The sequence below is a fragment of the Borostomias antarcticus genome, assembly GCF_949987555.1.
Source record: "Borostomias antarcticus genome assembly, chromosome: 2".
NCBI lineage: Eukaryota > Metazoa > Chordata > Actinopteri > Stomiiformes > Stomiidae > Borostomias > Borostomias antarcticus.
The window spans coordinates 22,471,051-22,615,229 of record NC_140235.1 but is presented as its reverse complement, the minus strand read 5'-3'; the positions used below and the strand labels follow the sequence as shown (position 1 = coordinate 22,615,229).

General features: G+C 43.3%; 1 protein-coding gene across 1 annotated transcript; it reads left to right on the top strand.

Moving 5' to 3' along the window:
- Positions 1-134,555: 134,555 nt before the first annotated feature.
- Positions 134,556-136,886, top strand: LOC311321818 (piggyBac transposable element-derived protein 4-like; the record flags this gene model as incomplete). Its single annotated transcript, XM_084453833.1, has 3 exons — positions 134,556-134,632; positions 135,234-135,408; positions 135,468-136,886. 3 exons carry the CDS (start codon positions 134,556-134,558, stop codon positions 136,884-136,886), a joined length of 1,671 nt encoding a protein of 556 aa, XP_084309959.1.
- Between the last annotated feature and the right edge of the window lie 7,293 nt (positions 136,887-144,179).

Genomic DNA, 144,179 nt, shown 5'->3' with positions numbered 1-144,179 from the left:
CATATGACTCAAGTCACTACTCAAAGCCCGTTTCACGCCCAGAAAGGAACATCACAACTCATCATTGTGGGTAGCGAGACCAAACACTTTAGAAACACATTCCTCCAGTCAAGAACTATAGAAATGATCCCTGAAAGTATAGTCTTAGTTTGAACATGCGCAAACGAGGGACCTGCTCTTTGAGAAAAGGGTTCATGATGACGGTTTCACCTGATTTGCATAGTTACTTCCCCAGTCGCAGAGGAGGGTTGTCTCACCACACAGTATCATGAGTACACACATGCGCAGAGTGGGCATTTGGGAGTGTGGGGCCTACTTTAAACGTAGATCGTTAATCTGTTTCATAACGCCTCACACCAATATTTCCCAAAGTAAATTTAGCACGTTGAGATGGTCAAAAGAAGAGATGACTTTCCTGCACAGTAGTTTAATTTCTTCTACAATCGGAACCTAATGAATATAGGAGGTACAAGAAATATTTTTTTATCTAAAGTAAAAAATAACTTCTCAAACACCTATCAACACATTTTCTGATAGATGGACAACAAATACATTCGTCAGATTTGAAAGTTTTCCAACATCAGACAGAAATATAGGCTTCCCACTCTGAACACATTCCCTTCCTCAATACTGTCCAAGAAAGTAAAAAACGGTCATCAATGACAATGAGCATATGACTCAAGTCATTACTCAAAGCCCGTTTCACGCCCAGAAAGGAACATCACAACTCATCATTGTGGGTAGCGAGACCAAACACTTTAGAAACACATTCCTCAAGTCAAGAACTATAGAAATGATCCCTGAAAGTATAGTCTTAGTTTGAACATGCGCAAACGAGGGACCTGCTCTTTGAGAAAAGGGTTCATGATGACGGTTTCACCTGATTTGCATAGTTACTTCCCCAGTCGCAGAGGAGGGTTGTCTCACCACACAGTATCATGAGTACACACATGCGCAGAGTGGGCATTTGGGAGTGTGGGGCCTACTTTAAACGTAGATCGTTAATCTGTTTCATAACGCCTCACACCAATATTTCCCAAAGTAAATTTAGCACGTTGAGATGGTCAAAAGAAGAGATGACTTTCCTGCACAGTAGTTTAATTTCTTCTACAATCGGAACCTAATGAATATAGGAGGTACAATAAATATTTTTTTATCTAAAGTAAAAAATAACTTCTCAAACACCTATCAACACATTTTCTGATAGATGGACAACAAATACATTTGTCAGATTTGAAAGTTTTCCAACATCAAACAGAAATATAGGCTTCCCACTCTGAACACATTCCCTTCCTCAATACTGTCCAAGAAAGTAAAGAACGGTCATCAATGACAATGAGCATATGACTCAAGTCACTACTCAAAGCCCGTTTCACGCCCAGAAAGGAACATCACAACTCATCATTGTGGGTAGCGAGACCAAACACTTTAGAAACACATTCCTCAAGTCAAGAACTATAGAAATGATCCCTGAAAGTATAGTCTTAGTTTGAACATGCGCAAACGAGGGACCTGCTCTTTGAGAAAAGGGTTCATGATGACGGTTTCACCTGATTTGCATAGTTACTTCCCCAGTCGCAGAGGAGGGTTGTCTCACCACACAGTATCATGAGTACACACATGCGCAGAGTGGGCATTTGGGAGTGTGGGGCCTACTTTAAACGTAGATCGTTAATCTGTTTCATAACGCCTCACACCAATATTTCCCAAAGTAAATTTAGCACGTTGAGATGGTCAAAAGAAGAGATGACTTTCCTGCACAGTAGTTTAATTTCTTCTACAATCGGAACCTAATGAATATAGGAGGTACAATAAATATTTTTTTATCTAAAGTAAAAAATAACTTCTCAAACACCTATCAACACATTTTCTGATAGATGGACAACAAATACATTCGTCAGATTTGAAAGTTTTCCAACATCAAACAGAAATATAGGCTTCCCACTCTGAACACATTCCCTTCCTCAATACTGTCCAAGAAAGTAAAGAACGGTCATCAATGACAATGAGCATATGACTCAAGTCACTACTCAAAGCCCGTTTCACGACCAGAAAGGAACATCACAACTCATCATTGTGGGTAGCGAGACCAAACACTTTAGAAACACATTCCTCAAGTCAAGAACTATAGAAATGATCCCTGAAAGTATAGTCTTAGTTTGAACATGCGCAAACGAGGGACCTGCTCTTTGAGAAAAGGGTTCATGATGACGGTTTCACCTGATTTGCATAGTTACTTCCCCAGTCGCAGAGGAGGGTTGTCTCACCACACAGTATCATGAGTACACACATGCGCAGAGTGGGCATTTGGGAGTGTGGGGCCTACTTTAAACGTAGATCGTTAATCTGTTTCATAACGCCTCACACCAATATTTCCCAAAGTAAATTTAGCACGTTGAGATGGTCAAAAGAAGAGATGACTTTCCTGCACAGTAGTTTAATTTCTTCTACAATCGGAACCTAATGAATATAGGAGGTACAAGAAATATTTTTTTATCTAAAGTAAAAAATAACTTCTCAAACACCTATCAACACATTTTCTGATAGATGGACAACAAATACATTCATCAGATTTGAAAGTTTTCCAACATCAGACAGAAATATAGGCTTCCCACTCTGAACACATTCCCTTCCTCAATACTGTCCAAGAAAGTAAAAAACGGTCATCAATGACAATGAGCATATGACTCAAGTCATTACTCAAAGCCCGTTTCACGCCCAGAAGGGAACATCACAACTCATCATCGTGGGTAGCGAGACCAAACACTTTAGAAATACATTCCTCAAGTCAAAAACTATAGAAACGATCCCTGAAAGTATAGTCTTAGTTTGAACATGCGCAAACGAGGGACCTGCTCTTTGAGAAAAGGGTTCATGATGACGGTTTCACCTGATTTGCATAGTTACTTCCCCAGTCCCAGAGGAGGGTTGTCTCTCCACACAGTATCATGAGTACACACATGCGCAGAGTGGGCATTTGGGAGTGTGGGGCCTACTTTAAACGTAGATCGTTAATCTGTTTCATAACGCCTCACACCAATATTTCCCAAAGTAAATTTAGCACGTTGAGATGGTCAAAAGAAGAGATGACTTTCCTGCACAGTAGTTTAATTTCTTCTACAATCGGAACCTAATGAATATAGGAGGTACAAGAAATATTTTTTTATCCAAAGTAGAAAATAACTTCTCAAACACCTATCAACACATTTTGTGATAGAGGGACAACAAATACATTCGTCAGATTTGAAAGTTTTCCAACATCAAACAGGAATATAGGCTACCCACTCTGAACACATTCCCTTCCTCAATACTGTCCAAGAAAGTAAAGAACGGTCATCAATGACAATGAGCATATGACTCAAGTCATTACTCAAAGCCCGTTTCACGCCCAGAAGGGAACATCACAACTCATCATCGTGGGTAGCGAGACCAAACACTTTAGAAATACATTCCTCAAGTCAAGAACTATAGAAACGATCCCTGAAAGTATAGTCTTAGTTTGAACATGCGCAAACGAGGGACCTGCTCTTTGAGAAAAGGGTTCATGATGACGGTTTCACCTGATTTGCATAGTTACTTGCCCAGTCCCAGAGGAGGGTTGTCTCACCACACAGTATCATGAGTACACACATGCGCAGAGTGGGCATTTGGGAGTGTGGGGCCTACTTTAAACGTAGATCGTTAATCTGTTTCATAACGCCTCACACCAATATTTCCCAAAGTTAATTTAGCACGTTGAGATGGTCAAAAGAAGAGATGACTTTCCTGCACAGTAGTTTAATTTCTTCTACAATCGGAACCTAATGAATATAGGAGGTACAATAAATATTTTTTTATCTAAAGTAAAAAATAACTTCTCAAACACCTATCAACACATTTTGTGATAGAGGGACAACAAATACATTTGTCAGATTTGAAAGTTTTCCAACATCAAACAGGAATATAGGCTACCCACTCTGAAAACATTCCCTTCCTCAATACTGTCCAAGAAAGTAAAGAACGGTCATCAATGACAATGAGCATATGACTCAAGTCATTACTCAAAGCCCGTTTCACGCCCAGAAGGGAACATCACAACTTATCATCGTGGGTAGCGAGACCAAACACTTTAGAAACACATTCCTCAAGTCAAGAACTATAGAAATGATCCCTGAAAGTATAGTCTTAGTTTGAACATGCGCGAACGAGGGACCTGCTCTTTGAGAAAAGGGTTCATGCTGACGGTTTCACCTGATTTGCATAGTTACTTCCCCAGTCCCAGAGAGGGTTGTCTCACCACACAGTATCGTCTCAACACACATGCGCAGAGTGGGCATTTGGGAGTGTGGGGCCTACTTTAAACGTAGATCGTTAATCTGTTTCATAACGCCTCACACCAATATTTCCCAAAGTAAATTTAGCACGTTGAGATGGTCAAAAGAAGAGATGACTTTCCTGCACAGTAGTTTAATTTCTTCTACAATCGGAACCTAATGAATATAGGAGGTACAAGAAATATTTTTTTATCTAAAGTAAAAAATAACTTCTCAAACACCTATCAACACATTTTCTGATAGATAGACAACAAATACATTCGTCAGATTTGAAAGTTTTCCAACATCAAACAGAAATATAGGCTTTCCACTCTGAACACATTCCCTTCCTCAATACTGTCCAAGAAAGTAAAGAACGGTCATCAATGACAATGAGCATATGACTCAAGTCATTACTCAAAGCCCGTTTCACACCCAGAAAGGAACATCACAACTCATCATTGTGGGTAGCGAGACCAAACACTTTAGAAACACATTCCTCAAGTCAAGAACTATAGAAATGATCCCTGAAAGTATAGTCTTAGTTTGAACATGCGCAAACGAAGGACCTGCTCTTTGAGAAAAGGGTTCATGATGACGGTTTCACCTGATTTGCATAGTTACTTCCCCAGTCGCAGAGGAGGGTTGTCTCACCACACAGTATCATGAGTACACACATGCGCAGAGTGGGCATTTGGGAGTGTGGGGCCTACTTTAAACGTAGATCGTTAATCTGTTTCATAACGCCTCACACCAATATTTCCCAAAGTAAATTTAGCACGTTGAGATGGTCAAAAGAAGAGATGACTTTCCTGCACAGTAGTTTAATTTCTTCTACAATCGGAACCTAATGAATATAGGAGGTACAATAAATATTTTTTTATCTAAAGTAAAAAATAACTTCTCAAACACCTATCAACACATTTTCTGATAGATGGACAACAAATACATTTGTCAGATTTGAAAGTTTTCCAACATCAAACAGAAATATAGGCTTCCCACTCTGAACACATTCCCTTCCTCAATACTGTCCAAGAAAGTAAAGAACGGTCATCAATGACAATGAGCATATGACTCAAGTCACTACTCAAAGCCCGTTTCACGCCCAGAAAGGAACATCACAACTCATCATTGTGGGTAGCGAGACCAAACACTTTAGAAACACATTCCTCCAGTCAAGAACTATAGAAATGATCCCTGAAAGTATAGTCTTAGTTTGAACATGCGCAAACGAGGGACCTGCTCTTTGAGAAAAGGGTTCATGATGACGGTTTCACCTGATTTGCATAGTTACTTCCCCAGTCGCAGAGGAGGGTTGTCTCACCACACAGTATCATGAGTACACACATGCGCAGAGTGGGCATTTGGGAGTGTGGGGCCTACTTTAAACGTAGATCGTTAATCTGTTTCATAACGCCTCACACCAATATTTCCCAAAGTAAATTTAGCACGTTGAGATGGTCAAAAGAAGAGATGACTTTCCTGCACAGTAGTTTAATTTCTTCTACAATCGGAACCTAATGAATATAGGAGGTACAAGAAATATTTTTTTATCTAAAGTAAAAAATAACTTCTCAAACACCTATCAACACATTTTCTGATAGATGGACAACAAATACATTCGTCAGATTTGAAAGTTTTCCAACATCAGACAGAAATATAGGCTTCCCACTCTGAACACATTCCCTTCCTCAATACTGTCCAAGAAAGTAAAAAACGGTCATCAATGACAATGAGCATATGACTCAAGTCATTACTCAAAGCCCGTTTCACGCCCAGAAAGGAACATCACAACTCATCATTGTGGGTAGCGAGACCAAACACTTTAGAAACACATTCCTCAAGTCAAGAACTATAGAAATGATCCCTGAAAGTATAGTCTTAGTTTGAACATGCGCAAACGAGGGACCTGCTCTTTGAGAAAAGGGTTCATGATGACGGTTTCACCTGATTTGCATAGTTACTTCCCCAGTCGCAGAGGAGGGTTGTCTCACCACACAGTATCATGAGTACACACATGCGCAGAGTGGGCATTTGGGAGTGTGGGGCCTACTTTAAACGTAGATCGTTAATCTGTTTCATAACGCCTCACACCAATATTTCCCAAAGTAAATTTAGCACGTTGAGATGGTCAAAAGAAGAGATGACTTTCCTGCACAGTAGTTTAATTTCTTCTACAATCGGAACCTAATGAATATAGGAGGTACAATAAATATTTTTTTATCTAAAGTAAAAAATAACTTCTCAAACACCTATCAACACATTTTCTGATAGATGGACAACAAATACATTTGTCAGATTTGAAAGTTTTCCAACATCAAACAGAAATATAGGCTTCCCACTCTGAACACATTCCCTTCCTCAATACTGTCCAAGAAAGTAAAGAACGGTCATCAATGACAATGAGCATATGACTCAAGTCACTACTCAAAGCCCGTTTCACGCCCAGAAAGGAACATCACAACTCATCATTGTGGGTAGCGAGACCAAACACTTTAGAAACACATTCCTCAAGTCAAGAACTATAGAAATGATCCCTGAAAGTATAGTCTTAGTTTGAACATGCGCAAACGAGGGACCTGCTCTTTGAGAAAAGGGTTCATGATGACGGTTTCACCTGATTTGCATAGTTACTTCCCCAGTCGCAGAGGAGGGTTGTCTCACCACACAGTATCATGAGTACACACATGCGCAGAGTGGGCATTTGGGAGTGTGGGGCCTACTTTAAACGTAGATCGTTAATCTGTTTCATAACGCCTCACACCAATATTTCCCAAAGTAAATTTAGCACGTTGAGATGGTCAAAAGAAGAGATGACTTTCCTGCACAGTAGTTTAATTTCTTCTACAATCGGAACCTAATGAATATAGGAGGTACAATAAATATTTTTTTATCTAAAGTAAAAAATAACTTCTCAAACACCTATCAACACATTTTCTGATAGATGGACAACAAATACATTCGTCAGATTTGAAAGTTTTCCAACATCAAACAGAAATATAGGCTTCCCACTCTGAACACATTCCCTTCCTCAATACTGTCCAAGAAAGTAAAGAACGGTCATCAATGACAATGAGCATATGACTCAAGTCACTACTCAAAGCCCGTTTCACGACCAGAAAGGAACATCACAACTCATCATTGTGGGTAGCGAGACCAAACACTTTAGAAACACATTCCTCAAGTCAAGAACTATAGAAATGATCCCTGAAAGTATAGTCTTAGTTTGAACATGCGCAAACGAGGGACCTGCTCTTTGAGAAAAGGGTTCATGATGACGGTTTCACCTGATTTGCATAGTTACTTCCCCAGTCGCAGAGGAGGGTTGTCTCACCACACAGTATCATGAGTACACACATGCGCAGAGTGGGCATTTGGGAGTGTGGGGCCTACTTTAAACGTAGATCGTTAATCTGTTTCATAACGCCTCACACCAATATTTCCCAAAGTAAATTTAGCACGTTGAGATGGTCAAAAGAAGAGATGACTTTCCTGCACAGTAGTTTAATTTCTTCTACAATCGGAACCTAATGAATATAGGAGGTACAAGAAATATTTTTTTATCTAAAGTAAAAAATAACTTCTCAAACACCTATCAACACATTTTCTGATAGATGGACAACAAATACATTCATCAGATTTGAAAGTTTTCCAACATCAGACAGAAATATAGGCTTCCCACTCTGAACACATTCCCTTCCTCAATACTGTCCAAGAAAGTAAAAAACGGTCATCAATGACAATGAGCATATGACTCAAGTCATTACTCAAAGCCCGTTTCACGCCCAGAAGGGAACATCACAACTCATCATCGTGGGTAGCGAGACCAAACACTTTAGAAATACATTCCTCAAGTCAAAAACTATAGAAACGATCCCTGAAAGTATAGTCTTAGTTTGAACATGCGCAAACGAGGGACCTGCTCTTTGAGAAAAGGGTTCATGATGACGGTTTCACCTGATTTGCATAGTTACTTCCCCAGTCCCAGAGGAGGGTTGTCTCTCCACACAGTATCATGAGTACACACATGCGCAGAGTGGGCATTTGGGAGTGTGGGGCCTACTTTAAACGTAGATCGTTAATCTGTTTCATAACGCCTCACACCAATATTTCCCAAAGTAAATTTAGCACGTTGAGATGGTCAAAAGAAGAGATGACTTTCCTGCACAGTAGTTTAATTTCTTCTACAATCGGAACCTAATGAATATAGGAGGTACAAGAAATATTTTTTTATCCAAAGTAGAAAATAACTTCTCAAACACCTATCAACACATTTTGTGATAGAGGGACAACAAATACATTCGTCAGATTTGAAAGTTTTCCAACATCAAACAGGAATATAGGCTACCCACTCTGAACACATTCCCTTCCTCAATACTGTCCAAGAAAGTAAAGAACGGTCATCAATGACAATGAGCATATGACTCAAGTCATTACTCAAAGCCCGTTTCACGCCCAGAAGGGAACATCACAACTCATCATCGTGGGTAGCGAGACCAAACACTTTAGAAATACATTCCTCAAGTCAAGAACTATAGAAACGATCCCTGAAAGTATAGTCTTAGTTTGAACATGCGCAAACGAGGGACCTGCTCTTTGAGAAAAGGGTTCATGATGACGGTTTCACCTGATTTGCATAGTTACTTGCCCAGTCCCAGAGGAGGGTTGTCTCACCACACAGTATCATGAGTACACACATGCGCAGAGTGGGCATTTGGGAGTGTGGGGCCTACTTTAAACGTAGATCGTTAATCTGTTTCATAACGCCTCACACCAATATTTCCCAAAGTTAATTTAGCACGTTGAGATGGTCAAAAGAAGAGATGACTTTCCTGCACAGTAGTTTAATTTCTTCTACAATCGGAACCTAATGAATATAGGAGGTACAATAAATATTTTTTTATCTAAAGTAAAAAATAACTTCTCAAACACCTATCAACACATTTTGTGATAGAGGGACAACAAATACATTTGTCAGATTTGAAAGTTTTCCAACATCAAACAGGAATATAGGCTACCCACTCTGAAAACATTCCCTTCCTCAATACTGTCCAAGAAAGTAAAGAACGGTCATCAATGACAATGAGCATATGACTCAAGTCATTACTCAAAGCCCGTTTCACGCCCAGAAGGGAACATCACAACTTATCATCGTGGGTAGCGAGACCAAACACTTTAGAAACACATTCCTCAAGTCAAGAACTATAGAAATGATCCCTGAAAGTATAGTCTTAGTTTGAACATGCGCGAACGAGGGACCTGCTCTTTGAGAAAAGGGTTCATGCTGACGGTTTCACCTGATTTGCATAGTTACTTCCCCAGTCCCAGAGAGGGTTGTCTCACCACACAGTATCGTCTCAACACACATGCGCAGAGTGGGCATTTGGGAGTGTGGGGCCTACTTTAAACGTAGATCGTTAATCTGTTTCATAACGCCTCACACCAATATTTCCCAAAGTAAATTTAGCACGTTGAGATGGTCAAAAGAAGAGATGACTTTCCTGCACAGTAGTTTAATTTCTTCTACAATCGGAACCTAATGAATATAGGAGGTACAAGAAATATTTTTTTATCTAAAGTAAAAAATAACTTCTCAAACACCTATCAACACATTTTCTGATAGATAGACAACAAATACATTCGTCAGATTTGAAAGTTTTCCAACATCAAACAGAAATATAGGCTTTCCACTCTGAACACATTCCCTTCCTCAATACTGTCCAAGAAAGTAAAGAACGGTCATCAATGACAATGAGCATATGACTCAAGTCATTACTCAAAGCCCGTTTCACACCCAGAAAGGAACATCACAACTCATCATTGTGGGTAGCGAGACCAAACACTTTAGAAACACATTCCTCAAGTCAAGAACTATAGAAATGATCCCTGAAAGTATAGTCTTAGTTTGAACATGCGCAAACGAAGGACCTGCTCTTTGAGAAAAGGGTTCATGATGACGGTTTCACCTGATTTGCATAGTTACTTCCCCAGTCCCAGAGGAGGGTTGTCTCACCACACAGTATCATGAGTACACACATGCGCAGAGTGGGCATTTGGGAGTGTGGGGCCTACTTTAAACGTAGATCGTTAATCTGTTTCATAACGCCTCACACCAATATTTCCCAAAGTAAATTTAGCACGTTGAGATGGTCAAAAGAAGAGATGACTTTCCTGCACAGTAGTTTAATTTCTTCTACAATCGGAACCTAATGAATATAGGAGGTACAATAAATATTTTTTTATCTAAAGTAAAAAATAACTTCTCAAACACCTATCAACACATTTTCTGATAGATGGACAACAAATACATTTGTCAGATTTGAAAGTTTTCCAACATCAAACAGAAATATAGGCTTCCCACTCTGAACACATTCCCTTCCTCAATACTGTCCAAGAAAGTAAAGAACGGTCATCAATGACAATGAGCATATGACTCAAGTCACTACTCAAAGCCCGTTTCACGCCCAGAAAGGAACATCACAACTCATCATTGTGGGTAGCGAGACCAAACACTTTAGAAACACATTCCTCAAGTCAAGAACTATAGAAATGATCCCTGAAAGTATAGTCTTAGTTTGAACATGCGCAAACGAGGGACCTGCTCTTTGAGAAAAGGGTTCATGATGACGGTTTCACCTGATTTGCATAGTTACTTCCCCAGTCCCAGAGGGGGTGTGTCTCACCACACAGTATCATCAGTACACACATGCGCAGAGTGGGCATTTGGGAGTGTGGGGCCTACTTTAAACAAAGATCGTTAATCTGTTTCATAAGGCCTCACACCAATATTTCCCAAAGTAAATTTAGGACGTTGAGATGGTCAAAAGAAGAGATGACTCCTGCACAGTAGTTTAATTTCTTCTACAATCGGAACCTAATGAATATAGGAGGTACAAGAAATATTTTTTTATCTAAAGTAAAAAATAACTCCTCAAACACCTATCAACACATTTTGTGATAGATGGACAACAGATACATTCGTCAGATTTGAAAATTGTCCAACATCAAACAGAAAGATAGGCTACCCACTCTGAACACATTCCCTTCCTCAATACTATCCAAGAAAGTAAAAAAGAACAGTCATCAATGACAATGAGCATTTGACTCAAGTCATTACTCAAAGACCGTTTCACTCCCAGAAGAGAACATCACAACTCATTATCGTGGGTAGCGAGACCAAACACTTCAGAAACACATTCCTCAAGTCAAGAACTATAGAAATGATCCCTGAAAGTATAGTCTTAGTTTGAACATGCGCAAACGAGGGACCTGCTCTTTGAGAAAAGGGTTCATGATGACGGTTTCACCTGATTTGCATAGTTACTTCCCCAGTCCCAGAGGGGTGTTGTCTCACCACACAGTATCGTCACTACACACATGCGCAGAGTGGGCATTTGGGAACGTGGGGCCTACTTTAAACGTAGATCGTAGATCAGTAGATCATAGATCAGTTCTATAGTTCTTGACTTGAGGAATGTGTTTCTAAAGTGTTTGGTCTCGCTACCCACGATGATGAGTTGTGATGTTCCCTTCTGGGCGTGAAACGGGCTTTGAGTAATGACTTGAGTCATATGCTCATTGATGACCGTTCTTTACTTTCTTGGACAGTATTGAGGAAGGGAATGTCTTCAGAGTGGTTAGCCTATATTTCTTTTATATACCTTTTAAAACCCGCGCCTCCAGGACGCAGAATTCAGTCGAAGTGCGCATGCGCAACATTGTGCTTAAACAACACAGTAGTAGCTAACTATTCCGGCGTCTATGGATATCATGCATGGATGTATTAATAGAACATGCAATCATATAATGGCGGAGGTGAGAAACCCGAAGCGAAACATCACAGAGGAAGCCAGAGAAAGAAAAAGACAATCTGATAACCTTGAATGTCTTATGGACATTTCTAAAAATTCTATTTTCATCATTCTGTAGTTATTTTTGATGTCACAAAGGAACAAAGCTGTCTACAACTTTTACACATAATTTATAACAGGTGAAGAAAAAGTCCAAGACATTTGTAAATGATAAACAGTTTCAACTTTAGATTGACGCATGCAAAAATCTCTACAAATGATTTATAGATGTTTTATAGACATTAATAGTTTCAACTATAGATTAGCGAATGCAAACACCTCTACAAATGATTTATAGATGTTTTATAGACATTAATAGTTTACACTTTAGATTATCTCATGCAAAAACCTTAACAAATCATTTGTTAAACATGAAAAACAAAGACGTCTAGTAACTGGTGTAAAATGTTATTCTTAAAAGCAATTAAAAATGAGTTACTACACATTAACTAATGTTATTTAATGTTGAACAAATCATTTACAAGTACTGTTGATGATGTGTTATAAATCAACTTCAGATCATTTTTGAATGTTAAACTAGTGTATTTATAAATAAAGTATGACTCATTTATAAACATGTATAAATGATTTGTTAATGATTAGTTCATTATAAACTAGTAGTTTATAACGGTCTTTGGGGCTGCAATAATGTCTACAAATGATTTGTAGACTTTTAGTAAATGTTTAACAAATCATTTGATAATATGAAAAACAAATAAATAAAGCATTCTTAAAATCATTTACAAATGTTTTACTACATATTAACTAACATTAATTAATGTTGAACACATCATTTACAAGTAATGTTGATAATGTGTTATAAATCATCTACAGATCATTTGTGAATCTTTAACTAGTATATTTACAAATCATTTATGAATCATTTACACATGTTTATAAATGATCTGTTAATGATTAGTTAATTATTAACAAATGTTTTATAAATGCCTTATAACTGATCATTATTATAAAGTTTTACCGCACAGATTTGCTCCGGCATCTTTAAAGGCCTCCGCCTCCAGCCAAAAGGACTCGATGCGCTGATCATGACAGAAACCTGCTGATCCCACATCCCCCTGTTTTAAAAAAAATATTTTCCCCACTTTGGCATCTTTAGGTTTCTTCGGGGGTAGTCTGACTCAACGGATGTAGGTTTTGGCAATAAACCTTGTCATTCGTTGTCACACTGCCCAATTAGTGGCGAGACTGGCGACGCAATTTAATCTGATTCGGGCCGAGAGATTCTCTCAGCACCAATCAGATATGATCCAGACTGTTTTGCAAGAACACTGTCGCTGCATCCGGGGCTGGCTCCGCCCAAGACGACTGTGATTGGTTTAAAGAAATACTGCGTTTGCGGAATGGTAATGTGTCCAGCCAGACCTGTCTCCGGCGCTGGCACAGCGTAAACAAAGTGTGGAGATAGGTTTGGCTATGCGAGACTACTTCGGGGGTAGCTAGCTAGATTTGACTCCAACCTCGACCTCGTGCCTTCTTCTTGACCGTGTGCATCAAATGCATTGAACAGGGAGAGCTGCCCTATTGGACAGGTGCACATCTCCCACCCTATTACTTACATCATTGGATAAAATTGAAATGTCTGTCCCGCCAGTTTTAAAATATATATATATATTAAAAAAATGACGATTTTTTTTTAAACGCCCGTCCAATGCTATTTCTTTCAGCCCAACCGCCCAATGCAATTTTTTCCGGCCAAACGTGATCAAAAGAAGCCCAATTGGGCGTGAACTCACACAATATGGCAACACTGCACACACCCAGGGGCCTCATTTATCAAAGAGCGTGTAAATGCAGGTGTAAAAGAGGGCGTACTACGAAAACGAGAAAAGGGCGGACTGCCGCGTACGACGAGAATATTTACACGCTTTTCGGATCTATCAAACATGGCGTACACGCTGCTGCGCCGGTTCCTCAATGAGAAATCCGACGGTGTCGTAGAAGAGAGCGGACGTGCACGCGCCTCGTGTTCCGCCCTCTCCACGCCCAAATTCAACCATATATGGTCAAAACTATGACAGCGCACAACGTGGATACCCGGAAGGAACCGACATTATATAGCGTGGAGCAAAGGCAAGACAATTACGTTTATGGAAAAACACGGAAAGAAGATAAACTTTTCGGAGACGGAGGTGCATGTGCTTGTTGGTGAGGTCCACGCGAGGAAAGAAAATCATCTTCGGAAGGTATTTGTACTAGCCTACCTTTGTCTGATTGCTCCTACAGTTTAGGTAGCCTATTGTATGTTTCGTGCATCCTGTATTTGGCGTAGGCTACACGGACATTCTGTATTATGTGGCTGTGAGGAAAGCAAACATTCCAAACATTCTATGGTAGGCTATGATTGATTGAGAACCAAAAACAGGGAACGATAACACAGATGATCACTTCATAATGTTAGACCACATTAAACATTTTCCCCTCTGGGAAATTAAGACTCATCTAAATCACCCGGTAAATCACACTTAAGCATTTATTTGGCTGCCAACAGAAAAACATATCAATTGAATATGGCTACACAATGAAATGTTTAATGCATAATCAAGTTCACAGACAAACTCAAAGAAAATGACTGAAATTGTTTCTCTAGACTCTGACGTGGGGTGGGACTCAGAGGAGGGGGAGTCTGCAGTGGTCCTTGACCTGACGGTCGTACCCCCGCCAGTTGTAGCCTCCACCTCCAGCGCCACGACCTCCAGTGCCTCCACCTCCAGCGCGCCGGCCTCCACCTCCAGTGCCATCTCCAGCGCCTCCGTCTCCGTCTCCACCGCCCACGCCTCCACCTCCGGCTGCCAGCGTCCCTGCCTCAAGGGTCCATGAGGGCTGGGCTTCCTCTCAGACACTGTGCTGGAGGCTCATGACCCTAGAGGCCCAGAGGGACATGGCAGAAGGGATTGGGGCAGTTGTGCAGCAGTTGGTGGAGGTCACCACATTACACCACCAGAGCCAACAGGACATCCTCACTGCACTTCATTCCCTCACACATGCTGTCACGGACCTCACACAGTCACTCACTACCACACTCACGGACCTCACACATTCACTCACAAACGCACTCACACACCTCACACAGTCACCCACCAACAGACAATAAAATGGTAACAATGTGAACCTTACTTGTTTGTGTCTTCATAGCTGGCACATGACCTCAGTGCGGGCCCTTTGGCCCTGCTGGTAACCCTCATGACGGGGAGGGGGCTGAGGGCTTGGGTCCTCATTTTGTGGTGGGGTCTTGACTGGTTCTCATTCTTATCAGCTTTGAATATATATCTTGGCAAACATAACACAGGATGATGTACAAGGAGGGGACAGATACCTAGTGAAAGTACTATTGGTTGCTAGTAAAAAGACAATAATGAGCGCTTGGTATAAGGTGGAACCCCCAACCAAGGAGCAGTAGCTGGGTGTTGTGGAGGAGATTTATGTTAGGGAGAAGTTCACGCATGCATTGAGGATGCAGGAAGGAAAGTTTGAAGGGAGATGGGAAAAATGGATGGATTATAGAAGGAAGTGTGATGATACCACTAATATTGAAATTGTAATATTTGAGTAAGAGAAAAAAGCTGCATAGATGGAAGTACCCATAAGCTGTTATTGTAAGTTTTTATGTTTTATTGTATTGTCGTTGTATGGATGGAAAATGCTAATAATGATTAAAGTAAAAAAGAAAAAGAATATATCTTGGCTATGCACACACCAACAAGCCAGCCGTCACGCGCAGCGCCTGCCTCCAGTCTAGCCCCTACCCTGCTGTGCGCCAGGATGGATGAGTCATGCGTGGAGCCAGGCCACCGTGCCACTACACTTGTGATGAGCATGTCGGCGTCACGTATGATTTGGGTATTTATAGTGTGCACATTTTTGCGATTCACATAGACGTATTCATTCACTGATGGTGCCCTTATGTGGGTGCAGTCGCCATCGCCGTCACCTCTTTGGAGTTCTATCTCGGCCAGTAGGCCGAGTAGCGCCGGATTCATTTAGGCTCGCATTACGCACAGGAGGACTGTCATTTATATGCTTACCAAACAGCAAACAGGTCCACATGATCACATATTAATGACAATCTAATTGGTCAATTATTGCCGTTTGATGGAGTGCCTGCATTAGGTGTGCGCATAGGTTAATTTTGGGGAACAAATCCATATCGGACCATTAATGAGCTGGTTAGAGGACACGATATTGCATTGAGATATATGTTTGTGCTGAATTGGGCTATAAGCCTAATTGATTGTGCGTTCATAAACTCTCGCTCTTATTCTCTCCATCAAACATTGTAATTCACCGACGCACCACCTGCATCGCCAGTTCCCCGTGTTCAAAAAGGGTGTAAAAACCCGTCTAAATCGGTACGACAAGTTGAGAGGTGTCCTACAAAAGCGCGTAGAAAGGCGACTAAATATCCGCCCTTTTTGCTTGATAGATCGCGCTGTGGGGGGGAAGAGGGCGTACGCCTGAAATCGTGGAAAAGACCGTGTAAAAGAAGGCGTACCTCAATGATAAATGAGGCCCCAGAGTGCTTTGATGTTGCTGTAAAGTAATGCTGCAGTAATCCCACTTTAAACAGTAGAGGGCAGTAGAGTACTGGCAGTTACAGCACCTCCAGTCCTATAACAAAACAACTGCTGTCTGTGGGTTTAAACTCTCTTCTCTTAACATTCCAATAATATGACCACATATTATACAGGGAAGGCAAGCTGATTAATTATAATTGCACGCATGCGCACACACACACATGTACACATACACATGCGGGTGCGAACACACACGCACACACACTCAGCACACTATTGTGTGTGTGTGTGTGTGCTTCCCAGTGAGGCTGTCTTAGATTTCACCTGATTAATTTCATCTGATTAAACATTCAGTCCCAGATCAAGCCCCTGTGTCGACCTCTCATCTTAGACACAATACCCACCGAAATAGCACTAACCTAGACAGCAGACGCACGCACACACACACGCACACACACACACACAGTGGTGTATGACTTGTGGGGTCCGCTTAAACAAAACTCTAGACCTAAATCCTAACCTAAATTCTACAGACCTTGGTAAATAACCAATTAAAATCGAGTACTATTTAAGATGTCACTCTTGTCACTAATGACATAATCTGGGCATTAGACAACAGGAAAGCACTGTGCTGCCCTCTTTGTAGATCTTTTAAAAGTATTTGATACAGTCGATCACAAGCTACTTTTAAACTGACTATCTAGTATTGGTTTGGATAGAGATGCTTGTGACTGATTTCAGGATTATCTGTCATCAAGGTGTCAGTGTGTGAAATCGGGTAACATTCAATCTGATTTCCTGTCTCTAGCTAAAGATGTGCCCCAGGGTTCGGTGTTGGGTCCTGTCCTGTTCACAATCTATATTAATGGTATTTTCTCTACACTAACTGGCTGCCATGTTCATTTATATGCTGATGATACAGTTGTCTACTGTATTGCGGATACTGTTCAGGAAGCAATCTGCAACTCGCTGCAACTTGCTTTTAATGTACTACAAGAAGCTCTCACCAATCTTAAACTAGTCCTAAATCCTAGGAAATCAAAATTTATGTTGTTCTCTCTAGGACTATTGATTATGATTGACTCCACCTTTCAACTGCTAATGGCCTGCATATTGAAAGAGTCATGGAGTACCAATATCTTGGTTTGTGGTTGGATGATCTCTTTGAAAGATGAAACTCTCTTTCAAGTTTCATGTGGATAATTTAGCCTCTGCAGCAGAAAATGTGCTTCCTGTACAGAAATCGCTCTAGTTTTCCTATGTTCAGTAGGAAAAGAATTGTTCAAGCTGTTTTTCTATCAGTATTAGACTATGGTGACAATATCTATAAAAATGCATCTGTGACAACCTTGAAACCCTTGGACTATGTCTACTACTCCGCCCTAAGATTTATTACGGGTGATACAGTAGATATGACACTCACCACTGTGTTCTTTATCATTAGGTGGGCTGGCTATCTCTTTCACTAAGGTGTAACTATCACTGGTATTTGTTCATTTTCAAAGCCATTATTGGTAAAGCTTACATCTCATCTCTGTTGGACTGGAGCCTTGGCACTTACCAGACCCGATCTAATGATCGGCTTGTCCTCAGAGTTCCTCGATTGCATTCTGAGCTTGAAAGAGCTGTTTTTTTCCATGATGCTTCTTTTACTTGGAATACCTTACAACAGACTCTAAAGCTTTAGGTCCTTCCTTCAGTCACAGAGTTTAAGTCCATGGCTCTAGACCTATGTACTTCAACCTGTGACTGTTTTTAATTATTATTATTGTACATTGCATTTGTTTTGTTTATTTGTGTCTCTGTGTAAACTCATCATCACTGAGGGATGAGGGAAATGAGGGAAACCTCAGTGCTTCACAAGTATGAATAAAGGTTTGAAATGAAATAACCTTAGTCTGTTAAGGCAATATTCACAATAATCGTTTGAGATCAGCTGAATGCCAGACTGATCTGCATAGAGAAACATAATGTGAGCTCACTAGATCAGGATGGTCTCACAAGGCTACTAAACTCTAACCTTTGACCCTAAAATAAACTTGTGAGGTCCATCCCTGTGTCCCCACAAGTGAGCATTGTTCTTGTTGAACTATTTTTGTGGGGATAAGGTATAGTTATACCTGCCCCCCCGCAACACACACACACACACACACACACACACCCATACGGTCAGAGGAGATGCGCAGTGGTACTTGCTGAAGCCACAGTACCCAGCTAGGTAGGGGGGAATATCAGTGAAGGATAAGATAAACACCTCCTTCTGATGTGATTAGATCACCAACACGAGATGTTGGTGCTCTCTTCACTCTCCACTGCATACCAGGCTGCATGGCCTGGAGCACTACAGATGGTTTACTGCACATACCTCTATAACTGTCTTCTCTCCTTTCCCCTCCTCTGCTCTCCTCATCCCCTCCTCTCATCTGCTCTCCCCCTCTTCTCTCCCCTCCTCTCTGCTCTCCTCTCCCCCCTTATCCTCTCCTCTGTTCTCTCCTCTCTTGTCCTCTGTCCTCTCCTCTGCCCTCCCCTCATGACCTCTGTCCTCCCCTCTTGAAATATTATGGTACAGTTTGTTACGAATGTCCCCAGATGGAACTGTCTAGCAGGGGGGACTGTAACACTACCTGCCTAGGTAGACTGGCTGGATGTAAAAGAAACCCACAGTGTGGTGCAATAAGGAAGTGGCAGTCGGACAACAGGTACCATAATAAAGAGAATGCTGTTTACTTAATTATGGTAAATAAATAATCAAAATATATACAATAATACAAAGGTATACCAATGATTGACAATACAATAAACTAATAACAGGGGACAAACAGATAACAATAAAGGGGGTTGAACTGAACCAAACCGGGGACTAACAGAGGCAGGAGGAGGAAGGGAGAAGGACTGTATGAGCGGTGATCAAATCAAAAACCACAGCCCTACCTTCCCCTACTCTCTAAACTAGTCCAGCCTACCACCTAAAAAGAATAGCATGCTAACTAGCCTACCTAAACTCCCGAACTAACCTACCTGCTACAATAAGCAAAGGGACCACCGCTCACCCTTACCTAATGTGTTTAACAGATGGTTACCTATGTGATGTAATGTAAACTGTAGTGTAAACCCTGGGGTATCTTCCCCTAGCTCTTCTCCCAGGGAACGATGGCGGGACCACAACATGAATGAATAAACTCAATTAGGACAAAAGGGTTACGAAAGAATCAATCGAATCACGCCCTTTCCCTGCACCCTACATACGTACCAATTCACAATATATAGGACACAGGCTGACAGGTGATTGGATGGGATGAAACAAGACGACCGGAACAACAGGTGGACTTAATGAAGACTTGATGGACGACAATCAGTAGAGGCACAGCAGACAAGACAGATGACACACGAACGAGGGGAACAAACACATACACAGCAGACACACACATACACACGGAACACACACATACACACATACACACATACACCGTTGTGAAGCTTTTTCACGCTGCCCTCGTGCTCCAGCCACTCTAACAGTGATTGGGGCCACAGGTTCACTGTTGATGCACACGGCTCTGAGGGGCTCTGAGGGGCTCTGAGAGGCTCTGAGAGAGGTGGAGAAAATGATTAGAATGAGATAAAATTAAGTAATTCAGTAATTACTTGATTGATTACGTGATTCATTAAGCTAGCTTATGGGCGCAGTTAATGATGATATCTGAGTTAACGGTGTACTGATTTGTAATACTACAGTAGCTTATGTGTCCAGCTAATGATGTTATATGAATAGCATATATTATAGAAATGTTTAGAAGTGAGATCTACTGTAGACACGAATCATGATATGATTTGTATTTTACTACTTTGTAACTCTAATTAAAGTAGGGAAGCCTGAACATTGAAGCGCGAGAGTGCACACAACTCCTGGTTTCTGTGAACAGTCATGGGTGCCTGGTAGGGTAACACGGTGAATAAAGAAAATAACTTTTACTCACGAGATAGACAGTTTAGTCTTTAATGTTTAATGGGCAAACGGACGCGTTTCGGCCTAAAGCCATCATCAGCATAAGGATCACAATAATGACAGACAGTTAAGGAGTAGGAGACATTAGCCAATCACCACATGGAATCACTAATAGCAAATAAGATCCACCTGTATAGAGCACCAAAAAGTGCGGCCTAGCAGAGCAGGAAAATATAGGACACAGGCCTAGCATTAAAGGAAAATTCAAGCCAAAAATGTTGTAGCCTCTAAACACATGTAATATGTGTCTTTTTTGCAATGAACTTAACCAAACCAGAAAATTTCATAATTTTTAGTAATAGGTTCAATAAACTGAATGTGGTGGTTAGAGATGTTGTTGTTTTCAGGGGGTCACGTGATGGCGGCGAGGTGAGCAAAACGTTTTGAAGAGAGCTCTGAGCCACTCGGTTCTACTTAATAGTTTATCCTGACTATAACTATTATTTGAAAGCTACCATTATTATTATATTATTATTATGAATATTACGTGCTATGTCATTGGAAGACTTTTGGCTGCAATCTTTTGACAAAATGCCGTCCAAGAATCGAAATAGAGACAAGAAAGACACCCTGTCTGAGTCTGGCGAGTGCACTGAAGATGGCGACCTTGCGGGAGCTAGTGCTAACTATGGCAATGTTGGACTTGACCCAGCCGTCGCGAAAGCTTTTGACTTAATGACTGCCAGTATTACAAAGATGATTGACGATAAACTCAATCCCCTGGTCGAGTCTATCCACAAGTACTCTGCAGAGCTGCAGTCTGCCAGTAAGCGACTAGATGAAGCAGAGGCTAGAATACTGACTTTTGAAAACTCATAGACAGCTCACGAGCCAAGGATTCTCGAGCTGGAGAAGCAGGTCAGCGCCTTAACGGAGGGTCTGGACATGGCAGAGAATTACAGCAAGCGCCTGAATGTCCGCGTTGTTAGCTTGGCAGAGGGCACTGAGACAGGTCAGCCGGTGGAGTTCTTTGAGACCTGGCTACCCCGCGTTCTCAAGATGACCACCAAGGGAGAGCGTATAAAGCTGGAACGGGCTCACCGCTCATTAGCCCCGAAACCAGACTCTACTAAACCTCCCAGATCAGTCCTACTGTGCTTCCATTCATTCAGAGATAAACAGAGGTCGATGGAAGCGGCTCGACGTGCCAGTCAGAATGGTGCTGTGGTGTTAAACGGGTCCAGTCAGAATGCTGCTGTGGTGTTCAACGGATCCAGGCCGTCATTCTTCAGCGATTTCTCATCTGCGGTTATGAAGAAACGCAAGGCTTACGATGGTGTAAAACAGCAGCTGAGGGAGAAGAAGATTCCATACACCATGCTCTTCCCGGCTATCCTACAGGTGTCTCATGGAGACTCAAAGTAGAGATTCAACACCCCGGAGCAGGCTTGGGACTTCGTCAACTCCCTTGAACTTTCCGATCCGGGCACGGTCGGATGCACAGGTTGTCCCACGTTCCATTTTATTTTTGTGTCATCCCGATGTCCTTCCCCCAAGGGCAGCCAGGAGCAGGCAGTAGGCAGCGTGCATGGGATGCACCCGGAGGCCAACCAAGTGCTCCCGTCCATCTCGTCAGGGATGGACAGCGTTAGCAATCTGTTCTTCTGCATGTTTTTCGTATTGTTTTTATTTATTTTGGGAGGAAACCTTTGCGAACAAGGGAGAACATGCAAACTCCACACAGAAAGACCCGGAGACCTTTTTGCTGTGAGGCGACAGTACAAGGTACTGCGTCAATGTGCCGCACATGAGCAATATTGGTGTTCAGTGTCTTGCTCAAGGACACTTTGGCACACTCTGGAAGCTGGGATCTCCACCGGCCGCTCCACTTCCTGAGCTTCGTGCTGCCACAGCCATCACAGCATGCCATCACAGAGGTCACAGCAGGCTTATTATTGGAGCTGAAATGCATTATTATTGGAGCTGTAGCAGCTGGCAGCTGAGCTGCCAAGTTTTTTGCACCCACTGTTTCATTCCATCTTTTGTGTTGGCCTCTTCTGAAGGTTTTCCAACCCTACAACCCTATCCTTAACCTTAACTCTTACCCTTTGGCTTGTTTTGCATGCCTAAATATCATTGATTTACTGTAATTTAACCAATACAGTATATTCTGCATAATGAGAGCCCGCAAGCGCATGTCGATGATTTCACATTTCTAAATGTCATTTGCTTGATGACATTTTGTGACATTTTGAATCCACATCTCATCTACCATATCTTAAAACTCAAATGTACCTCAGGAAAAAAACAACTCTGCCAAAGATTAAAATCCACTCTGCCAAAGATTAAAACCCCCTCTACCATAAAACCCACTGTGCCAAACCACATCTCTAATTTGCTTTTTATCCCTCCGGGCATCAGGATATGCTTCCCGTTGGATGCTGATGTTTGGTCAGTTTTGCATCTCTGTCTGGTGTTTATGGTCAGAATCAGGGGTACATACTGGCTGACCCTGGGTCTGTTCCTGCACACATACACACTTTTCAGAGTCTCAGAGCTGTTTTCTCAGCTTAACCTGGCTAATATGGCCAAGATGTGATCCCGACCCAGAGAAAACAGAACCTGATAGTCTGTTTAGGAAATGTGTGTTTACAGATGAGAATGTGTATTTGTCTTGTCAAAGCTAAGATGCTGGAACATATATTTTTTGAGACGAGGCGCAGATGCTATAGTCCCTGTCAAAGGCTAGTAGAGTACACAAACAGGATTCACAGAGTGTGCTTATTTGGGGGGTAGGGTGGAGAAGGATAAAAAAAAAAATAGACAAAACTTGAGACTAAGCCAGCTAATGGTCAAACACACATTTCCATGGTGTTACTGTCCCCTACATAGGAAACGGTATCTTGGGTTCACACTCCGTTCATGTCCACATACATGACAAGACCAACGCTTCATCTTACAGCTGTTTATTTTCTATATGGACATAGCTCCGTGGCCGGGCTGGACACTGGAAAGTTGAAACTCATGTAAACCAAAATGTTTAAACTCAGTTCAATGGGTTGTACAGAGCAGGCCAGAGTCAAATACAGTTTGTGAAAATATTGTACTTGAGGAGTGTTTGAGCTTTTCAGACTGTTTCATTTGTTTTAATGTAGATGAGTGAGTCGGGCACACCAGTAGTATTTGACAGTGTGTGGGCGTGTGCATGCTACTGTACATGCTATCCCGGTGACTGACCAACCCCATGACCCTGACAGGCAGATACAGAGAGCAGAGATTAGACCAGTGTCATCCAGATATCATTAACAACATGGAGGGTTATACCGCAGCACACAACAGTTCTTTATTTCAGAGACAGAGAGCAAGACACAGAGAGAGAGAGAGAGAGAAAGAGAGAGAGAGATGGTCCGGGAACAAGTCTGCCCTCTAGAGACACCGACACCCTGTCTAGAGTCTAGAGGCAAATCACTTCTGAGAGAGAAAGACAGCGAACCAAAGATAAAGACCAATATCAGAGAGACAAAGAAAGAAAAAAGAAAGAGTGTGAGAGAGAAAGAGACTAGACCTGCTGCAGAAAACACACAGGTGTTCAAAGTCCTGGTCTTATTATGTTGACAAGGAGGCCTGAGGTGCTCATTAGCTGCCAGTAGCTGTATTAATCAACCAACATTTCGTCTCCCAGCCTTCAATAGAGTATGTGAACGTCAGGTATCACACCCTGATAAAGGCTGACAGATGAAACGTTGATTGAGCTTGGTTCAGTAAATTAAAAAAATCACTGAAAGGAGAAATGATTGTGCGGCTTTTCTTCAAAATGTTAATGGTATATTGCCCTAGCCAGCACCTCATATTGGGTGTGCATTCTCTTCGCTTTTTTGTCAGTAGCTGTATTAATCAACATAAATATTTGTAAAGGAGATTAAACTCACTTCCCTTGGATGGACAATGTCCTGGATTTTGAATAAATCAGCAAGATGGACAGTCTGGCAGACTGAACAGTTCTGAAACAAATAAATTAGCTGACAAACTACATTAACTCATACCTTAAGGCATCTATGTATCCCTCTTTGAGCTGTGAATCAAAAATATTCACTTATATAACTACCTTTCCACAAATCCTCTCAGATGAGTGTCAAAATATGCATCTGAGATTAAAATAAACAGAAACAGAGAGAGAGAGAACAAAAACTGTTTTGAGAAGGGAGAAAACAATGGGTGTTTTGTCATTATGGTACGTCGCTCAGCGCTAACTAGCACCAACGAGTGGTGAACTTGTTGCCTCTAACCCCTGACCCACATCTATCAGGGAGTTATTACCCCCGTCTGTGTGTGAGGCGTATGGAGTAGACCCTGTCTCTACTGTACCAACAGGCCCCTAATCCGCCGGCTCTGAGTAACGAACAAACTCTTCAAAAAATACCTGTAATACCTAGAAAAGTTGAGAAAGTACCTCAGTTCTGGAATATCAGTGATGGCATGTCTTGCATCCCATTATTGTATTGTCTTCCCGGTAACATTTTATAATAACACTCAGTTATAAGCACGGTTTATATTTTTCATTTGGTGCGTATGCTTTTGAAGCCCAGACACTTTCATTTTTGCAACAACATATCAGCATATCAGCCTTTGTGGCTCATAGCACGAACAACTTAAAAAAAGAAAAAATCTGCATTGACTTGATGGTGCTGTGCATCAACAAAACTAGCTGTAAAATGATTTGGGGGACTATCTCTAGCCTGCTAGGTACAGCTACTAGGCTATTAATTAGCTAACATTTCTGTCGTGTTGACAGGTGTCGGCGAACCAACGTTCATAGCAAGCAAACTGGTCATCTAAAGCTACATGTAGGCTACAATAAGCTAACATTAGCTGTCTCTCGTGATTAGATAACGTTAGCTAGCTATGTAGCTAACCATAGACAGCCAAACAAGCTTAACATTTATTTGAGATATTATAACCAGATTTGTGAAATTTGTTTAGACAACTGGTCATTGTACAATATCAATGGGGGTAGCTTAGGTAGGCTACTAGCTAGCAAAATCAACTTTCCCAGCTGGTATGGTTATAGGCCTCATGGAATAGCTAATGTAGTAGTAGTTTGTTATTTACCAATGGGTTGGCTACTTGTCACTGTAGATTGATATTCTTAGTGGGGGGCAGGACTGTCTGATCTGTAGTCTACTGTGGAACCAATAATCTGCTCTGACCACTGTTATTATTTACCGGCATAATGTGTTATTATGCAGATTAATGTACTGTATGTCTATGCAACACAAAAGCTTTACATGCATTTTATTTTTTTGGCTTGTAAAAATGTTTCACGGGTACAATTTTTCATTTACCAGACATTTAAGACAACTAATCATGAACAAACCATTTGTATACATTCATAAATGATTAGTAAATTGTTAATTTATATATTTATTTAGCTATTTGTATAACATTTGCAAATGATTATGGCTGACCCGAGTAATTCAAGAATTATAATAAAAACTCAAACCTGTAGGTTGGTATTCGGAGGTTCATTCAGTTTTCAGAACTTTTTTGACAGTCTTTTTTGTCACAATACTCCAAACTGTTACCAACGTCATCATAACGTTACACTGAGTAACACGCGAAAGTGCACCTGAACAGGAGTGGATTTCATGCTTGTGTGTTCTCCCTCAAAAGACTCTCTGTGGGTCTCTGGTTAGGGCTGTCAACATAAGAAGCATTTTCACCTCTCCTCCACTCCAGCGCTGCCACACACACACACACACACACACACACACACACACACACACACACACACACACACACACACACACACACACACACACACACACACACACACAGCACCGGAGTACTGGAGTGGAGGAGAGACAGGCGAAAATGCTTCTTAAAGGTGACCTATTATGCTAATTTTCAACAATTAAATTTTAATTTGTACATTTTCTTTGGGGTCCCCAAAATATTTTGCTGAAGATACCACTCAGAATAAGTATTCTAGCATGTCTCTATTCCCCTCCGTTGACCACGAGATCTGATTGAGCCTTTTTTTCATATGCAAATGAGCTCAGCTAAGAGCAAGTCGGCAGGCTAAAGAACGAGGGCTGTTGATGGCGCTTTGCTATCTCAAATATAGCTGGCTAGCCTGGACCATCCACACTCGATGCAACTGTGACAAATTTCATTGTCCTCTCTCCCTGACCAAACATGATAGCGTTATTGCCCATGTTATTATCTCCACGGTTGCATGCTGTTACCTCTAGCTACATTTGCTAGCTAGACACCACCAGGCTATATGACACCATTCGACTACAAACAATAAAAGCTAGATTCTGTAGGCTGAGGGGAATCCAATGAGGTCCACTTCTTAACATTTGATAATTTTTAATGGCCGCTCGATGAACTAGAAGTCTACCAATTTCATTCCACTAACGTTACTCTAACATATGATGAGACGAGCATCCAGGTTGAGGCAAAAGGGGAGTTTGTTGGTGTTAGCTAGCTAGTGTTCTATATGTAGTGTACTATATGCAAATGTAGCCAGCAGGGATCTGTTATGTCCCTCCTGGACTGCCTTAGTTGGGGGCAGGGCTTAGAGGCTTCCATTTCCGTGCCTTCAATTTGTTTGTAGGCTATAAATAAGCTGCCTTCCCTTTGTGTCCCTGGTGTGATTTTGAGAGGCTGTGATCTGTTCGCCCCGGTAGGTGTAAATGTTAGCTCTTAACACTAGAATAGCTGAGGGTGGGTCAAGGTGACCCATGCAACTACATTAAAAAATAATTCTCTGCAACCGTTCAAGTTACAGCGCCCTGCTTTCATGACTTTTCCTAGATATGTGCGTTTTACGTGTCAGTGTTTTTGAAACTTCGAAATCCCACCAGGAAAAGGTAGTTTGGTCATTTTTTTAGTGTATTCTGGCTAAAAGCCGATCAGCCATCTTTTTTTACCTGACTCTTAGGCTGCAATGCTACTTTCTCCCAGCAGATGTCGCCTAGGTTCATCAATATGTTTTTTTTTTTTATAGGAATCAAGGTTGAATGAATAATCCATCCTTACATATGGATATAAGAATGTGCACAGCAATAATATTTTTGTGGTAGACTATATGTGACTTCAACAATGAATGCTAAAGGTTACACTCACACAATGGCTCATTTAGATAAAACTATGTTTAATCTCAAAACGTATGCTATCAGCTCAACACAGGTCAAATGTCTTCAAACGAATAGCACTCAATAGTCTATGATGCAAATGTTGAATTTTGAAATGCTGTAAATGTCTTGAAAACACAGCCTTATGTTTATGGATGTGAATGCTTATGTAGGCTATTGAATGAATGCAAAATTACTAGGGGTGCAGGCTATTCAACCCTCTAGATCGTTGGCATCGGTTCAGGGAATAATATGTTACAATGTTGCACTTGGCACTTGGATCGTTTTTGTTCAACTGGCAATCTGGACAAAGCAAATATATAATATAACTGGGAGTATAATATAATTATAATTATATAGGAGCATTGGTGTGAGTAAAAAGAACTGTGCTTTATCCCTCTGGAGTCTGCGCCCGCGGTGGCGCGGGCATCGTACGTTCTTATAGATTTTTCACCCATATCAACACGCACAGAAATCATATACATAATTTTACACCGTTGTTTTGTGTATAAGACGTCTATTTCGTGTCTTGAGATTTACAGCGTTTATGATTGGTTCCTGAAGGCATCCTACGCCGCCTTCTCTGAATCCATTGGTTGGAGCTTTCCCCATGGATTCAGCTGTCTATCAGTCTCAGACATAATAAACCAATGACCATCCACATTATTCACCACTTTCTATCAAGAGAGCCCCCCATTGGATAAACCTGGGCCATGTGGTTTGCAAACAACTAGGGAGGATGTTTTGAATCCGGCTGGGCTAACGTTACCTGAATGAACTTAGGCTACCGGAGAAGATAAAATGAGCAAACAAACACAAAAACAGGAGATGTGCTGAGGTTTTAGAGGCCGTCTTTGAGTCCAGCTCATCAGAAGAGGAGCTTGGGGGATTTGGAGACGTAACAACAATTTGGATCTCGTCGATGATGTAAGTTTGGCTAGCTTCGCTAACGTTAGCCCATTCTTACCCGTAATGTTGACGTTACTGTAACGTTGCCGACTGCTTATGTTAGCTAGCACTGTTTATGGTAGCACTGTATGTTAGCTAGCTCTATGTGTTTATGTTTTATGCTTAGCCACTGTTTATGCACAAAAAATGATCAATCCTACTGTAAGTTACCTCATGAACTTATCAAGAATAAATATCCGCTCATTATATTTGTGCGTAAAGGGAGTAACTTAGGGTGGTTTCACACATAAGCTGTGTTCGGAATCGCTCCCTCGTTCAGCCCAAAATGGCTGACGCCCTATATAGTTCAATATATAGTGAATAGGGAGCGATTCCGAACACAGTTTGTGCGCACCAAACGAGCTTTGGGCCCGAGAGCGCTCTGTATGGGCCTGTGTGAACACAACAATCGCAGACAAGTGTGCACTAAAACAGCCACTCCGAGACCCTCCTGAAGAGGTGTTTTCGGAGCGGTCACAAACGATTTCTAGGGCGTTCCAGTTGTGTGAAACCGCCCGTTCTCGGACGGACGCAACATGTTTGACCTAAAAAAGCCCCGTAGTCAGATGCGCTGTGCATTGTGGGGCGCACTGTTTGTTTACTCTCCAGTGGAGTGCGAGCTAGCTAGCGAGCTAGCGCAAAGGTGATGAGGGACTGAATAACTGAAATAACCGGAATAAGAGGACAATATACATGAATAAGCACTAGTGCTATGAGCAACAGGCGTTGTAACATCTCCATGTTTACTTCATCTCCAACGTTAGCAGCATACCTAGGCTAGTGCTTAGGCTAGTGCTAAAATTACTCTGTCGCCATGAGTGTTATACGTTCTGCTTTTTGTGGTAATTGTAACGTTGAGTTTTGAAACATTTCAGTTGTGACCGTTTCTTGAACTTTTGTGAGGCGTTGTGGCGGGCCTTTGTTCGTTGGCCACCATTAGGCTGCCTGACGCAAATTCATCTCGGCTAACGTTAGCTAGCTACAGTTTTGGCAATGTAATCGTCGTCTGATTGTCTATAAGCCAATCTTTAATCATTTTGAGAGAGAACAGAATAGCTAACTGTCCCAAATGATCTGGCAACGTCTGTGAAAGTTCCCATGTTCATTTGGTCAATGAGTAGGCTGTGCTAGGTAGGCAGTTGGCACTACTAGCTAGCTAAGCTATTATTGCTAAAATTAGCCATCTTATTAGATTCTGCAAAACTTCAGAGGTCTATCACAGGCTGGACAGTCATATCAATGTCTCTTCTGTGTGCAGTATTTCTGTCTCTTTCACTTGGTTAATTGTCCTGTCTCTCCCTCCAGCCCAGGTGGCCTATGGGCTCTGGCACATCCAAACTGGAAGGTGCCAGAAACTGGGAAAAACTTGAGGTGATGATGCAGGCGAAGGGCGAGAGGACACATGAGGACCAGTACAGAGAACAGGTATGGAGACCAGAGTAGAACCAGGATGTTACTGTTATACTAGCACAGAACAGTGAAGATTAGCACAGACCAGCATATTCATGGGTTTCAAATGTAGTCCTAGACCTGCCATATTGGGGACCAACACAGGTGTTTCAATTTATCTTATGCAGTAGAACTAATTCATTAATTTGAAACACCTGTGTTGGTCAGGCAGGTCTAGGACTACATTTGAAACCCATGAATACGTGCAGACCAGGTACTCTATAGCCGGGCACTTGGTCTAGACTTTATCTTAATATTATTTTAAATATTATTTTAGACCACCTACTTTATCTTAATATTATTTTTAATCTTATTTTAGACCACCTACCTTGGGGCCCGAACATGGGACTCCACGCCACATCGTCCACAAACCACAGCATGCGACGCCAGTTCTTATGGTTGGTGTTTGTTTTTTCTGACCTGTTCACATTTTTTTAATTATATATACTTATCAAAGACCAATTGTTTCAGCCATTTACAAAGTCAAATTTATTTTGAATTCTGTGTTTTAGATCGGCCATGACGTCTTGGGGCTACACACAACCCCCCAGGTTATTCTGCTTTTGTTGTACAGCCATCAGACTACTGTACACCTGAGTTGTGTGCACAGTTGTGTACAGTTACAGTACCAGTCAAAAGATTGGACACCTTTGCATTCAACTGGATGAGAAGGTGTCCAAACTATTGATTGTTACTGTACATGCCATCTGTCTAGAGTATTTATATAGCCTACCATATGTCTAGTGTCCATCTCCATAATGTCATATGCTGTTCATAGTGTACTATATGTATGCTGATATATGTTATGTACTGTATGTTCGTTATGCTGCTTTTGAACATTTTCTTTACTGTACCTGTCTCCTCTTACGAGTATTGCATTAATCTGTGTTATATTGATGTGCTACTTTAAATAAAATTAAAAAAAAGTTCACACATCTGTTCTCATTTATTGCATGCATTATTAGCAATATTACATGCATTAGCATAGCAACGTATAGAGCGCATTAGCATGCAGTGTGTGGGGAGGGTGGTGCAGTGTGAGCAGCAAGCCACCAACGCACTGACGGAGGACGTAGGGCCGCCGAGTTGGTCGTCAGCGGGCCGCTGGCTGCCCACTCATGATCTGCTAGCTGGGCAGAGTCCCCCTGGCGCACAGTGTAATGGGCCTGCAACTTTTAGAGGATTGGAATGATCTGGCCACAGGTTGGGTTTCTTTCACTGGAGACACAGAGTGTGGATGTGTGCAGCACACGCATCGGCTCCACAAACTCCTCTGCCTTCCTGAAGTGTCCATGCTGTTGACTCTGTCCTTCTCCACCTACTTCCTGAGCTGTGGGTCCAACTGACAGGAAAACACAAACAAATCACACACAAACAAAATTAGTCACCCAAAATCTATCAATTTACTAGCAATAATTTTGATATAGCCTAACTGAGTGAATAACATATTGTATGTTGCTGTTATCTTTAATGACAAAATAATAAAAAGCATGATTCAAAAAACGATAAATTAGCATTACACTTTAATATCATTCATTTTTCAATCATGCATCTATAATCAAAAGAATGTAGCCGCTAAAGCCTCCCTATAGAAAATTGCTGTGGGAATGAAGCAGAACTAACATTTCTTGGTAGGGCTGTAGGCTAACCAAAAGCCATACCTTGTAGCCCTCCCCAACCCCCACGGGTTTACATTGACATGCAAATAGGCCTAGCTGAGGAAAACCATGATGGTCTCATTTCATTACAGGCTACCATTTGACAACAGCGCACGCTGAGGGAAACAGTTGTCTCATTTCACTAGTGCTAGCTAGCTAGTTGATGTGAAGCTAGATTCCCCCCCGCTTCAGTATGTACGCCAAAGAGTTTAGAATAACTCATGTCATACAATAACAATAGTCATGTGGTTGAGCTCTATCACATATTTCACATTGTCAAACTTGACAGAACATTTGAACATTTTAAACATAAAGCAACAACAAACAAATTATAGCTTGCTTACCTGACTCACTCTGGAAATATGCTGTGGTAGTGAGGATCGCTCCAGTCACCACGTAACGTTACGTTAGTATTGTTGTGGTTTCTGCAGGTCAGTCAGGTGGGCGGGTCACGGGTGCAACCATTTTTTTCTCTATTTAGGGAAAAGTTAATTGTAAACTGGTGAGTAAAACGTTTACATGAACTACGGAGAAATATCACCAACATTTACAATCAACATAAAAATAAAAATAAAGATTAATTGCCTACAGTTAGGGTGGCAACTGGGTTGGCAAGGCATTTTTCAGGGGTGGCAATAAGATGATGTTTACTTTAGTTTATGTGGCATCTGATCTGGCATTTTATTTGAACATGTATGTTTTTATAGACCTATCAGCGTATCACTTATCACCCAATTTAATTGGTCTCGGTGTAGGTAGGGGAGAGCCGGTTCAAAATTTGTGGGACTCGTCTATCTGAGAGGCATTACTGGTGGTAAAAGCATGAATTTGGAGGAGTATTGGTCCACGGAGTTGGGAAATCCCATGTTCAAGGAGACCCTGTCTCGTCAGAGATTCAGAGATATCATGCGATACCTTCGTTTTGATGACAAAACCTCAAGGACTGCCCGGCTTGTGGATGACAAATTTGCCATGATATCTGAGATATTTGGCCTATTTGTGAAAAACTGCATTACTTCGTACACGCCCGGAGAGAGCATAACTGTAGACAAACAGCTGTTCCCTACCAAGGCACGCTCTCGTTTCACCCAGTACATGGCCAATAAGCCTGATAAATTTGGCATAAAATTCTGGGTAGCCGCAGATGTGGCAACAAAATACATGTTAAACATGTATCCATATTTGGGCAAAGATGGCAACCGACCAGCTGGTCAGAGATTATCAGACAATGTGGTGATGCGTCTGATGGAGCCTTTCTTGGATAAGGGAAGAAATGTAACAACGGACAATTTCTTCACCTCGTTGCCGCTGGCTAAAAATCTGTTTGGGCGCAAAACCACAATTGTTGGTACTATGAATAAAATCAGACGGGAGATGCCCCCATGTACACAGGCAGTCTGAAAGATTTTCCACCAAGGTGATGAGTGCTGGAGAGGCCACGCTCACGATTTATCAAGCGAAACCAAAGAAAAATGTATGCATCCTGAGTACGATGCATCGGGCAGTTTCCATTGTTGAGGGCACAAAGAAACTGCCCAGTACTGTTGCGCACTACAATGCGACAAAATATGGCGTGGATGTCATGGACCAGATGGCACGGCTGTATTCGGTCAAAGGAGGGACCCGCTGTTGGCCTGTAGCTGTGTTCTACAACATCCTAGACCTGGCTGCAATTAATGCACATATTCTGTACAAGGAGTGCACGGGCGTCAACATACCTAGACGAAAATTCATTTTTGAGTTGGTCAAGGAGTTGTGCGCACCCATGAGGATGGCCAGAGCTGCGCGGGCAGCAAGTGCAACACCAGCACGTAGGCAACTTTTGCCTGAAACACCCTCCCCATCTCCTAAAAGGAGAAGATGTCAAGTCCGCCAATGTGCAGGGAACAAAACTTGTGACATCTGCTTCTCTTGTAAGCGACTGGTCTGTGGCAAATGCTCAAAAAATGCACCACCGATGTGCAGGGAATGCTAACTTTGGCAAATATAACGTTAGCCTACAGAGAGCAAAGGCAACTGGTCTGTGGCGAATGCTCTAAAATGCACCACCGATGTGCAGGGAACGCAAACTTTCGCAAATATAGCCTACAGGGAACAAAGGCCTCTGGTTAGTGCATGTCCATCTTAGCTAGTTAAGCTAGCTAGCTACCCCCGGACCCTAACCCTAACCTAACCCTCACATTAACCTTATCCCAACCCTAACCTTACCCTCACATTAACCTTATCCTAACCCTAACCTTCACCTAACCTGCGATATTTTACCGTTAGCACTCGTTGCTCGGACCTAGCCTTTTTTTAATCTATTTATTATTATTTTATTTGGTTCCCATTTTTTGTAAACAAGCAAGCACTATGGTGCGTTCCAGGCAACCCGTAACCCCTTCTAGATGTGAAAATGCACTGGAATGGCAGTCAAGCAAGATGGCAGCCCACATGGGTACAGCGACAAAGATAACTTTAGGGCAACGTAAAGTAAATTTGTACGTTGATATCAAAATAATACAAACGATTATGCACTACAATCTGCTATGTGTATGTAATGATGCCCAAATATGTTGACAAGAGATAGCTAGTGCCAGCTAGCTAACATTAAGGTAAACCTGAACTTGACCACGCAAACGGCGAAAAGTCGATGATGTCAATAACGTACGATTTCTTAGCATAACGAATTTAGGCATAATGTTTAGCTTGCCAGCTCTGACAGTGTAAATCTAAAGTCAGTCGTAATTTACGGGCTCAAAATACTATGTGAAGCGCGACATTATTAAAAAATAAAGTGTCAACTTAATCAGATTATTGTTTGTGTCAATTTATTTTTCAGTACAATACAACTGTGCTCATGTGTCACACTCTTGTTTGTAGCCCTCTGCAACCCCCACCCATACAACAGTATACTACAACTACATAACTTTGGTTGGATAGGCTAATAATAGCCTAATAAAAAACTATGTTTGAGCTAGCTAACGTTACCTACCATTAGCTCAACCGGGACAGTTTCCAGTTAGCGATGAGAGGCAGAGTCCCAAGCCCAGTTGATAGCCTCCATCGTGGGATGAGGGTTGTGCAATTGTTCACAATCCAGTTTCATACACCCAACGTTAGGCTAGCTAAGCTAGCTAGCAAGCAAGCAGTTGCAAAAATGATGCGGGGCATATCTCTCGCTAGCTATGCATGACGTATTATATTATTTTAAGAGTTGGCCCCAAAACACAAAAACGTTAATTTGAAGTTAAAAGCAAACAAAAGCTGGGGCAGTCTATAAATTGGGGCCATCTCATTCAGGACGGCGACAGGCACTAGCCTGGCAGACTGCATCGAATAGTTATCAAACAAGCTTGGGAACTAACGTTAGCTGGCATAATCCAATAATTCCCCCAAAAGAACCCCTCCACTGCACAAGCGTTTTACCAAACCTAGCTAATAAGCACAAGCTACGGAGTGCAACGTTAGCCCTGCCAACGGAGAGAACGGATTTGGAGGAGATTGTTGCAGCTGGTGCTAAATGAGGCAAAGGAACATGTCAAATAGAATACAACAAACATGCGGAAAATGTATTCAATCACTTTTTCTTACGGCTTTCCAGCAGTGTCGATGCAACTATTACTGCCCTCCACAGAATATTGCTACATACTTCACGTCCGGATGTAAACAAGCCGGATTGCCAGATTGGTGCTCCAGCCCCAACGAGTGCTCCAAATCCCCCCAATGCGATAAAAACCCGCCCAAATATTATATATTTATTTAGTATAATATATATCTATATATCATAATACATGTTAAGAAAAATGCCTTTCAGCTCAAATTCCGAAAATAATAACTAATGTGGTAAAACTGCAACACAAGCCTACCCCAGCGGCTTGGCTAAATCCGACCGGGCCTGAGTAAACATAGAATTCATCCATAAATCTATCCATAAATTGCTCAATAGGTGAATAGTCCTACATCATACTGCGCCAATGTGTTCTTATTTTTCAAGTGTTATCAGTGATATGCTTTCTATTTGATAATAGGGCTTGGGAAAACGTAGTCCCAGACACGACCATCTTATTTCTAGACAGGTGTATCTATTTGTAGCCCAAGCCGATACAGCCGCATTTGGTGTCACAAACACACACACGAGCGCCATCTAGCGGCCATTGTGTGTCAATAACAGCCTCCCATTCTAAAGACTGCGGGGGCATTTGACCCACCCCCCAGCTAAGCAGGTAAGTTTCAAATGCTTGGCGCTGCTAGTGTTAAAGGAAAATGCTCGTTTTTGACAACCTGGACCTTATTTACGACATATTATAAGACGTTTGACTTACCGAGATCATTTTGGTGTAGTTCGGAGGCAACTAGAAGAAATGTAAAATCCAGCGCGAGCCAGTATATGCATGTAATGGCGGTGGTGGGGGCACTGAGAATGCAGTTTCTAAAAATCTATTTTCTGCCGCGAAACGGTTGTTTTCATCAATCTGTCTTTATGAATCGCTAGTTGTGCTTACATAGAGCGTAGGCCTGTTGTGGTTTTTCACATGCCTCTGTAATATGATCTTTAGAAACATCTTTAGACACGAAATAGCTTCCTCACTTGCTCAAGCACGCATGCGCACAGCATGCTGGAGCAACGATTGCGCGCTGTGCGCATGCGTGCTGGAGCAAGTGGGGAAGCTATTTCGTTTCGAAAGACGTTTCTAAAGATCATATTACAGAGGCATGAGCACAGTCCAGTCCACCGAGGGGACCCCCGGCCCCCACCCTCTGCCACTTGGCCTTCAGGTGTGAGGCAGCCAAGGAGGCCCCCTAAGCCCAGTGGACCCGCCACTGATCCCGCCCCCCCCATCTGTGCTCGTCATCGGATCATCCATGGTGCGCCATGTAGTGGTCCCGAAAGCCTGGACCTGCTGCTTCCCAGGATCTAAGGTCTCGGACATAAGGACTGTTGTCCCATCACTCCTCGCGGATTATCCCCTGGCCTCACCCATCATCATCCATGTCGGAACAAATGACATCAAGCTCCAGCAGTCTGAGCGGCTGAAGGAGGATTTCAAGGCCCTGATCTCCACTGTTCAGGCATCAGGAAAGACTTGCATCATCTCTGGCCCGTTCTCCTCTCCCCGGTATGGTGATGCCAAATATAGTAGGATCCGTCAGCTCCACATCTGGCTGAAAGGCTACTGCTGCCAGTTGAAGCTTCCCTTCATAGATAATTTCACCACTTTCTTGAACTGCTCGGACCTCTTCGCCAGGGACGGCCTCCATCCTAGCAGGTCAGGTGCCCGTCTGCTCAGTATGAATATGGACCTGACGCTGAGATCATCCAGTGTCTGATGTGGGGTTAGCCCGACCCGTCTCAACCACCCTACTGCCAAACATAAACCTCCTGTACCCACGGGTCGGGCTACACCAGCTCCATCTCACCAGCGCCCCATCACCATAGACCTGGATTCCCTGCCCCTCACTGAGACCTGGCATAGCGACGTTTATATTTCTATAAACAAATTTTGCCCACCTGAATATGCCATTCAGCGAATTATCTCCCACCGCACCCCTATTACCATAAGGAAACAGTCAGGTGGATCTAATATAAACGTAATCGCCATTGAAATAGCTTCCGGAGAAAAGGGCTGGCTCGCCTGACTAGTAGGCCTGGATGGTATATTCACTGGAACGGATATCAGGTTTTTCATATTAGATCCACCTGACTGTTTCCTTATGGTAATACTTAAAACTGCTTTGGTGAGACCCGTACTGAAGAAAAACAACTTAGACACTTCAGTCCTTAACAATTTTAGACCAATCTCCAACCTTCCCTTTTTGAGTAAAATTCTGGAAAAAAATTGTTTTCAAACAGATTAATGATTTCCTAGCTACAAGTTGTACCCTTGACCTTTTCCAGTCCGGCTTTCGTGCCCATCATAGCACAGAGACGGCATTAGTCAAAGTTGTAAATTACCTCAGAATTAACGCTGACTCCAAAGAGCTCTCTGTTCTCGTCCTCCTGGACCTGAGTGCAGGATCATGCAATCCTCATCGAAAGACTGGAGAAGTGGGTTCGCCTCTCTGGTTCAGTCCTAAATTGGCTTAAGACCTATCTAACCGGTCGTGATTTCTTCGTTGCCCTCGGTGAATATAGCTCAGGAAAGATCCCTATGACCTGTGGGCTGCCCCAAGGATTGATCCTAGGACCTCTACTCTTCAGCCTGTACATGCTGCCCCTTGGCAGTGTCATCAGGAGGCACAACATTAGCTACCATAGCTACGCAGATGATACCCAACTCTATATTTCTGTAACACCCAGTAACTACAGCTTGGTTGACTGCCTTGTCAAGTGTATTACGGATATAAATGTATGGATGTCACAACTAAACCAGGACAAAACAGAAGTACTGATCATTGGAGAAAAAGCTGAAAGAGAGAAACTATCTGCACACTTAAAAACTCTGGAAATTGACACCAATTGCCAGGCTAAAAACCTAGGTGTCATACTTGACTCAGATCTTAATTTCGAAAACCACATCAAGAATATTACAAAGACATCTTTTTACCACCTAAGGAACATTGCCAAGGTGCAACCCTTTCTCTCTCAGGCTGACACCGAAAGATTAATGCATGCTTTCATTACAAGCAGGCTGGACTACTGCAATGCTCTACTATCAGGCCTATCAAAGAAAGCAATCTCTAAGCTACAAATGATACAGAATGCTGCAGCACGATTCCTCACTAAGACTAGACGAAGGGCACACATCACACCAGCCTTAAAATCACTACAATGGTTACCAGTCAGCTCTAGAATAGACTTTAAAATACTATTACTAGTCTATAAATCTCTCCACAGTCACTCACCAGAATATATTTCAGACATGCTTGTTAAGTACAGTTAGATGTCGCTGTAATTTAGCTGCACAGTACTGTAAAAACTTACAGTACAATACCACATTTCTTCATTACAGTAAAATACTTAAGTTTATATTGCATTATGGGTAATCTTGATTAGGGGGGAATCGTTTACAGTATATTTTAGTCTTGCTGTAACCTCGCTGTAACCTGCCTGTGATAAGCCATGGCAATAATACAGGATTGCTGTAAAATAGCAGATGTCACGTCAGATCACCCGCTCGCGCTCACACACAACAGTGGCCACCGTGGAGAGCCAGACTACGCAGAGGATTTCTAGAGCGGTAAGTTAGATAACGTTATAGGTATATTATTATATGTTTTTCCTGCAAACTTTAACCATAACATTTTAGGATTTATGCTCTAATCTAGCTATTGCAATATCGTTTGTGTGTAGGGGATGAGACTGCAACGTTAGCCAGCTTGCAGTCTCAAACCAAGTCTTGAATGATTCTAACGTTAGCCAGCTAGCTAACCTAGTACTCGATACGCAGTGCGTACACTTAAACTCTCTCTCCAACGCACACAAATACACACACATACAAACACACACTACATACACACGCACACACAGACACACTAAAGATACACGCACACACACGCGCAGACACACACACAACAAAATATAATTGAGTAACAGTTTTCTTTCTTTTTCAGGACATTCAATGATGACAGCATCCCGGTGGATGCTGTCCATTGAGGGGACAGTGGTTATGACGCTGGACAGCTGTGACAACTTTACAGCTGCCTTCGCTGTGCTCTTTTCCAGCTACTATGTCTTCAACATGCAGTACCAGAAGGCAGCTGCGTGTACACTGGAGCTTGTTCAGAGGTAAGTGAATTTCTTTCTGCATTACATTTCTGTATTAGAGTTGGTGCTAAAAGTTACAGGACAGGAGGAATTTGAGGACTGGATTGAGTTGTGCAATCTTCTTTATAAGCATGCAACAACGCATTATGTAATAACGCCGCATTATGTAATAATCCAACAAAATGTACAAAGCATATTTATTGATCAGTATGATATTACCAACAGGTTTCTGGTGAGGATCAACCCGGTTGATGGCAATAAATGCTCTGCTAGACAAGCAGTGAGCAAGAAAACAGGAAGGGTGGTGCAGAGGAAGGTGATGGCCATCAACCCACATGTCACTAAGTTCATCCAGTCGTTGATGGAGTTTGAATGGAGGACGTCAAACAGAATGCCAATCAGAAGTGGTTTTTTTTTTTTTACGATATTTTTCTTCTTCTCTGCTCTCACTTTCTCACCAAACACACACACACACACACACACAATCTCTATGTCTCTTAGGTCCATTTTGGTCCATCTGGTGGTAGAGACGATAATTTCACTGTTCCTTCCAGCATTGAGCTAGTTGCTCAATGAAAAGTAAAAAACAATACATACATTTTTTATGGGATTCACTTAGAACATGTTGGACCTTAGACTGGATTTGCATTTTGGACATAGAGACCATCGTTTCACTGATCCTTCCAGCATTGAGCTAGCTGCAGTTTTTCAGCAGGCTCTCACTGGTCTACAATGGAAGTCTATGTCCAAAATGCAAATCCAGTCTAAGATCCAACATGCTCTAAGTGAATCCCATAAAAAAATTATGTATTGTTTTTTACTGTTCATTTTAAAAGAAAATTACATCTAAATGATTATATATACACACTAAGAAAACAAATTAAATGTTAATTGTTTCTAAACTATTTTAATACATATTTTTTATTAAGAATATTGTTTGGATTGCCTTTTGATTAATGTTATTCTGATGTGTAGTAATATTACACTATTCGTAACTGGATAATTTTACAGAATTTAAATAGTATGTCATTAGTAATCATTATTAACTATTAGTAATTGTTTCATTTGTAATATTTTGTAGTAGTACCAATAGTAATATGACTGGGCATTACAGTACAATACAATATTATAAAATACAGTAGGAATAGAGAAAATACAGTAAAAATAGACAAAATACTGAAGTCATACAGTATTGTTCAATGTACTGTAAATTGCATTACAGTAGTATTACAGTAGTGTATTGTAAATTGAAATACAGCAACTTGCTGGCAACCGTGCTGCCAGTAATTTACTGTTAATTTACAAGGAAATCATTAACAGTGTACATGCCCAACAGACCACTCAGATCTTCAGGTACTGAACTTTTAACAGTTCCAAAAGCCAGGACCAAGAAACACGGAGAGGCAGCTTTTAGTTTCTATGCCCCCAACCTCTGGAACACCCTACCGGAGTGCCTAAGAAGGGCCGAAACAACGGAGGTCTTCAAGCGATACCTCAAGACGTACCTTTTCGACCTAGCCTACAATCACTAGCTAGGACCTTGAGACACAGAAAGGCAGCCTTAAAACCTACCTGTGAATCCTCTGTAGCCATTGGTATTTATCCTGCTATGCACTGTATGTATATCAAGTAGTGTACAGAAGCTGGTTACCCTGAAACAGGCTTGTTCTGTTCTGACAGCTGTGTGGCTTCAATGGCTCAGTATGCTACTAACCGTTTTTTGCCTCCCCTAGTGCCTCTCTCTCTCCCTCCTTCCTTCTATACTTCAATACCTGGTTGATTGGGAGGGCTATGGACCTGAGGAACGCTCATGGGTTCCCTCCCGTCACGTCCTGGACCCGGGTCTCATCCGCGCTGATCCTCACAAGCCGGGGCCACCTGGAGGTGGTCTTTGGGAGAGGGGGTACTGTCAGGACTGCACCGGCGGGACCAAGGCGTCCAGCAGAGGGCAGTCAAGGAGGCTGTAGCTGGGATTTGTGGACTGAATGGACTATACTCACCTTAAGTGGATTCACCCATAGACATTATAAAGAACTAGACTGGCCATTGTGCTGTAGAATTCCAATGGCTCACATCCGACGTGGCAGCCATCTTGTGCAGGGCATCCCACTATGTGACGTCAATGATCCCACAGATTCACTGTGTATTTTTTAAATGGTAGATGTTAGATCATCTGGGAGAAAGATCTCCTGTGATTCAGATCACTGTGATTAGCTGGAATGCTTGTATATTTATATTGTGACAAAAAATGTTTTCTATTGTGACTTGCCAAGAGATTATAGATGCAGCCCCCCCCCCCCTCCCCCGCCAGTATACTGTTAAGCTCTACTCTGTATCTGGTGTATTCTCCAGGGTTCCCACCAGGGGCCTCATTTATCATTGAGGTACGCCTTCTTTTACACGGTCTTTTCCGCGATTTCAGGCGTACGCCATTTCCCCCCCCCACAGCGCGATCTATCAAGCCGAAAGGGCGAAAATTTAGTCGCCTTTCTACGCGCTTTTGTAGGACACCTCTCAAGTAGCCGTACCGATTTACACGGTTTTCTACACCCTTTTTGAACACGGGGAACTGGCGACGCAGGTGGTGCGTCGGTGAATTACAATGTTTGATGGAGAGAATAAGAGCGACAGTTTCTGAACGCACAATCATGTAGGCTAATAGCCCAATTCAGCACCAACATATATCGCAATGCAAGATTAGACGTGTCCTCTAACCGGCTCATTAATGGTCCGATATGGATTTGTTCCCCAAACTGAACCTATGCGCTGTCCCAAACCTTTCCGCGCTATATGTCACACACCTAATGCAGGCACTCCATCAAACGGCAATAATTGACCAATTAGATTGTCATTAATATGTGATCATGTGGACCTGTTTGCTGTTTGGTAAGCATATAAATGACAGTCCTCCTGTGCGTAATGCGAGCCTAAATGAATCCGGCGCTACTCGGCCTACTGGCCGAGATAGAACTCCAAAGAGGTGACGGCGATGGCGACTGCACCCACATAAGGGCACCATCAGTGAATGAATACGTCTATGTGAATCAGACATAGACATAGACATACCTTTTCGACCTAGCCTACAATCACTAGCTAGGAACTTGAGACACAGAAAGGCAGCCTCAAACCTACCTGTGAATCCTCTGTATACATTGGTCCAGTAGATGCCCCACTGTCGCCCGCAGACAATAGATACCCCCGTGTCAGTTGTGGATGTTGTAGTACTTAGTTAGCACACACACGTACACACAGACACACACCAGTCCACATCCAGCTTAGGCCTGGACCTGGGCCCAGTTCCCTTTCCCCTCACCCTACCCCGGGTCCGTATCCTTTTCCCACCCCCAACCCTACCCCCGACCCCTGCCTCTAACTGGACCCAGGCACACCTACACTCACGCTCACACACATACAGACATACACCAGTCCTGGGCTCAGATCCCCTCACCCTAACCCGGGTCCGTATCCTTTTCCTACCCCCCACCCTACCCCAACCCCTGCCTCTATCTGGGCCCAGGCACGCACACACACACAGACACACATCAGGGTTTGCCACACCTCTCCCATGATGCTCTTATCCTTTCTTGCTCTAAAAATGTAGTTTAATGTAATGTACTGCTCTATATATGGCTCTGTGTGCTACTAACCCTGTTCTGCCTCCCCTCTCCCTAGTGCCTCTCTCTCTCCCTCCTATCTTCTAACCAGGTCCAGTGGATGCCCCACTGTCACCAGTAGACCACCCTGAGTCCGATAGATACCCCTGTGTCTGCTGCAGATGTCGTAGCAAATTAGTTAACACACACACACGCACACACAGACATACAACAGCCCACTTCCGGCCTTAGGCCTGGGTCCAGTACCCCCTTCCCCTCACCCTACCCCGGGTCCGTATCCTCTTCCTACCCCCATCCTACCCCTGACCCCTGCCTCTACCTGGACCCAGGCACACTCACACTCACTCACACACACACTGACAGACACCAGTCCTGGGCTCAGATCCCCTTCCCCTCACCCTAACCCGGGTCCGTATCCTTTTCCTACCCCCCACCCTACCCCAACCCCTGCCTCTATCTGGGCCCAGGCACGCACACACACACACACATTAGTGTTTGCCACACCTCTCCCATGATGCTCTTAGCCTTTCTTGCTCTGAAAATGTAGTTTGACGTAATGTATTGCTCTATATATGGCTCCGTGTGCTACTAACCCTGTTCTGCCTCCCCTCTCCCTAGTGCGTCTCTCTCTCCCTCCTATCTTCTAACCAGGTCCAGTGGATGCCCCACTGTCACCAGTAGACCACCCTGAGTCCGATAGATACCCCTGTGTCTGCTGCAGATGTCGTAGCAAATTAGTTAACACACACACGCACACAGACATACAACAGTCCACTTCCGGCCTTAGGCCTGGGTCCAGTACCCCCTTCCCCTCACCCTACCCCGGGTCTGTATCCTCTTCCTACCCCCACCCTACCCCTGACCCCTGCCTCTACCTGGACCCAGGCACACTCACACACACACTGACAGACACCAGTCCTGGGCTCAGATCCCCTTCCCCTAACCCGGGTCCGTATCCTTTTCCTACCCCCCACCCTACCCCAACCCCTGCCTCTATCTGGGCCCAGGCACATTTATGCACACACAGACATACACCAATGTTTGCCATGTCTCTCCTATGATGTTATTAGCCTCTCTTACTTTGAAAATGTAATTTAATGTTATTTATTGCTCTATAAATGTTCTTAGCCGGTAGACAAACATACTCCAGGAGCTTGCTCGATCGCCTCGCTGAGAGGGGTCAGGGAAGAATTTTTACAGCTCACTTATCTGGCCCCCGGGTGATTACTGTTTTTTTGCTTCCCTCTGGAATATGTAGGGGTGGGATGTCTGCCCACCTCCCTTGTTCTCTGTAAAGCGCATTGTGTTGCCTCTGGGTATGAAATGCGCTATATAAATAAAGCTTTGATTGATTGATTGATTGAGAGTCTTAATTTCCCAGAGGGGAAAATGTTTAATGTGGTCTAACATTATGAAGTGGTCATCTGTGTTATCGTTCCCTGTTTTTGGTCCTAAATCAATCATAGCCTACCACAGAATGTGTGGAATGTTTGCTTTCCTCACAGCCACATAATACAGAATGTCCGTGTAGCCTACGCCAAATACAGGATGCACGAAACGTACAGTAGGCTACCTAAACTGTAGGAGCAATCAGACAAATGTAGGCTCGTACAAATAGCTTACCTTCCGAAGATGATTTTCTTTCCTCGAGTTGACCTCACCAACAAGCACATGCACCTCCGTCTCCGAAAAGTTTCTCTTCTTTCCGCGTTTTTCCATAAACGTCTTTGTCTGTCCTATGCTCCACGCTATATTATGTTGGTTCCTTCCGGGGTATCCACGTTGTGCGCTGTCATAGTTTTGACCATATATGGTTGGATTTGGGCGTGGCGAGGGCGGAACACGGGGCGCGTCCGCTCTCTTCTACGCCACCGTCGGATTTTTCGTGGAGGAATTGGCGCAGCAGCGTGTACGACATTTTTGATAGATCCGAAAAGCGTGTAAATATTCTCGCGTACGCGACTTTTCGCATTTTACGCGTTTTCGTCGTACACCCTCTTTTACACCAGAATTTACACGCTCTTTGATAAATGAGGCCCCAGGGGCGTATCTAGGATTCAAAAACATTAGGGGCTAAGGGAAAAGCATCAGGGGCTGAAGTTCAGAGCGGGTGAAACCTGCAGGAAAATATATTTTAGGGGCCCATTTGTTTTTGCCACCATGCACCAAAGACACATACACCATAAACAGTGTTTCCCACAGGATTTTGGGCAGCTATGGGGGGTGGACCTCCGACCCTTTAGGGGGGTCGGGGGGCATGCCCCCCCGGGAGAAATTTTTAAACATTGTTAATTTAAATGCATCAATTTGGCACACTTTGAGAGCAAAATCAAGAAGCCATAGCAATTTAATAATCAGACCACATTTGGTTATGAAAGGGGATGGCAAAGAAGTAATCATACACAAATCATGGTAAACAAGACCGGACTTTAATAAATAAAAATCTATATTTAGTAGCATCCAGTGTCGTGCCCAGTCTTTTTTAATGAGAATACAGGTAACACCCTGACAAACAACTCAATGTGCCACATTTCCATCTACTGTACAAAATACTATTTAATGCAACACTGCGGGACATGAGCCCTTAAAAAAATGTCAGTTCTGAAAAAGAAAAATCTGGGGGGAAAATGTGCCAGTGGAAGCTGAAAAAGATCTAGCTGACCATCATCTAATAGAGATCCCTCAGAGATGGCAATCGTGCAGTCTGAACGAGGCTTCCCCTCTTACACTAACAGCTGCCACACACCAGGGCAGAGGGCCTGGATATCTCACTGGTCTAATATATCTCCCACCCTCTAAGCACAGCGCGAAAACAACGGCGTTCAAGTTTTATTTTTAATGACAAGTCAAAACTTTTGATTATCAGTGGTGTCTGGTGGGTCCTAGAACCGGGAAAGACAGGACCAATGAACACAATTTTTTGGGGGGTGCGCTTTCAAAGCATGTCCTGATGGGAGGTTTCACAGCACCAGAAGGGCGCTGAGCAGTGTAATGGATTTTAACTGATCTAGTCAAAAAGGATTTAAAAAAGTGGACTTTTAGTTGTCTAAAAGTGGACAACCATTCACCAAAAACCTTGATTTAAAGTTTGACAGAGACAAGGTAAAAAGATGAATGGTTACCAGTGTAAAAAGGGCAAAAAACCTCTTGGTCAATTTAGAGGAAAAACCCAAAGAAATAACTCTTCAAACTCATTTATCAACTTATGTTTCAACCATTGTAACTCTTGTAAACAAATATGATATTTTTTCAAGATAATTTCAAAGTTCATTCACTCCTGTTGTGAACAATCGAATGTAATTTCTTCTGGATCGTAGCTTCCATGTTTGCGTCTCTGAATGTCCAATGTAGGTTCCAGTGTGTGGGGTTAGAGGTGCAGTCATTGCTGTTGAGCTTGTCCACGTTGTCATGACAACAACCACGAGAAGGAGGTGACCGGCAAGGGCAGTCTCCGATTGCTCATCAGAGGAGAGGACAGTGTGGCGGTGACCGGCAAGGTCACTCTCCGATTGCTCATCAGAGGAGAGGACAGTGTGGCGGCCCACTGCTTTGCCCTTGAGATCTCTGGTTCGGCTGCATGGACCGTCCTCTCAGCTACTTTTGACAGCTATTCCACACAGGCCAGAATGCCATGGTCCTGATTGTTCCATCTTTGACGGGTAGGTTCACCCCGCTACTTCTACTTCTCTTCCATGTTTTCTGGCCTCTTCTCAGGCAGCTGTCTGCGTGGTGAGTTGAATCTGGTACGGCCCCAGGTCGCAGATCAGGACCCAATGGCCTGGTTGAAGATGATAAGAAGAAGCCCTCTCTGGCGTCCGGAATGGTCGCCTTCCCTTAGTGGGGACTTCATACGGGGCAGGTCAGCAATGTCTGAGAGACATGGGAGGAGAGACCTGTGAATCCAAAGATGAGAGAGACAGAAGAGACAAAACAGAAGAGCAAGAGGAGAGTCCTCTGGTCTGGTCTGGTCTCCCTGTTCCCCTCTTTGAGTCCTCTGGTCTGGTCTGGTCTCCCTGTTCCCCTCTTTGGTCAGGAACCCCCTCTTTGGTCAGGAACGGTTATCAGCAGTCTGTTAAAGATTATCAGAAACATGGTTAAGTGCAAGCCACATTCTATCATCTCCTCTTCCTGGCAGGAGATGATTTTACTTTGGGGGAAAATGGTGTTAGTCAGTCAGGAAAACTTAACAGGGTGTCTGTTCAAGTGTCGTTAGAGCCAGTCGGGCTCGTCAGTCTATGTAGTTTGTCAGTGGGGACCTAGCTTTTGTCCATTTACCGAATCGGACAGTAGCAGGGATCTAGGCTCTGCAGTAGCCTACAGTGACATCAGGGGCAGTGTAAGAATTACTTTAACACGCCCAGTCCCCAGTCGTGATCAAGGCAATTGGATTTTGCTCTTAGAATTTCTCTCGCGATTTTATGAAATAAAAATAAAATAAAAACATTCTTGTCTCAACAAAATAACACTAAAATGAACTCGCTTCATTTATAATTAACAAAATATCAATTATCTAACAGAGTATTTGGCACGCTTCGGAAAAAATGGTCTCTTCCCTATGTCATACTTATCTGTCGTTCACGGTGAGTCGGTGACATGGCCCCTCTGTAGGGAAACAGGCCGGTAACCTCCATCTCCACCTCCGGTCCCGTGCCCGTCTCCTGGTTCGGCATTCACCCATCACTCCCGGAATGACAGTTGTCCAGCAACTGGTCCTTTGTTGTCCCTCTGGCTCGGGCGGGATGACCGGGAGAGCGGAGTAGTTGTTGTTGTTTCCTTTGTATCCCAGACAACCAGCTACCGTAAACCTAGCAGTTACGATTTATGGCAGTCGAAATAGTGTCGAAAATGTAAACAATACTTTACCTGGATAAAAGGTGCGCTTAACAAACAATACAAGGCAAGAGCCAAAGCTCAAACAGTAAACAACAAAACGAACAACCCCGTGTAGGGACACGGAACACAAAGGACGAACAAAGGCCCACGTTAAAACAAGCAAAAAAACATATGCCTGCCCGGCTGAACCACCAGCCTCTTGGTTGGAAGCTAAAACTCGTTAAGGCTATACCAACCTCCCGGGATAAAGGGGACAAACGTTTCTCCAAGAAACGCGGATCGGACACTACCAAATCACTCCCAGTAGCTACCTTCGTTGAGAAAACATACAACGGCTTGCGGTTTTAATTTCACCCGCGACCGGCCAAAGGGGAAGCCCGTTCTGTGCCAACTTTGGCGCATTGACTCAACACCAACTTAACCGTTCTAAACTGCAACCGATAAACAACCTAAACTGTACATCAACTGCAGGGGAACAAGTCACAAGACCAAAATCACACTTCTACTGAAAGGCAAAACCCCTAGTAACGAAACAAGGACGAAGTCAAAGAACAATGCAATATCATATATCACTATTGTTGAGTTACAACTACTTAGATCGATACTACCTACTCTCCCCCCGGGGAGTTTGTTTCCAACAATACGCCAGCCCAACCACACAATTCGAAACGAAAACAAGGCAAATACAACGTACCTGTGAGTTCAAGAAGCCAGTGGAAGAACTGAGGAAATAATCTCAGCGTGCGCTCTGGCGCAAGAGAGAAGATTGACTTTCTGAGCCCACTATGGACCAACACGTCTGTCGACCAGTTCATCCACTGGAATCCCGAAGCAACACGCAGGTAGTCCTCCCTTTTCGCCATTTACGTCGCCAACTGTAATGGATTTTAACTGATCCAGTCAAAAAAGGATTTACCAAGATTCGCTCAAAAGGTTAAGTCTGGTTTATTGAGGAAACATACGAGCGCAAGGACTTTCTGGACAACGCAACATGAGTGGTTTATCCAGAGAAGTGAAGCCCCTTGGTCTTGCTCTGCCTTATATTCAAGCAAAACAAAGGTACGGCGCTTCCAGGATGTGATTGGCTAATCCATTGTACGTCATATGAAATGGCAGGCGTGGCGGGGAATACAGACATGTGACATGAGAAAAGGCGGCAATTTCTTGGAGACAAAAGGACAAAGGATGGTTATTCTGGAGTAGACATTTCTAGGTGTGTGGACCTCCTGGAGGCCACCCTGTCTATGTGAACGGTTGAGGGAGTTGGTGAATTACAAAAGGAGAGAGAGAACAAAGGTTTAAAGTGCTTGGAATAGAAAGGTCTTGAGGCCAGATGTAAATTCTATAACAGCAGTGGCATTTTTATATGTAAAAAACTTACAGGAAAACTACAGTAGCCTAGGCTAGATAGATAGATACATACTTTATTAATCCCCTTGGGGAAATTCGGGTGTCTCGCCACTCTATCACAGGCGCCCCCGTGAACAAAACGAAACTGAAGGTGTTCCATCTCACCGCGTCGGCTCAGCTCGTGGCCTGACTGGGGCTACATTTCCCGGCATGAAATATTCACCCAGTCCGGCCCTGATCACAGGACATACATACATAACTACTGATGGCTACTGATGTTTTTTAACACATCAACAAAGGCCAATAATTTGACAGCGAGCAAATAAGCGGGCAATATTTAGGCCGAATCAAGCAAGCTTTTAAGTAGGCTACACACTAAATAAACTACAGAGCCATTATATGACAACAATGGCCAAACACCACGAAGAGGAATGACAGAACGAATACACCCCCTTATGGCACAGCACTCAATAGCCTACTCCCCTAATGAGTGTTTAGGCTACTACTAGGCTACTAGGCTTATTAGCCCACCGCTCCAGGAAGCAAAGTTCACACTCTCGAGTGCTGATTAAATCTAGGCAAAGCAAAACGCACAGCCATAACAACTGGCAATTATTCACAAAAGACCTACCTTATATCATAACCCAAACTTGTTTAATCCACTTCATTTTGGAATCAACTTTTAACAGGAGGGGGCGGGGGCTGTAGTTATAACATACGACCGACACGTGAGAGTTTAGGCCTACTCGAGAGTTGACTCGATTTTGGAGTGGAATTTGATTTGGGTATTGCGTCCATTTCTTTATTAAAATATGTACTTTTTGCTGGGAACTGGGGGTCAAAAAACGTCTGGGGCTAGATGAAAAACATTCGGGTCTCGAGCCCCGGAAGCCCACGTCTCCCGACGCCAATGGTTCCCACTCATTTTTACCAATAAAAATTACAACTTTTCCATGATTTTTCTATAACGTCTTGATGACCATGGGAACCCTGATTCTCACTAGCATCAGTATCAACTAGAAGAACCATGTAGCGGCTAAATGCCTCCGCCCAACAATGCAAGTTGCAGATTCATTTGGTCTTGAGAGAGGGCCCCTGTGTTGATGTGGATGGTGCTTGTGTACGCTAGCTTGCTGGTATTCTAGCTGTAACGCTAGCTAACACTAATGCTAGCTAGCATTACAGCTAGAACAGCTAATGCTAGCTAACGCTAACACTAATGTGTTAGAACGTTCAAAAGTGCCTTTTGTTTGACCTTGACCTTTGACATTTGAATACCAAAATCTAATCCGAATAATCTAATTAAATCCAACTGGACATTTTGGCCAAATATGTACAAATTCTGTCAAGCCGTTCTTGAGATATCATGTTCAGTAGGACAAAAACACCTTTTGTGATGTCAGTGACCCTTGACCTTTGACCCCCACAATGTAATCAGTTAATCCTTGAGTCCAACTGGACATTTTACCTTAATATGAACAAATTCTGTTAAGCCGCAAAATTTGCTATATGAGGGACTATCTCTATATACCCGCATAAAACAAGATACTACATTATATAAAACTGTGTTATAGTCGATGTGAGTGGAATAAATTACGTTATCCGTGTAATGTTAGCTTAGGGCAGCTAGACTAGTCTGTTATCCTAACCAGTTAGCTATGCAATTAAATTTTGAGATAAGTAAATAATTACCATTACAATACCCATATTAGGCTACCATTCTCTTCCCGCAAACACCTGAGTATTCATAAAACCTTAAAAGGCTAGTCTAACTGTATTTAGGCTGATACTAAAATATAATAAGAGTCACTAGTCACTTACCGAACAAAATGACTAGCAGCTCTGTAGCCCAACAGTAACATGTTCCAAATGATGCCCTGCATTATGGCGGTCTTGTCGGACGAGTCTAAAGGGGGCGTGGCCAGTCTAGTTCTTTATAATGTCTATGGATTCACCTGTGATGTGTTTGATTATCTGCACCTGTGTATATAAGGGTGTTGCAGTGTTGGCTGGTCATTCGAGCCTCACTTATGTTCTAGCTAAGTTACTGTTGTTCTGTCCCCCACGTGGGTTATTTTCTTTATTAAAAACTTTAATTTTGATCTTTCTTCTCGTCCTGTGTTTACACGCTGTCTTTCAGCGTTGTGATAAGCCCAGCCAAACCGTCTGCTGTTTTTAAGCTGCCTGAATAAGGATACTGTGCTAATATCTAATAAATATTGTAATCTTGGGGGAAACAATTGTCATGTCCATTCTTGACAGTCACTTGTATCAGTGTATTAGCCTGAGTATTTTTAATTGGTCTGGTTTAAGTGTTAAAGGCACAGTGTACTGTATCAGCCAAAAGATCAGTCAACATTTTTTAGGCCTAAGCCACCACCCGGTTACACAAACAAACACACAGCATAATTATTTACAGTTTCTGCATAATTTGGTAATGCTCGGTCATTCAGAAAGAGTTTATCTGAAAATCCTGCATTGTACTGACCCAGGTTGGAAAAGCAATTGGGCAAAAAATGGCTAGCACACACTGCCAGTGTTTGGCCAATTTCAGTGGGAACGCCATCAAAAATAAAATGTATGCACTCGGCTCTGCTGTCCTTTGAGCTTGGGAGACGATCTGTGCTGCTTAGTACATCCAAGAACAGAGCATTTTCTGTGCGAAGAAATTATGCTAGCTAGCAGGTTCCCTGAACGTGACGTAGAGTGACACAAGAGATTTGAATGTCTTGCAGGGACTGACTTTTTTTCTAAAGTTTTCATTTCGACTGACCACAACAAAATGACTGGGTTGTTTCACTTCATACTTTGTGTGTTAGTAGGCCCATCAGAGATTCAAATGTACATGCAAAAACAATGAAAAAGTTAGTTTTGCAAACATGGACCCCTTTAAATTGACAACTCTAACCTAGCTACTAGCTTGCTATTTAGATAGTATGTATTATTTTTCTTTTGTAAACATGACATAAGCACGTTGGTGAGGCAAGAGTTGGAGCAAGCAAAGCTGGACCAGGATGATGTAGTCTAGCCTACATTTGGTAGCAAACAGCCCAAAACGATTTTTAAGCCATTTCGAGTTTTGATTGATTGATTTTGGATATGTCAGCCTGTAGTTTATCGTCACACATAGATTTTTATAAAACCGAATTGGAAGTGGTTTTCTCTAATTATGAAGGTAGCCTATGCTAGAATGCAGAAGTGAAACCACTTGTCAGAACGTGAAAGTGAAACCTAAACTTGGGCAAAGTGACACAAGCCATGATAAAATAAACCCACACATGATTAAATAATGAATAAATACTCAGTAAGCTAAATAATTTAGCAAGCTTAAAATCTACAAGTAGTAGAAGGCAAAAGTTGGACAACAAGGGAATGACTGGCACATTGCTCAGCTTGCCACTGTAGATATGGACTATGCAATACTGCCACATAGGGGTTGATAACGAATAGTATTTGGTATTTGTTTGTTTACACCAAAGAGTATTCGAAGCCTGTAAAATGGTGTTCCGGACAGCCCTACAAATGATTTATACATTGTTTTTAATGCCTCAATCAACATCAACTAACTTTTTCGGTTTAATTAAATTTTACACCATATCTCTGCACTCGTTTTGAGATATTGGTGGTTTCCATTTCAATCTTTTAGTTCAACATAGCAACGTTTTTTTTTAACAATCAGATGTTTCAGTTCAATCGAATCAAATCAAATTTAACAATCAAATCTACTCTCCGCCATGGACTCCTTTGGGAGTCCTCGCATGTAAGTCCCACCCTGTTCCATTGCTAACCCAACACCTACAGGCCCCTACACCAGTATCCTTTATTTCCATTACTCCTATGCCATCAATTCACTCTCCCCCGGATTGCAATGGATGCCTCCAGTGCAGCCGGACAATCACGGAGCTTAAAGGGCGGATCTCCACTCTCTATCAGATCCATGAAGTTGAGAAACTTCTGGACTCACTGGCCCCTGATCCAGACAACACCCACATGTTCCACTGTGGTCCGTGCCGATGACGCTTTGTGGGAGATCGACCCCGAGGAGGACCTCTGGCCTCCCCTCGTTCACAAGCCGAGGCAGACATGCTCCACCCAGGCGTCATCGAAACCCTAGACCACTGTCTGGGTCCAGAAGAAGCGAGGAAGGAAGTCCTCCCGCTTAATATCTCCTCCCTCCACAGCCATCCCGCTGGGCAACAGCTTTGACGTGCTGGGGAAGCCAGATCATCACCTGTCTTCACTCATCGCCAAGAGGCTTAGAAACGTGAGCAGCTGCAAACCTACTCTGCATCCCAGCTCTGAACAGTTAATCCCTCCTCCCGCTCTGGCCCCTCCTCGCACTACACAATCTCTACTGCCACCCTGAGATATGAGCAGCCCGCTAATCAGGACAAGCATCCCAGACCTCTGTCTGGTCCTCGTCAGGGGAACGTCATTACCAGCCGTCCCCTCCCCCTGTCCCTTCGGGCTGTGAGCAGCCACCACCACCAAGGCGTCGCCAGGCTAAGAGGCCCAAAGCAGTGCCCCCCATGCATGTCAAGCCTCCCTCCCCCGTGCTCGTTGTGGGCTCCTCGATGGTGCGCCATGCTGCAGTCCCAAAGGTTAAGACCTACTGTCTCTCAGGGGAATCCTGAAAATATGTTTTCGGAGATCAATGTAATAAAAGTATTTAGATTATGGTAGACTTCGCCCTCATTTGAGCAGTGTTGTTCCAGCCAACTGATTTGTCACATCTCTGGTCCACAGGCACTATAGGCGGTCTTCTCTCTCTAGATCGCCAGATGTGACTGATATCAACTCGTCTGCATTTTGTGTGTTTTCTATTTATTTTTTATTCCCCAGCATTGGATTTGAACCCGGGTCTCCTGCTAGGCCACGGAAAAGTGCATTCGGCAACCGAGTGCTGTAACATATGTTATTTTTTTGTGTACAATGCCTGGCATAAATTGTTTGATTGTTTGACTTGATTAATTGATTGATTTCATTGTTTAATTGCTTTTAATTATTTTTGTTTTGTCATTTTTTGTTAACCCGCTTTGACAATATTTACTGTGTACAGTATGTCTATCACAATATTGATCAAATAAACAGACCGGGCAGCCACTGGAATAAATAAAAGATGTGCGTCTGTTTCATATTACTGAGGAAGGGCAGAAGACAGAATGTCCTGGAGGTTTTTATATATTGAGAGATATTGAGAGAAGTAGTTACATCAACCATTCGACCAATTCATTGAGGCTTTCAGCCACTGCTCAGCTAACAACTGGGATGCTCGACAGCCGGTCCAAGGCGGGAGGCTGTGTACAGAATTGATTTGTTAGTGGCAGACAGGAGCCAGGCTCTCAGGTACATATATTAGGATGTTGAATTAGATTAGATTTGACTAGAATAACTTGATTGCTTTATTAAAGGGCTAGTAGTACCAGTTCCAAAATGTCTTGGTACAGTAAGATGAAGCATTAACATTTCCCTTCACTGGAACTAAGGGACCTATAGGCCAACCCCAGAAAAACAACCTCAGACCATTATCCCTCCTCCACCATACATTATAGTTGGCACAATGCAGTCAGGCAGGTAACGCTCTCCTGACATTCACCAAACCCAGACTCAAACTACCAGATTGAGAAGAGTGAATCGTCACTCCACAGAACACGTTTCCAATGCTCCAGAGCCCAGTGGCAGCGTGATTTACATCACTCCATCCAACGCTTGCCTGATGTAAGGCCCTCTCGTCCAACATCACCAAGCGTGTCTGACCTCACAAATGCTCTTCTGGATGAATGGGCAAAAATCCCCACAGATACACTCCAAAATCTTGCAGAAAGTCCTGTCACATGCTGTCGTAACACCCAACCACGCCCGTAGCTGCCAGTTAGTTCCTCAACGTAGGATGCTGATTGGCATGACCAAATTCTGTTCCGGCCCAAATGGATCTCTATCACACTTGTTCAGTCTGATTTGTGGAGAGACACAGAATGTGAGCTTGTGAGATCAGGATGGTCTCATGAGGCTATAATAAACCCCAAGATGGGAGGATCTGACTGCCGCCTACCACTTTCTTGATGTCACATTGGCATCAGAAGTAAAAAAAAATAAAAAAATAAATACGAGTTTGATGGGGAACAATGAGGAATCCTGGCGGGAGTGAGCTAGTGTAGCTTAGGTAAAGTGAGTGTTAGCTGGCTAGCTATCTTCGTGGAATGGACCCCATACGGTGGAACGGCAAGAGTGAGGAAAGAGGAGGTGACAGACGGGAAGAAGAAGGAGCATGAGGATGGTTGGGGGACATTGCAAAGGAGTTTTTTTTCTTTAAGTCAAAAAAAAAAAGAAAAAAAGATTCATATTACTGTTGTTTTTGTTTGTGATATGGTTTTATTTTTTATTTTTTTATATGTGCTGTACAACAAATTGCCTCTTTGAGGACATTCAGGTTTGTTAAGTGTACGGTAAATCTAATTCGCAAGGGTTTCATGAGAGGCTAAAGCCTGCCTGAGGGAGTTTGTTGTGAGGATGGCCGCTGAGTCGGGTTTCACATCTGCAGCTCAATTGCACGCGGGTTCTCCTCCTGCGAGGCCTTGGAGGTGGCTGTGGAGAGGGAGCGTGTTGTAGTGGTGGGGCGCACCTGTCTTGGGGACTCTTGCTGTGTCCCTGACTCAGTGAAGGGGTTGCCCTGCTCTGTCCTAGTGGATGCAGGGTCAACAGTGACTTTGGGGAGGCCTGATGTGGTGCCGGGCTGAACTCTCTGTTTGAGCACAGTCACGAGCCTCCACTGAAAGGCAACTGTGTTTGCTTGCTGTGTGACGCGGAGATGTGTTCATCTGCCGGGAGCTTTGGACAGTGGATGCGGCGGAGTGGAGACAGCATTAGGACCAGGACACTGACAGACACTAGGGAGCAGCCTAGCCTATCCACAAATATGGATGTCTGAATTTGGGTGTTCCCTCAAAGGTGAGGAACTTTGTGGTGGGGCGGGGGTGGGTAGTGTAGCGATTCCAGTTTGACGGGAGCTCTGTGGTTGTTGGGTCAGCGTGCCAAACGCTGCGGGGTGCACATATATCATTGGTATGTACACGTGCTTGTGGTTGGTGGAGCAGCGTGGGGGGCTGGCCCTGCGGGGACTTAACAAGCTGTTGGTGGTGGGTGTTCACTCTCTCTCCTCATGTCTCTTTTCCCTTCAGAAGCTTCTCCAGTATGTTGTGTTTTATGTTTGTGTGTAATAAGCCCCAAGATGGGAGGATCTCACTGCTGCCTACCACTTCCTTTCTTGACAACGTTACAGTGCAATAGCCTAGACCTCATAAATATCTGAGCCGATCGTCAGGGTTTGACATCCACTATTAGTGTCATATTAATCTCCATTAGTGTGACATATTAATAATTTCATATTTGATGGCTCATTTGTTTAGCTAGCAAAATATACACTACAGAAAGAACAGTCATCAAAGACAATATTAGTACACATTACATTCATTTTTTGTTACATACTAATGGTGACTGAAGAAGTGGGTATACTATAACAGCAAATATTTTGAAATTGTTCAGTTTTCAGATCAGAGGTGAATAACTCATCTCCTACATTACATTCTCCTCTCTCTCTTGTTAGCTGTCTCAGGCCATCTTTCTTGGGGGGGTTAAGAGGTCAGTTCTTCTCATGTGCTCAGAATCCCACACAGCGCCAGCAGACTGTGAAGTTCTCACGAGCCTCGGCCAGTCTTCGCCGTTCTCCCCGGGTCATGGGTCATCCCCCGGCCCCAGTGCATGATGGGAGAGAGGACGGTCATCCATCTCTCTTATCTCGGGGTTTGATCTAATGAATACACTCTGGGTTTGCATCCCTGGCTGTCTGCGCTGCTGAGTGATGAACATGTATGCGTTTGTTTAGGAGGGTTAAGGTCAGACGTTTTTCTTTAGGGAGTGCAGAAAGATGTAAAGGATTAATGTGTCGTGACTCGTGACATTATAGATAGAATCAATTATTATTATTTTCATGGTTTTTTATTTGTTACAGTATGCGTACATGATATGAGTATGACGTAGAACAAAATGCTTAGCTGCATCCAACATGGGGCTCAAACATACAAGAGATTGAGAATATTATGCTAGAGCTGCATCTAATCTAAGTACCAAAGCTCTACATTACAAGGTTATGACATTTGACTTGTTTTATATATATATCGGACTCAAAGGGAGCAATGTCACAGTGTCTTTCAGTAATATTATAGTATGTGATACACAGATTAGATATTAACAGACGGTATTAGCAAACACAGAGAACAGATGGGGAGATAAAACAGTTGATGTTGATGTGTTGATCATCAGTCACATGTTCTGCTGGAGCTAACCCAGGCTAGAGACATACAGCATAGCAAAGGGGTATACGAGTGATGCCCCTGGGGATGGCGCATAATGAGGCTTGAGGGGTGGATATAGCGTGTTATGGCAGGCTGTGATAACCAATGTCACGCAACACTCCTGTTTCCAGTCCATATGGTCAAACCTTCCCAAGTAGCAACACTTATTCTCATGTAAACACTTCCAAGACTGTGAGAAAACTGCCGTTATACTTTTGACAGTTTACACAAGCAAGACAGCTTCTGCGTGTGTGTGTGTGTGTGTGAGAGAGAGAGAGAGAGAGAGAGCATGTGCATGTCTGTGCTTCTGTGGGTGTTTATGCTGTTTGTGGATCTGTGAGGCTGTTTGTGGATGTGTGAGTGTGTGTGTGAGAGTGTGTTTACCACAAGTGTGTTTGCCATGATAATGGTAAACATTACCATTTATCCAAAGGTAATGTTTCGAGCTCCTTCTCTTCTTTACACATACTGTAAGACATACATACAGAGAAGGAGGGAGGAGGTGATCACAGAGACAGCTGCTCGCTTGAAACAGTTTAAAGAGAAACAAATCCAAAGAATCTCATCCCAGAATTACCTGTTGTATCCAGTACTCACCTGTTTGGTGGGACATTGAATTTATTAAGAAACAGTGGTATATTTTAGATACAGCCCCTTCACTGAAAGGATGTGGCTGGGTTGAAAAAAATGATTTTACGATTCAAAAGCAATCTTCATTTGAATTCATGATAATCGATTCATAATAATCAAATCCTGAGATTCTTTTATATACAGTATGCTTTTTCCTGATGCTTGATGCGTTTAAACCCATTAGTCTATCTAGCTAACGTTAGAGCTGAGCTACGTAGCTAACACCTCTGTTACCACCTCTCCAAGCCTCTAAGTTAAGCTTTCTACTGCCAGTAGCTAGTTCATATCATTTACAGTAGGACCCCACTCATCCGAACTTCAGAGATCCGAACCTCCCGGTCTACCGGACAGGCTTAAAAAAATATATATATATTTTTAGCCTGCTATCTGGTTACTGGTGGGATTTTCATTACAGTACTTGATCCTACTGTGAATAAAAACAACTATATGTAGACCTACATGTTGCATGTAGGCTGTAGCCTACTGTCACGTTTCATTTCTTTGTTACTCTAATGTCGAGCGCAAAATGCAAACGAGTCTGCTGCGCGAGAGCTGCATTCCTTGGTAGCCAGAAAGCACGTCAGCAACCTGAAGCAGATGAGCATCGAGTCATTTTTCGTTCCCAGTTAATGGACTTCAGGAACACAGACGCGTTGTGAGCATGTAGATTAGCCTACTAGACCTACTGTATTTGTTAAATAATAGCCTAGGCCACGTTAGCCTACATCGGTTGTTTTAGAGACTTTCTTTTAGGCTACAATAGCCTAAGACACAACAACTTGTCTGTCATTTCATTTATTTATTTATTGATTATAATTAGCTCTAATTGTTCTAATGTTGGGTTGTTTTTAGGCTATACCATTTTGTTCTACGAATACAGTAGCCTATCGATGCAGCGTACGCCTCATTTGAGAATAAAGTACTGTATTTGATCAAAGCACGCACTCAAGTGGAAATTCGGTTATTTTATTATAGGCTACTGTAGGTCTATTGTAGGCTAGGCTATATGAGTTTAGTTGGCTATTTGATTGCAATTTTGATGCATTTTCACAAGTAATTAAGGTTATTTATCGGTCTATTAAGAGTCTATATGGAACAAGTATACCACTTATTGAATTTGGTGCATTTTAACATAAGTTTCAGTCATCCGGACATTTCAGAGATACGAACGACCTTCGGTCCCGTTGGGTTCGGATAAGTGGAGTCCTACTGTAGCTAGCTAGCTAACACATTAGAAATATACATAATCATTCTGATCATCTGAATCATCAGTCTGATTAGCCCTAGTTTTAATAACCCTTCCTGTGTTGTAAAAGACCACAAAATCTTTGTAATATGCTGGTGAGAGGAGACCTGCCCCCTTCCCTTTACACCTCCTCAGTCAGGTCACCTCTGGCAACTACAGATGTGAGAACTGTCAACAGTGCAACTCTACATGTTTATTAGTCCCCTCACCTATTCTGGATATTGTAGGTTCCTGTCTACATCCCATTTCGATATCGAGGCACCTAAAATTAGATTGGGCCGTATTTAAGGTACTGTATGATAGCCACTGGCCTGATTTAATTTTCTTATGTGCTGTGAGGACACTATATTGTACACGTATATTATAGATAGATAGATAGATAGATAGATAGATAGATAGATAGATAGATAGATAGATAGATAGATAGATAGATAGATTTTTTATCAAAGTGTCATGCTTCAAAAAGCCCAGTCCATATGGGCTTACAAGACACTATTCTAAAGACATATAACAACCAAAGTAGGCAACAGAAGAGAACAGAAGCAAGAGAAAGACAAACAAATACAGGTACAGCTCTACGTTCCTCCAAAGACAACATGAATAACATATGTGCACACACACATACACACACAAACAGGAACATAAACATACAGTACAAATACAGTACAAATACACACTTACACAAACAAGCACATATATATACAGTACAAATACTGATATACATAGGCCTACTACTGTATACACATGTGAATACACACATACACACACAAACCGACACATATACATACAGTACAAAATACACACTTACACATAAACAGGCACATATATATACAGTACAAGTACAAATATACATATGCCTACTATACATATGTGGATACACACATACACACACAGACAAGGACATACAGTATACATACAATACAAATACAATACATAGAACTACAATACATACATCCAAACATATACATGCCCCCATGCACTCAATTCGACAATTAAAGGCTGTCAGGTCTTAATTAAAAATAATGGATTGCCTGCTATTCCATGCCTTAGAGATGAACTTAGCTGTCTTAAATACTTCGACTCTAAATAGCCATTCTAACTTCTGGCCATCATCTACCCAGAATAGCTCAGGTTTTTGTTTTTGCATAGCCTCAAATAAGGGGACCCTCAGGTCATCATATAAAGTACAATAAAACATAAATTGAAATTCATTTTCAATATCCCTTAAATCACAGACAGAACAAAACCTATTTTCCTCAGGTACTGCAGTGAACCGCCCTACTTCAATGGCCAGGGGCAGGATACCACTCCTAAATTGGGCACACAGTGACCTCTGGCTTCTGGTTAAAAAAGAAGTAACATACAGTTCGGGACCAAAGCAATCTTTCATCTGGACATATGACCTAAGCTTGGGTTTCACCCATATGTCATCTGACCATTTTGTTTTGAAATTGAGAAGGAGTTTTTGTTTCAACATATTAATATTACAATGCAACCTATTTCTGAAAATATATACCAAGTCAGTCTTGCTAAAGATTGAGAAAACATCCATTATCCAGGGGTTTTCCTTGTTAACCTGTCTTCTGGCATAACAATGAGACGGTTCCATAGCCTGATTATTTCTATCTTCAGCAGAACTTCCACTGGGTCCCAACCCATATCACCCTGTGTTGCAAGGATAGGAGTGAAAGCATGAACTCCTAGGAAGTTTTGAGCAGACTTTACTTTTTTAACATCTGAGCACCCCCATACACCAGCTGCATAACTAAGAATTGGACAAACACATGCTTGGTAAAGCTGTGAGTATGTTGAGTAGCCAATATCTTCTATTATATGTAAATATTTGTTTACATATGTTTGTAAAGTATTGTAAAGTAAAGTATTGTATTGTAAAGTATCACTTATGTATTGTTTTTTCGATCACATATTCGTAATAGTGTTTTAAAATATATTTTATATATTTAATGTTTTTCTCACCGGGGCCATGTGATGATCATTATGACAAGGGTATTTTATATAAGATGGCGTCTTTGTATGTATGTTTTATAACATTTGCGTTGTTGTGTTTATGTTATATACACAAGATATCCTGATCCTCTGGGTAAAGAGGTACTATACATTAGATAGAGTTAAAGAGTGTGTGTCTCTGTGTGTGTGTGCCCCAGGCCCCAGTCTGCCTCTGTGTTTCCAGAGCCTGCGTTTCTTAGAGCGAAGCTTACTGAAATATTGATGGCTCTGTCAAGCTGAGCCAGGCTGACGTCAGGCTGACAGACATTTTCAAAGCTATTCACAGGCAGATAAGTTCACCAAGCATTCAGCTAGAGGTCTGGGTGAGGAGGTCTGTGTGTGTGTGTGTGTTTGTGCATGTGTGCTTTTGTCGGTTTGTGTGTGTGCATGTGTGCATGAATGTGTGTGTGTGTGTGTGCGAGAGAGAGAGCGAGAGAGAGAGAGAGAGAGAGAGAGAGAGAGAAAGCCCCAGATGGTTATGCTTCCCTCTTAAAGGGCCAAGCCTCCATTCAAACTGGCATTCCTAGGCCCACTTTGTTATAATGCTTTGAGTCCATCTGTAAACGACAGATTGTACTTTTAAGAGAATGTCCAGAGGTCAAGGCCTGAAACCTTAGGATTCCGCAGAGACACTGATCCATGTCAGACCCATGAGAGAGAGCGAGAGAGCGAGAGAGAGAGAGAGAGAGAGAGAGAGAGAGAGAAAGAAAACCTCTTTTTGAAGTGACACATTATGACAGTGAGAGGATACATCTAATGATGTTGAAATAACAGCAACATGGTCACATAGATGTTGATCTGTTTTTCTTTTTTTCCAAAAGAGAAGAGAAGGAAGTACAATAATGAAAAGTTACACTAATAGAATACACAATTCGAACAGCATATACCCCCTTCCCCCAAACCTCCTCCCTCCTCCCTCCCTCCCGAAGTGGCAACTATCCCCCTCCCATCCTTCCCTATCAAGATTTTCATTGCTGTACTCGTAGATATACATGAAATGAGATTACATAATACAGCAGATTACTGTACATTAGTACAGCCAAAACAAACAAGAAGAAATAAAAAAGCAAATAAAAATAATGTCCTTGTCCTTCACTCCAAAAGATCTTGGTAACACTTTATATTAAGGTTCTCTTATTAAGTATTAGTTAATGGGTAATACGGTCTTTATAAGATGCTCATTAACATTAATATGTGTTAATAAGACATTCATAAATGGCTTTTATTAACATTCTTAAGTTTATTAAAACATGTTAACAAGTTTAACAAGTTTCTTATAAATGTCTTATAATCTAACAATAAGCTTGTTTATAATACTATTTTTATCACTTACTTTATATCATATTAACACATATTCATGTTAATAAGCATCTTATCTTATCTTTTTGACTAATGGGTAATAAGAGGACCTTAATATAAAGTTTTACCAAGAACTTTAATCACTGCAGCTGCAGAGGCCCAAACTTGGATTGTTTTCTGAGCAGATAGCTCCATGTGGAGGATACTCTGATATGACTGTAGCCACTGGGTACAGGTGAGGGTGTGTAGGTGCTTATATATATGTATATATATTAGCTGCAGTTTACCCAACTAGTAGATTTTGAGTCTGGGAAGACAATAATGAGGTTTCATTTAAAAGCAGCACTTTGGGACAACAAGGTACATCAGTCTCAAATATATCAGATAATAATGAAGATACCAGCCTCCAAAAAGACGCCACACAGTGTGTGATACCTCCTGCTGTGGTAATGTGTGAGGGTGGGGGGTCGTCTCGGAGCAGGCCATGGGGTCTAACATCAGATAGTGAGAAATCAATGAATTTTCAAAAGAAACAGAGATATACATTTGATGTTCCAGTCGTGACATGAGACAAGAAGATGCTTTATTTGCAGTTTTGCTTTTTCAAACAATGGGGAACTTTCAAACAGCATTTGTACTTAGATTGGGTGGCTGTGTGGAGTTATGTGTATGTGTGTGTATGTGTGTTACGTGTTTGCCCAGGACTAAAGAGGGTATTTCTAGAGCCAGGAAGAAAACTATACTGTATGTGGACAGCTGTGTTTACCACGGCACACACTCACACACACACACAATATTATATATCCCCCTCGCATGCATGCCCGCACACACACACGCATGAACACACGCATGCACACACACACACACACACACACACACACACACACACACACACACACACACACACACACACACACACCCCTCCAACACACTTTCTGTATAGACTTCCTCTCTTGAACAATAACAGTCCCCTACAGTTGAGATATCTACAACAACAGGTTAGTTCCGCTAGCTTGGCTCCTCCAGGAATCTGGGCTGAAGGTTGACCCAGTTACTGCAGCGCCTTCGCGAAGATGATATGAGCTGGTATTAGATCAGAGACTGCTATGGGACTAGATAATTAGGAAGCTCACACACTAAAGCAGCATGCAGAGGAACTTTATAAATATTGCTGCCAAACCAGGGGACAGGGAAATTACTTGTTCTGTCCCTGTATGCTTGTTAGTGAGAAATCTCTCTGTCTCTCTCCCCCTGTCTCTTTATTTCACTCTCTTTTTCTTTTAATCTCTTTCTCCATCTGTCTCTGTCACAGGTGTCCCTGCATCACTCATCAGTATCGCTTTCTTCCAACTTCAATCTCAGGTAGCGCACATGGCAGTGCACATGGCAACCTTACGTAACCACCGATTTAGCCAGCTATGGCACCGAAATGCTAGTGATTCCGTGGTGCGGCTGGTATTTGTCCATGCTCACTTGTCCATGCTGAGAAGGACAGAAGGATGAAGAGGCAAGGAGAGGAGAGAGGGGTGAAGGGTGAAGGACAGTGTCCTGTATGTTATAAAGTTACTCCATGTCTTGGGAAACAGGAAGTTGTCTGGCAGCTACCAGCTGTGGTTCCCATGGAGACATATCACTGTGTAATTAAGGTCTGTGTTTGTGTGTGTGTGTGTGTGTGGGGGGGGGGGGTATGTTTGTATGTGTGTATGTTTGTGTGTATGTGTGTGTGTATGTGTGTGTGAGAGAGAGAGGAGAGAGAGAGAGAGAGAGAGAGAGAGAGAGATGAGCCAAAGACGTGCGTATTTAGACCAGATAATCTATTCTGGCCCTGCTACAACGGGGCCTGACAAAACACTAGCTCCCCAACAACAGGGTTGTGACTCTGTGCTGCTTTCTGTCATTCTGGTCCAGAGTTTCAACACCTGCTAAGACTTTGTGACCATGGGACTCCCCAGTCAGAGAGGAGCAGAAGCCTTTCTACATCTTAACCGCTCTTTGTACATCCTGGTTTTATCGTAGTGTGGATGTGGATACAGTATTCTGTCCAAACGTTGGAGATGAGGAGAGGAGGGAGGTGGGAGAGGAGAGGAGGGAGGAGGAGAGGAGGGTGAAGGTTAGGAGAGGAGGGAGGGGGAGAGGAGAGAAGGGAGGAGGAGAGGAGGGTGAATGTGAGGAGAGGAAGAGGGAGGGGGAGAGGAGAGGAGGAGAGGAGGGTGAAGGTGAGGAGAGGAGGAGGGAGGGGGAGAGGAGGAGAGGAGGGCAAAGGTGTGGAGAGGAAGGGGGGGAGAGGAGGAGGGGAGGGTGAAGGTGAGGAGAGGAGCGGACGGAAGGGGGAGGTGAAGAGAGAATGGAGAAGGACAGGAGAAGAGGGGAGGAGAAGGAGATGGGGGGGAATGGGAGAGGAAGAGAAGGAGGCGGGGTAAGAGGGGGGCGGGGAGGAGAGTGGTTGTCTGTCCAATGAGGAAAGGGGTGAGAGGTCAGGATGTCTATTTCCTCTTAAAAAGGATCTGGATACCACTCTAAATTACCACTCACATTTTCTGAAAGAAAACCTAATTTCCTCAAAACTACACACAAACCGCAGAACATACACACAAAATGCAAAACCCAACACATCTCCTGCAAAATGACACTTTGCCTTCAAAACAATTTTAACACTTCACAAAATGGAACTTTTTGTTCAAATGAAACACACAGCTTTATGAGTAGACAGTCCTAAGCACCAATTGAACACAGATGTGCTGAATGTAAAACACTATAGAATGAATGGAAAACACTATATATATGAATGACATACTGTAAGACACAATGTCCACAATCTGAAACTCATGTATCAACTCAACAAGCTTACAGGCATACAGTAGGGCTACTTATAATTTACTTTTCATTCACTTTTTCAATCTCACAGCGACCCAGCTTTTGGGAGTGCATGAAGGCAGCTAGCGTTAGCTACCTCGTTAACATTAGTTGGTACAAAGAATGTAGCGGTGTGTTCTGCTGTCTGTGGCTGTTGAAGGCTAAAATCCATGGCAAGCTAGTGCTGAAATAAAGGGGATGGTATTTAATGACTTCAGCTAGAATGCTACAGTAGCTATCTCTCTATTTAAATTGGTGTTAGTGGCAGCTGCTGTGTCATCACACTGTACTAGAAGTTTTGTAATTTTCACCTTTCTACAGATACGAATGTTGCCCTTATCAGATCCCCAGACTGTACCAAGGGTCGCTGTGAGCGTTCCTTGTTTGCGTGTTGGACAAGCTTCAAATTGCAAAACAACACTTGCACAGGTAAAACAAGTCTTTATGCTGTATCATGCATGACATCACATTCAAGCACCTGTTTCACTTTTACATATCCCAACTTATCCTCCTGCTCCTATTGTAAATAAATGTGTAGAGACATCACACATGCCTCTCCCTCTCTCTCTTCGCTCAGTCTCTCCTGCAGACATAGATGAGTGTGCAGAACCGTCAAAGTGTCCGGGGCAGCAGTGTGTGTGAACTCAAGAGGGCTCCTTCAGGTGTGTGCCCTGTAGGACAGGACACCGACCTGCTGGGGCATGTTCAGGTAACTGCCTCCCAGTCCTCTCTTCCAGCCTGGGGCATGTTCAGGTAACTGCCTCCCAGTCCTCTCTTCCTTCTCCTCCTCCCACTTCTGCTCCCTCCCTTCCCCTGTGGCTTTCCTTTCCACTTGTCTCCTTTCGAAACAAGTGCAGTCTTCTCTGCTCAGCAGGCAGACGAGTGTGCAAGCCCCCAGATGAGTGTGCAAGCCCCCAGACGTGCAGAACAGATGGGGTGTGTGTGAACACGGAGGGGTTGTTCTGCTGTGACTGTGAGCCTGGCAACAGCTCTTGGGACGGCAGTGCCAAGATCAGCTTCACAACACACACACACACACCTGTGACCTGGAACAGTAGAGCAACAGTCAGCACTGCTACACACACCAGTGCCATCTCAGCACTCGTGCCACCCCTCACACTGTATAACTTAGTGTGTCTGTGTGTTCAGTATACTAGGCAAGGCAAGGCAAGTTTATTTGTATAGCACATTTCAGCAACCAGGCAATTCAAAGTGCTTTACATGAGACATTAAATGCATCAAGACAAAGTGCAAGAAACACATAAAAGGTCATATAAAAGAAAATGCAGGAAAAATAAAATACAGGAATAAAAGTTACAGTGCAGTGTATGAATGAATAATTATTTAATGTAATAAAAGGCAGCAGCAAAAAGAAAAGTCTTCAGTCTTGATTTAAAAGAACTGAGAGTTGCAGCAGACCTGCAGTTTTCTGGCAGTTTGTTCCAGATATGTGGAGCATAAAAACTGAACACTGCTTCTCCCATGTTTTGTTTTAACTCTGGGGACAGAAAGCAGGCCTGTGCCAGACAACCTGAGAGGTCTGGATGGTTCAGAACGTAGCAGCAGATCAGAAATATATTTTGGCCCTAAACCATTCAGTGCTTTATAAACCAACAACAGTATTTTGAAGTCAATTATTTGACATACGGGAAGCCAGTGTAAAGACCTCAGAACTGGAGTGATGTGATCCACTTTCTTAGTCTTAGTGAGGACTCTTAATCAGCTGCAGCTGTCTGATTGATTTTTAAGAGAGACCTGTAAACACACGATTACAGTAGTCAAGTGTATTGAAAATAAATGCATGGACACGTTTTTCCAGATCCTGCTGAGACATAAATCCTTTAATCCTTGATATATTCTTCAGGTGATAGTAGGCGGACTTTGTAACTGTCTTAATGTGACTGTTGAAATTCAGGTCTGAGTCTCTGACTACACCAAGATTTCTGACTTCGTTTGTGGTTTTTAGCATTACTGATTGGAGCTGAGCGCTGACCTTTAATCGTTCTTCTTTGGCTCCAAAGACAATTACTGCAGTTTTATTTTTGTTTAGTTGAAGAAAGTTCTGGCACATCCAATCGCAGATTTGTTCAATGCACGTACTCAGCGCTAGTATGGGATTATAGTCCCCTGGTGATATGGTGATATACATTTGTGTGTCGTCTGCATAGCTATGGTAATAATAATAATAATAATAATAATAATAATAATACAACATGTAAATGTTGAACAGAAGAGGCCACAGAATGGAGCCTTAGGGAACTCCACAGGTCATTTTTGTCTGCTCAGATTTGTAATTGCCTAAAGACACAAAGTAGTCCCTGTTCTTCAAGTAGGATTCAAACTAATCTAGCACTAGGCCAGAAATTCCCAGCCAGTTTTCCCGTCGGCCTAGTAATATGTTGTGGTCAACCATGTCGAATGCAGCGCTGAGATCCAGTAATACTAAGACTAAAATTCTGCCTTTGTCTGTGTTTAAATGGATGTCATTGAAGACCTTAACAAGAGCAGTCTCGGTGCTGCGGTGTGGTCAAAATCCTGACTGGAAGACATCAGAACAATTAATTAGTGCCAGGAACTTGTTCAGCTGTTGAAAAACTGTTTTTTCAATGATTTTACTTAAAAACGGGAGGTTTGATATGGGCCTATAATTGTTCATTTGTGAGGTGTCTAGATTATTCGGCTTGACGACTGCAGTTTTCAGAGTTTGTGGGAACACACCTGAAAGAAGAGATGTGTTTACAATTTGGAGTAAATCAGAGGCCATGCAGTTCGATACATTTTTTTTAAAATCCTGTAGGCAGAATATCAAGGCAACGGGCGGAGGATTTCAGATATTGAATAATGTCCTCCAGGGCTTTATGGTTGATCAGATAAAGTTGTGTCATGGTATTGATTTTAAGTGGACACTGGGACAACACATATCCTGTACCTGATATGGAGGCACTGACTGCTTGTCTAATTTTCTGAATTTTGTCAGTGAAGAATGAGGCAAATTCATTGCAGGCCCCGGTGGATAGAAGTTCAGGTAACACTTCATAAGAAGTGCACACTATAAAGCATTTATATACTTAATTCATCATTTATAAAGTGTTATTCATTCATTATTACACAGTAGTAAGCAATTTATTAACACATTTATAAAGGTTTTATTCTTCATTAATACATTCATGTAAAATGTATTTATTCACTGCTTTTTCATACTTTATAAACAATGTCAAACAAGCAGTTAATGGTTCATAAGGTTGTTTATAACGTGGAAGTTAACTATTGGCAAACTATTTATAAGAACTTTATGCATGCATTTATAGACATGCACAAATGGTTAGTAAGTGGGTTAATATATGCTTTATAAATACTTTATAATACTGTAATTCATGATGAATTCAAGTAGTTATAAAGCATTTACTAGGCCGTTGGTAAAGTATTATGTGGGAGTTTATCTAAAGTGTAAACTATCTATGCTTTACACAGCATGTACTAATGAGATATGATGCTGATCGATTTAAACTATTCTGCAGTGTGTTTTTTTAATTTATTGCACAGGGGTGGTTTTGAACCCTGGTCTACTGCAGTGCAAACACCTAAACCATCTAAACCATTAAGCTACCGAAAACAGTGATGCAACTTGACTTTCTTGAGTGCCTTTATACAATCCAACTGGTTGCGCAATATCGGAAGCAGGCTCAAATTTTGGATTTAGACCATTGGCACACGTTACTTAAATCAGACATTTTAATCAGTAGCACAGTGTATATCATTTTGATATCTTAATGTTACATATTAAAATTCAAGAAACCAACGTCTGTATACTAGGGAGCTTCCTAGGCGCATGTGGGGAAAAAAAGTACTTAATGTCTTAAAAAAGTACATTAAGTATGATAACCAAAGTCAAGTTTATTTGTCACATCTCATACAGGTACAGTATGATGGCAGTGAAATGTCTGCTAGCTCCTAAGTGTACTGGGATAAAAGATTCTACTGATGGAGAGTTCTAGACAGTCAGTCAATCAGTTATGATTGTGTGCTGCATGCTGTCAAGCATGATTGATTGATTTGCTGTGGCTATTTGCAGGGTTGCACTCTTCTTACTGGATTTTCTGGCACAGATTGGTCTTGTTCTTGCAGAATCTGCACTTTCTACACTGAGGCACATACAACGGGATGATAATATCACCTAGACGGGGGAAGAAAAGGCATTTTAACTACTGACAACAATGTCTTTTTAGGCAGGACTAAAGCAATTAGTCATTTTCAAGGGCTTTAAAATTACCCAAACCCATCTTCAATTATGTATTTTCACTTTCATAAAACGTACGGTAGTTTGTGGGTCTGAGACCTTGTCTGCATTTTTCTGAAATCCCATTCATTTTCCCATAGGGTTTTAGGACTACACTACAGTATTGCGGCAATGCTGACTTAAAGCCTACAAATTGACATCACAACTCACCACTCTATATCCCCTCTCATCATGCCACCTATGTGTGATGCCCTCTGGCCTCTCTTAGGCAACCTATGTTGTGTTCTTTTGTGTGTTCTGTGCAAATAATTTTGCACTTCCAATTGTGTTAGCTGTGATGTATCGGCTACCGTATTTTGGGAAAAATAAAGTTACAAGTATATTTGTGTTGTCTTATAGAGTTTACAATATCCCTCATGATGCCAGGAAGATTCAGACTGAACGATGAAGTCAGTGAAAAACGAGCGGGTGGGAAATAATCTCTTCCCAGAAAGATGTCTGGCGGCGTTGTTGTTCGAAAAAATGATTTTTTTTTATCTCACCCTCGGGGGTCGTAAACACACAAATGACAGCAATTTCCTCCCTGTAATTATCAGAGCAAAAGCATCAACTGTGTGTGTGCATAGCTTATTCTGAATGTTTCTGTGTGTGTGTGTGTGTGTGTGTGTGTTGATGACAGTACAACAATGTTGTTTTAAATTGTAATACTGTAGTGTTGTCTAAATTTAACGTCTGCAGCTCGAGGTCTCTGCGTTGAGATCTCTGTGGTCTGTGAGGTCCCAGGAAGGACAGGGTTGGCGGGAGAGTGTTGGTGGGGGAGGAGGAGACGGTTAGGGAGGAGAGGGGGAGAGGGTTGGAGAGGACGGGTTGGGGAGGAGAGGAGGCGAGGATTGGAGAGGACAAAGCTGAGGAGGATACGGTTGAGGGGGAGAGGGTTGGAGAGGACAGGGTTGGAGAGGACAGGGTTGGGGAGGAGAGGGTTAGGGGGAGAGGGTTGGAGACAACAGGGTTAGGGAGGAGAGGGTTAGGGAGGAGAGGGGGAGAGGGTTCGAGAGGACATGGTTGGGGAGGAGAGGGGGAGAGGATTGGAGAGGACAAAGCTGAGGAGGATACGGTTGAGGGGGAGAGGGTTGGAGAGGACAGGGTTGGAGAGGACAGGGTTGGGGAGGAGAGGGTTAGGGGGAGAGGGTTGGAGAGGACAAAGCTGAGGAGGATAGGGTTGAGGGGGAGAGGGTTGGAGAGGACAGGGTTATGGAGGAGAGGGTTAGGGAGGAGAGGGGGAGAGGGTTGGGGAGGATAGGGTTGAGGGGGAAAGGGTTGGAGAGGACAGGGTTAGGGAGGAGAGGGGGAGAGGGTTGGGGAGGAGAGGGTTAGGGAGGAGAGGAGGAGAGGGTTGGGGAGGAGAGGGTGAGGGAGGAGAGGGGGAGAGGGTTGGAGAGGACAGGGTTGGGGAGGAGAGGGGGAGAGGGTTGGGGAGGAGAGGGTTAGGGAGGAGAGGAGGAGAGGGTTGGGGAGGAGAGGGGGAGGGAGGAGAGGGGGAGAGGGTTGGAGAGGACAGGGTTGGGGAGGAGAGGGTTACGGAGGAGAGGGGGAGAGGGTTGGGGAGGAGAGGGTAAGGGAGGAGAGGGGGAGAGGGTTGGGGAGGACAGGGTTGGGGAGGAGAGGGTTAGGGAGGACAGGGGGAGAGGGTTGGGGAGGAGAGGGTGAGGGAGGAGAAGGGGAGAGGGTTGGAGAGGACAGGGTTGGGGAGGAGAGGGTTACGGAGGAGAGGGGGAGAGGGTTGGGGAGGAGAGGGTTGGGGAGGAGAGTGTTAGGGAGGAGAGGGGGAGAGGGTTGGGGAGGACAGGGTTGGGGAGGAGAGGGTTAGGGAGGACAGGGGGAGAGGGTTGGGGAGGAGAGGGTGAGGGAGGAGAGGGGGAGAGGGTTGGAGAGGACAGGGTTGGGGAGGAGAGGGTTACGGAGGAGAGGGGGAGAGGGTTGGGGAGGAGAGGGTTAGGGAGGAGAGGGGGAGAGGGTTGGGGAGGACAGGGTTGGGGAGGAGAGGGTTAGGGAGGACAGGGGGAGAGGGTTGGGGAGGAGAGGGTGAGGGAGGAGAGGGGGAGAGGGTTGAAGAGGACAGGGTTGGGGAGGAGAGGGTTACGGAGGAGAGGGGGAGAGGGTTGGGGAGGAGAGGGTTAGGGAGGAGAGGGGGAGAGGGTTGGGGAGGACAGGGTTGGGGAGGAGAGAGTTAGAGAGGAGAGGGTTGTAGAGGACAGGGGTACACAGGGGAATAGCTGACATGGATACGGAAATACAACCTCAGCAGGGTCTCTGTTGTTTGTAAAATTATTGACTGAATCCAAATGTGTATCGTGCGTAACCTAAAACAACCCTGTGGTTACACACGCACATGCACACACACACACACACACACACACACACACATACACACACACACAAACAAACACACACACTAGTACTAGGCCACTGAGCTAAGCTGAGGTATCTCAGTAGCTCTACTATCTTGTAGCTCTACTACAAGGTGCGGACAAGGTTACTCCGGAGGTAAATATGGCTCAGCCAACCATGTTGGCTACAATTACATGCCTCGCTGTCTCCTCCTTTTCCTCCGCCACCTCATCCCTCCTTCACCTCCTCTTGTTTCTCGTCCTCCCCCACCTCCTACTCCTCTGCCTCCCCAATCTTCCTTTGTCCAGCAGTGATTTGACTCTAGACAGGGTGTCAGTGTCATTTCGGTGTCTTTAGTGGACAGACTTGTTCCCGGACCCCCCCCCTCTCTCTCTCTGTCCCTCCCTCCCTCCCTCCTCTGCAGACATTTCTAACCCAGGTCCTTTTCTTCAAGCCCTAGAACGGAATCCCATCAGCCGGACAGGGGGCTATCACTGTTACACAGAATGCAACACTGATATTAACATCATTCTCAGTAGCACATCCTCTATATTTAGCATGGAGTTCTCTGCACTTCTATAACTTCAGTGAAGTTGGACTGCACTTATATAGCTAAAAGCGCTTTACAATGGCCTCTCATTCACCCATTCACTCACACATTCACACACAAATGGCGGCAGCTGCCATGCTTCTTGGGAGCAATTTGGGGTTCAGTGTCTTGCCCAAGGACACTTCAGCATATGGACAGGAGGAGGCGGGATTCGACCCTACTCTCATTGGACGATCCGCTCTATCACTGAGCCACAGGCGCCCCATTTACCATCAGTGAAGTTGCCTGCAGGTATCCCATATCAGAGCCCAGGCAGGGAGTCTGGGGCTCAGCTCAGTAATGGTGCGATCAGACACTGCTAATGGAATGTCCAGGGAAATAGGTAACCCAATAATAGTAATAATAGTATAATAGTATAATAAATAGTAATAATAATTTCAGGAAGTCAAAAAATGTCTATAATTAGATGGGGTGCTAAGAGTCATGACCGCGATAGAGCGAGGAAGATTTAATATGGGGTAGTGTTTAATAATGATGATGGGTGACAAACTCATACACTCGCGTTGTGTGCTCTGTGATGGTGAGAATAATGAAGAATATAACAGCAATCATTTCATTTCATTTCAAACCTTTATTTATACTCGTAAAGCACTGAGGTTTCCCTCATTTACAGTGTTGATGAGTTCACAAAAATACACAAATAGTAACAGAACAAATACAACAACAACAACAATAATAATAATAATAATAATAAACATAGCTGTAAGCAGCAATAATGGGGTCAAGCACAATGAACGCATCAAAGCCAACGAGCAAAACACACCATAGCTACATTGCAGCCATGCATGTGAGCATCTATGTCGCCTGACCAGGTGAATCAGGTTAAATTCATGCAACAGTATCATCATCATCATCATCACCATCATCATCATCATCATACAACTGAAGTCACATTCAATTCATCTGACAGCGTCAAGTGAGAGTCAGGTCCTTTTTAGCATCTCATTACATTTATTCTATTTTGGTCCATATATTTTAGGACCTATTTCTCTGCATGTCTACATGCCACATGATCATTCTCCAGGCCTTCCATCTGCCTGGAATGCCCACCTTTACCAACAAGTCTCAGTGTGGGGATTTCTTGATAATTCAGCTATCTATGAAGAACACTCACAACTCTTGTTTCTCTCTACTCTTCACAGTTTCCAGAAGAATGCACCCCCCCCCCCCCCCCCACTACACTTGGTGTAAGTAGCCTGTGGGCTACTGCGCTCTCCCAGGATGAAGTGTTTAGGCTAAAGGCTACAACCATCTCCCTGGTTGAAGTGTGTAAGCTATAGACTACTCCCCTCTTCCAAGGCTAAAGGTTACTATCCTCTCCCTGGATGAAGTGGGTAGAATGTAGGCTACTACCCTCTACATGGGTGAAAGTGTGTAGGCTAATAAGCTACTACCCCTTTTCCTGGGTGGAAATGTATGTAGGCTATAGCTCAAATCAAATCAAGCTTTATTTGTATAGCGCATTTCATACACAGATGCAACACAATGTGCTTTACAGAGAGCAATAGGAAGATGGGCAAGCCGAAAAATTCCAGAGGGAAGCAAAAAAAACAGTTTCACCTGGGGGCCAGAAAAGTGAGCTGTAAAAAGTCTTCCCTGACTTCTCTCAATGAGACAATCGAGCAAGCTCCTGGAAAATGTGTGTCTATTGGCTAAGAACATACAGTATACAGAGCAGTAAACTTGGGCTCAATACTTCATAAGAGAGACATGACTAACAGCAGAGTTCACAAATAGTTACAGAGAAGTTGCCTACATGGTAGGCCATTATGTGTTAGCTATCCCTGTCGTCTCTGATATGAAATTTTATTGAATTATATAACAAAGCACAACAAGCACTTAGCAGAACAGGCACATAGAGAATGCTGCAAAGCAGAGGTGAGGAAAAATAAATCAGAGAGCCAAAGGTAAAAAGGGGTGGGGTTGGCTGGATAGGGACAGCTGACGACACAGAGTGGGAAGGACCTAGTCACAAGGAGGCAGGGGGCATTTCCAGGAGGCATTAGGTGGACTGTGGCCCCTGGAAAGGCCCCCTGCCTCCTTGTAGCTGATAAAAGTTGTTGTGGGGGGTTGCAATTGTATCAATTAACAACGATTTACACTTGAGGTGTTGAAATAGGCCTAGGCTACTAATTACTTTTGTGGAATGTTTAAAGGATTAACATGGTAATTCAATATAACACTTTCCAGATATCTTTAGGCAACAACAAAACAAATGTGTTTAACTATTTCAGAATTCATCCATAAAAATTCTTTTAAAATATGTTTTTATAGGTCTGAATCTGCCACTCAAAAAGTTCACTCACTCAAAACTGGGCGTGATTCATTACAACTGATTGACAGTTCTCTGAGCAAATGACCAACTGGAATCATTATGATTGACAGACGTGTGCCCCGTTACCATAGCTACCACCGCTCCGAGCTAGACAACACGAGCTAAATAACGCAACAGCCAGATCAATAGCCATTTTTCTAGCTGCTAACCAGGGGCATTTACAAAGTCCTTAATATTATATTAACCCCCAAACATTATAAAGATACACGCTACCTAACAGGCCGTTTCCTCGAATTTGCATTAGGCCTATTTGGGAAAAGTACGATAAAAGTATAACGACGACACGTCTCCCCCACGACACAGAGGAAAAAGCACCCTGCAGCCGGCCACGCAAGCTTGGAGGCTTGGGCTATTAGACTAACGTTATAGCTTTCAGCCAGCTACGAACAGTACCTATTTAGTCAAATAATTGCAATTGTGGGTCTTGCCAGAAGACGGATCATTTGCGCTGTGAAACCGACATAACATCCGCATTGTTCACCAGTCTAACGTTATTTATCTTAGTAGGTGTCCAACAAAGCCAGTTGAACACTGAAACGTTACTGTTCTGGGTTCAACATCTGTCAGTTGTGGTGATGTAAGGAATCGAGCGGAATACCACTGCAATAACTGATTATTGGTCAGATCAATTAAATCATTATAGCTCATTTCACATACAAAGGCAACACAATACATTTTGCAGAAAGGGGCTGGGGATGTAGCCTACATATAGGCTAGCCTACTGATCCTACTAATATGTGACTGCATGCGTAGCGCAGCGATTCAACATAATGGATGAGTTTGGAGACAGAGGGCCGTGAGCGCAGCGGTCAGGGGGTATAGCCTACTACTACTATGCGCATCACAACGCTGCAATACAAGACCTTAGGACAAACGATTCAGTACACAGCAGGTGTGTTTGATCAAGTTAAGATCTCAATGTGAGAATAAATAAATGACAAAAACCCGCACGGGTAGGACTACGTCTTTATTTTCCGAGGTAATTGTTGCGCATACAACATGACATTAAATTAAGACATAGGCTACTTTCTCATAAAACAGGGCGGTGTTGTAACATTTATAATATCATTAGGTGACATTGGCTGCAACCTGTCCTCCAGGACCTGCACACCCCCAGAGCCCTGAAGCGCGGGACCTGGACCTCCCGAGTCCCAGTATTGGAAATGTAGTGATCTGGCTACAAGAAAAGGGGGCAAATTATAAAAGCGATTAGTAATAGCATCGTTATTTTGCATATGCAAAACAGCATAAATTACAACAATAGGCTATTTATCAGTAAGTCTACATTATATCGAATTAAGTTTGAGCGAGAGATAATCGGGAGATTCTTGTGGAGACAAACTGACTTATATCCAACTTTGACTTCGTAACGTTGCCTATTGTATTGGCCTATACAACAAAGCACGCTCACAAGTTATTGTAGTCTATCGCTTCGGAAACCTTACAGCACAGTTTGCACCTGGTGCAAGTAGATTTTATGCCAGGGAAGAGTACAGTATGGTGCGCTGTGTTTCTGCCATTGCACTGGACGGCTAACGTTACCAAAAGCAAATGCATTGAGAGCTAACGTTAGCATGCTAGGATAATTAACACAGCTAGCTGACATTCCAAACATTAGGCTAGCTAACGTCAACATGCTGGATAAAGACAAATAGCTAGCTGGATCAGACAGCTTTTTAAAAACTGTTGCCAATTACAGCTAACGTTATGGTTCGTTTATCTAACATTAGCTAGGTTGGCTACTCAGACACGGAGATCATGGTGAAAACTTCCCAATATGTATGACAACCACAAATACAATTAGGCCTATAAAACGTACAAATTATATAAAATTAAGAGACTGCAACTATTCAATTATTCTCAAGATGAGAAAGGGTTCAGAGCTGCCTTACCATGTTGTATAGATGGTGAAAAGGCGCAAAGACAGCAGGTGCGGGAGCCAGACAGATTTCTGTTGGAGGCGGTGCAGGGGAGTGGAGGCGGGTTTTTCAAACTTTAGGGTGACGTCAACAAAGGGAAAAACGTCACGAATTCGGAGTATTTTTACCCCGAGTCAAATTGGACTGAAAATGTTACGCTTCCAGTTTCTCAAAAACGACAAAACGGATATATTTAATGTTTTTATTGTGTTTCTTCAATGTCCTATTGTGCAAATAGCACGTTCAAACTCTGAAAACTGAAAATTACCATGTTAATCCTTTAAGAAGTCTCAAAGTTAAAGGTCACCACACATGCTAAATCAATTTTGTAATGTGTTTATCATATACATGTTGGTCTCTGATGGTCCTACCAATGTACAAAAGTTGATATCAAACAACCTTGTTGTTTGTTTATGGTCAGCACACTTTCTCCTGCCCTGGAAGCTCAACCCTTCAACAAGCCATTCGGAGTTTACAATTTTTCCGCGTTGTTACTGTCAGGGGGAAATGTAAGAGTTTTTCTCTCCATACAACATTAAAATTCACTTTTCTGTGACCCCCAGAAACCGATTTTAGGTAGGTAAAAACAGCATTTGTGGTGACCTTTAAATGGTCATTTCCATCCAATTAACCTGAATGATTACTGTCAAACTAAAATGGAGTTCATGTGCATTTAGTTGTAGTGATCTTGTTTATTTCAGAATGAAATAAATTATTTTTTTAATATAAGAAGAGCACACATTGGTTTAACAGTAGCAATGACAATACAATGAAAGTACAAAGGGGGTGCTTCTGCACAATGCTTATATCAACATCAAAATGCAATCTGATGATTTTGCGTCCAATGAGAAAGTTGTAGAGCATAGTAGACAGAGTGACACATGCACATCCATAAACCAAAAAAGGGCAGGTGCCGAGCCGAAACGAGAGATATCAAAAATGAGAAAGAGCGGTCTCGCACACTGCTGGGCTCCATGGTTAAGGCATTTATTGTATCTGAATCAAAAACGTGTGACGTTTCAAGCAAAGCTCTTCATCAGACTCAATAGCAAAAGGCACCATCCTAGATATACCTGCGACACAGTCACATGACAAACAGTTGTAATCAAGTGGAATGAGGCACACCTGAGCCTATTGAGATGACAGCGTAACTCGTCTTCAACGCGAGTGGATAATGTCTGTAGGACATGACCTGAACAGGAAATAGTGACTGAGCACAGTACTGTGTATACAGAAGAAAATCCCATACCTGTCAATTCACACCATTATTGGCATGTGGTACAATAGATTAACACACACATCATATAGAGATACAATAATACAATGATACAGTACACAACTGTACGATAATAGAGGGGAGACCCACAATAGGGTGTCACACAAACAACATCAGGCAGATGAGCCGTCATACAGTATGATCACTGACTACTAGAGGCGACTCTAGTTAAGCTACATTGATAAAGGTACAGTAGAAAAAAGTACAATAGGAAAACTTTTGAGTAGCAACCGACCAAGTCAAAATACGGAATGCACATTCAGAAGGTAAGAGCGACAGAAAATAAGAGCTTGTTACAGAAAAGGACGAATGACAGTGTCCTCATTGAGACCCTTAGGTGACATGGTGTTCAGAGTATATATCCAAGTGATGCGACCGTGTGTTTGAAGAGACTAAAGTGTGAGGCAACCGGGCTCTTAGGGTCACGAGTCTGATGAAGAGCTTTGCTCGAAACGTCACACGTTTTTGATTCAGGTACAATAAATGCCTTAACCATGGAGCCCAGCGGTGTGCGAGACCGCTCTTTTTCATTTTTGATATCTCTCGTTTCGGCTCGGCACCTGCCCTTTTTTGGTTTATGGATGTACATGTGTCACTCTGTCTAGTATTTACTTTTTACATAGCACTCCGGGGACTCCAAGCACGTTCATAGGTTAGGCCTAGGTGAATGTTTAGCCTACCTACATCCACTATTCAGTGGTCTTGACATGGCGACCGACCACTCCAAAACTTTTGAGTTCACCGAGGAGGATTACTCCCGCATTTTACTTAAAGATTCCCTTTTTCAGGATGGCATGGCGACTGCTCTCCCAAATGTTGATATCCACACTCTTTACAAACTCCAAGAAAAAGAAGTGCGCCAGTTCCTACATGCGGTCACCCTTAGCGACTACATGCTAACATGGTTTGCGCTTGTCTAAAACCCCTATTATTGGCAGGGATAATGAGACTTTTGTCAGCCGCTGGTGCGAGATATTAAATAAGTGCTCTTTCAACCTCATGGTGCTCACCATCCAAGAGATCTCTTCGCAACTGGCAACAACAAAAGAGGAAGTGAACAAATTGAAACGACAACTTCTGTCCCACTCCAGCACCAAAGACGAGGCAGACAACTTACTCAAGGAGTATGAACGGAGAAAAACTGAACTAACACAAGAAATCACAATTGTTAAAAAGAAAAAGTTTGACAGAGACACAAAAGACTACGAGCTAGGTTACATCTACAAGTGGACAAGGGGCCAGGATTCCACCGAAAGAGGACAGAGACCACACTTTAGGCGACAACACCACAGATGTTTTAGTCCACCTACGTCCATGTCCTTGCTCGATAGAGACTCGGGGTCGAGCACTTCCCATCGTGAGAGTTTTTTAGAGCAGAACCGCACTCACAAGCCCCCCCGACCCGGCCGAAGGAAGAAAACGAGGAGGGGGATACGACACCACCAGGGATCCATATCCCATCCGCAGCCGGTGGAGGAAATGAACGTTATCAACCTTTCGAGTAAGCAGATTTCTAATACCTGTCTCTCTGCCCTTAATAAAGGTATATCTTTTTGTCCTACGACCTACTGCAAAGATTTTAACGTGTTCATTGATATGCAGAAGTTTTTCTGTAATTTACGTCTCAAGGAGTTTTTTAAAGCTAATCAGGGGTCCCCTTGTGTATCTAATTTGAACGATCCTACAGGCTCCCTAGCAACGGCCACCCTCAGCGACTTGGATGAGCAAAACCCCGAGACAACCCCTGCGACAGCAGCTAGACCCAAAACTCTGTTCAGAGGTAAATCTACCTTTATCCCCCTAAACACAGGAACTCCTCCATAGATACCTACTGTAGACTAGTAGAAAGAGACATTGCTAACCTGATAACTAAGCAGAGACAATTCAAAGTCACACATAATCTGACAAGAACACAACATCAGGAATTATACCACCTGAAACAAGATTCTTCCATTGTCATTCAAAGTGCAGATAAAGGTGGAGCGCTGGTGATCCTGGACAGAGAGGCCTACAATCAGGAGATTTTGAGTCAACTCAGCAACGAGACCTTTTACAGTAAATTAGGTAAGAATCCTATCACAACCTTTACTACTCAAGTACATGCATGCCTCAATGAACTACTAGATGGAGGCGAAATCACTAAAGAGGAATTCTCTTTTATGTCGGTCCGCTCACCTGTCACACCAGTGTTTTATACCCTGCCCAAAATACATAAAAAATACACGGACACTCCACCTGGCAGACCTATTGTAGCTGCCATCGGCTCACTGACGGAAAAGATTTCGGCATTTGTGGACTTTTTCTTACAACCATGTGTTACATCCCTGTCCTACTACACCAAGGATTCCATTGATTTCTTAAAAACTTTACAATCTGTCCAACTCAGTGGCAATAACCACTAGCTGGTCACGATGGACATTGAATCTCTGTACACCAATGTCCCCATACAAGGTGGGCTGACAACGGCAGAGTACTTTCTACAGCTCCACACAGAGAGCGCTGGGGTGTCCTCCTCACCTAGTACAGGATGCTTAGTCAAGCTAATGGAAACAGCTTTAACCAACAATTAGTTCATGTTTGGGAATGACTTCTATCTACAGGTGTCTGGTGTGAGTTTGGGGTTGAAGATGTCCCCCAGCTTCGCGTCCCTGTATGTTGGTTGGCTCGAACAGGAGATCATATTGAACCTCACCAAGAACCTTTATCTACAACACATCGTCTCCTACAAAAGGTACATTGATGACATTTTCTTCATTTGGACCTCCACTGAAGCAGAACTAAAAGATTTTAATACCTTCATGAACACTCAGGACGCACATCTGAGATTCACAATGTCCCATGACTCGTCTCAAATGAATTTTTTAGACATTCTGATCAACATCAACAATGGTATTCTCAGTACGAGTCTCTACAGAAAGCCTACCGATAGAAACTCATTACTACATGGTACATCTTACCACCCCACACCTCTCAAGAAGAGCCTTCCTATTTCACAGCTGAGCCGAATACGCCGTCTATGCAGCTCTGACACTGACTTCAAAGCACAAATGACTGACCTGGAGCAGAGATTCATCCATGGAGGTTACAAGACTGAGTGGGTTAAACAAGCCTCCGAACGCTTCACTAATCTAACCCAGGCTGAATGCCTTAACAAGACTAGGACTAGCAACAGTGACAATAAGATCACCTGTGCGATCCAGTATTCACCTATAGCTAAAGAAATGTCCAAGATTATTAACAATCACTGGCATATTGTGTCCACAGACCCTCTGCTCAAAGACGTTCTGGCCCAGCCACCTCGTGTCGTCTTCAAACGTCCACCCAATCTCCGTAACTTCCTGGTGAAGGCGGACTGTCCACCGAATCCCCCTTTCACGTTTCTCAGCCCTGTGGAACCAGGCAACTACAAGTGCGGTAACTGTCAGCAGTGTCACTTCACTCGCAAGACCAATAAATTCTATCTTCCCCATACTGGCAAGGCTTTCGACATCAGAGGGATCATCTCATGCAAAACTAATAATTTGATATACTTGCTCAAATGCCCCTGTGGGCTTGCATATATAGGGAAAACATCTAGACCCCTCAAAACTAAAATAGGAGTACTATCAGGAATCATGACCCTAAGAGCCTGGTTGCCTCACACTTAAATCTCTTCAAACACACGGTCACATCACTTAGATATGTAGGTATCGAACACGTCCAACTCCCACGGAGGGGGGGTGACATTAATGCTCTTCTCTTGCAACGTGAACTGTATTGGATATATACTCTGAACACCATGTCACCTAAGGGTCTCAATGAGGACACTGTCATTCGTCCTTTTCTGTAACAAGCTCTTATTTTCTGTCGCTCTTACCTTCTGAATGTGCATTCAGTATTTTGACTTGGTCGGTTGCTACTCAAAAGTTTTCCTATTGTACTTTTTCTATTGTACCTTTATCAATCTAGCTTAACTAGAGGCGCCTCTATACTAGTCAGTGATCATACTGTATGACGGCTCATCTGCCTAATGTTGTTTGTGTGACACCCTATTGTGGGTCTCCCCTCTATTATCGTACAGTTGTGTACTGTATCATTGCCTTATTCCACCTGATTACAACTGTTTGTCATGTGACTGTGTCGCAGGTATATCTAGGATGGTGCCTTTTGCTATTGAGTCTGATGAAGAGCTTTGCTCGAAACATCACACGTTTTTGATTCAGGTACAATAAATGCCTTAACCATGGAGCCCAGCAGTGTGCGAGACCGCTCTTTTTCATTCATCAAAGTTGGATAGCATGCCATCAACTACCTACGAATATGAACCCCATCTGGCCACAAGGGGCGCTACAGAAATCAATTGCATTTCAGCAATTTTAAAGCATTTTGGCCTGTTATAGCGCCACCCTGTGGCGAATATGCTTCATATTTCTACAACTACTTTGAGATATGCTCTGGTACCACTCTACCAGGTTTCAGAAAAATCGGCTTGGCGGTTAGGCCTAGACAGGAAATGAGCTCTCTAGCACCTCCCTTTGGTTTGATCAGGACAATAATGCAGAGCAAGCCTCTGGTTCTATATAGGGACCAGCCTACAACGTTTTGTGGTGTTCTGTACAACCCTTCAGAAATGGTATCCCTTTATGTGAAAAGCATAACTGTATGTGTGTTAGGCTGCCATGCTACTGACTGTTGAGGGGAATATGTGTGGGTCAAGGTTTCTCATTACAGCTGTGTTGCATTGGCGAGTCAACGCCATAGTCCTTTCGCTGGACTGGTTCAGGGAAAAATACACAGTAATGAGCCATCCCTGCAGCGCAACCTAATTGGCTGAACCCCCACCACCTGGACACACATGTTCACCGCAGTGATGGTTCATTACCGTGTATTCCTCCCTGAACCAGTAAAGTGAACGGTTGAGAAAGTGTACCTGTGTGTGTGTGTATGTGCGTGTGTGTTAATGGGAGCTATTGTACATTAGAGAACCCACGCCTGGCGGCTTCACCTCCTCCTGCAGTGCCTGTTCTGTGCCTCTCTTCTCCCAGCCAGGACACCAGCAGACACATCACCTCATTGTCCCCATAATGGGATTTACTGACGAGGGGGGTAAGGGGCATCCATCATTTCCAATGACTTGGCAGCGTGTTGGATGTTGCGGGGCTGATGATGAAGTGTTGCTTTTAAAGGTGGAGAGACATTGCTTGTGACACTTACTGTGAGGACTGGTAGTGTTGTGAATAGACTGTAGATACTGCAAGACTTGTAGACTGTTTATATCTACAAGTACAGTACTAAAAACAAAATTGTGACATACTGTAAGTTTCCATCTACAGTACGTAGTTGATAACCATTCTTGGCCGTTGATTTTCTATAAATCCATTATATAGCTTTCTCAGACTCATGAATAAACGAATGGCACAGTGCCATACCCTTAAGTTCACTTCAACAGCAGTGACCATATATTTTCAGGCTCTATGTCAGTGTCATTTTATTTATATAGCACCATACAAATTAATGTAGCACATAGTGCTTTCCATCAAAAAGAGATGGATAAAAACATAATTCATAGAAACACAGTAAGAACCGATTTAAAATAAACAGGTCCTGGTCATCATAGACGGCCAACTGTCGTTCTTGGCAAACATTGCATCGGTTACAGGCTCCTGCAGATTCATGCACTACAACATCGAGAGGATTCGCCCTTTCCTCACTGATGAAATGGTGCAGGTGCTTATCCAGGCTCTTGTGATCTTGACCTGGTCACGGCTCTTGTCTGTCCCTGCAGTGGTGGAATAAACTGCCCACTGACATCACGAAGTAGTAGTAGTACACTTCACTGCCTACAGTATGTTGAATGCACTTATTGTAGTCCTACTGTAAGTCGCTTTGGATATATGTGTCTGCTAAATGACTGTAATGTAATCAAGCTAACAAGCTGTAAGGTATAGAGGAACTCAGACAGTGAGGTCACAGATCATAGGCAAAGTCCTGACCCCCTGCTGTAACTGTGAGTGTGTGTTACTATCTCAGTGTCTCAATCTCAGTGTGTCTCTGTGAGGAAAATACATATAAATCTTGCACATGATATGGGTACCATATACAGTACAATGAAATGCTTAGCTGAGCCCAGTGTGGGGCTCAAACCTATGACCCTGAGATTAAAAGTCTCACTCTACTGACTGAGCTAGCCTGGCGGTGTCCTTATACCGCCATTCAGCTCCAGTCACCCAACTCCGATTCGGTACAGTAATGAGCTGATGTTTACCATGGCTAAGACTGGACCCCCTCATCTCCCACAGGGGAGCAGGTGTGTGTGTGTGTGTGTGTGTGTGTGTGTGTGTGTGTGTGTGTGTGTGTGTGTGTGTGTGTGAGCGTGCGTGCGTGCGTGCATGTGTGTGTAGGTGATTGGGTGGGTGTTTTAAGAAATGCCTCTTAAAACAATGACTTATCCAAACACACCTACTGCTCCAGCTTGGGCAAAGATTTGAAGGTTTCTTTAAAACATTATTTTTTTGTGTGCTAAAACCGGTCTGGTGGGGCAGGGATGAATAGAATAATATGAGTGAATCTGTAAACTCACTACTTTTGCTCCCTGATAAGAAAATCACCTTTATGCATTCTATAATCATCATGATTGATGTAGTGTTTGAAATCCACTCATCCAATTTGTGTGTCATTTGTCAATGCCATTTCCCTTCGAACAACCGCAGATTACAGCAGTGGAGGGACAAGGGGCTCGGGGGGATGCAGACAATCGGTTTTTCCGATATTTGTTTTGGATGGAGGAATGGAGAGAGAGTGGGCGGGAAAGGCTGAGCAGGCAAGAGAGATGTAGAGGGAGAGAAAGATAGGGAGAGAAAGATGTGGAGAGAGAGCAGGAGAGAAAGATTTAGAGAAAGAGAGATGTGGAGAGAGATGTCCAGTGAGAAAGGGAGAGAGATGTGGAGAGAAGGAGAGAGATGTGATGTTGAGAGAGAGAATGGGAGAGAGAGAGGGAGAGATGTTGAGCGAGAGAAGGAGAGGGAGAGAAAGATTGAGTGAGCTGATGAGTAAGAGAAGGGAGAGAATATCTGTGGATAATATATGTGGAGAGAGAGAGGGAGGGAGAGAGATATGTGGAGAGAGAGTTTGGGAGAGTGGGTGAGCCTTTTCAACTGTTCATTTCTCAGACCACTCACGAAGCCTCTCAACACAGCGCATGTTACTTACAGACATTATCCTCTGGCAACCCTGCTGTCATGACAAACGACTACACGCTTCACCCGTACAAGCTGGCCCTCAGGGAAATGAATACCTCTTTCTCCCTGACTACGACCTGAATATAGAACACAACCATGGGCTTAACGCGTCCATAATGCGTGAGATGCTGGCTGTAGTATCTGTGACAACAGTGACATCTACAAAAGGTACAGCTGGCAGACCCATACCTATCTTATGGAAGGGAGGACAGTCCTCCAATAGGGTGGGTTCTTTTATATTAAATCAATGTAATGTCATTTTTTTCTTGCTAATTTATGATTGGCCAAAACACTGAAAATTATGCTCATCGAAGGACTGTCCTCCGGCCCTGTCTGAACAGGATTGAAATATTGACATTTTGTTGGTCCAATCACATTTCAGATTTACCACAGTAAGTGTGACGACGTGGTGGTGAAGACATATCGTTAATTTGCCACAAATTTACCGACGGTGCTAAATGCAACTTATGTAAAAAGTTAGTTGTGTCCAAAGAAGGTAACACCAGCAACCTCGTGAAGTTTCACCCTCGGTAAATGTGAAGCAGCGTGTTTGACAGCTTTAGCGAAGCAGCTAATGCTAACGCTGGTGGCTCTGATAGCAATGCTGTAGTAGCAGATGAGCCAGGCTAAAGATGCAGGTAACACTCATTCTCGTTATTATAAATAAGTCTGTAGAGTGTTTCCCCCCCCCCCCCCCCCCCCTCCCCCAACAGGACCTCCCGCCCCTCCTTAAAGCCCCCCCCCCCCCCCCCAAAAAAAAGAATGCCAACAGTCGCAGACTTTTAGCTTGCTAACATTTTAAAACAATGGAGTTTAACACAGCGAAAATTAGCATTGTAATTAGCGGACATTTTCTGACTTGGAGTGAGAGATTCTGAAATGAAAATATTTTTGGTTGATGTAGCTAGCTACATAAGTAATGTAGCCACAGTTTAGTCTGTCTTCTGATGTTAGTAACTGTTACTGTTAACTGTTGTTACTGTAGGGAGATGACCACAGCCCTCTTAACCCCAGTTACCAGAGGCACATTATCAGACACCCTAATACCTGCTTGGCATGCAGTTGAAAAGAGAAACATCATAGGTGAGCTTGCCAATGTGTCAAAAGTAGCCATAACCAGCCATGATCGGACAAGTTTCACACAGGATCATTATATTACAGTGACAGTCCACTATGTAAATGAAGGCCAACAGAGACAGAAACATCGACCCAGGCAGCGTATGACTCCCAAAGTGGTAGTGTAGAGGTAAGGTACTGGGGAGCAGGTGGGGCCGGGCGGACAGATACTTTGCATTTTGATTTGCGCGCGAGTTGTTGAACCGTGGTTGCCCTGTTTGATTCGTTCGATCCACCCGATCCACTTCTGGCTACGGGCCTGTAGTATGTAGGGGTTGCTCATTTTCCACGCGAGAATTGTGAAGTGTGGCGTGTGAGTGTGAGAAGAGGCTGAAACGCGTGTGTCTGAGAATTAGCAGCCCTGTTTAAGCCTAAGGTTAGGCTACTACATAATACTAAATATTCAGATTAAGTATACTGATAGCTTAAGCTTCACATGTTATACCAACAACAAATTCTACCGACATTGGTCGTGTGGTGGTCATCATTACGTTAAATCCATTAATTGATTATGACTAGCTAGCTTGTTAAGCAGGTGGGCAATCGGCTAATTTTGGCTTAGCTGTTTGGCGCTGTATGAGACTTATTTCACAACAGAGAGAAATAAATGCAAGTTATAGTTTGGCAACTGAGGCTTAGGGGGCAAACAATACACTTGTTTGGTTTATGTGTTACCTGGCTGGTTAGCTGTCAACACACGGGCACTCTGGATTGGTAAAGGGCAGCGGAGGAGATGCGTGTGCTGTGTGCAGTGCTGCTGCAGCGCGCCTCCGTTTGTGTCCGCTTTTTGCGTTTACCGTTGACAAAGGAAGAGAGGGAGGGGCACGGGTGGGTGGGTGTGTGTGGGGGGGGGGGGGGGGGGGGGGCGGGTCTGGCAAAATTACAACACATTTTGGGGCATTATTATTACACGCTTTTAATCGAGAATTGATCGATGTCACCATGGGCCACATACAGTAGGCCTACACTGTAAAAAAGAAAAACAAAAACAAAAGTAACTTTTAAAAGGGCACTTGCCTTGTCCAGAGGGCACCACCTCGTGTCTATCTGCGCACATCCCTGTCGGTATCGATACCGGTATCGATAAAATCCTAACGATACCCATCCTTACTCCATCCTACCTCCTGTCCTTTTTTGAGTCACTAGCCACCACTGATCCTAACTAATCCCTAACCTAAAAGATGATATCGTAACACTCATCAAAACATTAGCAGAGCATGCAGGTGGGCAGACTAGCCTTTCAGCTCAACGTAGAGAAGTTAAGTTTGGTGTTCACTCAAGGTAACCTGTATTCTCTGATGTCTATGCTCATCATTCACTTAATCATTCTTCATCATTAGGGTAAGAGAAAAACAAAAGAAAGAAAAAATGTAACTTGCTTAATTGTAAACAACCTCAGAGGGTTGGCGATGGGACTCTTTATTCAACATGATAGAACATGACACATTTGCAGAAACCCTGGTTGATAAAAACACACTATACGGCAGTCTAAAAGCAGACCCTTCTGCATCATCCAAAACAACGCACTGCAAAACATCAAGCAATACAAAACTTCTTATACATGTACTAGTAGTTCATACAGTAACATTTTCTATGAAGGTCAATCCATCATAAGCACATTCATAACACATTATAATGCACTTACAATACAAGGCTTTATAAAACATTTTATAAATGTTAATAGTCATGCATGACACCTTATAACAAGGTTTATACATTATTATATAGTAAGTGGTAGTAATGTATTTATCCCTCTACATAGCACATTAGAGAGTTATGACTGAAGCCAGTTGCAGTGTCATACTAGATGAATTTGTAAGAATATATTTTGATGTAGCAGTACTTCACATTTTTACAGCTTTGGACTACTGTCTTAAATGTGAGCTGGATAAACCTCATTGATCTGACTTATACTTAAGGTGTGCATTCCAGCCATTGACAAATGCACCAGGGCAATATGAGGATTGGTGGGCGCCATTGGTTTGTGATGTAAGATGAAAGCAAATTCTCCCACAAGAAGAAAGTAATCTTTTTTGTAAATTATTCATTTGTTGGGTGGGGTGGGAGTTAATTGGCTAGAGGAGAGCATAATTAACTAATTCAGCATAATTAAAGTTCAGTATTACTGTAGGCTATATTACTGTGTCCTGGTTTATAGTTGATAGATTGATTATTCTTTAGCTATTATTATTGTGCAGTCTTCTTTGTTGTCTTGCCTTTATTTAGGTAAACTTGTAATATTTTGCAGTGACATTTTTTAAGTAACCAGCTGGGTTGAAAAGTGGCTTTAAAGAAAGCTTTATCAATCCATCTGAAAATATTTGGTTTTACGGTATAACATAGGATGCATCATGGGAGAAGAGGATCACAAATTGTCTCTGATGAATGGCGAGCTTACCGGCAAGCACTAGCAGATGCAGGGTTTGACCATCATACAGTATGCCATAAAAGGCATTTTGTTGAACCAAACACTGGAGCCCACACTCAACGCTGGAGCCCACACTCAACACTTGGAATGTGCATGGCAGACATTCAAGGCTGAAGTGTGGAGGCACCGTCGTAACTCACAAAACGTTTGAAAGAACTTAAATAATTCAAAAATGGGAAGAAAAGTGGGAATACTAACTGGGCAGAAATCATAGATTTCATGTTATTGGTCGGCTGTTGCATGACATAAGGAAATATGCTGTTCATATTTACCTCCGCCCCAGTGATACTCAGCGAGTGGTAAAGTATTCGGTGGCATGTGTTCATCCATGCATTTGTTCGTCAGTTTCTTGTTTTTTTTAGCAGGATTACGTCAAAAACTACCTGACCGATTTTCATGAAACTCGGTGGAGGTGTGTAGCATGGGCCACCTTAGAACCCATTAAATTTTGGAGCAGATCCAAACTGACCGAGCACTGTGTTGAAAAGCTACAGTAGGTACCTACTTCCAACCTTTCCACACCAGTAGATAAAAGCCTTAAACTGGGATACTGTTAGATACTGTAAGACACTGCTATTTATATATTAACTTTTATTTACCCAGTGTAGTTTGGTAGAGCTCACATTCTCACTTACAGCAACGCCGTGCTTCACTCTCTGTTGCACATTCATACCTGTCCTGGGAGGGGCCCAATACTACCCAGTCCTGTGTCCTTGGGCACTGTGTTTGATGTTTGTTTTTTTTCTTACACTTTACTTACAACCAACAAATACTGCTCATAAGATCTCATAATTGTGTTATAGTATTATACAATTGCTAATAACTTTATACAGTGCTGTCATGTTAATTAAAGCTCACAAAGTCATGCTATAGCGTATTATTTATGTTTATAAGACATTATTCCTTTTTAATCGGCATCGCCTTTTTATTTTGTGCTATCCAAGAATAATCAAAAGATTAAAAAGTGAGAGTCACGTGGTACACCCGCCTAAGATGGTCGCATAGGAGAAGAGGGGCTAGCCAACTCGTTAAAACTCTCAGAAAAATATATTATTTGATCGTGTACTACCGTTTGTCATGTGCGTGAAGTGTATTAAGACTTAAGATGTCTCAAAAAAGTCATTATTTCAGTCGTCCGTCTCAAAATCTGCGAAACAAGAACACTCCAGCCACGACTGAACTAACGGACAAGATGGCTAACGCTCCACTCAATGATGAAAGCTCTTCAATAGCTAATGTAGCTACGGAGCTGCAGGGCATCCGAGCTATTCTTGAAAATTTGGCTAAAGACATGTCAGGAGTGAAAAATGCGGTAGAATCGTTGAATGTCACTGTTAACCAGATGGGGAATAGAATCACAGAGGCCGAATCAAGAATATCCAGGCTAGAGGATGACGATGCTAAGAGAGGCCCGGAGGTGGAAAGTGTGGTGAAGCAAAACAAGCTCCTGAGGGAAAGGTTATCGGCTCTGGAGGGTTACTCCCGACGCCAGAATGTCAGAATATCTGGTGTCAAAGAGGGAATGGAGGGTCAAGATTTGGATGCTTTTCTCAAGACACTATTGAGTGAGAGCCTGGAAATAACCGCAGACGACTGGTACGAAGCCGACAGGGCCCATCGCGTAGGCCCTGCTCCGGCGAGTGACAACCCCAGACCGAGACACATCATAGTTCGGTTCCTGCGTGATAAGGCAAAATCTGCGGTACTGTCAGCAGCGAGGAAGAAGAAGCAGGTGATGTGGAGAAATACTAGGATTTACTTCTTCCAAGACTACGCCCAGGATATACAGGAGAAACGCAAGAAGTATGATGAAGTGAGGCGAATGCTGCAGAAACGCAAGATTGAATATGCTCTGCGTTATCCAGCCACGATGACTTTCACACTGAACAAGCGGCGACACGAGTTCTCCGACCCGGGAGAGGCGAAGAAGTTTCTCAGCGGCTTGGGTGCTTTGGATGAAGCGGAGGCTGGGGCAAGAGGACCACGCTCTGGCAGTGAGGATTGACTCGGATACTAGAGACTGAGAATGTCTGATAGATGTAGTTATGACTGATTCTTGGTTTGACTTGGAGAGCACTCGCGGAATAAACAAGCCTACGGGACTGCACCTGCTGAACGGACGCACCAGGCTATAAACTGTAACCGAAGGACATTCTCCGTTTTGCTAGCCGGGTGAGGTTATTCTGAATAATAATAGAGGCCCAGTTATTTTTTATTTCTTTATGAAGTGACGTAGGCTACGAGTCCTTCTTCCATTTTTGATGGTTTCAGTTTTCTATGATGGCTTATATTTTCGGTTTATAGTAGGCCTAACATAAAGCTAGGTGTGGACTGGAATGTAGCCTACGGTATGATAGTCTGGCACAAAATATGTAGCCTATAGCATACGTGGGATGTTAATTACTGCTCTCTTCGTGTTTAAAGTTGGTGCCATTGCGTCGTTTAATATCTAAAAATAGAATATCAGCCAGTACGTTGATTCAGGGAAATTAATCATTTATCAGCACGGGACAAAACGGTGCGCGATCAGTTATAGTTGTTAAAATCAAAGAAACTGAGCAGGTTAGGTCGAACTCGTTTGCATTAATAATATAGTAGTATTTAGTGTAGACCTACCTGCAAGGGCTGGGAGGAGGGATTGGTGAGCCAACGTTGGAGCCATCAATGGGAACAACTAGTTCCACGGACCCACTGTTGTTAAACTCGGGAGTGGCTGGCTTATTGACCAGCATTTTTTTAGGGTTTGTTCTTTTTTTTTTCTGTTTGGTTTGAGTGTTGCGTTTATATGTGTCATGTCTAGTCATAGTCTACAGGTGAACGTTCTACAGACAGTATTGGGCCTAGGTACGGTGCAGGTGTACTTTTCTTCGGATGGGTACATCCATGGGATGAATATATATAGCTTAAAGGCAACCTTCATTTTTCTTCGCACGGGATCTCTAGTAGTTAGGTATGGGTTTACTTAAAATAGTATCTTGGAACATAGCAGGGTGCACGCATGTTATTAAAAGGAAGAAAATCCTAACATATTTGAAACAAAAGAAGGCTGATATAGCGCTTATTCAAGAAACTCATTTGAATGAGGAAGAATCTGCAAAATTAAAAAGGGATTGGGTGGGACAGGTTTATTTTAGTACGTTTTCATCTAGGAAAAGGGGAGTGATTGTTCTGGTTAGGAAAAACATAGATTTTCAGGTGCTGAATCATTTTTCACATAAGGAGGGTAGGTGGGTGATATTAGATGCTATTATGGGAGGTCAAAGACTGACGGTAGCGAATATATATGGTCCAAACTCAGTATCCCCAGACTTTTTCCACGAAGTCTGCAATGTAATTAGGAAGGTAGGGAATGACAATGTCATTGTAGGGGGAGACTTTAACCAAGTGAGAGACCTGAGTATGGACAGGTCCTCGCAACCACCTCGAACTAGTTCCACGTCAATTACTGCAATAGATACGATGATGGAAGAGTTGGGTCTAATTGATATATGGAGGATATTACATCCGCTAGAAAGAGATTATACCTTTTTCTCTCACCCGCATGCCACATACTCAAGGATTGATTATTTTTTAGTTTCTAGGGCTCTGGTGGAACAAGTATTGAGTACTACGATTGGCAACATTGTTCTGACTGATCATGCACCAATAGATTTAGTTATATCCCCCCAAGAAAATGAGCAGCAGGAGTTCAGATGGCGCTTTAATAGTCTCATGCTAAATAGAGAAGAATCCTGTACGTTTATAAGAACGGTGATGGCTGAGTTCTGGGAATTGAATGAGGGCTCAATCTCGGACTCTGGGGTGACATGGGATGCCTTTAAAGCATATGTGAGGGGGTGTCTTATTCAACACGGCGCGATAGTTAAAAGAATAGAAAGTGATAGAATGTTGCAACTAGAACGGGACATAAAAGAACTTGAAAAGCAATACATGCAGCACCCAGAACCAGAGATATGGAATAACCTTAATAAACTAAAATATGATATGAATAATATATTACAAAGGAAGGCTGAATTTTCTTTGTTCTGTACAAAGCAAAAATATTATGAGCAAGGAGAGAGAGCGGGGAAATTATTGGCACATAGAGTAAAACAGTTACAAACTCAAAATGTTATTCCCTCAATATATGATAGCGACAATACATTGATCACAAATAAAAAAGGAATTAATGAGGTGTTCAAGACCTTCTACCAAGAGCTCTATACATCACAAGGCGCCATGGATGATTCTAAACTGGAGACTTTTTTCTCGTCAATTAACATGCCGAGCCTAACTGAAGCCCAAAAGAATACTTTAGAAGGAGACATCTCTATTGAAGAAATTCAGCAAGCAATTCTCAATCTTAACCTGGGAAAGGCGCCAGGAAATGATGGGTTCACTTCAGATTTTTATAGAAAATTTATGGTTGAGTTAGCCCCAAGGTTACAAGTTGTATATCAGGATGCCTTGCAGAAAGGGAAGCTTCCTGAAAGCATGAGATCGGCTGTTATAACACTTATTCATAAAAAAGGAAAGGACCCGCAGTACTGTAGTAACTTTCGCCCAATTTCATTAATTAATGTGGATGAAAAAGTGCTGGCTAAGATTCTAGCGACCAGACTAGAGGATGTGGTTCCAAGTCTGATTCACCCGGACCAAGTAGGGTTTGTAAAGGGTAGAAACTCAGCTGATAATTTGCGTAGACTATTGCACCTCATGTGGAATTCAAGAAATGAGGAAAATCCAGTGGTTGCCTTCTCTCTAGATGCGGAGAAGGCGTTTGATAAGGTGGAGTTCTCTTTCTTATTTTATATTTTGGAGAAATTTGGTTTTGGTCCTTCATTTCTACAATGGGTAAAGCTGATGTATACAGATCCAATGGCCAAGGTACTTACCAATGGCATTATGTCACCTTCTTTCAAGCTGGGTCGTGGCACAAGACAGGGCTCGCCTCTTTCACCTCAAATTTTTGCTATTTTTCTTGAACCATTAGCAATTGCCTTACGGGGGAATAAGAATATAGTGGGGATACATGCGGGTCAGAAAGAACACAAACTTTTCTTGTACGCTGACGACATTCTGGTGGTTTCTAGTAACCCTGAAACAGCAGCACCAGAGATTAACAGAGTGATAGACTCCTTTTCTGAAATATCAGGATATACTATCAATTGGGCAAAATCTGAAGCCATGCCCCTGTCTAAATTATGCCCTCCAGCCATTAGAGACAAATGGCAGTTTAGATGGATGCCTTTGGGCCTGACATATCTGGAAGATAACACCGGGTTTGAATAAGATAATGGAATCCAACTTAAATCCCATTATTCAAAATATTGACTCTCTATTACAGAATTGGACCAAGATGTATATATCGCTGATGGGTAGAATCAATTTGGTGAAAATGATTATAGCTCCTAAGATACAATATATTGTGTACATGTTACCACTGTCACTTCCACACGTGTTGTTAAAGCGATACAACAGAATAATTGAAAGTTTTATTTGGATGGGTAAAAAGCCCTTATTTAACCGTACTAAATTATATGCAGATAAGGATAAGGGGGGATTATCGCTCTCAAGGATTGACTGGTACCACTTTGCCTTTTCTCTCTCCCAACTCTCTAAAATGAACCTTCCGCCAGAACAGGCTCCTGCTTGGGTGAGGATAGAGGAAGAACTAGTGTATCCATCCTCCTTGGAGGCCTTTTTAACTCAAATGGGTAGAGCGGTACCGTATAAGAACCCAGTCTTGTCTTTTGCTAGGGAATCTTGGAAAATGGCGCATCATTACACAAAATCTTGCCCATTTCTCACGCCTAAAGCTTCCATATGGTACAATAAGAAACTTTTGATAGGCAAGAAGGCCTTTATATGGGGACATTGGGCCAAGGCAGGTATCCATCTCCTCGGAGACTTGGTTGGGAAGGAAGGATTGAGATCCTATGACGAGATAAAGAAAGAATATAATTTGGACAAATCAGAATTCTGGAGGTTCTTACAAATAAGGCACATTGGCCAATGTGAAATCTAAATTAAATCAACAAACTAGGATTCAGGAATTATTCCATGTAACATGGCATAGGAAGGGTGGTGCCTCAATATTTTATGAGCATTTTAGGGATGCGCACACGCCGCGACTAGAAGGGCTAAAGATTAGTTGGGAAAAGGATATTGGGGAGGGGATCTCAACTGCTCATTGGAATAAACTTGTTGAGTCCTGGCATAGGTGTTCACGTGAAATGCAATCGCAACTTATTCGTTATAAGATAATCAATAGAATCTATTGGACCCCATGTAAGTTGGCTAGACTGAAATTAAGGAACAGTGACATCTGCTGGAGATGTGATAAGGAAGTTGGGACCTTAGTGCACTTATTGTACTATTGTGAGAAAACGGGACGCATGTGGGATGAGATTTTTGTTTTATTAAATAGGATTCTGAAGGTACTGCTGATCAAAACCCCCAAACTCTGTCTCTTGGGATTGATACCAGATGATATTGAAATGTCAAATCGTCGGAGGTTGTGGTTGCAACTGGGTGTGACAACTGGCTGTAGGGTAACGTTAAGACACTGGAAGTCCTCCGCCCCTTCCACCTATAAGGAATGGTTAGAAGCAATGTTTAAAATGGCCACATATGAACGAGTCACATATAGAGTTGCAGGTAGGGAGGACTTGTATAATGAAGTATGGGGATTGTTTGTGACTGAAATTGGAAGATTTAATGCTGGATGTTGAGGGAATTGGTCTGTAAGAATGTACAGAATGTAGGCATGTTGACGGTTTTGTCCGTTGTTGTGTTTTTTTGTTATTGTATGTTTCTATATCTATAACTTAGTTTTGGGTTTTTTATATATATATTTTTTTTTCTGTTTGGTTCTTCCGGGTGAATGTGTTGAACAGATTCCATGTTCTCCGGGTCTGGTTTGTTTTGCCAGAGTGGGATTGCGTTTGGGGGTGGGTATGTCAATGTGTAGCTTGATTTTGGGGGGCATTTGTGTTGTAAAAAAAATAAATATATACAAGTTGAGAGGGAAAAAAAAAATAAAAAAAAATAAAAAAAAGATTAAAAAGTGCTATATCGCCCACAATATCGCTCCCAGACGTGAGATGTACAACTGATTAGGATTTATGATGAACTGCTGCTGTGTTGTGACACTGTATACTTGAAAACCCAACAAAAAGATAATTGAAAAAAAAAAAGTGCAATATCCAACTAAGCAAAAACAAAAACAACACTGCGTCTCCTCTCTGATTGTGGCATTATCGTAAACTTAAATTAGCCACTCAGGAGATCATCTGCGGGAGTTCACATCCTACGCACATTTCACATAATAGTGAAGGATGCTGTGCAATAAAAATCCTAATCCAATTACTGTATGCCTCAGGTTTGTAGATTATTCATCACCAGTGCAGTTCTTGCCTCCCACTTGTTACTGCTTCCAATCTGTGTAACAGTGATAATTTCATATGATTTATGTACTGGCTGCAGCAAATACTGTAGGATCAACAGCAGTACATTCATATGTCAGCAATGCAATCTCGGCTCCCTCGGTCCATTACACACTACCCCATCAGTCTTCCTGTTAGGAGAAAACACACACACAGACACACACACACTCGCTATTTCTCGACACTACGCTACACTCTCCCTTTCCCCCTGTTTCCATACTGTTTGGACTGGGTCCTGAATGGGAGTACAGTAGAGCACGCTGTTATCATGAAGCATCATTGTTCTGCTGTTTCCATATTTAAAACTGTAGTTCCCCACATTGTGTTGGACATCGGCACCTCCGCCTTCAAAATATCCCTTAGCGCCGTGGAGATTTCCCTTAAAGGCCCAATCCGTCATTAGGATTCCAGCCTAAATTGTCAGTGTCAATGTTTTGTTGTCATGGGTACAAATTAACCATTTTCTTTTTATCTTCCCTGTGTATACTGTACATTGAGAATGTTTTCATAATCTACAATGCTCCTTGAGTCCCTGTCTGTGACATTGTAAAAAAAAAAAACAGTTTTACTGCATTTAGGAATTGTTTCTTTGATTAATATTGTTACGAATAAAAATATGTTTTATTATCACCTGTGATTTCACCTGTGCAGTAGCACTGTGATTGCTATAGTATAGTATCACAACTGTAGTCATGGCTTTCTAATTACATTGCAACTGACTGATTCAATGGAACTCTTCCTATTTTCACTAACCTAAAATTTTCCTTGAAGTGATTCTGGGATGTAAATCATCCTTCATGTATATCATCCTTCATCCAGATAGGGATTCACTCAAAGTTTAAATTGATGTTACGCGGTCTGTAAATTAATTTAAGTCTCTCTACTGCACTGTATTTAACTCAGCATCTGCAGCATCATGTCAGACTGAAATATACAAAGCACTCGAATGTCATCTAAAAGGTTTGGCCTGCTGTCTTGGTAGTCTAAGTGATTAATGTATATGGGCATAGGGAGGGAGAGGAATGCAAAACCCTTATTAGTTATTGGCTCGTGGTTACTGTACTGTATATTGAGGTATGTGACATGAATATATCAAGTGTGCTCCATATCCGCGCAGCAGGTGGACTTCAATAAAAGTGATTGATTGTAGTTTTTCACCTGCTTCATCACAGCGATCGATGGAATCTCTCTGCAGACATTCAGGTTCCCTTAAAGGTATTCCAGAACCTCAGTTTCATCATTCCCCTGCATTAGAATTCCAATGCTCAACAAAACTTCCTGACAGAACTTTGGTATGGATCCTATTATCATCCATCCAGTTGTTAGTTCCAAGGGGCAAGGTATGGATAAGGTATGGTAATTAGCCCAAGCTACTTTTCAATTACACACCCCGTTATGTACAGTACTATCCCTTACATTTTCCAGGGTCAAAGTGGTACAAACAAACAGGTAGCTTCCTACACTACAAAAATGTGCAGTCAAGCAACACCTGACCTCATGTCCACTGTGAGCTCACCATATGTGAGAATTCCCATACCCAGTACCGCTCCCAGCACAGGACGGCAGGAATTACATGATCCAGCAGTGTGATACTATAGCTCTTGACATTAAACAATCATGCGAAACAGCGCAGTTCCACAATACTAATACATCTAAACTACAGAGGACGGATGCTAACCCTTTCATAAGCCAAGGCCAGACATAAGACAAGCAACAATAAATGAATCCCAAAATAACCCATCAGCAGCTAATATCATAGCTATTTCCACCGTTACCGCTGGTATCAACCTAATAATAAAACAGTATTGAGTGATGCATGTAAAATCAGCACAATGGAAGGCCATTAACCAGGGCAGTAATGAAATGACAAGAGAAGGCGGTCTGGGTCATGTGTAGGCCAGAAACAATGACTGGACCATGGATAGCTGCTGTGGTCTGAGAGGTTATTTTCAGGATAAAGGCCCAGCAGGCAGCTGGGAGGGGAGGAGGAAACACCTGTTCCTGGGGTCGGAGGAGTCATCACCCCCCCCCCCCCCCCCTCCCCCCCGCCGCCTCTACCTCCATCCCTCCCTTCAACTAGGCTCCCACCACTGTGGAATGTATCGCCAGTCCTCCATACCTCCCTCAATGCCTCTCCCATTACAAGGTCCCTGGAGACCTGGAGGTCCACCCTAATCAACCATGAAGGAAAACAGATCCAGGATTCATGTTGTTTACATCTCATCCGCCATTATTAATGTGCTTATCAGGCTGATGACCTGTCGGCAGAAATAAGCTACAGATGTGGGAACATAAGAATGTAACTTGACCCGCGGTATTCTAACAGGCGCTTTACGTCATTCCGCACCACCGCTCGCCTGCCCATAGGGGCGCAGTAATACCACTCATTGACCCATTGCTGTAGCTCATCTCGCACATTAGATGAGCCTACCGTTCTCAAACTCCTTGTTCTCTGTCTGGTTGTAATTTAATTATTACGAACAAAGCCTATCTATTTATAGTTTCTATCTCTGTAACTGTCGCCGGGTCTATATCTGTTAACTGTCGGGACAAGTAGAAGTTTAATACATTAGGCTGAGTGTTCTCTTATGGAACATGGCATCAGGACGAGTAAGATGGCTAACGGAGATGACCAGAGATGTGTTTGAAATGGTTCTGTTTCTCGGGCAGGAACGGAGACGAACTCGCATTAGCAGCAAAGCAGCTAGAGGAATGATCTTAACATTAGCTAACTGCTTTACCTACTGCTACCGTCTTCTTCACTTCTCCTTCGGTAAAACATGACACCGTTGTGTTGTGGTATTGTGGAGGGCTTAGGCAGAAGCAGGAAGAGAAACCACTTTTGCCCCATATAAGTAAAATAATGGTCTCATAAGCATTTTCGATTGTAAAATTGTGTTCACTTGTTTTAGTTTGCAAACATATGCAATTTTCTTAGCATTCCCAGCTTTGTATGTAGTTTTAATGTGAAAGATACATCTTGAATGCAGTCAAGACAAATTATTTTGCCTCATAACTTTTGTCAAACCCCCTGGTTCCAGTCAATTGGATTATAGGCTATAGGCTACTTTCGTTTACAATGACGTTACCTTATGAACACAAATAGCTTAACCTATAGGCCTACATAAAAACAATAGCCTAAAACCATGTTTATTTTACAATGTATTTTCTTTCATTGATAGCATGCCAATAGGGTGAGGAAAACGACGCGCGGTCTCTTTAGCCCTGAGACCATCAGGCAGGCAGCTCAGGAGGTCATTATGTTGGTTATTATGATATTATGTCTAATAATACATTCGTTGAAAGTACACAGGCTGATCTACTATACGGAATTGGACCGAGGAGTGTTCTCATATGGAACTAGGCTGCGCGCCCGCCCGCGACAAGAGCTGAATTGTAGTCAGCTTTCCCCGCTGCGCGCAGGACGCGTGCGTCCCCCGCTCCGAGCGAGAACGCAGGCGGAATGTCGCTCCCCGTCTGAAACGGCCTTGACTCCTGGAATCCCAAGGTCTTTCATATTCAAATTCTCTTGATGGTCTGGGGATGCGAGACGTGTTAAGGGAGTGCATCAGTCGTGAGCCTTGACAGTAGGCTACCAGCCTGCGCTGCGCTCAGAACAAAGTTGGATGACTGGATGGACTTTTTGGAATCCTGGAAAATGTTTATTGCGCTCTAAAATCATGAAAGCATAAATGTAAAAATGCAGCAACAGAAGTAGTCTAGATGAGATGGTGGTTTAAATGATTGGCAACACATAAATTGAGACATAAATTGAGACTGGTGATAATGCTGATAATCTACAGTAGGGCCTACCTCTGGCTGAGTTCATGGTTACAGCCATTCATCTCTTACACATGGGCCTATACAATACTTGCACAATCTACTTTGGACGTTAATCCATCCATCTATCAATCAAACTAGCGAATTCAATGGCCGGTCATGGCAAAGCACCCGCTAACGCAGGCTACCCCCCTCCCACGATCCAGGGCTAGGAAACCGGTTCATCCAGTTTATTTGAATATAAAAGAATTTGGGGGGGGGGGGGGGGGGGTTACAATAGTCTAGTCCAGGTTCGCTGGAGGACCTGTATTTTCAGTGTTTGCTGGTAGCGGACTATATCGATCAATGCAATGACTCTCTCAGTTTTACCCTTTTCATCAATAAAACATAATTTTTACAACCATGTCTCATTGATTGGGAAGGCATTTAGAGCTGCCGGTCTATTAGCCTACATTCGGACTCAGAGGATGACATAACTGTTTATTGAGAAACAATTGGCTATATAAAGAAATACCACAATGCATGTAGTCTAGATATATTACATTATGGTTATACACTTTATGGTAGACTGCCCTCTCGCTCGCTAAGCAGGCTACATTGTGGCTGTTTTGTTCATCGCAGAAGCCTATAGCCTATAGGCTACACATTAGAAAAATGTTTTTTTTTATATAGACCTAGAAGGAATCAGAATATGTGGAAATTTAATTTTAGCCTATTTTAATACAATTCAAATTCTGCTTAGAAGGAATTATTTTCAACGGACATTATGACCTGAGCATAATTAATAATTATCTAAGTTAATATAGGCCTATGAGAACGCAACGCTTTTTACGATAGGCTAGGCCTATGCGTCTTGTGATTGTACTGTAGCCTAGGCTACAACTTAAGGCTTGCCCTATTGAATTCATTTTATAGCCTACTAGGCTACTCATTATTATCGAATTATCTAGTTGATATATGAATAAAACAATAAGCCGTTTGAATGGCTATGGGCTACTAGTTGTAGCTATACACGAGTTGATGCGCTCTGCTCTTACACACGGTTGAGGCGGCAGCTCAAATACACTTCGCACATATCCTTTGCTATAGCCTCTCACAGACAGCTAGGTGCACTTCATGCATTGGTAGACAGTTCTGTTCTTGCTGCAGCTTGTGTTCACCATGCAAGTATTTTTTGGGGGGTATTCTTCTGTGGACTAAAATATTGTGTATGTTTTTTTCATTTATAATTTAACAATAGGGGGTGCAACAGAACACAATTTTAGGGAAAGTCATTGACAGGCGGACTTCAATGTTTTATTAAAATATAGTTATGTGCAAATGAAAACCCACAATCGTCCTATGGACCTTACCCCGATTTTGGAAATCAGATAAAGGCGTTCACAAGACCATTTCAATAATCGCATTATTACAATTATCGGTTGATGTCTCACTGTCAAACCTGCCGCTACAAGATAGTTAATGTCCGGATATGATTGGCAATGAGTGATCTTTACTCATGGCGACTATTTCAATTTTGTATGGATCCACACCTCCGATCAAGCTTATTTTTTCTTTGTATCGTGCTGAAGCCATATAGCCTACTGCGCTCAGACTTGTCTACATTAGCTGGTGCCCCGTCTTCAAATTTACTTCCGGGGTTTACGAGTAGCCTACCAGTTGAATGCGTTCCAGAAACAAAACGCAAAACCCCCACGTTCACCACATCTTTACTAACAAATATATTTACAATACTGTTATTTTGCGCATTTGACTTAACAGCCACCACGTCTTGACCCGACGTCAGTTGCCGAGATAGATAGGCTACTGTAGGGCTAGATATATTAAAGGTGTTCGTAATAATTAAATTACATCGAGATGGAGAAAACATGGGTTTGAGAACAAGGTAATAATAACAATTAAACGTTATTTGTATAGCCCCTTTCATACAGATAAATTCAGCTCAAAGTGCTTTACAACAGAGCATTTAAATTAAAGAATGTGAAATTTAATGATGCTTCATTCGTAGACTATAGGAGAAAAACACTGAGCCCAGCCTGCTAAATCTACTCAAAGACGCCACCTGGCGGTGGTGCATCACTAAAACGAAATAACACCCGTCTGAAATCCCACGAGATTTCCAACGGGATTTCCCTGCCAAATACCGCGACGTGAAATGCTGCAGCATGTGACATTTCTTACTTCCCACATCTGTACTTCATCCCAGAAGAATTAGTCAAGATTCAATTACTGCCGCTCAGAACACAGGAAGACTGCTTAATGACTCAGAATCCCTCTGTTGTGTTGATAATGTTAATTGATTAGTATGTCAACATGATAAAGAGAGCAGGTGCTCTTGAGAGAGTTACTGTATGGTTGTGACCAGTATCAGACAGCTCATGTTCTCTTAAGTAGTCTTCTGTGATACTTGACCATAATTAAAGTTATTAATGCGACAAGAGAATAAAAAATCACACTGATTTTTATGTACTGTACTCTTGTGGGTGGCTCATTTGCAATGCATAAGGTGTAGCCTGTTGATGCAATTTATATTTCCGATGGCAGGGTTTCCTCTTGGCTCAGTGTTATGCAATGTACAGTCAAACATACAATAGTAGATTCCATTACATTATTATTATTATTATTATTATTATTACACAGCCCATGTAGATCAGTGGGAACGTGTCCTGTCTGAACAGTAGATGGAATAAGAGATTTAAGGAAAAACAAAAAGATTTTGGATGTAAAGGCAGGATGGATATTCCAGTCGATATCATTCCAGAAAGAGAGTCTCCAAGAAAGATCCCTAACGTTAAAATGGGATTAGGTAAAAACAATTGGAGGCCTCCAAGTGTTGTCTCATTACCATATTCCATGAATGGGCTCTCATTAGGAATCATCTCTGGTCTGTCTGACATATTGTTAGAGATAAGAGACATCGCCAACGGATTTCCAGCTCCCATCATCATGCAGCGTGTCACCCCTATAATCTCTCATAATAGCCGAGATGTCTTTGAATTCATTAAAGGAATTAGAAGGCTCCATTTTCAGTGGGCGACTGAGTTGGTGCCGAGAACGTCACAGCTCCCCTCATCTGAAATGCCCCTGTTTGTCTACTATCTTACTGTCTGTGGCAGTAGGCCTAAACCACTAATCCCAGTCATTCAGTGGATTTGCTCAGATTGACAGCAAGGTCTCTTAGGGTCAGGGGGTTTTGTAAGCGGCCAAACCAAAAAAAACATTTCGGCAGAGGATGATGTGTGATGTGCTCTCACATTCAGTGCTCTACTTAAACAGCAACAGCTAGCCTCCAGTTGTCAGTTGTGGAATACATATATTTCTTATCTGTTGCAGAAGCCTACTTGGAGAGGTACAGGATGTGTTTTTTTCCGGGCCATTATGCTTTTTACAAAGACCTGCTTCCTTGGACAGGTGAGGATTTATACAATGGCTGATGTGTTTTATCTCATCTATATTGTAATTAATGTTGAATATCACGTTAGTTCAGGACATTTTTATAAAATACATTTATAAAATACATTTTCAAAAATACTTTGATGAAGTAACCAGACCATTGTCTCATGACCCTGATTAAATTAAGGTCTAGAATTAATTCTGGGTATAAATGTGTTTACCACGGTCCTCTCAGTCCTGTGTAATATTAATAATAGAGAGCGTGGAAGACAGCCATACATTACAAGATGACTGGACTGGCAATGAGATGAGCAGTGAGAGGAGATATTATATTCTTTTTTTTCTACCTACTGGCAAGTTGACTGTTGAGTTCTTGCAGCAATTGTATGGTCAATATAATTGTGTATGTAGATACTTCTGGGCCTCTTTTCTGCTTTGAAGTTACATATTCCCCAGTACATACACTCTAGTGGTCAAATCCGTTCATTTCCTGGTAAGTACACTGAACATCAGCACATTATAGTTCAGATCTAAACAGACAACCATTACAAGGGGATTGTTGTTTGAAGGACGGGAGAGGAGTACCTAGAGGTTAGCTAATATTATGTTGGAAGACAGATATACACAGTTACTCCTCTGTTGCTTGCTTACACTCACATGTACAGTATGATTCATGATACTCTCCAGGTTAGCCACAATTAAGTTGCTCGCTAGCTAGCCACCGGCTGTAACAAGCTTTGTGCATGTTGTCTGGTCCGGTTTGATGTGAATTATGCTATAGGCTTCTGCTACTGTACTATCATAATGTGTCTGCGGTACGTATGGAATAAGAAGTCTTTGCTGTTCTGTTTGCAAGGTGATGCTTTGAAGGACATGCAATACAATGGATTCACATGTGGGATTTGTAAGAATTAATACATATGTATGAACAGTATGTGGACATAGATCATTGCTCATGCAATGTTTATGCAATGCTTCACAATTGCTTCAAATTTCAAAGGCATTTGAACTTGCTTTTCTGAAAGCAGTCCATTTGTCATTCAAATTAAACACTGAACTTCCTGGACATGCAGCATAGCTTTATGCACAGTGTTCCTAGTCTCAGAAATGTTATTGCAACACAACACATAGGTCACTGCTCATTGGTCACTTTTTGGCGAGGCTGTCCAATGAGATCTTCCCGACTCCCTCCGTACCACAGATGCAGTGCAGGGCATTATTATTAGTTTAGTTCCCTCCGGAGCCCAGCCCTCTCACCCAGATGGCTGTTTCCCCAGGAAGGGTGATTCAGAGCAGGCACGTGCAGAACAGCCTCGGCTAGGTCCTTCCTATTGACCCCACAGTCTGGTAGTGTATTGTGGGGCTTCCCAGACGCCAACAGTGTGATGATGTAGGTTACCGTTGATGCTGTCTGTTCCTCAGGAAGGCCTTGTTCTCCACCGATGTGAAGAGATGTGTCTCCACCTTTAACTGTGGGTAGGAAACGCCTGTGCAATGGGATAACAATATGCTGGCATAATATGATATGTTGGGATAGTGTGTTGTGTGTTGGAAGTAATGGAATGGAAAGGAAGTAATAATAATTAATAATAATACATTTTATATGTAATGCACTTTACATTTGAAACAAATCTCAGTGCTACAGAGAAAAAACAAGACCAGAACATGAGAATAAAAACAGGGAAGCATAAAAAACAATAAAGCATAAACACAGAAGTCAAAAAGTTAATTAAAAATCAGAAAAGGCTCTGCCAAAAAGGAATGTTTTTGTAGTTCTTTTTAAAAAGCATCAGCAGTCTGTGGTGCTCTTAGATGCCAAACCAGGAGTGCTAGTTGATCTTATTATTGGATAATGCATCCTTTCAATATGTCCTCAGGCATCTCACTGAAGGCCAATTATTTTACTTCCTTTAAACTGTTTCCTTAAACTTCCAATAGCAGTTTGGCCAAGCAGCATTATTTTGAGAATGGGACAAGTGGTTTGAGTTGGCAAATACCTTTCGTGGAGAAGACCAGGGTTCATATCCTGTGTTGGCCACACAGACACCCACTAAGGGACTCTGAATGAGGATATACTGTACACTTCTAATATGGGTCAATCTTTATTTTTAAGTGCCCAATCAATAGTCTAGAGATGCTCAGCATCAACAAACTATCAACGCAACTGTTTATATGTTGTATGTATTTGAACTGACCTTTTGTCTCTTCCATGGTGACTGACAGAGTACATTTCATTTGACTGACCATCCTTGCCATGCAGTAACAAAAAGAAGGAATGTCCAGAGGTTGAAGTAGAGTGTACTCAAAACTTTTACATTAAATTACTGTATAAAAATAAAGGCTACAGTATGTACAAAATAAGTAGAAGGCACAGCAAGAAGGACGTAAGAAGCTGTCGCCTCCAGTCACCCTATATATTTTAACACAAACCGAGTGCTTGGTCCTTCAACAGTTTTATATTGGTGGTCGTTTAGACACACAGTACTGCTTCCATTTTTTGTTATCCTCAGTCATGGCTGGTGAGAGCTGGCAGCGGAGGCGGGGGAGGGAGGCGGTGGCAGGTGCAGCGTGATTGATGCATTCCTAAGCAATTGACGTGCCCATTCATATATTTTTAATAGTTGACACCTAGTTGGGTGTCATCCCTTTCTCATCAGTAGGCTATTTCTTCCACCCTCACTTGCCCACGCTGGGCTTGATCTCAGGTCCTCTGACTTGCCAACACACATGGCAGCCTTACATAAACACCGCTATAGCCAGCTACGCCACTGAAAAGCTAACGATGTTGCGAGTGGGCAGTCTGACAATGTTTGGAAAAGCAATCTCAGTGCTAACAATTGCTCCAAACTGGCTGTTTCGTCCCCATGCACGTATCTCTGTGCAATTCGACTGACAGCTAAACACCTTCTTCCATCCAAAAGACTGGAGATTGTAATCTTTCCGTAATTTATTGAACAGAAAAGGGGTGAAACTGCAAAACACAAAATACAATACCAAACTCAGTTGGCTACACTTATACAATGCTAATTGGCAATATGAAATTAGAACTACACAATAAGATGATGACTAGCAATCAAACATACCAAATTACAATTTAACATGGCTATAATAGCCTAGCAGCTTACTTAAGCATGGTGAAATATTGACATAAGATAGCAATCATCATCCTTATAAAATACTAACATTTCAAATTCGACTTAGAAGTAACAATCATCAAATATAACAGAAGAGTATACAAGTGTACATTTTACATACCGAGAATGCCACCAAAGGCGTGGATCGTCAAAGATTGATGAAGATTGTAACAGACAAACAAACAACCTGTCTTCTTCTTCTTCTTCTTTCTTGGGTTTTATGGCGGATCGCAAACAGCTTAAAGGTGCATACCGCCACCTACTGTACAAGAGTGTGCATCATCATGTCATCATCCTAGTGCTCACAGACTACAGTCTGCCCCACAACCGTGTGTCACCCAAGAAAGTAAATAGAGCCTTCCTGCAGATTCCTACCCCCTCCCCCTCCGTGCCCAGTAAACCCCTCAAAGTCCATTCCTGTCCTGCTTCTCTGACCTTATCCCGGAGTCTCTCTCTCTCTACTTCATAGGTGGGACAGTGCAACAGAACATGTTCAGTGTTTTCTGCAGCTCCACAGTGCCCACATGTACCACTCCCCCTTTTCCCCAGTACAAACAAGGTGCCGTTCAGTCCCGTGTGATCAAACCTGAGTCTAGCCATGACGATTTCCTCCCTCCTGTTCTGTGCAGCGTAGTTCTTCACCATAACTGACTTCTGCACCCTGTGATACCCCCTCCCCTTCTTGTCTTCATCCCACCTCTTCTGCCAGAACTCAAATCCCTTCCTCCTAATCACCGCTTTCCCCTCTCCCTTCCCGAGCGGAACAGGCACCGAGATGACCTTAGTCAGCACACCTTTCGCCAGTCGGTCTGCAGTCTCATTCCCTGTCACCCCCTCATGTGCCGGAACCCAACAAAACTGTACGTCTATCCCCCCCCTGTGAAGCCTAAACAAACTGTGATACAATTCAATAAGTAGATCCTCCCTGATGGACTGGGTGGACTGTATACTGTCCAGAACTGATTTGGAGTCCGTGCACACCACCACTCTATCAGGTCTGACCTCCTCCACCCACTGCAACCCAAGGATGACCGCCACCAATTCAGCCGTGTACACAGATAACATATCAGACAGCCGCTTGGAAAGACCCACTTCGAACCCCGGGACATACACACCAACCCCCACTCTATCCAGTTCATCCTTTGACCCGTCAGTGTAGATCTCCACACACCCGTAGTAACTCGCACGCAGATACATGCCCGTGTTCATACCCACTTCACCCGGCTGCCATCCATGCTTTCTCTCCAGAACGCGCCTGTCCACGGTCACTTCAGGGAAGAGCCAAGGGGGCACCCAACTAACTGGGGCGGACCTAGTGAACTCCATCCCCTCCAGCCCATAGTCCCTCACTGTGGCTTCAATAGTCCACCCAAACCCAGTCCCCTGGAACCTATTGAGTTCCCAGCAATCCTGCAACGTGAGCTTAGCAAGGTGGTCGTCCCCACACCCTTGCAGCCTAACCCAGTAGGCCAGCGCCAGTTTCTCCCGCCTGAGCTCCAGTGGCATTTCTCCATCTTCAACGAGCACCGCATTATTGGGGGTAGATCTAATAGCCCCCAAACAGATCCGCAGAGCCCTGTATTGCAACCGATCCACTTTAAGCAATGTAGACTTAGCTGCCGCTGCATACACCACACCCCCATAGTCCAGAGCTGACCTCATCAGTGCCCTATAAATGTCCAGCATTGACTGCGTTCCTGCCCCCCAGTCACACCCAGCCACAGCACGCAGTAGATTGACAACCTTTTTGCACTTGGTTTCCAAGTGGCGAATGTGTACTGCCCATGTAAACCTGCTGTCGAGCCACAGGCCCAGGTATTTAAACTCTGTAACCAACTCCAGAGGCCGACCATATAGCATGAGCCCCCCAGCCTCGAGCTTGCGCTTATTAGTGAACACCATGTAGCAGGACTTGCTCGCTGACAGTTTGAACCCCCACTCATAAGACCACCTTTCCACCTTCTCAATTGCCTGCCTCAGCTTCCCGAACACATATGGCACATTCCTTCCCCTCATCCAAATGCCCCATCGTCTGCATAAAGAGCCGACTTGATGCATCCCTCAAGGTTCGCAAAAATATCATTAATCATCACATTAAACAACACCGGGCTGATCACACTCCCTTGAGGGATACCATTCACTATGCTGAACAGCTCTGAGACGTCCGCACCCACCTTGACTCTAAGTGTCCTACCCGTTAAAAAGTCCATAACCCAATTGTACAACCTCCCCACAATACCCAAACAGCTCAACTTGATAAGTAGCCCATCCCTCCACATAGAGTCGTACGCCTTTTCAATGTCAAAATAAACTATCACCATCCCCTCCTTCATTTTCATTGACTTTTCAACATCAGAGCAGACTCCAACCAGAGCATCCAGCGTGGAACGCCCTTTCCTAAATCCACTCTGACAGTGACTCAGTAGCCCTCTCCGTTCCAGCACATGACACAGCCTGCGAACTATCATCTTCTCCATCCATTTGCACAAATGAGAAGTCAATGCGATGGGCCTGTAGCCATCAGGCACAGCAGGGTCCTTCCAAGGCTTATGAAACGGCAAAATCACTGCACTCTTCCACCCACATGGCAAGAGGCCCTCACTCCAGATTCTATTAAAAAATCTCAGAACTAGCTGCAAAGATGCCACGGGTAGCTGTCGGAACATGGCATAGCATAACTTGTCCTGCCCTGGGGCTGAATACCCGGTACCCTGCAAAGCTAATGTGAGCTCTGTCATTGTGAAGTCCACATCTAGAGTTGACCCAAACTCACCTCTCCGATCCCACACATTCCCATGTCTACTAAGAGTGTAGATCTTCTGCTGCCTATGCACTTCATCCAGGTGCTCCCCACTATGCACTGCAATAAAAGCACGACCCAACATATCCGCCTTCTCTTTATCAGACACTGCCAGCCTCTCCCCAACATTCAGTGCTGGAATACGGACTGATGCCCTCGACCCACTCATTCTCTTAAACATGGACCAGACTTCACCCAGCTGCACATTCCTGCCAATAGAGGAACACAATTCCGTCCACGTCCTCTTTTTGTGCCTTTCACCACCCTACGAGCAACAGCCCTACTCCGTTTGTAGGCAACCAAATTCTCGGGCGACAGGTCCCTTCTCAAAACTCTAAGAGCCGTGTTCCGCGCTCGAACCGCACTACTGCATTCCTCATTCCACCACGGCACCACCTTCTTCCTACGCTGGGTCAACCGTCTCGGTATACTCACAGTGGCAGCATTCAAAATATGACCAGCCATCTCAGCTGCGCAGTCCTCTATGCTACCTTCAAGAGCAACCAAATGAGCCGTGCCCTCACAAGACAACCTAAAGACCTCCCAGTCAGCCTTCCCGAAACACCACCCAGTAAGTGCACACCCGTCTTGCACATACACACTCGCACGAACAACCGTGAGAACTGGAAAGTGGTCACTCCCAATAGACGACTCGGTCTTAACGCGCCACTCACAGGCCGTCACCAGACTACTTGACACCAGCGTAAGATCCAGGCAGGACATTGTACCCCTATTCACATCAAGCCTTGTGCCCTGCCCATCATTAAGGCAGACCAGCGACCTTCCATCCAACACGTCTTCCACCACCTGACCATTACTGTCTGTATGAAGACTGCCCCATAAACTGTTGTGTGCATTAAAATCCCCAACCCACAATTCCTTCCTAGACACCGCCCCAGCTACGTCCTGGAACATGTCCACTGTAAGCGACTTACACGGATTGTAGAAATTGACCACCCTAATATTGCCCCCCTCCTGCGGGCTGCACAAATCAACCACAACACATTCAACATCCACAGGAGAGGGCACCTCCCTATAGGCTAGCCCATCTTTCAGAAAAGTCGCACACCCCCCACCACTTTGATTGTGCGCCCGATCTTTCCTTACAGACCTGAACCCGGGGATCACAAAATCCAACTGAGGCCGCAGCCAAGTCTCCTGCACACTCACAACATCAGGAACTACATCTGACTCATATATATACTTCTTCAATTCTTGGCCATTGGCTACAAGGCTCCTAGCATTCCACTGCAGAACGTGAAGCACCATCAGTAAGGTGTCAACCCTCCCCATTATCCACTGGTGTAGTCAACAAAGCATGTATCTGTTCCGCTTTAACCTCCGTCACCGCAAGGAATCTTTCGGCTGCCTCCACAATGGCTTTGATCTTATCGCTCTTCCCTTTATGCTGCGCTGCAACATTCATGACATGACAGATGAAGGCCACAAAATCCACCTTGCCCACTACCAGTGTGTCATCGCCAACACTACATTTGTGGGAACACACACTAGGCGGTGGAGCTGGAGCTTGGGGCTGGGGCCGCCTGACCGGCACAGGACCAACACCCTGCACTGCAGCACTCTCAGTCACACCACTAGGAGGCCTGCTGCTCGGCCCCGCCGCCCTAACCGTCTTCAGTGCCTCCGCGTACGATACCCCTGTCACCACCTTAACCCGTTGGACCTCCCTGGCTTCAATCTGCGCTACACATCCACCATATGCAGCACTGTGCTCACCCCCGCAATTACAACAACGCATCTTGGCATCTACCTCACACTTCCCATACTCATGTTGGCCCCCGCAACGGGCGCATCTAACCTGACCTTTACATTGCTGTGCTGTGTGCCCCATTCTCTGGCACTTGAAACATCTGAGCGGCTTGGGGATGAACGCCCTCACACTATACCTCACGTAACCCATTTGCACTGACGGAGGAAGGGCTTTCTCTAACTGAAGAACCACTGACAAGGTGGCCGTCAGCACGCCATCCCTCCCACGTCTAGTGGCCTCAACCACCTTGCCTCCACGCAGCTCCTTCTTGATCTCCTCCATAGACACACTCACAGGCACACCCGAAATCACACCCTTCAATCGCGCCATTGCACCCGGAACATGAGCCTTCACCCTTTCCCCGCCAAGCGACGACAACCCCAGGATCTTGCTACTCTGTATCGCTGTTAGCACAAATCAATACTCGCCTATTGCCGAGAAACCGAGCAAACTTCACCTTCCCTATCTCTTTCTCTAATCCATTTGTGTCTTGTACTCACCACTACCACCACCACCATCCGAACTAGTAGACATGTTGATACAGTCAGAGTACAGTTTATGTAATCCCACCAGAACCAAACACTTCGAATCCACCGCCCGATCGCCACTTCCGCGTCCACTCTCTCGCGGCTCCCACGGGTCCCCAAACAACCTGTCAAAATGGCTGTCCTGCTCAAATGCATTTCCCTAACTAAGTCATGTGATACAGACTGGTGCAATACATACTACTACCAGTAGGGGGAGCTAAATCAGACTAACTAAATTGAAGAAATAATAATGTCCTAATGGGGGACAGAACACTGGCATTCTATTACCCACTCTTATAGAACCAGCTGCTCGGTGGCAAAATGTGATGTAAACAGTTAACGAACAAACAAGAAAGAAAGAAATTATCAGTTTGTTCAAAATCCATGCAGTGTATAAACATACAAATACCAAACGTGCTCAGGCTAATTGCTAAACTGATTGGCAGCTCCAGCGGCCCATTACTGTAATGCCAAGCTGCTCACCCTCCAGCTCAGCGCCTAGGCTGACAGCCCTCCCTTGGGGTGCAGCGAGGCGAGGTAGAGGGGCTGTTTTCAGGCTCATGTGCCAGAGAGACGGCCTACCTCAGTATCTCTCTCCGTTGGATCTGCTCTAAAATTGAATGGGTTCTAAGTTGGCCCATACTACACCCCTCCACCGAGTTTCGTGAACATCAGTATGGCAATTTTTGCATAGTCCTAGTCCAAAAAATTAATGGAGGTGAATGGCCAGCCATGCTTTGGCGGCTCGTGGACCCTGCATTGTTGCTGGGGCACCACTTGATTTGGATCCTCTCCAGAATGTAATGGTTTCTTAGTTGACCCATGCAACACCCCTCCACAGAGTTTCATGAAGATCAGTCTGGTAGTTTTAGCGTAAACCTGGTCTAAACAATTAATGGAAGTGAATGACCTGCCGTGTTTGGGCGGCTCGTGGACCCTGCATTGTCGCTGGGGCAGAGGTAATAATTGAGTCTTCCTGCAGTGTCAGGTGTGTGGGTTCGCATTTCTTGGAAACAGACATGTAGATCCACCCTGACAGACAAGAACGACAAGAGACAAGAGAGATTGTTGATTGTTGGAGGGCATGCTTTCTCTACGGGCCCTCTCATGGGCCCCAGTGCAACCGCACTGCCTGCACTGTCTATATTTACGCCCATCTTGTGTCCATGTCAGCCTATATTGGCACCTCGTGTTGTCACGTTGGTGTTGTTTGACCCACCCAACCCAGCCCCAAAAGCGATCACAAATAAATATACCCTTTTTGAATCGCACCATTCAAGAAAGCAATCAGGGTCCACAGTGATGTAGCGTCTAAGCATTAATTTCTGGTGGAGCTGCCCACCGGGAACTGGGGTTCTCACCAGACCCGAATATGGTTGGATGGATCCCACAGAGGAGTGGCATATTGGGCCGCCACTCCCAAAAATTATAAGTTTAATTTTGGTTCGAGGATCCGCCACTCGACAGCAAGGGCGTAGGTTTGGTTTCAACATTGGTAACAGTGTAGCCTGCATACACAATTTTTGCTGGGGACGAGAGGTTAAACCTCTTTAATATTAATATATTTATGAAATTGAATAATAACAATACAATGTTAGTGTATCACATCCTGCCTGTAGCTGCTTCCCTCCACTCTCTCTCGACTTCTGCTGCTGCTGCGTCCCTCCACACTCTCTCTCTCTCTCTCTCTCGGCTGCTGCTGTGTATCTCCGCTCTCTCTCTCTACTGCTGCGTTTCATGCATAAAAATGATTTTATTAAAATTGAGATTTTCATTGGATTTTTAAACTGACATTCAACTCATACATTGATATATCTGTCCATTAGGGGAGTCACAAAATACCAGACAGTAGGCAATACCTATTGTGAAATTCCACAATCCTGGATGCCCAGTTCGATACCATAGTTGGGGAAAAAAAAATACTTCAACATACACTACTTTGTTTAAAACACCCTCCAGCCAATATAGTAAGAAGAAAATTATGAGATTCCAGTTGGCAAGTATACGTTAGCTAATAACTGTAGGAAACCAGGCTACACAGGAACAGGCTTGTATAAAGAACTACAGACCTGAGCCCTCATAAAACTAACGTTAAGAGCTCTCACGGGCTGGCTAACCTCTAGATAACGTATGAGTATTCAGTTTCCCCTATAATTGTAACAAGAACCCCTGTCAGGCTAAAACAATGTCTTTACTTTTATATCAAAACTTACGACTTTAATATCACTGAAAATTTTTAGCATAAGTTAATGGGAGTTTAATATGGTGAAAATTAGCATCACGTCTAGCTGGGTTTGACAAAGCTATAGCTAGCTAATAGCCTATCGGCTAGTATTCATTGCTGACACTAACAGTCGTTAGTTGTGAGGACGCCGTGATGTCCCATTCAATTAAATCTCTGATGGGCAGCTAATGTATGATAATGTAATGGCTGCTGCAATCCTAATGTTACAGTATGATAGAAGCCATCTTAACAGTTCGCTAGCTAGACAGCATCAGCAGTTGATAATTTTCCACAATGGAAAGACAATGTTAGTTTAGGTAACATTAGCTAGCACCAACCTAGCTGGTTTTCATGTGGTTACTGCCTAACGTTAGCTACTTAGTTTACCAGTAGCTAGCTAACCTAGCTAACGCTAACGTTACTTACAGTTGCGGAGAAAAAGCTCCTGATATCCCTCATCCTCTTCAGAGGGGGAGGCGACATTGTGGTGGATGTACCTGAACGGCTGTCAGAATCACAACTGTGGCTTGCTGTCAGCGTATCTGTAAGGCTGTTGGTCTTCAGATCCAGCAAAATGTAAAAAAATGCAATGATCTATCTTAGGCAAATGAGCCGAGTTTAAAAAATATCAAAATAATACTGGGATGGCACAGTCACGGTGGAGGAAAGGGGTAGTCTAACGGTCTAATATGTAACTCCGAACAATGCAAACTAACTCACTCAAAATGGTACGGTCAATTCTGTCTTTCCAAACTATTGGAAGGTCATCTAAATGATCTAATATAACTGCACTCCAAAGATAATGCGAACAAGGTTGCTTAAAAGTTGGTAGGGACAATTTGGGCCTCCCAAAATGTTGGTAGGGACATGTCCCGACCGTCCATACGCAAACCTACGCCCTTGCTCGACAGCAACCCTGTTTGGTGTCGGAGTCACGGTCACAGGCTTTAGAGAGTCAGGTATTGTAGTTGGCTCTCTTTTCCGGATCGCTCATCGCGGGGTTGTGCGACGGACCCTCCAGGAGGTTAGATGGTCTGGAAAAGAGAGGGCCCATTTAGGGAACACACAGATGAATCATCAAACCAAGCAGCCACAACGATTCATATTTGGTATCGACAATGATGCCATATTCTGTTCTGTCTTTGAGATGCTGTTCAAATCAAATGTCACAGGCTGATGCAACACAAGTTCAATACCCTATTGGTCACTGCAGAATAGCTGTTTCCTCACTAACCAATCAAAATATTTTTTTCGGAAAACAAAAATCCAAGAGCTGTATCAAACAAGAAGTGCATTTAGGAATCCTTTGTCTCTAGTTGTATTTCATGGAGCTCCCACAGGGCAAGCTCCGTATTGACTTAACCATAGGCTAGCTATGTTGACTGAAGAAAAAAAACATACACACACCTGTGACCAACCAGAACAGGTGCACCCCTATAAAAAGGAACCAAGACCGTTCATCACCTCCTAGGAACGTTCAGCTCGCAAACAACTGAGAAGATGACTAGTCAGCAGCTCACCGCAGAACCGACGGTATCCCGCAGGGTGCCCTGGCCGGCGCTGCCTAGTGTGCAGTTGCGGTGCCATCAACAGTGACGTTGGACATCCCCGCTGCTTCCACTGCATGGGGGCCGCAGCACACTAGAGCCTGTCTGGTGCTGTCTCCTGCCTGCCAAACCTGCGCTCAGCTGGAGCCTATTGAGAGATTTGCCAGGCGCATTTCTTTGACTGCCTGTCGCTGCTGGGGAACGTAGAACCTGTCCCCATGGAGGGTAACAAGGCAAGGCAAGTTTATTTGAATAGCACATTTCAGCAACAAGGCAATTCAAAGTGCTTTACATGAGACATTAAAAGCATCAAGACAAAGTGCAACACATAAAAGGTCATATAAAACGAAATGCAAAAAAGTTCATTTAAAACAAAATGCAGGAAAAATAAAATACAGGAATAAAAGTTACAGTGCAGTGTATGGATAAATAATTATGTGATTTAATAAAAAGCAGCGGCAAAAAGAAAGTCTTCAGTCTTTATTTAAAAAAAACTGACAGTTGCAGCAGTTGTTTTAACTCTGGGGACAGAAAGCAGGCCTGTGCCAGATGACTTGAGAGGTCTGCATGGTTCATAACGTAGCAGCAGATCAGAAATATATTTTGGCCCTAAACCATTCAGTGCTTTATAAACCAACAGCAGTATTTTAAAGTCAATTCTTTGACGGACAGGAAGTCAGTGTAAGGACCTCAGAACTGGAGTGATGTGATCCACTTTCTTGGTCTTAGTGAGGACTCGAGCAGCAGCGTTCTGAATCAGCTGCAGTTGTCTGATCGATTTTTTAGAGAGACCTGTAAACACACCATTACAGTAGTCGAGTCTACTGAAGATAGATGCATGGACACATTTTTCCAGATCCTGCTGCGACATAAATCCTTTAATCCTTGATATATTCTTCAGGTGATAGTAGGCTGACTTTGTAATTGTCTTAATGTGACTGTTGAAATTCAGGTCTGAGTCCATGACTACACCAAGATTTCTGGCTTCGTTTGTGGTTTTTAACATTACTGATTGGAGCTGAGCGCTGACTTTTAATTGTTCTTCTTTGGCTCCAAAGACAATTACTTCAGTTTTATTTTTGTTTAGTTGAAGAAAGTTCTGGCACATCCAATCGTTGATTTGTTCAATGCACTTACTCAGCGCTTGTATGGGATTATAGTCCCCTGGTTATATGGTGATATAAATGTGTGTATCGTCTGCATAGCTATGGTAGCATATTTTGTTGTTTTCCATAATTTGAGCTAGTGGGAACATGTAAATGTTGAACAGAAGATGCCTCAGAATGGAGCCTTGGGGAACTCCACAGGTCATTTTTGTCCGCTCGGATTTGTAATTGTAATTGTAATTTGTAATCAACACTCTATGTACTCGTGGCTAGACTAGGCCGGTTCAGCCCTCTATGTACTACTGACTAGTCTATCAGTCCTCTATATATTAATGACTAGTCCTCTATGTACAGTAAGAGTGCTAGGGGTAAGATCTCGGTGTTCCGGTCCAGCAGCATAAGCCGATGCTGGTCTTCCCCACATCATCATGAAGAAGAAGGAGGTTCTGAGGCTGATGGCGATGCCCCTGATGCGAGCGGCTCCTTTGACCGGGATCTCCCGAGATTGCTGGTTAGGGCTCCGTCTGCTACGGGGCCGTCTCTAAAACTGCACCTTGTCTCCTTCCAGCGATGCCTGACCTGAAGACGTTTGTGTAGTCGGGATGGGACCATCCTGCTCCGCTGAATGCTCTGCTGCGTCCCTTCGTGAGAGGCACCAGGGTCGCTGGCTGGACCAAAGCAATGACTAGTGCCCAGCTGCTGGAACCCGACAACGCCGCCATCATTGTGCCTGGCTTTGGAAGCCCTCCATGCCCGACCCCAAGGACAAAGCCAATCTGTCCCTGGCAGAGAAGAGTTATGCACTGCCGGCGCAGGCTGTCATGGCCAGCTCATCCATCGCCTTGTTACTCATCTACACCATCTGGCAAAGGGTCCGGGTGCCGCCTCATCAGAGCAACAAGCAAGGTCAACTTTAGGTCAACTTTATTTATAAAGCACGTTTAAAATCAACCGAAGTTGCACCAAAGTGCTGTACAATATATAAAATAAACTAAAACAAAAAACTGAATAAAGTGCACATAATCACAGAACAATAAAAGGACAGGACACAAAACAGGACAAGGGATGTAGGCTATCAGGCCTCAAAAGCCAGTGAAAACAAGTGCGTTTTAAGATGAGACTTAAAGAGCCCTAGGTTCTGTGCGTGTCTAATGTGTGGAGGGAGGCTGTTCCAGAGCTTTGGGCCAGCCACCGCAAAAGCTCGGTCACCCTTGGTCTTAAGTCTCGATCTAGGGACTATTAAAAGAGTCTCGGAGGAGGACCTCAGGGTTCTAGATGTCGCCCGAACTTGATCAGTTCAGCCAGATAGTGGGGGGCCAAACCATGTAGAGCCTTAAAAACAAACATTTTGATTTTAAAATCAATCCTGAAGCGAACAGGAAGCCAGTGGAGGGAGGCCAGCACCGGTGTGATGCGGTCCCGCTTCTTGGTTCCAGTCAGGAGGCGCGCAGCAGCATTCTGGACCAATTGCAGGCGCCTCAGTGACCGCTGGTCAAGGTCCACATACAAGGCATTACAGTAGTCCAATCTTGAAGAAATAAAAGCATGGATGACTGTCTCCAGGTCCTTAAGAGAGAGGTACGGTTTCAGTTTGGATAAGAGCCTCAGCTGGAAAAAAGAGCCTTTAACCACAGAGCCGATTTGTCGCTCAAAATTAAAACCAGTATCAAAAGTGACACCAAGACTTTTAATAAAAGAGCGATTCTTGGCAGCGAGGGGCCCTAGGTTGCTAACATGGCTGTCTTTATGACCAAACAAAATAACCTCGGTCTTCCCATCATTCAGACTAAGGAAGTTTAAGTCCATCCAGGTCTTGATGTCATTTAGCGCAGATGTTACAGGCTTAAAGGAATCCTTACAGTTCAATTTCAGGGGGAGGTACAGTTGGACATCGTCAGCATAACAGTGGAAAGACACATTGTGTTTCCGTAGAATGGAACCCAGGGGCAGCATATATTAAGAAAATAATAAAGGGCCAAAGATGGATCCTTGGGGGACACCGCAGGTGAGGGGGGCCACACTAGAGGATAACTCACCCAGCTGGACAGAGAAGCTCCTATCAGTCAGGTAAGACTGTAGGAACATGAGAGCAGCACCTTTAATGCCAGCACACTGTTCAAGGCGGATAAGAAGGGTCTTGTGGTCCACAGTGTCAAAGGCCGCGGTCAGATCTAGTGTAACCAGGATAGCAGCACACCCAGAGTCGACAGTAAGAATAATATCATTAAAAAACCTTAAGAGAGCCGTTTCAGTGCTATGAGCAATTCTAAAACCAGACCGGAACTTCTCATACACATCATTCATCGCTAAAAAAGAGTGCAACTGAATGGAAACAATCTTTTCCAGTACTTTGGACAAAGCAGAGATCACCGAAGCCGCCAGGATCATCGTCCTGCTCGTGAGATGCATGCCTCGGTGGGTTTATAGCCTCCAGTGGCTGGGTTGTTTGGTGTGGCTGTGCTCGGACCTCCCCACAGCTCAGGGGGCAAAAAACCCTCTTTTTGGGACATGTTTCTGGCAAAAATATATACATGCAAATATTAAGATACTTGTTTATATATTTATGCTATAGGCCTTATGCCGAAGGTCACATGACCAAACCGGAAGCTGGGTCAGCTCACTTACGCTTCTCCCGACTTGCTCTACCTGCCTGGTGATAGAAAATAAAAACCCAAACACCCAGCGACGTAACGTGACCTTCATCCTGTTCTTCACCTTCACCTTCTACAGTTATATTTTGTTATTTTATCCTTTGGATTTTGATAATTGTTTTGGAATATGGCGCAATATGGCGGGTTTTAAGCTATATGCTTCCTCCTACATCTGCGACTATGAGGGTATGTAGAGTAAGAGTAGCTTATGTATTTCTGTATTATGGCGCAAGTTTGACAGAAACATTTATAACGTTAGCTAGCTAACTACATCAAAGCATCATGAAACCCACTCTGCCCCCTCAGTCTCTAACAAAGACAGAGCTGCCTGTTACAGGTCTATGAAGAAAAACGAGAAGCCACACAGCCTGAGAGTAACGTTAGGGATGGGTTGGGTGTTCTGTTCTGAGTTCTCCATCAGTTCCAGTTCAGGGACAGTTTTCCAACTCTCTCAGGATAAGACTAAAGACTAATCAGTGACCAAGATCATGACTGGGTCCCCCTGACTGTAAAAAGGCAAGATGTCATATTCTGAGAGCCTTGGTGAATGCATGCACAGTTCCAAGTTACTTGTGTTGATAGTAAGGTCACTGGGGTATAGTCAATTCTGACTGTGAACGCTCCATTCTTGGGCGCCACCCATCATTGCATGTAATCAGGCCTCTGATTTTACATCCTGTTATTATATTTATTTTATTTGTGTCATTGCCAAACTTGCCCCAGCAACCTAACTAGACTGTTACATGACATCAGTGGCATGATGGCATCTCATCTGTTATGACCACTGCTCAAGTAGGATAAGTTCAATCATACTCAAATCAGTGTCAAGTCTGTAAGAATTCTCTCCATATACTTTTCTACAGATAGTGCTTCGGGATTCAGACCCTGTGATCCTCGTGTCATTCCGCTGCTCCTGTGTTGCTGGCACTGCAGTGTGTAACCACACAGTTGCTTTGCTGTTTCAAACGGTGCACTATTCTGAGCTTAATGTACAGGTTGTGCCCCCTGTCCACACCTGCACTGAGACAGAGCAGAAATGGCACAAGCCCAGAACAGCGGTAAGTGATGAGATGCAATTCATAGAGCCACTGAACTGCCAATGCCAGAATCCAACTTTTTATGGGTGAGGAACCTTATAATATAAGGATGTATTATTGAATGCAATTTTGTTTTGACAGGATTATTAAGCACTCATCGATAATTTCGCATATGCTTTATGCACACCCACACGAATTGTGTTGTCTAATTGTTGAGATTGGATGTTATTTGTCTTTTGTCAGGGAGTGAAACCTGGGCCAATAAACAAAATGGTTGTCACCAAACCAAGACTCAACCGGCACATGGGAGGAGGAATCAGGTGAGATAGTGAGCTGCCTGTTAGTGTGTATAAAGAATTATTTAAAATTAACTAAAATTTAGAATGGATGTCAATGGGAGACCTACATTAATTTTTGGGTCGGTCAGTTTTCCTCTCTATACATCCGTGCACGTGCGTCATTCTGCATGACAAGATTCCTGACGCTATTATTGTCTTTCACAGAAGTACACTTTACAAGGGCTTGGTTGGGGACCCACTTGACATGTCCTTGCTGCAGATTGGAGAAATATACAAAGACTTTGACATTACAGAGAAACCCCTTGCAGCAAATATGGACATCACTGACGAGAAGACCCTTGTTGAGACAACACTTGGCTTAGCACAAAAGGGCAGTGTACCAGCAACCCATACTGCCCACAAGGTCGGTCAAAATGCACAAAGATCTTCCATCTAACCCACAGCTGCCTTTTGTGGAGTCCAGGCTTGCCCCAAAAGAGTGTGTACATGTTTGTACTGAGGAGGAGCACTTTCACCTTGAAAGCTTGAAGGTAGGGATGAAATGATTTCCAGTTTAATGATAAACCGTGAGGGCCGTTATTACTGTTTGAAGTTGAAATTATCATTAAAATGCAATTGTTACAAATATGATAACCATGATCATTTTGGTCTGTAATCATGATTTTACATTTTCATACCATTTCATCTGTCTTGAAGGTCACATTGGACATGGCCTATAAGATTGAGGCAGCGACAAGAGAACAGGCAGCAGACCAGGAGTGGCATCAGCTCGAGGATCACCTCCTCACGTTTTAGAGAGGTATGTTTTGTGAGGGGAGCAAGCTCTGCAGAGTCCCTTGCAGAAAGAATCATGAAAGGTACCAGGCAGACTGCGGACATGAAAAGAGGTGCAGACATGGAGTTTGAGGCTACATCGGAGTACTGCAGCCTGCAAAATGTGAACTACACCCCTTGTGGCCTCGTCATCCACCCCGATGCACCATGGCTTGGTGCATCACCAGATGGCCTCATTTTTGATCCAGTCGCACAGCCACCATTTGGACTTGTTGAGATTAAGTGCCCAAATGTTAGGAGCTATGTTGACTGTAAGTACCTTCAAATGCAGTATGGAACTTCGACCCTCCTAAAAAAGCCAGTTACTACTGGCAGGTGCAGGGTCAACTTCTGATCACTGGGCTACAGTGGTGTGACTTTGTGATTTGTGCCCAGGACGACATGATGGTGCAGCGTATCCATGTTGACCCCAAAATAACAACAATCATCAGGGACAAAGTTGACCAGTTTTTCTTCAATGTGTATATGCCAAAGTACTTGTCTGTCTCCAAAAAAGCTTAGTTGTGTGTTATATACAGATGTGGGAAGTTAGAAATGTCACATGCTGCAGCATTTCACCTCGCGGTATTTGGCAGGGAAATCCCGTTGGAAATCTCGTGGGATTTCAGACGGGTGTTATTTAGTTTTAGTGATGCACCACCGCCAGGTGGCGTCTTTGAGTAGATTTAGCAGGCTGGGCTCAGTGTTTTTCTCCTATAGTCTACGAATGAAGCATCATTAAATGTCACATTCTTTAATTTAAATGCTCTGTTGTAAAGCACTTTGAGCTGAATTTATCTGTATGAAAGGGTCTATACAAATAACGTTTAATTGTTATTATTACCTTGTTCTCAAACACATGTTTTCTCCATCTCGATGTAATTTAATTATAACGAACACCTATAATATATCTAGGCCTACAGTAGCCTATCTATCTCGGCAACTGACGTCGGGTCAAGACGTGGTGTCTGTTAAGTCAAATGCGCAAAATAACAGTATTGTAAATATATTTGTTAGTAAAGATGTGGTGAACGTGAGGGTTTTGCGTTTTGTTTCTGGAACGCATTCAACTGGTAGGCTACTCGTAAACCCCGGAAGTAAATTTGAAGACAGGGCACCAGCTAATGTAGCCAAGTCTGAGCGCAGTAGGCTATATGGCTTCAGCATGATACAAAGAAAAAATACGCTTGATCGGAGGTGTGGATCCATACAAAATTGAAATAGTCGCCATGAGTAAAGATCACTCATTGCCAATCATATCCGGACATTAACTATCTTGTGCATAGCGGCAGGTTTGACAGTGAGACAACCGATAATTGTAATAATGCGATTATTGAAATGGTCTTGTGAACGCCTTTATCTGATTTCCAAAATCGGGGTAAGGTCCATATGACGAATGTGGGTTTTCATTTGCACATAACTATATTTTAATAAAACATTGAAGTCCGCCTGTCAATGACTTTACCTAAAATTGTGTTCTGTTGCACCCCCTATTGTTAATTTATAAATGAAAAAAACATACACAATATTTTGTTATTTGAATGATCTTCAATATATATATATATTCAAGATCATTCAAATAACAAAATATCGTGTATGTTTTTATTTATTTATACCGGCCGCCAGCTGTTCAATGAACGGCTATAGGGAATGCGCAGTTTCGCGCTGGCTACAGCCTATTATATGCACAGTTTTGCGCTATGTAGGCTATTATAAATAAGTATTATTCATTGGGGGAGCTTGGACTCGCTGGGGAATGGTGGAGAGACACAGAGCCTCCCCAGACGCGACATCCTCCAGTTGGCTGAAGAGCTGCGCGCTCTGGCGTCCAACCAGCCACCTGCGGCGCCCCTCGCAGTGTCCACAGAAGAATAACCCCCAAAAAATACTTGCATGGTGAAGACAAGCTGCAGCAAGAACAGAACTGTCTACCAATGCATGAAGTGCACCTAGTTGTCTGTGAGAGGCTATAGCAGAGGATATGTGCGAAGTGTATTTGAGCTGCCGCCTCAACCGTGCGTATAAGAGCAGAGCGCATCATATAGCTACAACTAGTAGCCCATAGCCATTAAAACGGCTTATTGTTTTATTCATATATCAACTAGATAATTCGATAATAATGAGTAGCCTAGTAGGCTATAAAATGAATTCAATAGGGCAAGCCTTAAGTTGTAGCCTAGGCTACAGTACAATCACAAGACGCATAGGCCTAGCCTATCGTAAAAAGCGTTGCGTTCTCATAGGCCTATATTAACTTAGATAATTATTAATTATGCTCAGGTCATAATGTCCGTTGAAAATAATTCCCTCTAAGCAGAATTTGAATTGTATTAAAATAGGCTAAAATTTAATTTCCACATATTCTGATTCCTTCTAGGTCTATATAAAAAAAAAACATTTTTTTAATGTGTAGCCTATAGGCTTCTGCGATGAACAAAACAGCCACAATGAAGCCTGCTTAGCGAGCGAGAGGGCAGTCTACCATAAAGTGTAGGCTATAGCCTAACCATAATGTAATATATCTAGACTACATGCATTGTGGTATTTCTTTATATAGCCAATTGTTTCTCAATAAACAGTTATGTCATCCTCTGAGTCCGAATGTAGGCTAATAGACCGGCAGCTCTTAATTCCTTCCCAATCAATGAGACATGGTTGTAAAAATGATGTTTTATTGATGAAAAGGGTAAAACTGAAAAACATGGAGAGTCATTGCATTGATCAATGCAGTCCGCTACCAGCAAACACTGAAAATACAGGTCCTCAATTTATTTAGATAAGACTAGCCTATCCAACTGGACCACTCCAATGAATGTTGAACGTAGCCTACTTTTATTCTTTAGGTTTTACAGAATCGGCCTACAATGTCCACACATGCATGCGCCATCTGACTAGCTCGTCACTCGCCAGCGAACCTGGACTAGACTATTGTAACCCCCCCCCCCCCCCCCCAAATTCTTTTATATTCAAATAAACTGGATGAACCGGTTTCCTAGCCCTGGATCGTGGGGAGGGGGGTAGCCTGCGTTAGCGGGTGCTTTGCCATGACCGGCCATTGAATTCGCTAGTTTGATTGATAGATGGATGGATTAACGTCCAAAGTAGATTGTGCAAGTATTGTATAGGCCCATGTGTAAGAGATGAATGGCTGTAACCATGAACTCAGCCAGAGGTAGGCCCTACTGTACATTATCAGCATTATCACCAGTCTCAATTTATGTCTCAATTTATGTGTTGCCATTCATTTAAACCACCATCTCATCTAGACTACTTCTGTTGCTGCATTTTTACATTTATGCTTTCATGATTTTAGAGCGCAATAAACATTTTCCAGGATTCCAATAAGTCCATCCATTCATCCAACTTTGTTCTGAGCGCAGCGCAGGCTGGTAGCCTACTGTCAAGGATCACGACTGATGCACTCCCTTAACACGTCTCGCATCCCCAGACCATCAAGAGAATTTCAATATGAAAGACCTTGGGATTCCAGGAGTCAAGGCCGTTTCAGACGGGGAGCGACATTCCGCCTGCGTTCTCGCTCGGATCAGCGGGGGACGCACGCGTCCTGCGCGCAGCGGGGAAAGCTGACTACAATTCAGCTCTTGTCGCGGGCGGGCGTGTGCAGCCTAGTTCCATATGAGAACACTCCTCGGTCCAATTCCGTATAGTAGATCCGCCTGTGTACTTTCAACGAATGTATTATTAGACATAATATCATAATAATATATATAGCCTTCAACGACCTCCTGCTGCCTGCCTGATGGTCTCAGGGCTAAAGAGACCGCGCGTCTTTCCTCACCCTAACTATTGGCATGCTATCAATGAAAGAAAATACATTGTAAATAAACATGGTTTTAGGCTATTGTTTTTATGTAGGCCTATAGGTTAAGCTATTTGTGTTCATAAGGTAACGTCATTGTAAACGAAAGTAGCCTATAGCCTATAATCCAATTGACTGGAACCAGGGGGTTTGACAAAAGTTATGAGGCAAAATAATTTGTCTTGACTGCATTCAAGATGTATCTTTCACATTAAAACTACATACAAAGCTGGGAATGCTAAGAAAATTGCATATGTTTGCAAACTAAAACAAGTGAACACAATTTTACAATCGAAAATGCTTATGAGACCATTATTTTACTTATATGGGGCAAAAGTGGTTTCTCTTCCTGCTTCTGCCTAAGCCCTCCACAATACCACAACACAACGGTGTCATGTTTTACCGAAGGAGAAGTGAAGAAGACGGTAGCTAGCAGTAGCTAAAGCAGTTAGCTAATGTTAAGATCATTCCTCTAGCTGCTTTGCTGCTAATGCGAGTTAGTCTCTGTTCCTGCCCGAGAAACAGAAGTTGAACTAATAGCATCAAAATCAAAATAGCTACAGGAATCAACGTTGTAAAGTTAGCTATCTGCTTTTTAGCCACCGACAGCTACCGTTAATATTATGGAAGCTGCTGTCGTGAGCTAACTTGCTATCACGGTCTTATCGTGCAGCTTCACAGGCTGCTAGCAGACAGCACTAATGTTGACAAAATCACACTTGCACATCATTAGAATTCCAACCATTTATATGGGATTTATCATTCAACTAAACATGGAACCTGAATACTACCTGATATTTCAACCTGCTGCCATCAGTGATCGGCGCGTCTGCTTGTTTGAGTCATGAATATCTTACGCAGTTACATTCCATGTAGTGTCCCAAAACTGTTAAATCATTCCCCATGTAGTTCACTATGAGTCGCACTCAATACATCCATGGTAATAGGGAGGGAGTGAGTGAACCATTTCAAACACATCTCTGGTCATCTCCGTTAGCCATCTTACTCGTCCTGATGCCATGTTCCATATGAGAACACTCAGCCTAATGTATTAAACTTCTACTTGTCCCGACAGTTAACAGATATAGACCCGGCGACATTTACAGAGATAGAAACTATAAATAGATAGGCTTTGTTCGTAATAATTAAATTACAACCAGACAGAGAACAAGGAGTTTGAGAACGGTAGGCTCATCTAATGTGCGAGATGAGCTACAGCAATGGGTCAATGAGTGGTATTACTGCGCCCCTATGGGCGCCCCTACGGTGTTGCGGAATGCTGTAAAGCGCCTGTTAGAATACCGCGGGTCAAGTTAAATTCTTATGTTCCCACATCTGTACAGTACACTGTATAGGTTGGAATGACAAGAGAAGAAAACGATTCCACAAAGAAATGATATATTCCAGTTTTACTTGTCAATGACTATACATTTTAAAGTGTGTTTGTGTGTATTTACAGATGCGTGTGTGTAAATGTTTTACATTTCTTTCTGTGTGCAATGCGCTTAGCTATGCATCCATTGTTAGAATGACTACCCATGAACAGCCATATTCTCTCTCGCTCTCTTCTTTTTTTCATTTACTTTTTCTTTCTCTCAATTCAATTGATGTCCTTTTCTCTCTCTCTCTCCCTCTCTCTCTCCTTTTCTTTATAATATATTTCTTCAGCCCCATAAGGCCTATCGACAGGCTAAACTCTGACATGGTCTGTAATACAAGTTGTTCTTAGCAGTCCTCCACTTCAGCATTGTGTGATGAATTCGGTGATAAGAGATTAAACTATTTCATAAAAAAAACTGTCTCAAATGTGTCTTCTGATTAGTGTATGCATGTTGATCTGATGTACAGTATGCAAGTTTTACTGCAGTTAGTACTTTATGTGGCCCATGCATTCACTAGTGTCTTATTTTGGTAGTTTGATAGGAGGCAGGCTACCGCAAAAAGCTGGTTAATGCTGCCGGTGATGTTCATTGGGATAACTGTTTCAAACAATTTGTTCTCTTTTATTCGTCTAATGGTCCTCTCCACATGTATACGTAAGCGTGCAATGTCCTGAGTGAGGAGCACTTCATCATGAGACAGCTGTGAGTGTTTGCTGAGAAAAGGTGGTCTGTAGACTTTGCAGGGCACTAGATCATCAATTTTAAATCCCTTGTCCACCATTACAGCCATATCTTTATCCAAAAGAGGGATAATGCCAGATTCCCTGAACAATTCCTTGTCACTTACAGAGCCTGAATACAGTGAGGAAATAAAAGTAACAGCACCGTGTGGTGACATACCTATCAGGCCTTTCAGGGTAGTGTGGGATTTATATTGTGAATACATCTCACTCTGTAACAGTAGAGATGAAGGCATCTGACATCTCATCTCTGTACAGTCAACTATGACTTGAGTGTCGGAGTACTTCCCGAACACACTTGGCATATTGTCTCTAATTGTCTCAGGAGACATCCATATCCCTACAGCGCCCAATAAGGTGTATAAAAAATTTGCCCAGGTCGTGATGATCCTGCTGACGGTGGACTGATGAATGTTGAACCGGTCACCCAGATCCTTCTCCTTCAGGCCCAGTGACAGGTACACCAAGAACAGGAACAGTTCATCAATCAGTGAAAGGCTCCGGCTCTGTTGGTGGGTGGTGTGAGAGAGAAGTCTTTGTGTTAATGATAATCATTGCATCGTCATCATAATAAATAAACCAATCAAATAAACTCGTGCAATTATATACAACCTAGTCTACTAAATACAAGCATGGCAGTCGCCCCTAACCTAATGGGTATAGCACAGGTAAGCTACATGAGCTATGCTTACCGGAAGACCAGGTGAATCAGCAGGGGCCTGGTCAGAAGCTGCTTTTGGGCTGGAAGTGGATGCCTGAGTTGTTGTGCTGGAAGTAGATGCCTGTGTCCTAGCCCGCACCATTCTCTTAGTCGCAGGTTCAATCTGTTTCCTGAATGCCTCCAGATGGCGGGAGATAGCAAATCTAAAGAAGTGACAGAAAGAGTATTATTTTTAAGAAACACTTTTTATTCATGTTCACCCAGAAATATCTTGCCAGGAGGCAGTGGCAGGTATGTGTAGCTCCTAGCAGCATGGTTTGAAATGTAATCACTTGATTTTAAAGTTGAGCCCACTATCAACTGCATCTATACCAACCAGCAATCAATGAGTGTTTTGACTCATGTTGCTGTGTTTAGTGTATTTTTTCATGTTTTCCCTTTTATTTCATATTGTTGCTCCGTATTGATGTCAATCTTGTCTTGCTTTTAACATTAGTTTATGGTCATGTGCTCACATACATAACAGTAGCCTACAGGGTTAATTCATGAATAAACACAATCTACTCTGCATCAAAGTCATAGCCAGAGCTATGCATGCTGAATATCATATTCCATGCAACATACCTTGTATAGAATCTGATGTCATCATCCGATGCTAGGAACCTCTGCAAGCCAAACGTCTGCTTCAGTGAAACTTCAGACAATCTCTTCTGCAACTCCTCTATCACTTGCTGCTGGGCCTGTATTTTTTCACCGGCCATATCCAAAGCAGATGGTTCTGGTCTCCGGTCATAATCACGGCAGCAAAGACTCAAGGTCCATCTCCTCCTCAAGCTCATCCTCTGGCCTGACTGGTCGTGGTTTTCTTTCCCAGACACTTGGTCTGGCTGCCGGCAAAGTGTAGTCGTTCCAGGCTAACAAGACAGGCACAGCCCCCGCTACCAAACGTCGGTTTCCTCCTTGAATGATATCCGTGGGTACGAAGTGTCGACTACAGACTGCTGTGCTCTTTTTAATTTCCAAATTCTGACGTCTAACATTACGTATCCATATTTTTTTTAAGTGTTTCGTCTTTTGGAAATGTGTGGAAACTCACCGCCAAATTAAATTTTCCAGACATAGCGCACTGAGGCACACAGCATAAACTGTTGCTAGGATGGTCCCGCTTCAGGTATTTTACCCGTCTTTCTTTACTCGCCATTTCATCCGATCTAGCACTAAATGAACTAAACAGTAATGATTAATAAATAAATAAAATATACATGCAGCAAAAGTATGTCTTCTGGTTATAAATCTTAAAAGCAGTAGCTTTGTGTGTGTAGCTTTCCGTTTTAAAGAGGCCGCCGAGTAGAGCGGAAGTGAGCTGACCCAGCTTCCGGTTTGGTCATGTGACCTTCGGCATGAGGCCTATTGCAGTATGACATTTGGGAGAGAGTATAGACTAGTCAATAGTATATAGAGAACTGATAGACTAGTCAGTTGTACATAGAGGGCTGGTAGTCTAAAGTCAAAGTCTTAAACTCAAACTTTATTTATACAGCACTGTTCACAAGTAAATGTACTGTAGCAGACAGTGCTGTACAGAATAAATGAAAACAGTTAAAATAGTAGATAGAGAAACAGTAAAAAATAAAAGTGAGTATAAAAGATACACATTTTAATTAAAACAGGTAGAACTACATGATAGAAGTGAGATTAAAAGGTACAGTATGTCTTAAGATCTCGCTTAAAGGTTCCCACAGTTTCAGCCATTCTTAGGTTTTCTGGGAGGGTATTCCGAGGCTGGGGCGTAAAAACAGAAGGCTGTCTCCCCATATCTCTTGGTCCTGGCTCCAGGAACCGTTAAAAGTTCAGTGCCAGAGGATCTCAGGGATCTTTTTGGTGTATACTGTAAAAGCATGCCTGACATGTATTCATGTGCATGACTAGAGCTTTATACATTAATAAAATAATCTTAAAATACATTCTAAAACTGACAGGTAACCAGTGTAGCAATTGTAAGACTGGTGTGATGTGTGGCTTCCTTCTGGTCTTAGTGAGGACACGTGCTGCAGCATTTTGTATCATTTGGAGTTGACTAGCTTTCTTTGGTAGACCAGATAGGAGAGTGTTACAGTAATCCAACCTGCTACTGATAAAAGCATGCATTAGTCTTTCAGTGTCAGCCTGGGAGAGAAAAGGTTTCACTTTAGCAATGTTCCTCAGGTGATAAATGTCCTTGTCACATTCTTAATATGGGCCTCAAAATTAAGATCAGAATCAAACATGACACCTAGGTTTCTGACTTTGCATTTGGTGTTCAGTGTCAGTGTTTGTAAGTGCCCAGATAGTATCTCCCTTTCAACTTTATCACCAATGATCAACACATGTTTTGTCCTGGTTTAACTGAAGGAAATTCTGTGACATCCATGCATTTATATCAGCAATGCATTCTATCAAAGCTAATATTGTACCTCCTAATGACATCACGTAGGGGTAGCATATACAGACTGAAGAGTAAGAGCCCTAGAATCGATCCTTGTGGGACCCTACATGTCAACAGTGTAGGCCTACTGTATGTGGCCCATGGTGACATCGATCGATTCTCAATTAAAAGCGTGTAATAATAATGCCCCAATATGCGTTGTAACTTCGCCAGCCCCCCCCCCCCCACACACCGTGCCCCTCCCCTCCCTCTCTTCCGTTGTCAACGGTAAACGTGAAAAGCGGACACAAACGGAGGTGCGCTACTCCTCCACTGCCCTTTCCCCATCCAGAGTGCCCAAGTGATGACAGCTAACCAGCCAGGTAACACATAAACCAAACGAGTGTATTGTTTGCCCCCTAAGCCTCAGTTGCAAAACTATAACTTGCATTTATTTGTCTCTGTTGTGAAGTAAGTCTCATACAGCGCCAAACAGCTGAGCATAAATTAGCCGACTGCCCACCTGCTTAACAAGCTAGACGCTAGGATTAAAAAGGATTTAACGTAATGATGACCACCACACGGCCAATGTCGGTCAAATTTGTTGTTGGTACAGCATGTGAAGCTATCAGTATACTTCAGCTCGCGCGGCAATCTAAAAAAAAAACTCTTGTCAGCACCCCCCCCCCTGTCAACATCTCGCCGCGCAAGGTGCCCTAATTTTTCACTGAGCACCTGCCCCCAAAAATGTCTGTGCACGCCACTGATTAGCAGCTCATTAGCAGATTCGCTTCAGCCGGTGCTCCCTCGCCAGGGTGATTAGCTGATTTGACGCAGCTGGGTCGGAGCGTTGCCTGGTTGACGATGAAGGGCCTGTCAACTCCTGTCAACTCCAATCACCTAGCCGCACTGTCCGTGGTGATGATTTTTGCCGCTCTGTGTCCACGCTGATCTCCATTCCGATCTACCTGAGGGGAGCTGTCCAGGGTACTGAAAAGGAGGGTTTCGCACGGCGGGGTCCCTTTTGGGCATATGCGCGGCTGTGCAGCCTGGTCCAGTGGCAGCCTCCGTCCGGGAGGAACCAGGGGTATGCCACATGGAAATCTGTTCTTTCATTTTCTGTAGACTAGATGCTGGCCCATAAAGGCTGTGGGTGGCTTTTCATGACATGAAACTAATTACCACCACTTCAAAAATACTGTCCTAATTATCTGTGATGAGTCATCATGGTTGTTTTGCAATTATGTGTGTAGGTGTGTGTGGGTGTGAGTGTGTGCAATCATGTGTGTAGTTGTGTGTACTGTATGGTAGGTGTGTGTAGTTGTGTGTTCTGTACGGTAGGTGGGTGTAGGTGTGTGTGTCCTAAATTGTGTGTGTGTTGAGTGTGTGTTGACCAGAGAACACGACTGTACACCCTGTTCTATGTCTTGATGATAAGCAACACCTTTCTTTTCTCTTTCATATCAGCCAAACCAATAATTACACTCCTGATGAAATGAATCAACGATGACTGCCCTTCTTTGGTCCATTCATTATGTTATATCCAACACAATATGCTGGTCTTCCTGGGTAACCTTGGGCACTGTTCTCTCTTCTCAAGTGACAATGGAGGGGACATAACATTTTTTGACAGGCCTGAGGGAGAGACAAGCTATAATCTGGCTGACCTTTTGTAGACAGAATCCAATCACGAAAAAGCAATGTCTTCCCGGTAACGTTTTTCATTAAGCATCTCCATGAAGCATTCATAACAGATCGATAAACATAATAAATAGAGAAGAAAGAATGCTGCTTAGGCTCCAATGAAATAAGAATTAAAAAGGGAGAAGTGCTCATTACCGTGGGGTGAACTTAGTCAAAAATCAAAGTAATCATTACGCCGACACGTGTTGGGTTACTAGCCACTTTCAATAAGGGCTTTTTAACTTTATGGAGACTTGAGTGCCTTGCCTTTGTTATATAGTTTTACTCTCTTATTTTTTTACTAAGATCTATAAACTTGTCACAGGTGTGACATAAGATGGTGGTGTCACGTGTATTAATGTGTTTATATATGTGCAGCTCGTGATTACACTTAATATCAGTTGAGTGAAGCTATTCCACAGCATGGCAGTGGGATAGCTTCCTCCCCCTTCCTCCCCTCCCCTCTTCTTCCTATTCCCTTAGTTCTGTGGTTGGCAGCCTGCATGCAGTCATGAACACATCAGCATGTTCCTCAGTGGCGTTGCAATTTTTCGGGGCTCCCCCGCAGGTAGGGCAATGGGGCCCCTCCCACAGAATGACATGGGATAGACATCGCGGCCACTTAATGCTTTAAAAAATGTTTTTTGTTGCAGGCATCACTGACAAATACAAACAAGTGACTCTGCATTAGGCTATTATAATAGGAAGGTATTGTAGAACATTCGTTATAGCCTATAATTTGAGTTCACACAACGGAACGGTTCACGCAACATATTCTGTATCAAAGAAAAGTCATCTGTATCAGAGAAAAGTCTACAAAAAAACAAAACATCCTGTAGGCTACAGAGGCTGCAGTCAAGAGCTGCTTTCTACATGTGTTGTAGTAATCTTATTATTTTATACTAGCGGCTCCTGGCATTCTTCTGCGCAAAGTTCTGTGTGCTATAACACTCTTTAGATCTAGACTGTGTCCAGGAATTTACATCCAAACACCTTAAACCTTTGTCCTCAAGTCCCCTGCAACCCCTAGTTTCAATCTCCCTTTGTAATTGTAAACACCAACTCTCCCCCTTTTGTAATTATAAACACCCCCTCTGCCTCGCTCTTCCTCATCTCTTTGTTTAAGTCAGAAGGGCCACACCTTCGTCTTCAGACCTTTGTTTTCTTTGTTTGTCACATGTCTGTACTCTTGGCCACGCCTGCCATTTCACATGACGTGCAATGAGTTAGCCAATCACATCCTAGAAGGACTTTACCTGTGTTTTGACTGCATATAAGCCAGAGCAGAAGAGGCTGAATTCACTTCTCTGACGAAACCACCCTTGTTGCGTTGTTCAGAAAGTCCTTGCGCACGTATTGTTTTTCACAATAAACCAGACTTAACCTTTTGAACGTATCTTGGTAAATCTTTTGACTAGACCAGTTTAAAATACTATCACAGTTGGCGAACGGGAATGGTAAATGGGAGGACTGCCTGCGTGTTGCTTCGGGATTCCAGTGGATGAACTGATCGACAGACGTGTCGGTCCATAGTGGGCGTTGGAAAATCAATTTTCTCTCTTGCGCCAGAGCGCACGCCGAGATTATTTCCTCAGTTCTTCCACTGGATTCTTGAGGCTCACAGGTACGTTTAAACGAACCCCCTTATGGTTCTGAGTTGTATTTGCCTTGATTTGGTTCAGTTGTGTTGGTCTGGAGTGTTGAAAACAGGAACCCCAGCGTGGGTATTTAGTCCTACCGAGGGTAGGGAGAGCATGGTTGATGTTTCGTTTCCAGAACGATACCAACTAGCTTAACCCTTTGAATACGACCGTCTCGCCGGCGAGACGAAAAAAAGACATCCGCGGTACTCTTCTTCAGATTACCATAACTCCTGAACGGTTTGCGCTATCTAAAAAATTTCAACACTTCCTGAAAGCTGAGAAATTGCTCTTTTTTGTACATTAGGGGCATTACGGTAAACCCCACCAGCTCAAATTCCCCAGCAACGCATAGACGGGGTTTCTGTCCAGGGGTTTTTTCGAGCGAGCGACGCGCGAAGCAGAGAACGAGCAGAGTGAGAGAGAACGACATTTGATAGCTTATTTTGTTCAAAATGGAAAGAAGCAGGTCAGGAAGAACAATTAGGCTACCCCAGCGTTTTCTGGAGATGGACACGGATGAGGATGACAGCCAGTTGCCTGAGCTGGGAGAACAACAGGCAACTGCTCCGGGTCTGTTGTCAAGGTAAATGACTGGATACTAGCTGTATTGTGACGGATGAATGCAGCAGATGTGTCTAGCTATATTTAGCCATATCATGTCTCAAATGCTATGTAACCTAACGTTAGGCTAGCCTGTACATACTTTGTATGCATCATGTTTGACGTTTATGAGGTAACTTTTGAGTGTAAGTTGTTTTTTTTGTGGTGACAAGTCAACATTGCTGCTGTGGGCTTCTAGCGCCTATGCGCTAACCGATAGCTAGCTGCATGATTAGAATACCACCTCAACATGTCTTGCACTGTGTGCGTGTGTGAGCGCATGTGTGTGTGTGTGTGTGTGTGTGTGTGTGTGTGTGTGTGTGTGTGTGTGTGTGTGTGTGTGTGTGTGTGTGTGTGAAAGCAGGGATACATCTGTGATTTCTAGCAACTATTAGTTATTTTGACCCTCTACAGTGAATGTAGGCCTAGTTATTGTAAGTAACTTTGGATAAGTGTCTGCTAAATGACTGTAATATAGTAGTAAATGAAAATATGTATGTGTGTGTGTTCAGAATCATAAAAATTAGAGTAGATTTCACTTGTCTATGGTTTTCTCTATTACTTTCAGTGTGGTTTCTGAGGAGGAGGATCCATCCCTCTGTGGTCCCAGCCAGGGTCAGAGCCGGGGGCGTGGGCTCCGTCGTGGGAGAGGGAGAGGTGGTGCTGGCCGTGCTGGCCGTGCTGGCCGTGCTGGAGATGCTGGAGATGCATGTTCAGGATGGAAGACGGAGGCAGATCCAGACGATCGGGTCCCTCAACGTCTGAGGTTCAACCCCAAGCGTACCCCAGGCGTGCAGCCCCCTCTCACTGTGGGGAAGCCAACACCTGATGAGATCTTCTCCAGGTTCTTTGACGCTGAGGTTCTCCAGGCCATGTGTGCTAACACCAACCACTATGCAGCTAAGAGGCTGGAGGCTGGGAATAAGTTCATGTGGATGGATGTCACCCCAAAGGAGATGAGGCGCTACATAGGTCTGCTGCTCTACATGTCTGTGGTCCATCTCCCGAAGATCTCTGACTACTGGCGGCAGAACAATATCTTCAGCGTGCCCTTCCCTGCCACCATCATGCCCCGGGAGCGGTTCCAGGCCATCTCCTCCAACATCAAGATCAGCAATCCAGAAGAGGATGCCGTGAATGACCAGTGTAGGGGCACTGACGACCATGACCTCCTCCAGCGGGTCAGACCTCTTCTGGAGATGCTGAGGATCCGGTGCATGTCTCTGTACCACCCCAGACAGCACATCTCGGTGGATGAGAGGATGGTTCCCACCAAGGCTAGGATCCGGATCAAGCAGTACATGAGGGCCAAGCCAACTAAGTGGGGGCTGAAGTTTTTTGTGCTGGCAGATGCCAACGGCTACACAATTGACTTCAAGCTGTACCAAGGGAAGTCGGCAGAGGCGTCGGGGAAGGGGCTGTCCTTTGATGTGGTGTCACAGCTCGTCAACAAGGACTTCCTCGGGTCTGGGTACATTGTCTACTGTGACAACTTTTACACCTCTCCACAGCTCTTCCGTCATCTGAGCGAGCAGGGTTTCGGGGCCTGTGGCACCTACAGGCAGGGGAGAGTCGGCGTTCCTACCACGCAGGAGAACGCACTGCACAAAAGGTCACCAAGGGGCTCCATCCGGTGGATTAGAGAGGATGACCTTCTGTTTGTGAAGTGGATGGACACAAAGGAGGTCTCCCTGTGCACCACCGTTCACTCTGTCTACAGTGGGGAGACAGTGCTGCGCTGGAGGAAGACAGGTGAGGGATACCAGAGGATCCCTGTCCCCAGACCAACGGTTGTGTCAGAGTACAATAAGTACATGGGCGGCGTCGATACATCCGACCAAATGCTGGGCACCAACTCCGTCCACAGGAAGACCATGAGATGGCCAGTCACCGTCTTCCAGCACTGTGTGGACATCGCTGTGACCAACAGCTACATCCTCTACAGAGAGTTATATCCTGAGCGGAGGCACACGCGTCAGGCCTTCCAGGAGGAGCTCTCTGCCCAGCTCCTCGGAGTTCCCCTCCACAGCACGCCTCTGACCACCCCCAGCCGGGACCACCTTGCTATCCCCATCAGTACTGGACAGCCAAGTTCTATGGCAGCCACTGAAGGGCGACGACGCTGCATCCTGTGCAAGAGGCTGACACCCTGGAAGTGCGAGGCATGCCATCAGGTCCTCTGTCACCAGGTGGACAGGAACTGTTTTAGGGACTATCACAAGGGTGCAGCTGTGTGACTGAGTCCAATCCCCCCCATCCCCCCACCCCACCCCCCCAAAAATGTTTATATTAGTATATAGTTTGTACATAGTTATCATATATAGTTTGTATATAGTTCTCATTTTGGCTCAAACTTTAGTTTGTTTATAGTTTGTACATTGTTCTCATATATAGTTTGTATATAGTTTGTACATAGTTTTCATATATAGTTTGTACATAGTTCTCATATATAGTTTGTACATAGTTCTCATATATAGTTTGTACATAGTTCTCATATAAAGTTTGTACATAGTTCTCATATATAGTTTGTACATAGTTCTCATAAAGTTTGTACATAGTTCTCATATATAGTTTGTACATAGTTCTCATATATAGTTTGTACATAGTTCTCATTTTGGATCGAACCTTTTTGCACTGATGTTTCATTTACATTACATTACAGTCATTTAGCAGACGCTTTTATCCAAAGCGACTAACAATAATTGCATTTAACATAGAAAAAGCCAATGTACTACTACTTGCCAGAACTCACAAGTGCATCTCCTTTCTAAAACAAGTGACTGAGAGCATAATCTAGTGCTGGGCAAAGTGCAAGAATAGCAATCTCAAATGCAATAGGTGCATAAGAGGGAGGATCGTTGTAGTACTTCTTGAAGAGATGAGTTTTGAGCCTGCGACGAAAGATGGGCAGCGACTGCTGTCCTGTTTCATTATTTTCATTGTTCATCATTGTTTCATAATTTTACCTGTAAATCCTGTTTTAAAAAAACAACTTTATTGAAAACTAAAACTTCAAATCCAATTCCGTTTGTGTCATTTTCTTGTTATTACACTGTTATTACACATTGATTATACATACACTAGAGGTGTATTATAGCAAACAACTGCCATATATTGAAAGCTGAAGTCTTCTTGGTAAAATATGCAAAAGAAATTAGTCCTGAAACACGTTCTGCCCCTTTCATAGCCAAAGCAGTAATGCAAATCCAGACCATTGAAATTGTTTGTTTTGTTCCGCTTTCCCCACTTATCACTATAATGGTCATAACTTTTGAACAAAGGATGATATTTCTAATCTGTTTTTTATTCTGAATAGCCCACATAATTGTGCACATCTCATACACTCTAAGTTTAGATCTAGCTTGTTAGTAAAATTGTTAAAAATGCAGTTGTTTGATGAAATATGACAGCCGAAAATGATTTTGGTCAGAATTGCTGTGTGAAATCATATTAGTCATATATAATAATAATATATATTAATAGATATGTTTAATATCATTTGAAAGCCCAAATTCTTACCTTTCATATGGTATATAAAGTTCATATGTGGGACGTAATATGAACACACCACAAACAGGTTTGTATTGGAAATTCATATTCATAATTCATATTCGGAATGTTGGGCACTGGACTTACTGTACTAAAAGGGTTAAGCCTCATTGTTGATGTTTCGTTTCAGAACGATACCAACTAGCTTAAGCCCCGGTTGTTGATGTTCGTGTTAGCACGATTGCCAACTAGCTTCGAAGTGATTGTTGATGTTTCGTTTAAAGAACGATTACCAACGAGCTGTAGCTACGGGAGTGATTGAGAGTTTTTGCAATCCGCGTTTCTTGGAGAAACGTTTTCCCCTTTGTTCCCGGGTGACTTGGTAAACATAACGAGAAGTTGGCTTTGACCAGGTTGGTAAACCTAACGAAAGTTGGCTTTGACCAGGTTGGTAAACCTAACGAGCGTTAGCTTTGACCAAGTGGCTGTACAGTATTTTGGTAGGATCTAGACGTCCAGTTTAGCCTTGACCAGGTTGCTGGTGCAGCCGGGCATGCTTGTTTGTAACGTGGGCCTTTGTTTCGTCTTATGTGTCTTATGTGTTCTCTGTTTTGAGCCTCGGCTCTTGATTGTATTGTTTGTTACGCGCGCCATGGATCCAGGTAAAGTATTTTTGTACACTTTTTAGACTGTTAAAATTCTGCTAGATTCCAGTAGGCTAGCTGGTGGTCTAGGAGACGCCGGAAAACAGCTCTCGCGGTGATCGCCATTGAGCCAGAGAACAAAGGAATTCCTGACTGGGTGAGTACAAAGCGGGTTAATGTGTGTGTTTCTTTCGAAATTGTATTCTTTCCCGCCGTGAGTTAACTCTAAGGTTTCCTTTCATTGCTGTTTTGGGGTTTTTAGGCTGCGTCGTGGTTATTAGGGATTTGTTTCTTTAAATTTCCCCGCGCTGCCAAAGACAACTTCCGGGTCATACATGCAACATTTTCGGAGCACCACTAGGTGTCCCTGTAAGACCGGCTACTAACATATGGCTAGAGGATGTAACAGGATTCTACTGCTAAACGTCTAGCCTGATGAGATTGTTGCACTGAAGCATTATTCTGCGAGCGTTTGTTGGCAGATTTCGTTATGCACTAAAGCATTTTCGATTCCTTACATCCCCATCTGACATTTTAGTGTTACATTCTAAGATTCGGGCTCAGCTAGAGGTGGTTGAGATGATTAGGTTAAGGGAAAAGCCTGTTAATTCTATAGACTGGTCTGTTTTTAAGATTTGGGAGAGTAGCACGAGCACTGTTTTTTTTAGGTCAGGAAGGAAAGATAAGGAGATTCAGCAAACAGTCTCTCCACCATTTCCCCAGCAGAATAACTGATTTAAAATTATATTTTCCCCCCTCGACTTGTTGCGCCATGATCACACAACAATGCCCCCGCCATTAGCCACGCCCCTTCTCTCTACGAGTTAAGCGCGCCCCTTTCTACGAGGTATTCGTCCGAACAGGTCAAGAAGGAAGAGCCTCCGATTTGGGGTCGAGCGCCACCTGCTGGAGTTCCCTTGAACAACTCATAAGGGAGATTTACACTAGCCAAGATAGAGAGATTTTTAGGAGTTTGTTTCAATAGTCAATGAATGGCCATAAGCTGTTCGTTTTATGCATTCTACTGTATGAATTTCATTCATATAATGATGATGTGTTTTTTGAGGAGTTGGCTTTAGGCCTTCACCTCTGCTATTGAACCCAGTCTGTGTTTGAGTCTTATTTTTCAGGTGCTATGGACCCTGGGCGGCAGGTCTTTGAGGAGCCTGGATCATGCCTTCCTGGGGACTGCTTGGGACCTGCTGTTTGTCTGTTTAATTGTTTGTTTTGTCTCTCTTTCTGATATGTAGCTTAAGACATAAGGTTTGTGCATAATAGTGGGGGGAATAGATAAGGGTTGCCAGTGTCTTAATCTGAATGCAGCATCTCATAACCCAATTATATATTTTTAAATGGTTATGTTAAATATCTCATGTTTATAGTTTGAGGCACATTCATCGGGCCTGAGTGTTTTTTCTGAGTGTGTTTTACAGACAACTGTCGTTCCGGGAGTGATGGGTGAATGCCGAACCAGGAGACGGGTACAGGACCGGAGGTGGAGATGGAGGTTACTGGCCTGTTTCCCTACAGATGGGCGATCTGGGGTTCGCGAGATGCAAGGCCAACGCCATGTCACCAACTCACTGTGAGCGACAGATAAGTATGAAACAGGAGCAGTGCCCAAATACTCTGTCCTCAAATGCAGAAGAGGGAGGGTTTTAGATATACAAATTTTAGCTATACAAATAAAGCTTTGATGGATTTTTTTATTAGTTAATTATAAATGAAGCCAGTTCATTTTAGTGTCATTTTCTTTGCCCCATCTCTATTTTTTATCCTGACTTCAGGAAATTTTGTTTTCACCCTTAGGGGGTGTTGTTTTGTTGAGACGAGAATGTGGGTACTGCAGACTGGCTCTAAATGACACTTGGAACAGACACCCTGTTTTAAGTTTTCCTGACTGAATAACAAATTTTTTTCCCCAAAGCAGGAGCTTGCGCTTAACCATGTTTCTGAGTATCTCCAACAGACTGCTGATAACCGTTCCTGACCAAGGAGGGGAACAGGGAGACCAGAGGACTCTCCTTTTGCTCTTCTGTTTTGTCTCTGTTTGTCTCTCTCATCTGTAAATCCACAGACGGAGCACTTCATCAGCCTGTACTGGGGGAGCGGGAGCGCCGAGGTGAGCCCTCCAGCAGCACGACCCGGGCCGGCCCTACGTGGAGCAGTACAGGGATGGACCGGGTTCAGTTCAAGAGCCTGTACGTGCTGCTGGCGCCCTGGCTGTGTGGTGTCCCACCGCACCTTCACCCTGCTGAACCAGGACAGGGACTCCCTCCTCACCTGCCGAGAGCTCGCTGGCTGACCGCTCTATTTGGACCTGCCCAGTGGGGAGACAAGAGACTACCAGGAGCAGATAAGCAGCCTGAGAACAGGCCAGAAAACATGGAAGAGAAGTAGATGTTGCGGGAGGAACCTACCCGTCAAAAATGGAACTGTCAGCACATCCTCGGCCAAGTGGGCCATGGGAACATGTAATAATGGATTTTATTGAACTCTCTCCATGCCAGGGATGTCTTCAACAGAGTGAGGACCGCCATTCCTGAGGCTTAAGGAGGGGTTCCTGCATCACATCTCTCCTGGGGATTGGGTCCTGGTCCGCGACCACAGACGAAGGAGCTGGAACTCGCCGAGGTGGCTCGGGCCGTACCAGGTTCTACTCACCACGCAGACAGCGATCTGAGAGGACTTCGTGAATCCATGCAAGCCATTGCCAACGGGTCCAAGCAGCAGAGGACGGTCCACCAGGGGATCGCCAACACCAGGAGATCAAGGATGCAGCTGAACCAGAGCCATGGGCTGCCACAACTGTCCTCTCCTCTGACGAGGAATCGGAGGAAAAATGACCTTGCTGGTCACCTCCTTCTCATGGTCGTTATGATGGCAACATGGAGAAACTCCACAGCCATGACCTCACAAGATGCACCACACACGCACACACACCTGCACACACTAACATTGAACATAACTGATTTCAAACAACGCGACATTGAAGTTGCGATCTAGAAGAGAAGATGCCTTGCATTCCCCAATGACATTCTATTGCCCAAAAGAGAAGTGTCACCTAAATGACTGTTGGATATACACTGTGAACAAGAGTGACCTTGACAGTCACCGCCACACTCTCCTCTCCTCTGATGAGAAATCGGAGACTGACCTTGCCGGTCACCTCCTTCTTGTGGTTGTGGTATGACAACATGGACCGCACACACTGGAACCTACATTAAACATTCAGAGACGCACACATGGAAGCTATGTTCCATAGGACATCACATGCGATTATTCACAAGAGTGAATGAACTTTGAAATAATCTGAAAAATATCATATTTGTTTACAAGAGTTACAATGGTTGAAACATGAGTTGATAAATAAGTTTGGGTTTTTCCTCTAAATTGACCAAGAGGTTTTTGCCCTTCTTACACTGGTAACCATTTATTTTTTTTGCCTTGTTAAATCAAGGTTTTTGGTGAATGGTTGTCCACTCTTAGACTATAAATAGTATATAATCATGTCATCTTTTTTATCTTGTTTCCTGTCAAATTTCTGAAACAAGAGGTTTTGGTGCGTGATTTTGCACGTGGAAAGAAAATAATAAAAAAAATTTTTTTTTTTTTTTTTTTTTTGCTCCACCTAGTGGAGAGATTATTTCCTTTCCACATGTATAGCATAGCTGACTGTTTACACTGTGTTTGGATTTTATATTTTATTTTTGTGTACCTGTTCAGGCACAAATGGGGGATTGTCCAGGAATTTACATCCAAACACCTTAAACCTTTGTCCTCAAGTCCCCTGCAACCCCTAGTTTCAATCTCCCTTTGTAATTGTAAACACCAACTCTCCCCCTTTTGTAATTATAAACACCCCCTCTGCCTCGCTCTTCCTCATCTCTTTGTTTAAGTCAGAAGGGCCACACCTTCGTCTTCAGACCTTTGTTTTCTTTGTTTGTCACATGTCTGTACTCTTGGCCACGCCTGCCATTTCACATGACGTGCAATGAGTTAGCCAATCACATCCTAGAAGGACTTTACCTGTGTTTTGACTGCATATAAGCCAGAGCAGAAGAGGCTGAATTCACTTCTCTGACGAAACCACCCTTGTTGCGTTGTTCAGAAAGTCCTTGCGCACGTATTGTTTTTCACAATAAACCAGACTTAACCTTTTGAACGTATCTTGGTAAATCTTTTGACTAGACCAGTTTAAAATACTATCACAACTGCACGCACATCGACTCTCAATACTAAGGATAACCCAGACAGTCTCTCTTGCGACATTGTGCTCCTCAAATATGTCTTTATTAATTTAAGTTTTGAGAAAGATATCTCGGCACTGGCAACATTCACAGGTAGGCTATTGTTAAAAACAATTTCAGTGATGTGGCAACATAGGGGATACTTGGCAAAATGGACATATTTTGAATGAGCAGGGTTTGTGCAAGGTATTTGATTGTTCCACGCTCAATTTCCTTTACAGTAGGCCTTGGAGCATTACGGTGGGACAGGATCTGGAAAGGAAACTCGGCTGACGTCGTCTTTATACTGGGCTGCTAAAGCACTAGAGGACTAGCACTGTAAGAACACACAATAATTCCAATGTAATCCATAGCCTACACCTACCTGACTAATTATAGCCTACTGTGATCACTCATTTTCGAGCAGTACTGATAGTCTACGGATAATAATATTTTCTATTATTCTACCTGTCTCGAAGAGTGAGGCAACGCTAGCTGGCTCGGCTGTTCCTCCACAAGCTCTCGTACTCCTGCACATCCCTACATATTGTCCCATGCTACACCAAATCTTTTTTGCCATTCTTATGACTGGATTTGGCAAACGTTTTTACTCTGGCTGAAGGGGTTCTGCGGGGCAAAAAATTGAAAAAAATGAAAATGCTCAACAGGGCTGGACTGGCCATGTGGCGTACCGGGCAAATGCCCGGTGGGCCGGACCTACTTGTGGGCCGATCTAAAAAAAAAAAGAGCTAACGAACGGCCCATAGAGCAGGGACAGCGGCCCATTGGTCCATTTTCTATACTGACACTGGGCTGGCCCAATCATATGTAGGCTCCACCCCTCCCTCTGTTAGTTTCAGGTGTCATTTGCGTGGGCCGTTAGAGAGCCAACTGGCCTGGCCCGCAGTGACTGGCCTGTCCCCCGTCAACAATTCGCGCAGCAGCAGCACACCCCCCCCCCCCCCGGTCAACAATTCGCGCAGCACCCCCCCCCCCCCCCCCCCCCCCGTCAACAAAACGAAACTGAAGGTGTTCCATCTCACCGCGTCGGCTCGGCTAGTGGCCTCACTGGGGCTACATTTCCCGGTAGGAAATATTCACCCAGTCCAGCCCTGATGCTCAAGCAGGATGGTCTCAGGAACCTAAATCAGCCTAGCAGCTGTAGAGA